Source organism: Prionailurus bengalensis, unplaced genomic scaffold (assembly GCF_016509475.1).
Source record: "Prionailurus bengalensis isolate Pbe53 unplaced genomic scaffold, Fcat_Pben_1.1_paternal_pri Un_scaffold_70, whole genome shotgun sequence".
Lineage (NCBI taxonomy): Eukaryota > Metazoa > Chordata > Mammalia > Carnivora > Felidae > Prionailurus > Prionailurus bengalensis.
The window spans coordinates 90,463-192,814 of NW_025091170.1; the positions used below are offsets into that span (position 1 = coordinate 90,463).

The window sequence follows — 102,352 nt, forward strand, 5'->3', positions numbered from 1 at the left end:
GAATGTTTTTTTAAACTGTATAATCACCTATGGCCTTAAGATTATAATGATCTTAACAAGTGTTCTCTAATGGAGTCACAAGACAGGAAATCAGGTCAGTAGGGTTAGAAGAGACCAGATCAATAACTGACAAAATCATTCACAAAGAAGTTTGCTAGCACAAATTACACTTATTAAAAATAGCATTCTTGATTGTTTGACTAGAACTAAACTCCTTTGTTCTCTAACGCCAAGAGTAAGTCTTGCTTACTTCTTTAATGAGTATTTTCCAAATTGGTGTGATTTCAACACCGATACTATTAGTCCCAAATATTAACCTTCTGCAAAGAGAGATCATAGATATGTCAGTTACAACAAAAAAATAAAGCTCATTTTTCACTTATTCGAAAAAAAGCATATTCACTTTCTCCCAGTCAAGGTAAGCCTCCCTTGTTACATATTTCAATCGTTCTCAAAATGAGTGGGGCTGTGGTTCCCAAAGGACAAAAAATATAAAGATGATCATACTGCATTTACTAAATTAGATTATTCCTTAGGTCTAAATATTTCCCTGATGGCATTTTGGGTAATTCATATTAGTGGTTGCCTCATTCAAGTACTTTCCAGATTGGTACTCTCTCAACTCTGTCCCCAACTGTGGCTCTGTTGATGTGGGATGGAGAGATCTTGGCAAAAAAAGTTTTATTAGTAAAAGTACTAGACTTACCTTCCTACTCCTGTTTAGATTGTGAAGCTGCATTCGTTTTAGTGTAAGCAAAAAGATGTTGGCATAGCAAAGACAGCTCTCTAAAAAATTTATACACCCTTTAACTGAAAACCTAGAGGTATAATTCTTAGATTATGCAGAGAAAGGACTCTTTATGAGCTATTTTGCTGTGGGGAACACTAACTATGATCTCTGTGCCTCCTATATACATATTCAGATCAAGAATCTTGGCCAAATGTATTAGAGCAGTGTCTCCTGAGATTTTGCGTTCATACACATGACTTCCTGATCTTGGTAATGTGAAGATTCTGATTCAGAGGGATGATGTGTGGTCTAAGAGTCCTCATTTCTAACAATTTTCCAGGTGATGCGGATGCTGATAGGCTCTGGGTCCCTTCAAAGTACTGGAAAATGGGGGTGCAGGGGAATACAAGTATCACAGAAACTTAGGACCAGCAAGGTCTTTCCAAAGTCCTCCTCCCCATTTTAACAACTAGGGAACCAAAGCCCAGAAATGAGAAGTTCCTTGCTAAAACCACACAGTGAATTACTGATAGACTTATTCAACACTGTGCTCTTCCTCAGTCTCGTTCCTCTGCCCTGGAACTGCTTTGGAATCATGGAGCTGTAATTCTTGCAAAACAGTTTCTGCTGCTCTCCAATTATTCCACTATGTGATCGTGGCATAAAATATATTTCCTGATTACAACCAAAACTGATTCAACCCCATTATTATAACTTTGAGAAGCTCTGTGTAAAGTAGAAAGAGAGACTAAACCTGTGAGATTCAGCTCTTCTATCACCTCCCATCCATGTGACCTTTGCTCAGGCCATCAAACCTCTGTGAGCCTCAGATTTATCATGTATTATGTTGGAATGATGAGGATGTTCATTCTACTTCCCCACAACGCTGATCCGATGAAGCAAGAGAAGGTATGTGCATATATTGAATTTAACAATACTGAATAGAGCATTACAAAGTTTTCTGATATTGACCAGCTAATGATTTGCCAGCCTCTCAATTTGGCTGAAGGCAACCGTCTTCTTGAGCTGATATAGAAAACAGTAGGCATGGTACCTATTCTCTTGATCTTCTCTTAGACATGATCCAAATTTCAGATGTATCTTGGCAGAACTGAGCCAGTCTTCCAAAGAACTGAAATAATGACAAAAAACTATTTAGAAATATTTTTGAGATAACTTTGTTTCAGATGAAATTCCTGAAACGACATACCCAATTTTCTGGAACTGTCCTTCTAAGTTGTTCCAAATATATCCTATTTTCTGCAATTTTATACATCTCACCTGCAAAAGAACTAAGAAAGTCTCTCCTGTAGGGATCAGAAAATACATAGGAGTTTTTTTGGATAAAGTGCCTGAAGAAGAAGAAAAATAGAGCTCTAATACACTTTTCTAAGATTATGATTTCCTAACTTACTGCAACTTTCCTGTTACTCAAGTGGCATCCTTTCTTAGTTTTCATTCAGTCGAAGTGTATCATGCATGGCCTTGCTATGCAGATGAGTATATATGATAACACACTGTCTCTGTGTTCCAATAGGTTATTGGTAACCTAACAAAGGAAGAAAATCTGTTATAAAAGTGAAAAATATATCACACACTCCAAATATATGTCAAAGAAATAAAAATATGATCAAGATGTATGGTATTGAAATGCCATAGAAATGTTGAGCGTGCAAATGGCCGAAGACATCATGGAAGTGACGGCATCCGAGCTGCAGCCATGAAGGGCTGAAAGACTTCTGCCCAGATAAGAAGGAAAGAGGGCATGTCGAAGAGAATCTGCACAAGTCTGTTGTGAGGAGGAGCAAATTAGTGGGTCTACTTGACTGCAGACTGGAGAATGAGGCTGGAAAGATAAAGATCAGAGTATACAGTCTTAAATGCTAGGGTGAAGTATCTAGGACTTTGTCTTCTGGGTAATGGACTTTCAGAGAAAACTATAGAAGAGACTGAACAAAATTAGGCTAGCAGCACGTTCTAGGAGAGAGTGAGGAGGTTTTTGCAAGAAAATGTTCTCCAGGTCATAAGCGTCAATGTCAGCAGTGAAAAGGAAAGTTAAGGTTAACATGGCAATTATGCCTTCTGGTTTCTGATTTCTTTAAGCAACTGTATATGTCAATCTGAATTCCCACTAACTGGTGACTTAACTGAGCACAAAGAGATATAGTGGCATGTTGTTATGGGGCAATAGGTATAACCTCTTTTTGCCCATTGGAATTAACTGGAAGCTTTAAAATACTAATGCCAAGGTCTCACCCTCAAACATTCTGATTTCACTTGTCTGGGGTGCAACCTGGGCTTAAATATGTTTACATTTCCTCAAATAGTTCTAATGTGCAATCTTGAGAAAAATTGTCTTCCTTTTATAGCTACTCTGAGATTTGTGTCCTTGAGAAATTCAAGTAAATTTCTCTGCACCATACTTTCCTCATGAATAAACTGAGGCAACTGAGCAGATTTTCTCTAATTTCCACTGAACTCTTCTGGGTAAGTTCTATACCTCTGAATAGTATAGTCAGTATTAGATAAATTCTAGAACTGAGAAGAGTATACAGCTGAAACCTAAATAGTGTTCAATACATTTTTTTGGTAAAGAAATGAATGAAGGCTTTTACAACCACATGAACATCTAAAAATAGAGGTGAAATACCATAGCTCCAAGACGTGGGAGACACCAAATCAATCGGAATCCTGTTCGATAAACACATGGGCATGCACACGAATGTGCACACACGCGCGTGAATGCACACACACAAACACATAGTGACCCAGTGAGAGCAATAAATGCTGTATATTTTATTTTACAGAATCAATTTATTTCAATGAGATCGGTTGCAGAGTAACTTAAAAAAAAACTTATTTTCCAATTGATTTTCTGTATAAAATTGGAGTGCACGGCCACTGGGAGTGATTATTCCTTCACCAGCTGCAAGTTGGAGAGAGGAAAGAATATCTGAAGCAGATTGGCTGCCATAGTCCACTTTGCAACCTCATGTTTCCTGCCTCACACCTGCTTGTCTTGTTCAGACCCTGCAATTCTGCAGAGCTGAACTGTAATCACAGCTTGTTGGGTACGTGGGCTTTTGACGTATCTTTTTCATCAATCTCTGGTAGACAGATATTCTCACCTTCACTTCATACCTGTAGTTCACTTTAGGACTTTTGTCCAAGATCGTATTAAGCAGTGATTGAATTTGGACTCAAGCCCACCTGGCTCCAGAGTCCAGTCTCTCAAAGGATATGATATTCAAGCTAGTTTCAGAAGAAGGTAAAAAAATCCCATAGCTGCCAGGATTCAAGTTGAATTGAGGGCTGCCTCCTTTGTTCCTTCTGTGGGTTTAGAAATCTGGGTTAGAACATTTAAAAAATTTTTTTTTTCAACATTTATTTATTTTTGGGACAGAGAGAGACAGAGCATGAACGGGGGAGGGGCAGAGAGAGAGGGAGACACAGAATCGGAAACAGGCTCCAGGCTCTGAGCCATCAGCCCAGAGCCTGACGCGGGGCTCGAACTCACAGACCGCGAGATCGTGACCTGGCTGAAGTCGGACACTTAACCGACTGCGCCACCCAGGCGCCCCTGGGTTAGAACATTTTTAAAGGACAAACTGTGGGAGGATATGAGGCCCCTGCTCAATTAGAGAACTTAATCCAGAGGATTTGAGAGCACAGAGATTGAGAGGCTTATAAAACATAACAAAAATGAAACATCAGCAGATGAAGGTAGAAATAATGAGGAATAAAGATGTTCCTGCTAAGTTTTAGCTCAGGACAGAAAATATAAGATTCCATTGTCTCCTTATAATTCTGTTTTTTTTAAAAAATTTTGTTTTCATTTATTTCAAGAGAGAGAATGAGTGAAGGAGGGAAGGAGAAAGGGGGAGAAAGAGAGATCGCAGGCAGACTTTGGTCTGCTGTGGAAGCTCTGACATCATAACCTGATCTGAAACCAAGAGACAGACACTCAAAATGAGCGACCCAGGTGCCTCTATTTGTATTTTTAACATTTCAACATGGCTTTTGGTATAGCTTTAGTGAAACTTTATTGTCTTGTGTAGACACTCATGGCACTAAAATTGTGTAGGAGCCTAATAACTGTCAATTGGTTTATTCAACAAATGTTTACTGAGAACTTACAATATACCAGGTCTAAGCTAAAAAATTACGTGATCTCACTGTAAAGGAAAATGTGTAACCCATGAACCCAGTTCAAGAGGTGCTAATATTCAGATGGAGGAATAAGACCTTTAATTCATTACTTGACTATGGGAAACACACTCAAATTTGCTTCCACCAGGATTGCATTGCCTTAAAAAAATCCTGCAAACCCTCTAAAGCCAGCAAAAAACCTACTTCCTTCAAGAATCCTTAATCCTTATTCTGTTCGGCCAAAATAAGTGTCTCTTCCATCTCTGTTCTCCTCCAGTTTATGTAGTAATTCTGTGTGCATCTCTTTCCTCCTTTTGTTTTCATCTTCTTGAAGGAGAGACACGGTATCTTATCCATCTCTCGATTCTCCAGTTTGGCTAGAACAGTCATTTTCATGAAGGAAGCACAGAATAGGTATTGAATTGAAGTAAACTTTACGACATTGAATAGTTCTCTCTGAGATTCCAAATACAAGTTTCTTCTCTTACAAAACAGGAAGATTAACAGATGCAGTAGACTTTTAGTTAATAATATTAATTTGGAACAGAGTTCAAGTAATACAATGTTAACAGAGTATTTTAATTACTTTTTAAGTTTATTTTGTGAGACAGAGGAGAAAGCACATGGGGGGAAGGGGCAAATGAGGGAGAAAATATCCCAAGCAGGCTCTGCATTGTCAAAGCAGAGCCCAACACGGGGCTCAATCTCCCCAACTGTGAGATTGTGACCTGAGCCAAGATCAAGAATTGGATGTTTAACCTGAGCCACCAAGATGCCCATCTACAAACTATTTATTACTGGCTGCGTCTGGGGAAGTGTGGGTGGGGTTACAGTATAGAAAAGCAGGAATGTCAGGGATAGGAGTTGAGATCATGGGAAGTAAAGATGGAGTAGGAGAGCCGTGAATGGGAGGAAGATTTGGCACTGGATGCAACATAGAACAGGAGCCAGTCATTGAAAGGTCTAGCTGTCTGTGGTTACAGCTCTTCATGCCCCTTCGTGGGTCATAGTTTCAAGTGGTTAGGCTTAGGACAGTGCCTAGAAGACTCTACATCGAAATTAATCACTTTCAAAAATTAAATGGTAAAAATATGTTCTGGGAAAACAAATAAGCTAACCAATGGATTAAAAGGAAGAGAGCTTGGGACAAGAAACACAGGAGCAGCTCTTTCTGTTCCAGTAAGGGAAGAGGGGTGGCAAGGGGGTGAGAGTAGATAGTAGGACAGAAGAAAGGAGAAGGGACAAGAAATTCAAGCCCCAGACAGCTGAAACTGCTCCATTGGCTGAGAGGTCAAGTGCCCTCTGCAAGCCTTTTCATTTACCAATGACTCTGGGGCTCCTTTGGATGGTAAACATGCTTTGATGGGGAGGGTGCTAGAGTACTGAGGTATGAAAGATTTCTTCAGTACTTTGCAAGAGTTTCCACACAATGACCGGAAAACATGTTCACATGTGCCCAAGCCAAAGGCTTTTAATCTTTGGCCAGAAAAGCAAACGAAGGATATCAAATAGTACCTGAAGAACTGGCTCTTCCCTTCTAATGAGGGAGAAGCAATAGAGACCTAAATGTTCTCACCACGTTTTGTAAATTTCACATTTTAGTACCAGATGTCATTAACTTACTAGAAATGTCTGAGCTAAAGTTCATTTGAGGTAACGTTTTTGGATTTATTTCATTTTAGTCCATTCCTTTGTTTTCAGAAAACAAAAAATATTGAAATACATGGAAAAAAAAGAGAGAGAGAATATTCAAGACAACAATTAAAAAAAGCAGCTGCATTCAATTTTGGAATTAGGATCTTAAAAAAAGACAAACTGTTAAATTCTAGTTGTTTTTCTAATATAACATGTTGAGAAATAGAGTCTGGTCATTAAATCCAGAACTAAAATTATTTTCAAATAATTATTCTTCCACTATACACAGTTCACTGAAAATATGCTTTAAGCCTGATATTTCCCTGGTAACAAAAGGTGAAATGGTAATATTCAATAAAATGTGATCCTGAGGAGTATCTAAACAGAATATATTGGCCTCACCATTGAGGGCTTTTTCTCTCACACCAATACAATTTTCCTCCAGCAAATATCCTTTGTCTGGGTTGATGGAACATCATTCTGCCATTTTTCATGAGTTGTTACGGAGTCCGTTGAAGCACACAGACTGTATTGTGACAGACTCTTGTTACTTATACAAGGTATAAATTAGGGAAATTGTAGACTTGGGCATTTTAAGGTTCCACAACCCATTACTCATTCATCCTTATTTCTTCTCCATTCCAAAGCCAGTACTTTTCCTTCCACCAAGGTTCAGGCTTAGTTTGTATTCAAATTGTCCCAAAATTCATGGGAATTTGCTTTTGTGGAATCGCCTCCTAAAAATCTTGAAGTTTATAAATTTTTCAATGATAAACGGTCCCAGGTCCTGTTCCCTTTGGCTTTCATACACGTTTTTCCTATTCTGAATCTACTATTTCCCTAAAAATGGCAAACATTTTATAAGCTTTCTTATAATTCTCTTGCCAACTCTTCTAATCCCCCATATTGAATACATTTTCCTTAAAAGGACTGTTTGACTTCATCTTGGTAACCTATTATGTTCTTTAGAAGCCAAAGAAACATAAATGTAAGCATCTTAAATTTCAGTTACTGCAATCCAGAGGACTCTGGTGAACTTTATTCCTGCAACTCAGTTTGATCTCACTTGGCGTTGCACAGCCCATCTAAAAGCAGGCTAACTGTCCAGTCCACTCTAATAGCGCCAGTTCAGTGTGGGTTAAAATATTATCAGTTCAAGATTCTCCTCTCCTCTCTTCCTCCTATGGGGATGGCATTTGGACTTCAGGAGAAGTTCATTGCAGGGAGCACTGAAGGTGAGCTTGTGGTCCATGACAACATCCCCATGGTATCTTTTACTAACATAACACAGAATGTGTCCTCTCCCGCTGGGTCTTTCACGGTGACCACTCTGTGGTGCGTTGATACTTAAAAGATTTCAGCGCCTCAGTCCCCAGCCAGTGGCTGAAACCACACCTTTCTTTAGTGTATGTTTTCTTCACTTCTTTGAAGGAACTTTTTGGCAGATAATGGCTCTCGCTTTCAATAAATTTCCATATTCTATTCATGAGTATGAAATTTTGGATCTCTTTCTTACCGTTTGTGAGATACCAGGAAAATTTAGGAAGGGGCTGTCCTCAGGAATCTGCTGTCTGTATTCATTTCTGTCACCTTACTGCTCCCTCCCATGGCCGGGTGATAAGGGGACTGTTGCCAGAAAGGAAATTGTTCTCAAAAATCTTCAGCTGGAAGCTGGTCCTGGGATTCCCCAATTTTTAATTTGTTTTTTTTTTCAATTCTGTTATTTTTAATTCTGTTATTTAAGCACCTAACCCTCTCCTCGACTCTCTCCTACCAGGGATATTTTTAATAAAGAAGGTGAGGAAAAAGTAACAGAAAATAATTAGTTCAACTGGATGCAAACTATTTTAAAATCTCCACCTCACATCAAAATCATGGACTGTTTACCAAAAACTTCTCCCTCCCAAATTTGATGTTTTTGTCATTATTCTTGGCAACTTCTTTTTCATCCATCATAGGGGCCCAAGTGCTTCTGGGTTCAAAGGAGAGGTCATAGAGGAGAACTGCATGCTAATTAGTGTAGTCAGAATGTATACTCTGCTCCCAGCTGGGGTTTCTGGTAGAACTAAGGTTGAGGTGCTGGTGGTAACAATGGAGTACCACAGGATTCAACTGAATGTCCGAGAAAGTAAAGGTTTCTCAAAGTGTATGATGAGTTTTGACTGCACTTGGGCCTAATTAGGAGAACATAATTGTTGTTTTGGGGAGCTAAACTGTGTCTCATACTTCAAAATGTCAACCCAGTGTAAGCTGTTAATCAGGGAAGTAGGACAGCATTTTGCATAGAACACCAGAGCAGACTCTAGCCACACAATGGCAGAAAGACTGCATGAGAGGACATCATAAATCCACTAGGTACTAATAGCATGTGAAAACTCCTTTCAGAAGAGCGATTTTGCACACAGAGCCCCGAGGGAAGAGATGGAAATGGAAGCATCCATCAAGTAAGGAAAGGGTGTTTAGAAAATTGCTCTTCTGACTTCATCTATCATACTATCAGAGACTGCTGTGTTAATCCATTTACCACCATTGAGTATGAGCCCAAAGACAAAATGCAGAAATGCTCCTTGGGGAGAGCGTTCACCAAAACTTCTGCAGAGGCTAATGTGGACAATGGGGATCATCCCCATATCATATCCAAGGAGTATTGACTGCAACTTACACACCAACATGCAGCTGTGGGTGGTTTTTCAAATGAGTCATTTCTTACTTCTTTGGCTTAGGGAGCATGTTTTTGAATATATGTGAATACATATATTCATGTGAATACATGCTGTAGTTCTATCCCTGACTCTTCAATGGTGTTTGAACTTGTTAATTCTCCAAGGGTTAAAAACCAAATAAGGTCTTATTTCTCTGAATGCTACTGTGATGTATTAGTTCTCCATGTATATATATAAAAAAAAAGAGTGTTAATTAGAAATGCTGCAATGATTATGGAGAAACTTTTACAATATTACACTCTTAGCTTTTATAATTGCCCAAAGGAAGAAAAACAAATGCCAAGTGCTCACTGTGCTGCTATATGTTACCAATTTCAATATTAACACCTTGATAATGAAAATAATGTCTTTTGTTTTTACAGTGCTTTTCTCTTTCTGTAGTGCTTTCAGAACTTTTATCCATCTGGTTCATTTTTATGAACATTCTGAAAGCTAAACACTTCCTTACCCTATTAACTATTAGTTCATTCAAATGATTGAAGAAATCCCAGTTTTTGTGAAGATCATGTGAAATTACAAGATGGAAAGTGTTTTTAGGCCCATTATGCTTTGGTGGTTTCATTGGAGCCTTAGTGACGTGTGATTCTGAGTGATAAAGAGGCCATCCTCTGTGGAAGGACCAGGAGTTGCAAAGGCAGCTTAAGAGAGCAAACTGTGCAGCCAGTGTTACACTAAGAGGGATCATTCCCTATAGACAATGGTCTAAGAGAGTCATTCATTTATGGTGAGTGTTGATGACCAAAAAGGAGACTTAGCTTTGAATCTCTTCAGGAAATGCATACACTACTACAATTCACTTGTGATAAGGATTACAACACACGTTTATGTTAGTGATTTCAATCTTTGCTGAGCAGAGCCTGTTTTGAACATAAAATATTACACAGATGGGGTGCCTGGGTGGCTCAGTCAGTTAGGTGTCCGACTTCGGCTCAGGTCATGATCACCTTCGTGAGTTCGAACTCCGTGTCGGGGTCTGTGTTGACAGCTCGGAGCCTGGAGTCTGCTTCAGATTCTGTGTCTCCCTCTCTTTGCCCTTCCCCGCTCGCACTCTGTCTCTGGATCTCTCAAAAATAAATGAACGTTAAAAATTTTTTTTAAATATTACACAGATATAATAATACTTGCATTTATATTATTTGGACCCAAGTCCAACGTTCCCAGGGAGAAGGACCACATCTTTTTAATTCAGTGACCCATACCTTCATAAATATTTGGGTTTTTTTAAATCATCACACCATCATCTACATACACTTTAGGTAAAAGTACCGTGTCTTTGGCTATGCTTGGTTAACATGCAGATTCTTATTATAGATCCAAAGACCTCAGAGATTTTCGACTCATCAGCTCAGAGCCTCTATCGTTCAACATCAAGTTTATATCCACAAATCGATTCATGTATTTATTAATGTGTTCTTTTCACAATTTTAAAGTATTTCTTTTTTTTTAATTTTTTAGTGTTTATTATTGACAGAGAGAGAGAAAGAAAGAGAGAGAGACAGAGCATGAGTGGGGGAGGGGCAGAGAGAGAGGGCGACACAGAATCCAAAGCAGGCTCCAGGCTCTGAGCTGTCAGCACAGAGCCTGAGGCGGGGCTCGAACTCACAGAAAGCGAGATCATGACCTGAGCCGAACTCAGACGCTCAACCGACTGAGCAACCCAGGCACCCCATAATCTTAATGTATTTCACATGATATACTTTGCATTGCATGATATTGGATGCCAGGGAGGATAGAAATTGCAGATTTAACATAAATGGGGGGAAAATCAGTAAACAGCAAGTAGAAAAAAATATTCAAATGCTTCTCAGAGAGAAAAATAGAAGTTCTGAGAGTGTGAATAAGTGATATGGAAGAGAGTGAACAATTTGGCATATGTCTACCTGAAGTTATAAAAGAAGAGCATAGACGCAGCAGGAGAGAGTCAATATGTGAGGACTTAGTGTCCAAAAGTATTTCAAATGTATTAAAAAACTAGACCTTATTTCAGAAAACTGAACAAATGTTGAAGAGTATAAATAAGGATAAAAAGAAATCCACAAGTAGATGTAGTACAACAGAAGACAAAGACAAAAAGAGAGAAGACAGATTATATCCCTATAGAGAGAAAAGGCAGATTTTCTAAGAGGAATTAGTAGTGAACTGGAAGCAGCTGGAAAATTTATATATATATAATATCTTCAAGGTATTGAGAGCAAAACCTATCAATCCAGAATTGTATACTTCATAAAAGTATCTTCCAATTAAATAATTTTAGGAAAAAGTCCTGAGAAAAGGTGCCAATAACTGACTCTTACTAAAGACATTCAAAAAGACAGAAAGTTTAAGGTGCAAGAAGGAATAATGAGCAAAGACAGATAAATATATGAGTAAATCTAGACAAAAATCAACAGTATAAAATAATAGTTATAATGTCTATTTTGTTGAGTTAAATAGGTAAAATAGAACCAAAATTCTGTACAATAGTAGCATGTAAATTGGGAGCAGCTGATCAGCGTTAAAGTCATCTGAGGTCCTCGCATTGTTTATGAAGAAGGAAAAAATCATGACTTACTTTAAACTTTGCACATTGAAGTTTTTCAAGTGAGCACTAACAGAATAAAAGTATAACTTTCAATTGCTAGAGGGAGAAGTGAAATGAAAGAAAAAATACAGCAAACCCCAAACCTTTTGTTATTAGCTATGTAACAAATGATCCCCAAACGTATCCCCTTAAAACAATCATTTATTGTCACTCATGAACCTGTGTATTGCTCATCAGGCAGTTCTGCTAATCGGTGCTAGTTTAATGGTTCTTGGGTGGGATCATATATGTGACATCACTGGGGGCTTGGTCTCTCGGGGCTGGCTAGTGCGAGCTGGACTTATCCAGGAGAGTTCATCTCTGCTCCACATGGACGCTCATCTCCAGTAGACTTACCTGTTCTCATACACATGGCAACTGGACAAGTTCCAATAGAATTAGTGACAGTCCTCTTGAGACCTAGACCACAGGTTGGCACACTTTTTCTGAACAGGTCCACACAGTAAATATCTTAGGCTTTCTGGGCCATACTACTGAAGAGTTGGAACTACTCAACTCTACTATTTTTCAAGAAGCATTCATAACCAATTCATAAATGGATGAGTGTGGCTATGTTACAATAAATCTTTACTTACAAAAATAGCATGGCAGATCTGTCCTATGGGCTGTAGTTTGCTGACTCCCAGCCTAGACTTAGAACTGGATTAGTTTCTCTTTCACCTCGATGGAAGGAAATACAGTCTTACTGCCAAAGGGATTTGCATACAGGAAGAGAAATAATTGCATCCCATTTTTAACAACAGCAACAACAAAATCCACCATAATGTCAATAAATCAGAAAGAAATCTAGGAAAGAGGGGGAAAGTCCACAGAAAAAGTAAAATAAGACAATATAAGGCAATATAAATAAATCCAAACATCATTATTCAGAAATTCACAATGAATGTGAGGGGAATCATCTCTCATTTTCAAGCTATAAAGCGAAAATTGCTAGAACTGCAAAGAGGAATTTTAAAATTCATCATCACTGCGGGAGATTTTAGCTCATTTCTCTCAGTAATTGATTACGCAAATGACATTATGGAGTGAGGCTGAAAACATACACCCTGCATAACTCTGCAGTTCTTGTCCCAGATATATATTCTGAAGTTATTCTTATCTGTGTTCACCAAGATTCATGTACGAGGTGCCCCACAGAATCAGTGCACGTAAAGCAAAATAACTGGAAAGAACCAAAATGTCAGTCGAAAGGAGAAAGAATGAAGAAAATAGGCTTCAGGCCTAAACTAGAATCCTACATGCTAGGAAAAATGAACTTCACCGCACAGATGAGTCTCAGGAACTAAGACTAGAGTGTCCAAAGCACGTTGCAGAAGAACACACACTATCTGACGTCATTCATCTAATGTTCGGAACATGCAAAACCAAACAATGTATCTTTAGAACTAAACACATGTATGACAAGACTATTAAGATGGCGCCTGCCTTTGTAGGTTAGGGATGGGAATGGGATGGCGGGGGAGGGGGGGCATGTAGAAGGCTTCAAATACCTCTTAAGGAGAGGATCCATGTTATATTATCTCTTTCCAATATAAACCAAGTAGGTTTCTCTGAGTTTCCTCTCCTCTCATCCATTACTTCATTTGCATAATACAGACCCTGTGAGGCTGCACTCCTCTTACTGAAGGAGGCAGAGAAAGAGGTTATGTGGCCTGTGACAGATGAGACCATGGGTTTTCATATAAAAAAAATTCTCTTTCACCTTATAATTACATTATCCAGAAAGTAGAAATTCTGCTAAGCAGAAAAACTTTAAATACCGTTTTTCAAACCTCATTACAAATTATATTTACGCTCAGTAAAATATAATTTGATTTTTATCCTTTGTTACTTCTGGTCTTTATATTTGACTTTAATAAATGTGCATTTATGAATTTTTGTATGACTTAATTTAGACTCTTCAAGCTAAAGTCTACCAACCACGTGTGATTGTTTAATCGACCAGGTAAAGTGTGTTACTGTAAAATTTACTCTGGTGTGGGTATTTTCCCTAACCTGATGCCATTAAATCAAGTGGTCCACCTATGAACCTTGAATCCTTCAGGAAATAAAATTGAGTCCTGGGCACGCAGCCCTCCCCCCTGTTGTTTGTCTGGAATCCTCTTATTCACTCTTATTTGAGTGGGGTGGAAGGAGAGAAGGAAATTTTTCTAATCTCAACCAAGCCCTCCCTGCAGAGGCGACACCTAGGGAACAGAGGGACAGGGACCACTGTCCTGAGAGATGATTGAGTTCACTCCTTCCCTTGTTTTGTCCCTAGTACCGACACAGCTTTATTTTTTTTTTTATTTTTTATTTTTTAAAATTTACATCCAAGTTAGTTAGCATATAATGCAACAATGATTTCAGGAGTAGATTCCTTAGTGCCCCTTCCCCATTTAGCCCATCCCCCCTCCCACAACCCCTCCAGTAACCCTCAGTTTGTTCTCCATATTTATGAGTCTTCTGTTTTGTCCCACTCCCTGTTTTCATATTATTTTTGTTTCTCTTCCCTTATGTTCATCTGTTTTGTCTCTTCAAGTCCTCATATGAATGAAGTCATATGATTTTTGTCTTTCTCTGACTAATTTCACTTAGCATAATACCCTCCAGTTCCATCCACGTAGTTGCAAATGGCAAGATTTCATTCATTTTGATTGCTGAGTGATACTCCATTGCACATATATATATACCACATCTTCTTTATCCATTCATCCCTCGATAGACATTTGGGCTCTTGCCATACTTTGGCTATTGTGGATAGTGCTGCTATAAACATGGGGGTGCATGTGTCCCTTCAAAACAGCACACCTGTATCCCATGGATAAATGCCTAGTAGTGCAATTGTTGGGTCGTAGGGTAGTTCTAGTTTTAGTTTTTTGAGGAACCTCCATACTGTTTTCCAGAGTGGCTGCACCAGCTTGTATTCCCACCAACAATGCAAAAGAGATCCTCTTTCTCCACATCCTCGCCAACATCTGTTGTTGCCTGAGTTGTTGATGTTAACCATTCTGACAGGTGTAAGGCAGTATCTCATTGTGGTTTTGATTTGTATTTCCCTGATGGTGAGTGATGTGGAGCATTTTTTCATGTGTTGGTTGGCCATCTGGATGTCCTCTTTGGAGAAGTGTCTATTCATGTCTTTTGCCCATTTCTTCACTGGATTATTTGGTTTTTGGGTGTTGAGTTTGATAAGTTCTTTATAGATTTTGGATACTAACCCTTTACCTGATGTGTTATTTGCAAATATCTTCTCCCATTCTATCAGTTGCCTTTTAGTTTTGCTGATTGTTTCCTTTGCTGTGCAGGTTTTTATTTTGCACAGCTTTAAACCTCGTGGCCTTGACCCTAGTCCTGATTCATGCTTGCCTGTGGGAGTTGACATCAGAGGTGAATTCCCTGGGCTTGCTGCTCAGCACTCCCTAGCCTCGGGGTCCTTCTGTATGTGATATTTTGAGCACCACCCTGCCTGACATGGATCTCCCAGTGAGTCAGAGCTACCGAGAACCCCTGCAAGTGAAGTTTACATAATATTACGGCTAAATCTTCATTTATTTGTTCACGCATTAAATTACCACGGATGGTTAAGAATGGTGCCTCTAGAGCAAGACTGCCCTTGGGTCCCAATCCTAGCTCTATTACTTATAGCTGTGTGATCTGGGACAGGTTTTCATGTCTTTGTGCTTTGGCTTCTTCTTTGTGAAATGGATAGAATAAAAGTACCCATTTCATAGGTTTATCTGAAGGGATTAAACTAGTTAAAATATTGTAAAGCATTTAGGGCATGCCTAGAATGTAGTAAACACTCAATTAGTGTTCACAATTCTTACCATTGTGTTTTAAAGAAAGTTCGAGGTACAAAGGGGATTTTATATCTAGAGGTCAAGTATGAATTTGAGAGTGTTAACATTAATACTGAGCAGTAGTTCTCAAACTTTTCATCCCAGGATGCTTCACATGCTTAAAAATTATGTAGGATCCAAATAACTTTTGTTTTTGTGAGCTTTATCTATTGACACTTATCATTAGAAATCAATATAGAGTGATTTTTAAAATATCTATTAGGGGCGCCTGGGTGGCGCAGTCGGTTAAGCGTCCGACTTCAGCCAGGTCACGATCTCGCGGTCCGTGAGTCCGAGCCCCGCGTCGGGCTCTGGGCTGATGGCTCAGAGCCCTGAGCCTGTTTCCGATTCTGTGTCTCCCTCTCTCTCTGCCCCTCCCCCGTTCATGCTCTGTCTCTCTCTGTCCCAAAAATAAATAAACGTTGAAAAAAAAATGTAAAATCTCTGAGCACAGGAATGTTATCTTTTTTTCATAACTACCTGTTTCCTGTGCCAAGAACAGTGCCTGATTCCAGTAGGCCATCGCATTCTTTCGTTGCATGCATGAGTGAAAAAGATGTCGCTTGAATGCTATGACACTTGATTTCTTGTTCTACGTGATGCGGGAAGGTCAAAGGGGTCTTGTAGTTTTTGTTTCAGAATCAGGACAGAGAAGTCATTTCGCTCACCTCCAGGTCTGGGTCAGAGGATCCCCGAAGATCTCCCCCCGCACTCTATTACGTTTGTGGTGACAGTTGTTACAAAGAGCTTGCTTGCTTTTTTCTGAGGAGTGTCATAGCTCCGGTGCCTAGCCCAGGGCCTTACCACATAGTGGATGCTTAAGCAGAGTTTGATAAATGAATTATTGCAAGAGCAAATAACATGGAAAACAAGGTTTCTAAAAGTAATACATGGTAGCATCTGACTCTTGATTTCAGCTCAGGTCATGATCTCACAGTTCATGAGTTTGAGCCGCCTATTGGGCTCTGTGCTGACAGTGCGGAGCCTGCTTGGGATTCTCTGCCTCCCTCTCTCTCCGCCTCTCTCTCTCGCTCAAAATAAATAAATAAAGCACTTCAAAAAAAGAAAAGTAATACATGGTTCTATGCATATTTAAGCTGTTGTATGAGGAAAGAGGGCTAACCTCTAAAATCAGACTCAAACTGGGGGAAGTAGAGGAGAAACAGAGACCATAAATAGCGGCAGTTGCATTTCAACTGATGAAGACTGGAGTAGAAAACAGAACAAAACACTACAAACTATTTCTGATCCCAGTTACATAGCTGATCTATAGCAAGTGCTATCATACCATGAGTCGCAATTGTTCTTTTAGGAGCAAATCATATTACGGTTCTTTTAGTTTTTACTTGTTATCGATAAATAACAAATTAAAACCCACAGCAACATCACTTGCTCTCAGCAATATATATTCTTTCCTAATGAACTGAACTGGCTAAGGAAGACTCTCCCCCCACCCCCCACCACCCCAACCTGTGCAAGATGGCTCTGTGAACACACTTCAGTGAGAAAAATCTGGCTGGATCCAATGTAATCCACACTTCTTTATTGAGAAGAAGAGATCATACAACATCCTCAGTCGGCAGTTCATAGCCTACCAAACTATCAGTCTATTTTGGGAAAACATGTCAGATTTGCTTTTATTCTCGTAAAAAGGAAAAAAAGGCATTTTTAAATTTTTTAATGGAAAACCTACTAATCCTGGAGAGAATGCTCCTGTCTAGGCGTTGCAATTTACTAGCCATGTGAACTTGGTTAAATTATAAACACTCTGACTGTAATTGCTTCATCCAAAAAAAAAAAAAAAAAAAGAGGAATTGTAAGAGATAACTCCTGTGGGTCTCTAGCCCACCAGTTCCTTTCCCCAGCACCTAGAAAAGTGCCTCAGACCGGGAGCAAGCTTGATGAATGTTTCGAGAATTAGGACATGTGATACAGAGAAACTGTGATCTTTCATCTTGTGAATTTTCAGAGTATCCACTCCTAGCACATCAGTGGAGCTTAGAACATGTTTATTAAAAAGGAAAGGATTTTTTAGTAGTAATAAAAAGATTAAGATGATGCCATTCAGGTTGTGGGTAATTGAGCCCAAATCATTTTTAAAATATATTATTTGAAAGAAATAAGTAGATGTAAGCAAGTCGGTAAATGTGACTTGTTCTTTCCCAATCTTCCCTTGAGAGGCTGGCCAGGCAGTTTTCAGTAACGTGCCTTAGTAAGGGATTTTCTTCACACAGAGGAGCACCCAAATGAGCTCAAATCTGAAGATCTCAGGACATAGTTCTCAACATGGAAATTGGTGGGAAAGTGAGGTTTTGGGTCACTTGCTTTCAGATTCAATAATACACGTGTCACATCCACAAAGAAGCTCTCGCACCAGCAATAGAAGGAAGGAACTCCCTTACGAGATACTATCCTCCAGGAGAAGAGCGACTCCTGTGGCATTGATAAAAGGCATCTACTGTCCGGCCCAACCAGAAAACTTGACAACCCTTCAGGTAGACACAGCACAGCTAGAAGGTTGTGAGCAGAAGCACTAATTAACAGTGGCTTCGTAGATACAAGAGTTTTTCCATATATCTTGATCTCTAGATAAGGCATATGAAAACTCTGTTTATGTCAATCTGCTACACAAACGTGTTTTCCCCAAGATGACCTTCTCACTCACAGATATAAACCAGGTGGGATCTATGAGGCCCTCAGCACTAAACCATTCATCTTGCTGAGAAAAGAATACTCCGAGAATGTTCTACAGATGAAGCGTGTCATTCTCATGTATGAGAAAGTCTATTTCTGTGTATCCAACTGCTACTCATCCTTCAAGGTCCAGCTCTCTGGTCAACCCTTTCTGTGAATCCTCCCCTAATCTCCCAGCTGAACATGAGTTTTCTCTTCCCTTAGAACTCTGTTTCTCAGGGCGCCTGGACAGCCCAGTAGGTTAAGCATCCAACTCTTGATTTTGGCTCAGGTCATGATCTCATGGTTCCTGGGATTGAGCCCCGATTGGGCTCTGCACTGACATCATGGAGTCTGCGTGGGATTCTCTCCCTCCCTCTCTACCCTTCCCCCACTCTCTCTTTCTCTCTCTCAAAATAAAAAATCAAACATTAAAAAAAAACTCTGTTTCTTTGGCTTTGAGAATTCCTTCTTTTTATTACAGACACTGTGTTTCCTTTTTCCTTCCAGTTTTACTGAGATATAATGGACACATACATTGTATTAATTTAAGGGGAACAGCATAACGATTCAATATTTGTATATATTGTGAAATAAACACCACAATAAGTCCAGTTAACATCCATCACTTCATAAAGTAACACATTTGTTTTTCTTCTGACAGGAACTTTCAAGATCTACTCTTATAGCCACATTCAAATATGCAATACAATAGTCTTATCTATAGCCACCATGCTGTACATGACAACCTCAAGATTTATCTTACAACTGGAACTTTGTACATTTTGACCACCCTCGTGCATTTTGCGCACTCTCCACCCCTTCCTTTGGCAATCAGAATTAATTCTTCAGATTTATGTGTTTTTTTGCTTGTTTTAGATTCCACATGTAGTGAGATTGGGCCTGTGTTTTTATTCCTCCGCTATACCAAGGAGCCTCCTCAGCAGAGCCAATTGCCTGCCAAAGGCCTGTTTAGCATGCAGTTAATAGTGAAAAGGGAATGAATGAAACGTTAATCTAATATTCAGAATTAACTATTGCCTTCTCATTTGGCTAGAGTCTATTTGATACAGCTTTAGGAACTAATTATACAGAAGCCCTACGACTTAGTAGCTGAAGTTAGACCTGGAAGTTGGGAGATAATTCTTACTGCTCGTTTACTAAGGACCCTTGAGGAAAATACATTACTTATCATTTCTCTCCTGGAATACTAGAACTGAAGGTGTCCATAAAGGTTATTTAGTCTATTTCCTAAGACACCCAGAGGAAGAGAGACTTACCCAGATCAGCATTGTATATTAATGATCCAGTCAGAGCAGAAGCCTGCTCCAGACCCTACTCTATGCAATACAAAGTGGAGGTTACTTTGGTGAGGGATTGGCTGGTGAGAGGGGCAAGGAAACTATCTTAGGGGACAGAAATACTCTCTATCTTGATCTGAATGGTGCTTGCTGGAATGTATACACATCCCCCCAGTTCTACACTGAAGATTTGTACATTTTACCAAGTGTAACATTATACTTCAGGCAAAAAAAAAAAAATTAAGCATTGTAATGAAACTGCATAGTTCCTCATCCATTATTTTACTATTGCTATTTATTTCTTTCTTTAAACCGTTTATTTTTGAGAGAGAGAGAGACAGAGCATGAGTCGGGGAGGGGAAGGGGCTTGAACTCGGAACGGCGAGATCATGATCTAGACCAAAGTCAGATGCTTAACCAACTGAGCCACCCAGGCGCCTCCCTCACTATTGCTATTTCTTACATGTCCACAATTTTTTCTGATTACAAAATAATACATATTTAGTAAAAATTCCAATGTATCAGAAATGTAAAAACCTAGAAAATGATTACCTTTCAAAGAACCACTCCCCACAGAAAAAACAGAAAACATTGTGTTTACTCTACAACCCAGGTTGTATTTTTATATTAAATAAAAGCAGCTCTTTTGAGAGCTTGAAAGTGCTACATGTTGTCACCTGCTCCATAATCTATAGGACATATTGAATAGTTGTGACATGCTATTATCTGTGACCACACTGTCCCCCTGCTCCTTAAGCTTCTTAAACCCAGAGCTCCTTTTAATCCCGGACAAGCTTCGGTTTGCTCGTTAGTTTTTCCCCATTTCCAAGATTTGGGGCTTGTTTACTTTTTGGGTGACCTCTCCAGGCTACCTTTTTGTGTGTGTGCCCACCTCCCCAACTCACATTAATATGTCACCAATTCTTTGGTTACAGAAGCTCCTAAAACATCCGTGTTACTGCTCTGTTTCACAAATTCATTGCCAAGCCCTACAGAGGAATGAACAAAAGGTATAACATAAGTAATCAACCCAGGAACCAAGGAAGTCTCAGGTAGGTGTAAAGACAAGTCTCCCTGATAATAAACATATGGCGAAGTTTTAATTCCCTCATGCTGCCACTCATATCACAGAGGGGAAGCAATGATTCTGTCTCCTTTTAAGTCCTACACATTGGATAAGGAGGTAAGGGATATCAAAATTAACTTGTCTGCTTTAGCTGGAAACTTAGCTCTTCCTCTTCCCTCTCTTGAACATTTCAGCCCTGAAACCATTGGGGCGGGGGGGGGGGGTTGCTGAGCCCAGTGGGTGGCAAAGCCTGAGGCATCTGGTTTTGCCAATAAAGCTAAGAGCTCAAGGCACAGTCATATCAAAAGGACACTGAACATCAAAATAAACAACGATAATAGGGACACAGAGCATCAAAACAAGCAATGATAGCAAAGGATTATACCCCACTGAAAAATAGGAATTTGAGTCAATAAATGAGTAAGCCAAAAGTGTGGGGGAAGAACAGGATATTTACATAGTTTCAAAGTAACTCCCCACACAATACCTGTTAATGAAAAAAGGGGGAAGCAGAACTTTACAGACTTTAACTGAGTAATCAGAGTAAACATCGTCAGTAAGCAAACTGAAAATCATATGCCACCTGATCAGAGGCAATGAGAAGAACACGGCATGACTTCTGTGATCTTCCTGCCAGAGATGAATAACCTGGATCTAATTGTGAGGAAACGTCAGGAAATCGGAATCAGGAATATTCTACCAAATAACTAAGTGCACTCTTCAGGAGCTTCAAGGCCATGGAATCATTCCAAATAGAAATAATTAAGGATGCAAGCCCTGTGTGATTCTGAACTGTATCTCTTTGCTATAAAGGACATAATTGTGACAGTTGGCAAAATCCGAATGGCGCTGGAGGATGAAATAGAGGCCCTGTATTGATGTAAATCTCCCTATTTTAATGTTTGTGCTGTGATCCTGGGGGAGGATTTTCTTTCTTTCTTGGAAATATGACATGTTAAAAGTATTTGAAGGTTAAAAGGTATCATGTCAGCATCTCCTTCTCAAATAGTTCAAAGAGGGAGTCCTTGTAGCATATGTGAAACTGTCCTGCAGATTTGAGATTATTTCAAAAGTAAAGGGAAAAAAATCCTTTTTCTCTTTAAGTTATTTTATTTTATTTTAATTATTTTGAGGGGGAGGGCAGCGAGGGGGAAAGAGAGAATCCCAAGCAGGCTCCTCACTGTCAGTTCCGAGCTCAATGCAGGGGTCAGTCCCATGAACTGTGAGATCATGACCTGAGCCGGAATCAACAGTTTGACTCAACCGAGTCACCCAGGCGTCCCAACAACAACAACAAATCCTAATGTGACACAATGATTTAGATAGTCCCTTCAGATGACATTCTGCTATAAGGCAAAATACCTTACCTGCATCTCCCTTCTGCTTCTCGAAGGTTGTATGGGAGTTTGAAGGGCTTTGTCTGGATGGACGGAACCAGATTATGGGACATCGTGATAGTGAGAAAGGCAGAGAAATCAGATCCACAAGGATTCCTTGGACCATCTGCTGGTCTCTGAGGCATTGTCTGGTCACTGGTTGCAGTTAATGTCTGTCTATAGTCATCTGGTCTCTGGGTGTGGTTAAACCTAGTGATGCTGATGAAGAAGCATAAAGCAAGCTGACAACCCCTTCCTTGTCACCTCCACAGTGGGATACGTGTGACATTCCTCAGGCATTGCTGGCTACCCAAGAACAAAGGAAAGGGGAAAACCAATGGTTGACTGATAGAGATCACAGTCATGCAGCACATGGGTCTCCATCAGTTTACATATGTCTTAGTGAATTACAAGAAAAAGGCAATTTTATCAATAGCTTAATCCCCAGAAACCTATAGACAGTTTCCTAGAGCCCTAATGTCACCCTCTCCTCCATAGTGATGTGGAGAACAAAGGCAAGGAGAAAATGTAAATAACATTGCATTTCCTTAACCTGCAGCCCACTGACAAATACTTGAGGCAAATACAGAGTATAATATGTCTCCAGTAACTCTGTACTGACTTAATGTTAATGCCTAACTAGAGGGAAAGTAGCCTTAGCTTGACAGTACAAGACCTCCTATCTTATGAATCCTCTTTAGCATATGGAAGTCCTTCTGGAGGCTTCCTTTTGCCTTTATCTCCCCCAACTCCGTAGTATATAACCATCACTCTTCACTGCCCAGTGCAGCTCTTCCTGCCCACGGATCCTGTCCCCATGCTTTAATAAAATCACCTTTTTGCACCAAAGATGTCTCAAGATTTCTTTCTTGGCCATCAGCTCCGGACCTCCACCACTCCAAAACCCCAATGGTCCCTGGATGTCTCCACCTTATTTGAGCTCTCACTAGTATTTCAGACTCTTCTGGATCTCTCCTCTGCCATATCTTCTCCCTGGCCTCTGAAACAAGCAGTCCAGCCTCTACTATGGAGTTTCGCCTCCTCTTGCTGTATGTCACGTGCCCTGACAATCAGCCATTTCTGAGATTTCCCTCTAAGAGGCAGTGCAGGTCTGCATGTGTATGGGCATCTGGCCTCTTGAGCTTCTTCAGATCATCTAAAAGTGCTTAACATTTAGGCAGAAATAATGTGGTGTGTTCTAGACCTGTTTGGGGGAATTTAGAGCTGTTTAGGTACAACAAATATCAAGGCCTCCTCTTATCTAATCATGTTGCCAAATTTATTTTGACATGGTTGGTACGGAGAGTTGAGCCCACTGGAGATCTCTTTCCAGAGTCTTATGTGGGAATGGGACATTTGCCCTGCTCATCTAATGCACCTCCTTTCTACAGCCTGAAGTCCAGAGTGAGAAGTCAGGACACTTGGCCTGTCCACTACCTCCACCCAACTGTGTCTCTGCCTTGATACCTTCCTTTCCCCCACCATCCCTTTGGCCAGGGAAGAGCAGACTTTTCTCCAGGTCGCATTCTTCAGTCGGCCCACTGTTGCCACAGACTAGCCATTCTTGGTGGTCCAGAATCTTTCATCCATGCAGGAGTCACCCCTGGGTTTAGCTGCTAAACCCTTTGGTATAGAGCTTAATTTCCTGCCCTGGGGCAATTCAACTGCAGCTTGATCTAAGATGTTTAAAGCAACAAAGGAAAGATACCATATATGAGTCTGTTATCCCTGGATGTCAAATTCTCTGTAATTAAGACTTATGGAAATCAATAATCCTGTTAGAGTCCAGAGTCCAGGTTGGCCATATGGTGCAGTAAACAAAGGATGGGCCCCATGTTCTAGTCCCTGTGCTATCATTGAACCTTCTATCCTGTCAAGCTGGTTAACATTCCTGAGCTTTGGTTTTCTTACTGGCTAAATGGGAATATTAAGGATAAAAATCTAGATTTACAAAATACCTTTCTCGATAGTCTCTTGTTAAAAAGAATAATTAACTTGAATAGACATTAAGTGATGTATCATGATTCAGTTAAAAAAAAAAACAGAGCTGGGCAGTAGGAGAATCATAGTCACCAACAAACTTTGGGACTTTAAATAATCACTTTCTGGACCTTAGTTTCATCATAGGTCAAGTGGCAAAATATCCATCTGTGCCTATAAGGATACAATAGGATTATGAGGTTTAAATGAAATGGATTTTTTTAACAATTATTTATTTTTGATACAGACAGAGAGAAAGCATGAATGGGGGAGGGTCACAGAGGGAGACACAGAATCTGAAACGGGCTCCAGGCTCTGAGGAGTCAGCACAGAGCTCGTTGCAGGGCTTGAACTCACGGGCCGTGAGATCATGACCTGAGCTGAAGTCGGACGCTTAACCGACTGAGCCACCCAGGCACCCCAAATGAAAAGGATTTTAAAATGATTTATTTGCCATAATAATATAACATTATTAAATTTACCAATTTTTTCTACAAAATCATCCTTCGCGTCTATGCATAACACTTTGTCTATTGAGAATGATTGAAAATAGGGCTCTATAATACAGATTAAAGCCCCTGGGTAGAGTCAGACCCTTACTGAAGTCTGCTCTAGAGCTAAGAGTATAAGAGGACTACGGCAAATTGACTCTCAGATGTCTGATTAAATTGAGGATGGCCTATGAAAGTAATAAGCAAAATATTCAGGGAATGGTATATGATGTATGTATGTGGTGTAGGTGCAGAGGTTGGGCAGTGGAAGAATTTTAAGACAATATTCAAACCAAACCAGAAGTCATTTTTTATTATTACCATGCACTAATGATGGTAAACCATGTTAATGGGAAGATAGTACCCCTTTCAGGATGGACCACGGCTCTCCCCAACCCCCCCCCCCCGCAACTTTTTGTGTCTGTCGCTGTTCAAGAATAAAGATAGAGGGGCGTCTGGGTGGCTCAGTTGGTTAAGTGTCCAACTCTTGACTTCTGCTCCAGTCACCATCTCATGGTTCATGAGTTTGAGCCCCACATCGGTCTCTGTCCTGGCAGTGCAGACTGTGCTTGGGATTGTCTCTGTCCCCATGCCTCTCGCTGCCCCTCCCCTCCTTTTCTCTCTCTCTCAAAATAAATAAATAAAAACTTCAAGAAATTAAAAAAAAGAATAAAGATAGGACTTCTTCCTGCGAGGAGAATCCACAGGCTAATGATACAATTGCTCTACAGACACCCACAGACACACACACACACACACCATTCAGCAATACCTGTTTGACTTTCCTGACCCAAGATTTAGAGGACCTTACAAGATTTCTGATAGAAGCTAGTCCATGAAAGTTGGAGGTTCACCATACTGACCTGCGGTGTAATACGGAAAGATTAAATCTAGAGAGACAAACGTCTCCTGGAAATGTGAAGAACTGGTTTTGATTGAAGACAAAATTATATAAAACTCCTTGTATGTGGGTGACCATCTTTATGACTTGCGCTTGCTTCATATTTTAGTTTTGAAATATTTTCTCTCATTGCTTCTCACTAAGGAAACTATTCTTTTTGACTTCCCATAGTTGAACCAGCTAATGAATCATTTATAACTTGTCGTTAACAGCCAAGTTCTAATTTTTGTATCTGTATATTTCTACGTCTTTTCCAGTCACACTTACTGGATTTTTTCACTGCTCTAGGGGTTCTTTCAAATCGTCAGAATCTGCAAAATGCAAGGACAAAACCTAAACATGAAGCTGTAAACTTTCTTATAGAGTGTAATTAATCACTAGATGTTTTTAAAAGGATTTTTTGAAAGGAATAATGTATATTTGCGTGCTTATTGGAGATTTCTTGGTTTTATGTCAAGTATTATTTTTCAGTTTTTTCCATTTGTTCACTTATCGTGTCCATCTTCCTTTAAATCTATAAACATATGTATGTTCTATAGCGGTTTTTTCTTTAAAAATTTTTTAACGTTTATTTATTATTGAGAGACAGAGACAGAGCATGAACAGGGGAGGGGCAGAGAGAGGAGGAGACACAGAATCCGAAGCAGGCTCCAGGCTCCCAGCTCTCAGCACAGAGCCCAACGCGGGGCTCAAACTCACAAACTACGAGATCATGACCTGAGCCAAAGTTGGACACTTAACTGACCGAGCCACCCAGGCGCCCCTGTTTTATAGCCGCTTGAAGCACTCATTTGCTAATTCCAGCACCTTGGTCATCTCTGGGTCTGTTCCCATTGTTCCCCTCCACACCCACCACCTCCTATTATGGGTCACATCTTTTGGTTTAAAATTATATATATATATATGGAGAGAGAGAGAAGAGAAAGATATATATTATATGCTGGACATTGGAAATGCTTCATTTTTAAGAGTCTGGATAGTTTTCTTTCTGGAAGGAGTGTTGAATTTTGTTATGGAAGTGACTGAGTGGCAGATCAGCTGGATCCTTTGGAGGCTGTTTTTTAAGCTTTGTTAGGTGGGATTTAGTGCAGCCCTTAGTGGAGAATGAGAGTCTGGCTGGCTCTCAAGGGAGAGCTCACAGCCTGCAGCAGGGTCTCCTCAGAACGGTGGGGCTCTAGTCTCCCAGCACTGTGGGAAATCCAAAACCTTCCAGGAGCTCATAGCCACCCCCTACCTCTTTTCTTCTGGGGTGGCACTGAACTCCCCGGTGCATAAGTGTTGGATTTGGCCAACAAGAGGACCGGCCACTAGGTAGATTTCTGGAGGTCCTTCTCTGTGCAACTCCTTCCTTCTGACACCCTCTCCCACAGTCCAACGTGCCTACCACCAAGTTCAGTCTCTACTCCTCAGCTGAGTGAAACTGCTCTGTTTGGGTTCCCCTCCCTGCACTCTGTCCAAACAGGGTCCCAGCCTAAAGGACAGCTGGCCATGGACTCACTTAAAGCATTTTTCTTCTCTTAGGTGTCATACTCCCAGCTGCCTGTTGTCCTATGTCTGAAAACAGTTATACTTCCTATATTATGCTCACTTTTGTATCTATCGAAAGTAGGAGTCTAGGACTGTCAGTATCAGTAACAAAGGCTAGTTTTCTTGCCTTTACCTCCGTTGTTTGAAATGTATGCATATTTTTTCAATATTTGTTCTTGATTTTTTTAGAAAGTATTACGTATGACATTGTTTTCCAAAATATGTTTCATGAAAAATTAAAAAGACTCAGTGTTAAAATAGCTTGGGAATGTATTTGTCTTGACAGCAGGACATCTCAGAACCATAAAAAGCTAATACGGATTGTAAATTTTCAAGGGACTATATTATTTGCATTTTTCAAATTCATTTGACCACAGAATCCATTTTTAACAGATTGTCTTATGGGATTACCAGACAATGGACCACTTTTGGTTAATGCTGCTCTGCAGTTGCTATTTATTAATTTTATCAAAAATATATATGCCTAACTAAAAAGCAATCATTGGTTACAACTATCTTTTAAATTAATTTTTAGATGGCAAATAAGCTTAGCTTCTCCTTCCTCTCCTAATACCCTTCCACCCAAAATTATTTTGGAAAGTCCTCAAAAAATACGTGGATATGTATGTATACATACACGTAGGTTCCCAGTGGTGAGTTTGCAGGTGGGCCCTCCCATATTTTATGTGTCATGAAAAGAATTTTAAAGGGAGAAGTGAAACTGTACATTATGAAAACATGTATTTCATTTTGACTTTTTCCCCCCCAAAAGATAGAGGTGGATAATTTTTTTTAGACATGGTAAAATAAAGTCAGCATTTTTCATTCTGCGAAGTTATCATCCTATCATGCTCTTTGATAAATGAGATGTCACTAAAGATGTAAGAATGATTGGCCGTCAGTAGCAGCAGCAGCTGCCAGATCTCGTCTTTACCATTAATAATTCAATTTTAAGTGTTTCTCGCGAGCAGTCCTCCTCCTTCAACACACTCACACAAAGCTCTGGGTGCAGCTGGTGGGGGCAACTGCCCGCCACCACATGTCTAAGAATTATACGGAAACAGCAGAGAGGCAACAGAAGGGAAGACAATTGACTCGGTGAGACTCCAGGCGTAGGGTGCCATTTGGCTCTTTCATTAATCTCTGTCCAGCAGCTCCCTTCTCTGGACCCTGGTTTCTCCAATGGGACAATGAGTTCTTTGGACTGAGTGATTTCAGTTTCCTTCTGGCTCAGTTCCTGCATTCTACAGATCTTGTGGAAGAGCACCCCATTAACCAAAAAGTGGTAAGAATGCCATTTCTGTAAAGCATTGCCTCTCTGGGCTGGGAGAAGAAGAGATGTGTTCTGAAAAACAATAGAAAATATGACTGTCAAGCAATTGATGGCTTTCTTTTAGCTTTAGACCTGGGAACCAAAAAATTCTTACCCTTCAAGTTTGGCCTTCAGGGCTTAAATAACTCCCCTAATCACAATCAATTTGTCATCTGTCAAAGACGTTATAGTTCTGGTTGAGTGACAAAGGTGATGGCTTTTCTCCTGGAACTTTATTCCATGTTAGCTTCTTATGGATGGTAGAAGATTATGACAGGAGAGAGACATTCTCACCAGAGATACAATGAAATTTTGCAGAGAACCAGAACAAAAAGATTTTGAATCTCTAAATGAAACCAGGAGAAACAAATTGAGTCATTCTGATTTGGGTTGCTAACAAAGGCAGAAAAAGAAAAAGCCAGTTGCTGTGTTACTTCTCCATAAGCCAGGCTCAACACAAAATCCAAAAAGATTCCCTGACACAGCTCTACATTACCTTCCATCGCATTATTGATTTCGATTATAGCAGGAGGGAAGAACCGAAGATCAAAGGTTTTGTTTTACCTGGAGCTTCAAATGCGTCGGAGAGCGTTATCTATCTATAGGACCATTGTATATGGACACCCATGGGATGCTTTGTGCTCTTGTCCTACCCAAGGGCCAGGTGAACCTGAAGAGTTTCGGGATGTGGTTCCTGGGGTTGTACTACCTTAGGCAATGTATTTACCTGGAGCTATGGAGAGCAGTAATAGAAGGAGGTCCTGATGGGAAACTGGGGCTCTTAGGTGGAAATACAGCACTTAGGTGTAGGCCTGAAGGCAAAGCAAATCCATAAAGAGGAAAGGAGTCTAAAGCAAGGAAGATGGGGGTACTTGGGTGGCTTAGTCAGTTGAGCGTCCAACTTTGGCCCAGGTCATGATCTCATGGTTCCTAAGTTCGAGCCTGGAATCGGCTGGCTGATGGCAGCACAGAGCCTGTTTCGTATCCCCTGCCCCCCTCTCTTTCTGCCCTTCCCTGCTCATGTTCTCTCTCTTAAAAATAAATTAACGTTAAAAAAATAACAAAGCAAGAAAGATGAGGGACAGAGTGGAAAACGGAATATGAGGTGGGTTAGGGAAGGAAACTGTGAGGCAGATGCCCATTTTTAAGTATTGTCCCGGTTAACTAGTCATGGGCCTTAAGTGGGACTTCCCACTCTTCCTTCTACTCCTGACTTGCCGACCTCTTACTTAGCCTTAGAAGGGGAAGAAGAGATGCCCTTTCCTTTTGCTGGGCGATGGGGTGCAGCTTTCTAGTTGTGCAACTTTTATAGAGAACAGTGGCTCAGCACACAGACGTGGCGAGATAGCCACTTCCTAACCACATCATCTGGGACAAGTTGCTTAATTCCTTTGAACTTCAGCTTCTTCCGCTGTAAGATAAGGATCATACATTTAATAAAAATCAAAGAGGGGAGGATAATAACCTTCCCTATGGGGTGGTGATGAGTATTAAATTAATGAATAGAAGGAAGGCACTTAGCACCTGGCACACCACAGTTAAATGTTAGAGCTGCTATAATTACCTCCTGCTCCTTGTAACTCCGCCTATGTCCAGCTATCCTGAGTAGCTCCCAGGATACAAGCTCCAGGAGGGCGCAGATCATGCCTTTCAAGTTCACACCTGCATTGCCAGCCCAACAGCGTGCCTGGCACTCAGGAGCCCTTTATGAATATTTGTTGAGTGGATAAATGATCAAACAAATAAAAAGAACTTCTGATAAGCACTCCCGGGCAGCCTGGCTCAGTGTCTGTGAGGGAGGTTTGGGCAGCCACCAAGCACTAGGACACTCCAAGGTGAAGGGTCTTGACCCTGCCTGGTTTGGCCAGGGGCACTGACACATGCCTGAACGTTCACTTTCTATGGCCCTCGTTAGGCAGGTGCACGTCTTTGCTTTTTGTTACTGTCTCTAGCACCTCAGTTCAAGTCTTTTTTATATGTGTGTGGGAGTGTAGCATGTATCCAGTTTTGGTATTCTCACAGAAACATTGTTAAACTCATGGTGCTGGGTCAATAGAGTAGTAATGTTACTTTGTCCCACCTCCCATGTCATTCCCTAAAGAGAGCAATTACAGCTGGTATTTCACTTCATCCGCTTTTCTATAATAGTATATGTACACAGACAACTCATTATCCCGACACACATTTTTCCATCCTGAGAGTCAGCCTCTCAAAATCTGTTTTAAAAGCCCTTCCCATGGAATGACTGACACATTTTAATAGATCTCTTGTGGGGTCTCACTTGGTATGCAAGGAAAAGAGGGAGTAGGTGGGTGGATAAAAGGAGGCCTGTCGGTGGTGATGCACACAGCAGGCTCAGGAGCTGTGTTGGGGGAGAATGATGTACAGGATCAGAGGAGTCACAGCAATGAAGGAGATGGGAAGCAAGGCGGCTAGTTGCCAGCCCGTTTTCACAACATGCTGTTTCTACTTCTTATTATAGCATACACCACATTTTATGCGATTTTCTTTTTTTAGAAGTTGTTCTCCACCACTATATTGTAGACTTGATGATGTAGACCCTGTCTTATTCCAAGAGTCTAGCAGTCTTTGGCACATAGTAATTCTTAAAAATTTTGAATGGGCGATTTGGCTAAGTGGGTGGATGGTTGGATGGGCCTTAAGAAGAGATTATGAGAGGAAGAAGTTATGAGAGAGGGAGAAGAGCGAAGGAAGTTATTAAGCAGGAGTCCTCAAAGTATCGAGTACATCTAGCACTTCCTAGGGCTGAGTCTCCCTGTGATAGGACGGAAAGACCCTCTCCCCCGAGACGCAGAATTTGGAGGGAGACCTTCCATCGGAAGGCTGAAATCAGTAAGATAGAAGAGGCCAAATATATCACTGCTTGGGAACAAGAATCAGCATTTAAACCTGGAATTGGAGGCTGTGGCCTAAAATGGAAACGGGAAGACATTCAGCGTCCATACTTGAAATGTTCCTCATGAGCAAATAAATGGGTGAACACTTAAATGTTCATCCTTGCCAGCATTTTCTGTTGTCACTATTTTTTATTATAGCGCTTCTGATAAGTTTGGAGTGTTATCCCATTGTGGTTTTAGTCTGCACTTCCCAAGTGGTTAATGGTGTTTAACATGGCTTACTTGACATCTGTGTCATTTCTTTGGTGAAACCTCTTTGTGTCTTTTGAACTTGCTCTAATTGTATTCTTTGCTCTTTTACTCTTGAGTTTTGAGAGTTCTTTAGGTGTTCTCAATACTAGTCCTTTCTCAGATATGTGTTTTGCAAATTTTTTCTCCCATTTCATAGCTTGTCTTTTTGAGCTTTTAATATCATATTTTGCTGTGTAAAATATTAAACTTTGAGGATGTCAATTTGTCAGTTTTTTTTTTATGGGTAGTACGTTTTGTATCAAGACTAAGAACTCTGTCTCCTCTAGACCCTGGGGAGTTTTTCCTATAGGCTCCCCCACTTCTGTGTTTTATAGATTTATATTTAATTCCATGATCTGTTTAGAAATAATTTTTGTATAAGATGTGAGACATGTGGAGTTTTTGTTTAGTTTTTTTTTTGCAATGAATATTTAATTGCTCAGGAAATTGTTTTTTAATTATTTTAAATGTTTTATTTATTTTTGAGAGAGAGAGACAGAGCATGAGCAGGGGAGGGGCAGAGAGAGAGCAAGACACAGAATCCGAATCAGGCTCCAGGTTCTGAGCTTTCAGCACAGAGCCCGACGTGGGCACACAAACCGTGAGATCATGACCTGAGCCGAAGTCGGACACTCAACTGATTGAGCCACCCAGGAACCCCTGCTCTGGCAACTATTGAAAATCTTTTATAAAATAGTATATGACTTTTGACAAGTCAAATTACCTGCCTGTTTCTATTTCTTCTGTCTTGAAAATGAGGGGCTTCTGCTAGAACTAGATGGTTCTTATTCAAGCTCCATTCCTAGAATTTCTCGGGCCCCAGACAACCTCAGAAACAGCCGCAGTGAGGAGTAGTTGGGGCTCTCACGCTTTTTCCTGACTTCGTCAAGGGCAGAGCTACTTTTATGTTTTATATTTTTGTGGGCCCATCTGATATTTGGTTTAATTCAGGGCTCTGATGCTAAAAACAAGTTTGGAGAGCAGTGGATTAGGTAATGTCTACAGTACTTTTCTGGAATAAATTGCTGTGATTCTAAGCACTTGGTGAGCTGCATTCACTTTCCCTGTACATCTTAGCCTCCAGTGTTTTCCCTTAGTTTCTTGAGTGGTAACTCACAAGAAATATTTCCTTTTCTTGTCATCCTTCATTATAAATAGGATAGGCTTCAGGAAATCAATTAGCTAACATTTCATTAATCGGTTTGCAAACCATATGCCAGAATGGAAAGTGTTAAATATATTAAAAGTGGGCAGAGGAATTACCCATTCCACAACATTATTGTGGCTGAAAGTCTAAGGAACCAAAATCACACAAAATCCATGAACCACTGTGGCAACATGTACAAAGAGCCACTGCTAAACAGCCACCTGTCTAATTCTTGCCAGTTCACAAAGCACTTCTGACAACTTTTAGCAAGTTCATTTGAGGTACTTGCCACAACCTTTTGAGATAAACTGATATTCTTATACGTGCCTGCAAGGTGGAGAAACTGATGCAAAATATGTCAGTCAGAGAAAGACAAATAGCGTATGATTTCACTCGTATGTGGAATTGAAGAAAGAAAACAAATGGTCATGGGGAGAAAGAGGGAGAGAAACCAAGAAACAGACTCAACTATAGAGAAAAAGCTGACTGTTACCACAGGGGGATGAGTGAACTAGGTGATGGGGATTAAGGACACACTTGTCATGATGAGCAACGGGTGAGGTATGGAAGTGCTGAATCACTAAACTGTGCACCTGAAACTAATACTACGTTGGATGTTAACTAACTGGAATTTAAATTTTTTTAATGTTTACTTCCGAGACAGAGAGACAGAGCATGAGTACGGGAGGGGCAGAGAGAGAGAGAGAGACAGAATCCGAAGCAGTCTCCAGGCTCTGAGCTGTCAGAAGCTCCAGGCTCTGAGCTGTCACCCCGACGCGGGGCTCAAACTCACAGACTGTGAGATCATGACCTGAGCGGAAGTCGGATGCCCAACCGACTGAGCCACGTAGGCGCCCCTAACTGGAATTAAAGAAAAAAAACCAGGAAACTGTGACACAGACATTTTGCCCAACTATTGCTATTTTTTTATAGCAAACAGACGACCTGAGACAAGAGCTCACATCTTTAACACCCGTTGCCATTATTCCCGCTCTGTATTTATAATATAAATGGTCCCTGACTCAGCGATGGTTTGGTTTATGATTTTTTTTTTTTTTTTACTTAAAATGGTGCAAAACTAATATGCATTCAGTAGAAACCATACTTTGAATTTTGACTTTGGATCTTTTCCCGGGCTAGTGATACATCCAATCCTGTCTCCGGCTGCTGGGGCAGTGGTGCTGAGCTGTAGCAACTACAACTGATATGCTTAGAACCATTTTGTACCCTTATAGCCATACAACCACATTTTTCATTTTCAGTACAGTTCTCCATACATTACATGAGATGTTCAATACTTTATTATAAAACAAGTTTGGGATGATTTTGCCAACTGTAGGCTAACATAAATGCTCTGAGCATGTATAAGGTAGGTTAAGCTAAGCTAAGCTGTTTGGTAGGTTAGGTGAATTAAATGCATTTTGACCTATGATATTTTCAACTAACGATGGGTTTATTGTGATGTAACTGCAACATAAGTGATTTGTATGAAGCTTTCAATGGGTATTTTCCAAAAGTTGGCATTAGCTACTATATACTTTTTCTATACAATGGAAAGATAATCAAAGTAGAGGTAGGTTTTAAAGAAGTTAAATAAGGTTATTTGCAATAGTGCATTTGAAAAAAAAAAGTCATACTACAAAGTGCTTTCTGTTCAAAGGTGATTATTATTGTAAGCTTGCCTACCTAGGTCGTTGAATTCTAGTAAGCAGCTGTGTGTGCTTGCTGCATCCCATTCATGGGAAATGTGTTTGTTTATTTCATAGTATATTATCTATTTTTCCTTTTGGTGCCCATATGGCCAAATTCTGAATCCCATATTAATAAGACTCAAACATATTTGAGAGAGTGGTTAGACTTAATGGTTCCTATAAAGTTGTTTTAATAGTTATTTTTCAACAGATGGACAGCGAACATTTGTCCAGATTCCTGTGACAGTGTGGTGATTGAAGTTTTCCACAGATGATGAGAAACTCTACTGTCAATTAGAGATTCAACATGGATATAGCACTAAATCTCCTTTTGAGTATTGATGAATATCTGTAACATCTGCCTGCTGAGTCATTCTACTCCCGTGCCATACATATGTAGAAGATGTAACTTTTCATAAAAATCGACCATGAGACTTATGTGTTCTTTTTGAAAAATAGTGACTTAATAGGAAAAAAAAAACTCACCAAGCTTAGAATTTTCAGACATGTTCATCAACATGACGAACTCCCCAACCTTCCAAGTTGTTTCACTTCTACGGTGGCCACCTTAACCCTGTTTCTGGAATCAGTAAGTCAGGAATCAGGCAGTAAATGGGGCAGTAGGGGAGAGGTGGAAATCTGTGTGGATATTTGTGGTTGTCACATGACAAAGAGCATTTACTGATATTTAGTGGGTAGAGACTGAAGTACCTAGATTGCACAGCAGTTTGGCACAAGGAATAAATGTCCCGTGTATTACAGTATGACTGAATATGTGACTGGCCACTCCTCTGAGTCTGGAACTTCTTTCTGCTTAAGTTAAATGAGAGAGTAAGTTTTGCAATACAAGGTATTTTTTCCACGTAATATCAGTGACAGTCTTCCCATACCTTGTTTTTTGATTTTACTTATTTGAGAGGCTGAAAGGCTTCTCATCTTCTGCCACTGACTGTTGACTCTTTCATGCTACGTAAGTGCACACTTATGGATACTTTATTGTATCTTTTTGTATAGTCATGGACCGACTATTTACATAAGTAAAATACGTACTATTGTAAATTTACTTCCCCTTTCTGTTCCAATAGGGCACCATATTACTATTTTTGAAATGTTGTGTATGGGTAAATCATATTATCTATGAATATCTGGATTTAAAGAACTATAAGATGCTGATTATCGTAAAGGAGCCCTGGGGTTGATCAGGATGAGAAGCATTGCTACAGAAAATTAAACAATTAGCAGAAAAATTCTTTCCCACTTGTTTTTTCACTTTTGCACACATAATTCAGTGTTGGAATCATACAAAGAATGATCATACAAAGGACAGTGGTGTGAGTTTAAGTCTTTAATAAGGAATGCAATCCCAATAAATTCTGTATCCTTATACTTCTGTGGAGGTCTTAAACTGATTTTCTTTTGGCAAGTCATGTCAGCTAGATTGCCTTTGTGTCTGTCATTGCAGATGGCGTTTAATGATTGCTTTAGTTTGAGCTATCCTGGTAACCCCCAGCCGGGCGACTTGATTGAAGTGTTTCGTTCTGGCTATCAGCACTGGGCACTGTACCTGGGTGATGGTTATGTTATCAACATAGCACCTCTAGGTAAGTTTTGTTTCCCGCAACTCCTGGAGGTTTTGAACTCTCTTGTTATAAGAAGGAATCATGAATGAAATCATAAAAAAAAAGAAATAAAATGTAGAAAGTAGATAAATCTATCTGAAATAGGTTTAATGAACGACATAGTAAGACCAAAGTGGCTTTGGCTAAATCAAAAAGACATTAAAATGTTAACCAATTAACATTAGAATCCAGTAAAATCTCTGGATTTAAAAAACATAATTAAAAAGGAAATAATCCACTGGGGAGAATATTGCTCACAAACATAAGCATCAGTGTCTTTACCTGTCACACAAATCATTTCAATTTGTTCAACATCTATTTACAGATTACCCAGTATGTGCCAAAGGCTCTGGTAGATGCTGGGGATACATAAACAGCAAAATCCCAACAAACATATGGGTAAAGAACTATGAACAGTATGTAGAAGAAGAAAAGCACAAGTCAATACCCATCTTTAAAGGGACTGGTCTAGGAATTGTACAACAGAATAACACATTTTATGCCTATCACATTAGCAAACATTTAAAAGTGGTAACAGTCAGTGTTGATAAGGGTATAATGAAACCAAAGCAAGGATATTGTTGAAAGAAATGAAAGTTGATAACATCATTCATGAAAACAATTTAATATGGCACAAAAACAGACACATAGACCAATGGAACAGAACAGAAACCCCAGAACTAGACCCGCAAACGTATGGCCAATTAATCTTTGACAAAGCAGGAAAGAATATTCAATGGAAGAAAGACAGTCTCTTTAACAAATGGTGCTGGGAGAAGTGGACAGCAACATGCAGAAGATTGAAACTGGACCACTTTCTCACATCATTCACAAAAATAAACTCAAAATGGATAAAGGACCTGAATGTGAGACAGGAAACCATCAAACTCTAGAGGAGAAAGCAGAAAAAGACCTCTCTGACCTCAGTCATAGACCTCAGTAATTTCTTACTTGACACATTCCCCAAAGGCAAGGGAATTAAAAAAAAAATGAACTACTGGGACCTTATGAAGATAAAAAGCTTCTCTGCACAGCAAAGGAAACAACCAACAAAACTAAAAGGCAACCAACGGAATGGGAAAAGATATTTGCAAATGACATATCGGACAAAAGGCTAGTATCCAAAATCTATAAAGTGCTCACCAAATTCCACACCCGAAAAGCAAAAAACCCAGTGAAGAAATGGGCAGAAAACACGAATAGATACTTCTCTAAAGAAAACATCCGGGTGGCCAACAGGCACATGAAAAGATGCTCAACGTCTCTCCTCATCAGGGAAATACAAATCAAAACCACACTCAGATATCACCTCACGCCAGTTAGAGTGGCCAAAATGAACAAATCAGGAGACTATAGATGCTGGAGAGGATGTGGAGAAACGGGAACCCTCTTGCACTGTTGGTGGGAATGCAAATTGGTGCAGCCGCTCTGGAAACTGTGGAGGTTCCTCAAAAAATTAAAAATAGACCTACCCTATGACCCAGCAGTAGCACTGCTAGGAATTTACCCAAGGGATACAGGAGTACTGATGCATAGGGGCACTTGTACCCCAATGTTTCTAGCAGCACTCTCAACAATAGCCAAATTATGGAAAGAGCCTAAATGTCCATCAACTAATGAATGGATAAAGAAATTGTGGTTTATATACACAATGGAGTACTACGTGGCAATGAGAAAGAATGAAATATGGCCCTTTGTAGCAACATGGATGGAACTGGAGAGTGTGATGCTAAGTGAAATAAGCCATACAGAGAAAGACAGATACCATATGGTTTCACTCTTCTGTGGATCCTGAGAAACTTAACAGAAACCCATGGGGGAGGGGAAGGAAAAAAAAAAAAAAGAGGTTAGAGTGGAAGAGACCCAAAGCATAAGAGACTCTTAAAAACTGTGAACAAACTGAGGGTTGGTGGGGGGTGGGAGGGAGGGGAGGGTGGGTGATGGGTATCGAGGAGGGCACCTTCGATGAGTACTGGGTGTTGTATGGAAGTACTTCGATGAGCACTTTGGATGAGACTGGGTGTTGTATGGAAGTACTTCGATGAGCACTTTGGATGAGACTGGGTGTTGTATGGAAAACAATTTGGCAATAAACTTCATATATTGAAAAAAAAAGAAAACAATTTAATAGTGTGTATGAAGAGTCTTAAAAGAGTTCCTATGCTCTGACCCTGTAATTTTACTTCTCTGAGTCTATTCTTCAGAAATATTTATAAAGATGTAGAATAACATTCAGCATAAAGGTATTCACTTCTATCTCATAACAGTTTAAAAAACAAGCAATGGCAGAATAACAAATGATGGTGAGGATGTGGAAAAAAGAGAATCTTCCTGCACTGTCAGTGGGAATATAAATTGGTGTAGCCATTGTGGAAAACAGTATATTTCCACAGAAAATTAAAATTTCCTCAAAAAAAACCAATGATCCAATAATTCCACTATTGGATATTTACCCAAAGAAAGTGAAAACACTAATTCGAAAAGATGTATGTACCCCTATGTTTATTGCAGCTTTATTTACAAGGGCCAAGATAAGGAAGCAACCTCGGTGTCCACTGAGAGATGAATGGATAAAGAAGATGTAATATATATACTCGCACACACACACACACATGCACACACACACAAATATATATATACATAATAAATTATGTATATGTATATACACATACATATATACATAATATGTAATATATATATAATGGAATGTTAGCCATAAAAAAGAATGAGATCTTTGCATTTGCCTTAACATAGATGGATCTAGATGGTATTATGCTGTGTGAAATAAGATAAGGACAAATACCATGTGATTTCACTTCTATGTGGAATCTAAAAAAAAAAAAAAACACCAAAACCCACAAAATCACAAATGAACAAACAAACCAGAAACAGACTCACAAATACAGAGAGCAAATGGGTGGTTGCCAGAGGGGAGGGGAGGGATAGGTGAAATATGTGAAGGGGATGAAGAGGTTAAAAAAAAAAAAGCCAACAATGGCTTAGATTCAATAGTAGACTAGTTAAGTGAATTAAGACTTTGTCACAGAATATTGACAGAATTCTTTGGTTGCAAGTAACAGAAACAAACAAAAGTTAGCATAAGCAAAAAGGCAAATTCATTGCTTCACTGAGGAAAACTACAAAAAGGATAAAGACGGTTGGTGCTGGCTTCAAGGATGCCTGGATGTAGGGGTATAAGCATGAGTATCAAGACTCACATCTGCATTTCCTTTCCAAGTATTGTCTTAATTCTCCCAGACTATGCCTCTCTAGGAGACTGAACTGATAGTCATCAACATCCTTAGGCTCTCATTCTTATAGTCTTGTGATCTAATAAGAGAGGGTCAATCCCTGCCTGTTGCAGTTAGAAATAACATGGAGAACAATCTAATTTGGGCGAGTGTGGATCCCATGCCCATCACTGCACCATCGTTGTGCCCTGGAGAAGGAGATACTGTGATTAGCCCACACAAAATCATTTCCAGAAAGAAAGAGGCAGAGGTGGGATGGGGTGCTAGATAAGCCAAAACAATAGCTATTTAACGGCCCTTAAAAATCATATTTCTGGACATGCTTAATTGCTTGAGAAATAATCTTGCATGATATTTACTTGAAAAAATCTAGATTAAAAATGCAGTGTGTCATATTATACCTACTTTGCAAAGAAATAATATATACCCATGTGAATGCACACATAGGTATGCTTCAATATACATGTGTTAATAAAAGACATAATAAAAGGATATAATATTATCAAAATAATAACATGATTATGGTTGGGCAGATAATGGGTGATTAAATTTACACATTTATGTTGTTTTTTTATATATTTCCTAAATATTTAGAAATAAGCACAAATTAATTCATTTTTTAAGAAAAAAAAATGTATGCAAATAACAAGTAGCCTGGAGATTTTTTTTTCTTCAAGTTACGTTTAGAAAGAAGTTTTAATAACCTTGGTCTTACTATCTTGGAGATGTCTGAGAATTTTTAATGTAGTGACTTTTGCAACATCTTGAGATATTTGCCTCTTGTTCTAGAATATTGGAAATGGAAATGGCAAATAAAGTGACATTTACGATACACACCCATTAGTTTCTGCAGAGTCTAGTGATTAACAGTAAGCAATGCTGCAATATCTCTGCAGTTTTCACGTCCGGAAAACAATAAGAGATTTTTCTGCTCTTCCCTTATTTTCATGTGTTAAGCTCCATTTTAACATGGTTCTAGTACTGAGCTCTGATCCTGTAGACTGAAACGCAGTTTTCTGGTTCTATTGTTAACTACTCAGGTGGTATTTTGCAAGCCAGTTTACCTCTCTAAGCTTCAGTGTCCTCCTCTCTAAATTGATAGCATCAGACTAGTGTAAATAAAACTTTAGTAATTCTAACTAGGAGACCTCTGCTCTAAGGACTTGTACAAGAACTTCCAATGTGTAAGATATTAACTGGAAGTGCTGCTTGAAGGAAAAGGAACTTGGAAGGTAGGAAAAAAAGGGAGTGGAAAAGAAAGTTAGCTTTTAGTTATTACAAAAAGGAAGACTCTCTACACACTGGTTACATGGAGACTCTCTCTCTCATGATTGACTTGAACACATAGCCAAGCATAGCAGTCTTGGGCAGATGGAGAGGGACCAGGGCCAGGTGTTAGAGCTGAACACTGAGCAATCATCTGTCCAACCTCAGATGCTGGCAGTAGCAGACCAGGAGACAAAGGTATCTAGCAGTCTAGGCAACTGTTTGCCAACTGAGGCCGTTAAAAGGGAGTTGCAGGGGTGGGACATGTAACAGGTGGGTGTGGCATTGCATGGGGCTGCATCTGGTGGACAGGGCCTACTAGGTTAGATTCAGTTTCAGGACTTAGTTTCTTGGCCTAAAGGAACTGGCAAGACAAAAGCAGGGCCCCAGCTTGACCCCAGCTGACCCCTTGGAGGGGTTTCAAATTGGAACCAAATTGAAGCCAAGTGGAAAGAACAAGTGTAAAAAGGAGAGAAAGGGGTAAGGAGCACACTTAGACAACAAGGACGAGCTTATCAATCACAATGCACACAGCTGAGGCCCAAAGAGAGTAGTTGGGAAGGGTTCAGATTCTGAAAAAAAGCACATTTTATGGGAAAAAAGGAAACAATGGTTTTATCTGTACTATGTTAGGAACACATACCAAGATCTCTAATAATAATGCCAATTGATAGAGAACTTGTTCTCCAAGAATGGGTAGTTTTCTCACTCAATTTTCTCTACGGGCAGATACAGGTTTCTCTTCTATTTTCCCTCATACAGTATGAAGTGTCATTGATAAACTACCAAGTGAGTTATTAAGCCTGGTATGATTAAGTAGCTTCTGGTTTGGTGCTAAGTTGGGAACCGAGCTGGGTTCACTTCCAACATGTGGCATTGCAATACTCTGGCATTGGGGTTCTCTGAGCTGGGTCACCACATCTTGCTAACCAGAATTCTCCTTATAGAGGATGGCATTCCTGCAGCATTTACAAGCGCCAAGTCTATATTTAGCAGGAAGGCCCTGGTGAAGATGCAGCCCCTGAAGGATGTCGTGGGAAATGACACATACAGAATAAACAATAAATATGATGAAACTTATCCTCCTCTCCCCATGGAGGAAGTCATGCAGCGGTCAGAGATTGTTATTGGACAGGAGGTGGATTATGACATACTTGTCAACAACTGTGAGCATTTTGTGACTTTGCTTCGCTATGGAGAAGGAGTTTCAGAGCAGGTGAGTTTTCTTTAGAAGACATAGAAGTTTCTTACCTTGGGAAAATAAGCACTACTGACTATAAGATTCTCAGGCCTAAAACAAAATGAAAAGAATGGAGAAAAGGTGAGAATCCTGAAGGATAAGGACAGGAATTGAGGTGTCCAAGATCAGGTAGCAGTTATGACCACATTAATGCGTGAACGTGGACATTTTGAATTTGGGGCTGGAAGGAGCTTGAAGCCGAATCAAGACCATAGCTTTTCTGTCAGTCCTGTTGCGTTCTGTCCTTCAGGGTTCCTTCCTTCCGTTTTTCTGCCATACAGCAGCCTCACATGCTGAAAGGGACATTCTGAAAAGAATGTTGAAATATTTAAATGGAAGTTCATTTGCCAGAAATAGAGATGGTAACTCTGAGATTCTTCTCCATTACCTGACTGAGAGAGGCCAGCTAATGACAGACATGTTTCGGTGGCTTTGAAAATTGTTCCTGTCTCCTTGCAATGCTAGTTTCAGAGGAATCTTGTGCTTTTAAGCAGATCCTTTGATTGGTTGAGATTTTGGATGATTTCTTAAAATGGATCAATTATTTTTAAAGTAGCATGCATTGTTGTCGTCTCTCACACTATTTTGTAGCGTGGCAGATTCCTAACTAAAAGCATGCTTGGTTCATTTGCCTTCTTTCTACCTATTGTGGCACCATTCCAGTTCCAACATTGATGTTCTAACCTAAAGATTTATTAAAGGGATATTGAAGAATGAATAAAGGCTCCCAGTATCCTGAAATGGTTGAATCAGTTACAGAAACATCTGTTCTAAGGAATTAGTTTCCAATTCCCCTCACGGAAGCTTGGGAAGATGGGACAGGGAACATAATGAAAGGATACATTTGTTTTCATTAGGAAATAATTTAATTGGAAATGCATTTTTATTAGGAAATATATTAACATAATGAATGTGCTATTCCCATGTAACAATAAATCGCTTCTGAGCCAGAGCACAGAAGATATCCACACAAATTCCTGTTCACCTTCGCATTAAAAACTAAGGGTGTAACTAGGAAGTGGAGTCCATTCCTCTCCTTTGTAAATGATAAAGTTGTCCACTGTGTTCAAGAAGCAATTTTTTTTAATGTGGCTAAAAAAAAAGGGGGGGATCAGAACCATCTTCTTGCTTTGGCTCTAATTTACCATCCCTCATCTTTTCCCTTTTCATACCCAGAATCAAGACCCATGAAAAATTAATCATTCCTCAACAACTAGAACTGTTCTCTAGCTGGTTCTGTTGCAGGAAGTACAGTGACAGCCCTAAGAACTCACCTAAGCTTTGAAATTGTGCTTACCTGAGCTACAACTGCATCTTCCCCAGTTATTAGGTTGGTGGCTTGGAGAACATTGTTTATCAGTTTCCCAACCTATAAACTGAGGCTCTGTGGGGGATTATACTAGATATTTGAAGTCTCTTAGTGCACTGTATTACATATCATCCATCTCAATAAACAATGTGTCTTAGATGAATGTTATTTTTAATAATAGTAATTAAGAATTTTAGGGGCGCCTGGGTGGCGCAGTCGGTTAAGCGTCCGACTTCAGCCAGGTCACGATCTCACGGTCCGGGAGTTTGAGCCCCGAGTCAGGCTCTGGGCTGATGGCTCAGAGCCTGGAGCCTGTTTCCGATTCTGTGTCTCCCTCTCTCTCTGCCCCTCCCCCGTTCATGCTCTGTCTCTCTCTGTCCCAAAAATAAATAAACGTTGAAAAAAAAAATTAAAAAAAAAAAAAGAATTTTATAGCTGTATTGGTACTCCTCGATAAAATTTATGTTGATCTGATAGAAACTGTAGCACATTATTATTATTTTCATGACTATCAATAATTGATAATATTACTACCAACAATAGCTAGTGTTGGATTAGTTTTGGGGTCTCCTCAGGGATTAAGGGCCTTTTTTTGAAAGTGTCAACAAATTTATTTATTTATGTATTTACTTATTTATTTATTTAAATCTAATTTATTGTCAAGTTAGCTAACATCAGCATATATAGTGTCCTCTTGACTTCGGGAGTAGATTCCCTTGATTCATTGCTTACATACAATGCCCAGTGCTCATCCCAACAAGTGCCCTTCTCAATGCCCATCACCCATTTTCCCCTCTCCCCCACACCCCCCACAAATCAACCCTCAGTTTGTTCTCTGTATTTAAGAGTCTTTTATGGTTTGCCTCCCTCTTTGTTAAAAGCTATTTTTCCCCATTTGCCTCCCCCATGGTCTTCTCTTAAGTTACTCACATTCCACATATGAGTGAAAGCATATGGTATCAGTCTTTCTCTGAGTGACTTATTTCACTTAGCATAATACCCTCCAGTTCCATCCACATTGTGGCAAATGGCAAGAGGTTGTTGCCTGTTTTCTCCTCTAGGGTTTTGATGGTTTCCTGTCTCACATTTAGGTCTTTAATCCATTTCGACTTTATTTTTGTGTATGGTGTAAGAAAGTGGTCCAGTTTCATTCTTCTACATGTTACTGTCCAGTTCTCCCAGCACCATTTGCTGAAGGGACTGTTTTCCATTGGATACCCTTTTCTTGCTTTCTCAAAGATTAGTTGGCTGTACATTTGTGGATCCCATTCTGGGTTCTGTATTCTATTCCATTGGTTTATGTGTCTGTTTTTGTGCCAATACCATACTGTCTTGATGATTACAGCTTTGTAGTAGAAGCTAAAGTCTGGGATTATTATGCCTCTGGCTTTGGTTTTCTTTTTCAACATTAGCTTGGCTATTCAGGGTCTTTTGTGGTTCCATACAAATTTTAGGATTGTTTCTTCTAGCTCTGAGAAGAATGCTGGTGCAATTTTGGTATGGAATGTGTAGATTGCTTTGGGTATTATTGACATCTTAACAATATTTTCTCTTCCAATCCATGAGCATGGGAATGTTTTTCCATTTCTTTGTGTCTTCTTTAATTTCTTTCTTAAGTGTTCTATAGTTTTAAGCATACAGATCTTTTACATCCTTGCTTAGGTTTATTCCTAGGTATTTTATGGTTCTTGGTGCTATTGTAAATGGGATCAATTTATTGATTTCTCTTTCTAGTGTTTCATTATTGGCGTATAGAAATGCAACTGATCTCTGTACATTGATTTTATAGCCTGCGACTTTGCTGAGTTCATATATCAGTTCTAGCAGCTTTTTGGTGGAGTCTTTTGGGTTTTCCATGTACAGTATTATGGCATCTGCAAAAAGTGAAAGTTTGACTTGTTCTTTGCCAATTCAGATGCCTTTTATTTCATTTTGTTGTCTGATTCCTGAGGCCAGGACTTTCAACACTATGTTAAACAACAGCGGTGAGAGTGGACATCCCTGTAGTGTTCCTGATCTCAGAGGGAAAGTTCTCAATTTTCCCCCGTTGAGGATATTAGCTGTGGGCTTTTCATATATGGCTTTATGATGTTAAGCTATGTTCCTTCTATCCCAACTTTCTTGAGGGTTTTTAAGAAAGGATGCTGTGTTTTGTCAAATGCTTTTTCTGCAACTATTGACAGGATCCCATATGGCCCTTATATCCTTTCTTCTTTTAATGTGATGGATCACACTGATTGATTTGTGAATATTGAACCAGCCCTGCAGCCCAGGAATGAATCCCACTTGGTCATGGGGAATAATTCTTTTAATATACGGTTGAATTCGATTTGCCAGTATCTTGTTGAGAAATTTTGCATCCATGTTCATCAGGGATATTGCTTTGTAATTCTCCCTTTTAGTGAAGTCTCTGTCTGCTTTGGGAATCAAGGTAATGCTGGCTTCATGGAATGAGTCCGGAAGTTTTCTTTCCATTTCTATTTTTTGGAACAGCTTGAGAAGAATAGGTATTAACTCTGCTTTAAATGTCTGGTCGAATTTCTCTGGGAAGCCATCTGGCCTAAGACTCTTATTTGTTGGGAGATTTTTGATAACTGATTCAGTTTCCTCGCTGGTTATGGGTCTGTTCAAATATTTTATTTCTTCCCACTTGAGTTTTGGTAGTGTGTGGGTGTCCAGGAATTTGTCCATTTCTTCCAGGTTGTCCAGTTTGTTGGCATATATTTTTCATAGTATTCTCTAATAATTGTTTGTATTTCTGTGGTATTGGTTGTGATCTCTTCTCTTTCATTCATGATTTTATCTATTTAGGTCCTCTCTCTTTTCTTTTTGAAAAGTCTGGCTAGGGGTTTATCAATTGTGTTTATTCTTTCAGAAAACCAGTTCTTTGACGCGTTGATCTGTTCTACTGTTTTTTTCAGTTTCTATAATGTTTATTTCTGCTCCCATCTGTATTATTTCTCTTCTTCTGCTAGATTTTGGGTTTCTTTGCTGCTCTGCTTCTAGTTCCTTTAGGTGTGAGGTTAGGTTGGGGATATTTCTTGTTTCTTGAGATAGGCCTGGATTGCAATGTATTTTCTTCTCAGGACTGCCTTAGCTGCAAGGGATTAGGGGTCTTGAACATAGAACAGTTTTCTTGGGGAATGGCTATGTATTTCTCTGAAATTAAAAAACCTCAACTGCATTTAAAAAGATTAGAAAGGTGGAAGGATCATGGTCCATCTTTTTCTTCTTCGTGCTTTTTTGTGTTAAAAAAGTTAATAGGCTTCATTTTTTTTAGAGTAATCTACAGTTCACAGCAAATGTGATCTGGAATTTTAGAGAGTTCCCACATACCCCCTCCCCATCACCCATATACACGGCCTCCCCCACCATCACCGTTCCATATCAGTGTGGTATATTTGTTACAAACAATGAACCAACACTGACACATTATCCACCAAAGTCCATAGTGAAGGAAACTAGAATATCACCTCAAAATATGTGGCATAAGGATTATTATTTATTATCAAGAGCTGAAGGCACTTGAGAAGAAGCAGGCCCTGCTCTCCACATATTTGCCTAAAAGTGGGAGATACATTTTTGAAAGGTGTCCCTCTTCCCTTTGCTAGCAGGAAGGACAACAATTAATCATCACAGACAACCAGTAGAGGAATCTAAATAACAACACTTACTGGGGCACCTGGGTGGCTCAGTCGGTTGAGCGTCCGACTTTGGCTCAGGTCATGATCTCGCGGTTTGTGAGTTCAAGCCCCGTGTCGGGCTCTGTGCCGACAGCTCAGAGCCGGGAGCCTGCTTCGGATTCTGTGTCTCTGCATCTCTTGGCCCCTCCCCTGCTCATGCTCTGTGTCTCTCTGTCTCTCAATAATAAATAAATGTAAAAAAAAATGTTATATAACAACCCTTACTAACTAGCCTTTGCCTTTAATTTCCCATGTTTACCTTACCGTGGTCTGCCATCCTTGGCAGCCTGAAACTGCTCTCTTTTGTCCTGCCATTACTCTACAAATGTATTGATCTTTGCTGAAGATGTGCTATGTAAGCCTGAATTCTAAGCCACCTCTTTGAATTACTCTTCCCTGAGTTTCTCCTGTGTATGTTTGAGATGTACATGTTAATAAACCTCTGTTTTTCTCTTGTCAATTTGCCTTTTATTAGTGAGCCTCAGCTGAAAACCTAAGATGCACAAAGGAAAAATTTTGCCTCTCCTAAAATAGTTTACATTAGAGTTTAGTCTTAGTGTTTTGCATTCTATAAATTGTAACTGTATAGTGACATATATCCATTAGTACAGTATCATACAGAATAGTTTCCCTACCCTAAAACTTCTCCGTGCTCTGCTTGCCTATTCGTCTTTCCTCCTCTCAAGTGTCTGGCAACTGCTGAGAAGAATGCATACTAAGCAACATGCATTTAAAATTCCTCCATGTCTTTTCATGATTTGGTAACTCATTTTTCTCTATCACCAAGTAACGCTCCATTGTCTGGATGTACATTCAGCAACTAAAAAACATCTTGGTTGATTCCGAGTTTTGGTAATTAGGAATAAAACTGCTAGAAACATTTGTGTGCAGGGTTTTGTGTAAATACCAAAGGGCATGATTACTCGATTGTATGGTAAGAATATGTTTATTTTTGTTAGAAACCATGGAAGGTCTTACAAAGTGGCTGTGCCCTTTTGGATTCCCACCAACAATGAATGGAGAGTTCCTGTTTTTCCATGTCTTCTTCCACATTTAGTATTGTGAGCATTTTGGGTTTTAGCCATTCTAATAGGTACACAGTGGTGTCTCACTGTCTTAATTTGCAATTCCCTAAACATGTATGAAGTTAAGCGTCTTTTCATATGCTCCTTTGTCATTTGCATATTTGACGATGTGTCTCTTGAGATCTTTTGCCCATTTTTAAACTGGGTGGCTTGCTTGTTTTCTTTTTGTTGCGTTTTAAGAGCTTTTTACATATTTCGGGTAACAGTTCCTTGTAAGATTTGCCTGTTGGAAATGTTTTGTTTTGTTTTTTTCTAGTATGTGGCTTGTCTTTTCTTTTAGAAAAGATTTTAAGTAGACATGCTCCACTGGTATAGTCTTACCAAGGTATTGAAATGTGCCTAGCTTTGTGGAAGATGGCAGCATTCTTGCATAGGCCTGAACAAGCTGATCTACAATATACTCTGACTGTGCTCCAGTGCTCCAGTGCTCCAGTCTCAGAGGAAAAGGAATTTTGGTAGACCTTGTGGTCATCTGTGACCCAGCTATGCTATGTTAGGATACAGCACTCCAGATTCAACTAATATTTCCCTGGTCATGTTTAGATCCTCAGAATGAGGCTTTTATTATGGCCCACAGTCAGAAAGCCCTGTAAAGGATAAAAGTATGAAGAGTCAGCTTAGGTGACTTTATAATCCTAAATAAGTTGTGAAATAAAAGCTCGTGTTCATATAGGTTCTGAGAACATTCTGAGCTGTTACAATCTTGCAAGTCAGATCCTGTTACTCAAAACGCCAAGGGATTGTCCCAATCACACAAGGTTTTGCCATCTAGAATGTAACTTGAAGTAAGTGTTTGGGATTTGGGAAACCGCGTGCACTATAGGAAATAGTTTCCTTGTAATTGTATCTGGCCTGTGTGCTCTCAGGGGATTTTGGCTTAGGATCACATTGCTTTCCCCAGGCCTCTTAGATTTGTGGGATTTCTTTCATCTCTTGTATTTCTACTGGCTGAAAGATACCCAGTGAGTTAGGTCTGCGTTTAGCAGATCCCATTACACAAAACGCCAAGGGATTGTCACAGGATTTTGCCATCTAGAATATAATTTTAAATAAGTGTTTGGGAATTGGGAAGCCCACAGGATCTTCCCCAGGGCTGTACCCTACTGCCATTTGACTCCTCTCTCTAAAGATACCAATTGCATCTTCTTATTTGTTCATTGCCCCGCCACCACCATATTTCCCTGTATCAGATCTTGGGATCTCAGCATCTGCCTGGAATTATATGAGAGTTAGGCTTGATTATTCGATTGACTATCCGATTATTGATTTTGCCTCTCTTTGGAACTTTGTCCTCTGTCTTGTATCTGCCTGTCCCCCTGGCTCCCCATGGGTAGTTCTGGACTGCAGCAAATTGTGACTCTTTCCCCGGGAAATAACTTAGGTGGTGACTAATTAAAAATTATGAGTAAAATAATCAAGCAACCAAATAAAGTTAGGATTGTAAAGTAAAATAGCATTTGTCATTTCTTCGCCAGCTGCCACTCTCCCTGGCAGCTGGGGATGGTGGCACAGCAGGGAGTTTTGGTGACTGGCCTTGTCCCTGCAGACCCCAGGGTGATATAAATGGAGTAAATGCTCCTGTCATTGGCCAGGCCCTTGCAGTCTGGTTCCCACAGGGAAGCTGCAGGTAGGGAGGCAGCACTATGTGGCAGTCACGTGGGGGTGGCAGGCTCTGTGGTGGAGACCTGTGGGTTAGAGAGAAGGCATGCTCAAACGTGATCTGGGTCAGGCTTTCCAGCATTTGGGTTTGTCCCTGGAATCATTTGGGGGAAATGTTTTGCTTTATTTGAAAGCCTGATTCTTCAATCCCAGAGAACAACTGTTGTTTTCAGAATGTCTGATGACTCTGAAGCATCTGAATATGACCTTTGGGTCATAAAACTGCACGCAAACTCATGCAGATGGAAGGCAGTATTAGCTGAGTGCCATGAAAATCATGAATATTTATTAGATGCCTCATCATGATGATTAATACCCTTAAAGCTACAAACGTCTGAACTCCTTTATGGACAACTGAGCTCGAGAGTAGTTTATTTTAGTTTGTCTACATGACAAATTAATTTGTGACACAATAGTTAACATCAGTAGTGACCTCTTTTGAAGTTTGTTTATCAAAAGAGAAATTGTTGCTACCAAATAAGAGCATATAGGTATTTAGTTTAGATTACATCTGTGAATTCTTTCTCTAGTAGACATTCTTGAGTCAGGAACACACACACACATGATATTCACTCTGGTATAGACCAAACTAGGGTGTATTAAGGAGGTAGGGATTGTTTGGAAGGGAAACACATGGTTCATGGCTCAACCCATATCTAAACATGTTGGTGGTATGACCTCAGGCAAATCACTTAACTTACCAAGTTTTCCCAAATAGGAGTAGCACTACCTCCCAGATGTACTATGATGATTATTAGGAATTGTGCCATAATGAGTTATAAACTATTGGGGGCCATAAAAATATGAGAAACATACACCTACGTGTATTTAATTATCTCTTTGTCATAATTACAAAAATTATAAATTTATTCATCTTCACACAGAATTTAATTTGGCATGAAGCTTTAAATTTTTCCGGTGTCATCGAAAGGGTCTTCAGTTTGCTTGGATTTAGGACACTGAGGTGCCTTTAGAATAAGCTGTGGTGTTTTTTTGTTTCTCATTTCTCTATAGGCCAACCAAGCAATAAGTACCATTGGGTTTGTGACAGCTGCTGCTGGTGTCTTCTCACTCCTGGGCTTGTTTCCAAAAAGACAAAGAGCAAAATACTATTAACAATTTACTGAAGAGATATTGGAACTGAAGGAATTTGTGAGGAGGGAAAAAAAAACTGGGAATACTTATTTTCGATGCATGATTATTGTTCAAAATTCCAGTGATGGATGGCAGTCTCTTTAATAAATTGCTTACTGATGTTATCTCATTAATGAGCCGTGGAAATTTTTCTCCCTACCAGCAGAGATTTGCCATGGCAGCTTACACAAGAAGCAGTAGCCTTTTTTTTTTTTAATTTTTTTTTCATTTTTTATTTATTTTTGGGACAGAGAGAGACAGAGCATGAACGGGGGAGGGGCAGAGAGAGAAGGAGACACAGAATCGGAAACAGGCTCCAGGCTCTGAGCCATCAGCCCAGAGCCTGACACGGGGCTCGAACTCAGGGACCGCGAGATCGTGACCTGGCTGAAGTCGGACGCTTAACCGACAGCGCCACCCAGGCGCCCCAAGAAGCAGTAGCCTTTTGAGCAAGACAGCGGAAGATCTTAACACAATCACATCATATTTTATCTTTTACCATAAATATTGGTTTCCTTTCTCCTGAGGGTGGGCTATTTTGTACTTGCCAGAGGAATGAAGAGCCATTTGTATGTGGTTTTAAAAGAAATGTTAAGATTCCCAAATTGTTGAGATTGACATCTAACTGAACAGAAAAGAAACTGGGAAATTGATGGGCATTGAGGTGGCCACCTGTTGGGATGAGCACTGGGTGTTGTATGGAAACCAATTTGACAACAAATTTCATATTAAAAAAAAAAGAAACTGGGAAATTGAGCATTTGGTTAGGCAGTTTGAGGAGCTTTGATTCACAATCCATTTGAGGGTGGACTCCTAGCTCCTAGTTCCTGTGCAGATGGGGGTGGGGCATATGGGAGTTGGGATCCTTTGCTCTGGTGTTTGGGATCCAGATTTCCCTGGAAGTCACTCATTTGTCAGGAGTGTGTGTCAGGAGTGAACAGCAAGAGTGGGTTGTTCTGTTCTATGGAGCTACATTGTTTCCTTTGAAGTATTTCGGGGGTTTGACCCTTTTAACCCTAACAAGAGATCATTAAATGTAGGTTTCAAATGCCATTTTTAGAAAACAATATCTCGTGTTACTGTTTAAAGCTTTTACTGTAAATCAAGGAGTGTCATGATTTTATTCTTTCATTTTGTTGATTATATGTTGAATGAAACAAATTACTTTTTAATATGTTCCCAATGCAATTCCTGTTGGCAGCAGGTGGAAAAAAGTGAATGCAGGTCTCGATACCCTAGGATTGTATCAGACATTGTACCATTACCCTACCAACCACACTGCTAAGCAATGATATCCTTCTTATGTCATAATTAAAAGCATGACATTAAATAAAGAAAAAGTTCAATTAAATGGGGGTGAGAGGGTATGATCAGGGAATAAGGAACGTGGTAGATAAAGTAACTAAACTGAAGACTCAATGAATAGATAGGGTCTAGGACCCTATCAATGATAGGGACCCCATCTCTCTTCCTTGTTCCCTGTCTAATCCGTTCCCTTTCTTATGACACCAGTTCTGTCTCCAGATAACCCCCAAAATCCCTCTTCCTCCACTTGTCCTCTGGGAGGGGTGGGTGTCTTCTACCGGATACCGTGATCCAAAGTCACCCCTTCATTTTTATTGTACATTAAGTTTCTTCTTCCTTTTATGCTCTCCTTTGAAGTAATAGTAAAAAAAAAAAAAAGAGGAATTTTTCTAATATTGTCAAATTAGGGTGAGATTGGCATCAGCATAATGTGTTACCTTTCCCAGGGTGTGCTTACCTTTTAATAAAGTATGACTGCAGAGGGCAAATTTTACCCAAAGCAGGAGACTCGGGTGTGGTGGGATTACCATGCCAGCCGATGGGAGAGGGAAGGGAAGTGGAGACAGAAAGGACCTCCTGAGGATCTTCAGGTCAAACCTTACTAGTGAATTCTAGACCCCTCCACTCCACAAGGCAGTCCCAGCTATGCTGGGTCACAAGTGCACTTTAATTGAATTCGATGATACCTTTCCACATAGGTCGTGTTCAGGCTCCAGTGGTGTTCACCCTGAGAGGAAAGCTCACAAAGTTAGTCATCAGTTTTCCCATAAAAATGCCCATTCTTCATGATGGGCAGCTTAAGACTGTCCAGGGTCATGCTCATTGTGCTTTTATCAAACATTTCTTCCAAGACTACTAAGCCCTTCTCTGAGAGTACTTTCAGCAAAGTCAAGCATAGAGTTCAACTTTATTATGTGCCCTCCCTACACACACAAAAAAAAGACCTATGAAATAAATATCATCATCTATCAGATAACTAATAGGGTGTTGGAAAAACTGGGCAAGGGAGGCAGTACATTTATTGAATAAAGATTTTTTAAATCTTTTTATGTTATCTAAATGTCATAGTGTGTCAATTGAATCTTCTGATTCTGAAGGTCAAATTACTAAATACTAATATGCCAGTTCAAGAAATCTGAGCTGCCATATATTTTAGGTTGGCATATATTTCTTAATCTAGAACTCTTCTTTGTCTTTTCATCTTTCATTGGTAGTCACTAAATTAGACACGTTTTAAAATAATCCCTCGCTAAAGCCATCCACCCAAGAAAAGGTTAAAAAGCAAATAAAATGCAAATAAAAAGGGTTTGTTTTTATAGGAATTTGCATTTATGCTGCTGGTGTGTATAACAAAGTATATAGTACTATATACAGCAATGCATTGCTGAAATGTTAAAAACATTTTTTCAGCTCTAAGGATTACAGAATTATAAAGGCATTATTGAATGCATCCATCACAGTATTAGGCACATAACTGGAGCTCGTGGGATAGAACTGGTTAGCTAATTGCCTATGAGCCATTAAAGATCTGTTAAATTAGCAAAACTTAATTTATGGTCACAAGGAAAGCCTACTAGCTAATTTAAAAGGTTCACTAGAAATGTATGTCCTCTCAAGGTCACCGAGAAGTAGATATATATTAAAGGTAATAACATACAGAATATATTTACAGAGGATATACCTTTTCTTGTGGCCATTAGTGCGCACATAATGATTGAGTAAAATAATGAAAAGATGAAATGGGACTTGAGGTCGTTCAGCAGCCTGATGCTTGTCATGCTGAAGACACAAACATAAGGAATCCTTTCCCCAGGGTTGTGTTTTAAGATGAGCAATGCTGAGTTTGAACCAACTTTTTGACTTAGAACCTGAGGGTTTCATCTGTCCATAGCAACAAATAAATAAAAGTGTCATGCTTCTTTAAGTGAAAAGTATATTTTAACATTTATCCCATTATCTTTGTGCTCTACCATGGACGTTCAGGACACACTGTCCCCAAAACAATATACTTTGGGTGATGCCAACATCAGTGGAGTTGGCTTAGATAGAAGCTGTGTCCAAGCCAAGATTATAGGCAGTTAACAGGCACCTCCATCATTCTCTACTTATTACAGAGTTAATTTTTCTGAAGGAATTCTCAGTTCTTCTTTCTTTATTAAAGCCATAAAAAAGAAGCAAAAAGAGGAATTTTGTGACCTTTGGAAAATATAGGTACATAAATGGTCTTCTCAAGTGAATATAAGTTTCAGTAAACTTGTGACAATTTATTGATAGAAAGACTTTTTCCCCCCATATTCTTTTATTTGTCTGTGACTTAAAGATATATTGGTGAAACTTTCAAAGACCAAACTCTTCTTGAATTTTCCTTCTACTGATGTTCATACCACTAATTTCACTACCATAAAAGCTTGGGCATTTCCGCCAGGATAATGGTATGCAATATTAAGGAAAAAAAAAAAAAGACAATCGAGGAAGTTCATGTTTTTCCTCAGTAGTGGAGGATACAGTCAAAATAAGCATATTTAAGGTTCTTTTTTGCAAGGTTCAATACATCGAGAAATGCACCTTGAATTCTCTGATGGATAAAGAAAGGTAGAGGTAGACTGTCATCACCTCTCCACAATATGTTAGTTTCTGGGAGCAAGGAGATGATGTTAACCCCATATGACAATAATTCTGATTACTGCCTGGTCCAAAAATGCTGTTCTGCGGTTTGGCCTTCCAATCCGAGTTTTGCTTTTGGAATCTGTTCAGGGCTTTCATAGCCACGGTTGATGTAGAATCCATTTTCACCATCGCCTGAATAATCCGTTCTGTTTGTGGGAGGCCAGGTGGAATCTTCTGCCAGCGTTTTTTGCCAGTGCCTATATTGACTTTTAGAATAGAATCCAAATTCTTTTTTGATCCATAGCCAGAGCTTTCGATTTTGAAGAATGAAATCCTGAGAAATCAAGTGGAGAAAACAATCAAACCATCTTTCCACATTCCCCTGCAGCCAGGGGTACTCACCGCCCACCTGGGGCCTGTCTCTCAGATGTACTTATTTAAAGCTGCTTCTGAGGCAACTTTACTCCCTGCTGTCCCCACCAAGTCTAGCAGCTCCCTGGTTCTCTCCCTTGAGAAGGCAGTGTGCTTGTGTTCACACCAAAAGCTTACAGCCTTTCATTTCTACAGATTTCCTAGTTAAATCCTGGCTGGTGATTCACTTGAAATTACTTTACTGCCAGACTGAAATGATAACAAAATAACATACTCAAAATCGAGAAAAGGAAAAAAAAATCACTGCTACCTGCCACAGGCCACTTACAAGGTGCCACCTGATGGTTTGTTGAATGAATGGCGGAACTCTAGAAATCAAATGGGTTTTGCTTTCCGTTTGGGGAGGGTTCTCTTTTTTCTATGTTCACACGTGCACTCACAATGTTTACACATTTATAATAGGAATGGTCAAATTTTGCATTCCACTTTTGGTTGTGCTAGAATTTCTGTCACATGTAGCCATAGTCTTCTCAATAATCACTTTTAATGATCCTATACCATTTTTTCAAATTGGTGTATAACGATTGATTTAAACAAACAGCACCTCTACTTTTGAACATATAGGTTGAATCTAAAATTTTACCACCATAAGGGTGCCTGGGTGGCTCAGTTGGTTAAGCGTCCAACTTTGGCTCAGGTCACGATCTCATGGTTTATGAGTTCGAGCCCGCATCAGCCTCTGTACAGACAGCTCAGAGACTGGACCCTGTTTCCGATTCTGTGTCTCTTTCCCTCTCTGCCCCTCCCCTGCTCACACTCTGTCTCACACTCTCTCAAAAATAAATAAACATTAAAATGTTTTATAATTAAGATAAAATAAAATTTTACCACCATAGATAATACTACGATGAATACTTTCATACATGTAGACTTTTTTTCCTCCCCTTTTGGGTTATTTGAAAATCTATATAGTCTCAGGCACCTGGGCTACTCGGTTAAGCATCTGACTCTTGATTTTTGGCTCAGGTAGTGATCTCACAGTTTGTGAGATCGAGCCCTACATTGGGCTCTGTGCTGTCAGCAGAGAGCCTTCTTTGGATTTTCTCTCTCCCCATCTCTCTCTGCCTTTCCTCCACTCATGTTTTATCAAAATAAATGAATAAAAACTTTAAAAAAATAAAATACATAAAAATATATATAGTCTCAAATTGATTCCTTAGAGTATGAGAAATTTTACACTCATTGTATACAATGATGTGTGTGTCACACACACACACATATATTTACATAGATTTGTTTGAACCCTTTTCCCAAGGGATTTACAATACATGAATCTTTTTTTTTAAACTGTCCCTTAAAAAAAATAATACCCAGGACTTTCACTGAGTAGGTAAAGTCATTTAATGACAGTGAATAGAAGAAAAATACACTAGGGGAAGATTTTCAAGACAAAGAATTGACTAGATGAGCAATTTTTTCCTTCCACTCTTAATTAAAGAAGCCCTTCTGAAGACAGCTCTTCACGCTGAAAGGTCTCATTGAATTTTAGAGCTTGTAGGTCACCTGGTCTAGTCTCTACTAGCTTATTGATAATACTAGAAAAATACACTACGATGCCTTCATGGGAGACAAAAATTAGAGTTAATTTGATGTTTTGCCTTCCATGCTAAACATGGATCCTGAGAACATTTCTATGCAGCCTTTAGAGAAGTTTAAATCACTCTGCAAGAGTTTCCCCCAAAGAGAACATGCACAGTTCTTACAAACCATTAATATCTATCACTTTGGGAGACAAAAACGGTCCATCTAAAAAACAGGTACCTGTTGAGAATGAGACCCTTTATTTGTTTATTTTCCCGGAAAAAGTGTAAGAGATGTACAAAAATTTACCTCTACGAGGAAGGCCACACAGAATTGGGTGAGGGCTGCCACCAAAATCGAAACCCTCCATGATGTCAGTGTTGGGATGAACTGTTAAAAAAAGAATCTTAGCTTTATACCATGCAGACCTTAAATTTTGAAAACACACACATAAACATTAATTATCTTATTTAATTTATGTATTTGTAACAGCTCTCTGAGCTTGGAGGGTAGGCATTGCTTTCTCCACTTCACAGATGAGGTCAGTGCGTTGCCTAAGGATGCAAAGCCAATCAATAAACAGAGCCAGAATTCAAATGAGAACTGACTGCCTCTTGGCCTGTGTTTCCTCCACTGCCTGAGAGTAAACATTCGGTAAAATGTGCCATGGGTCACAGACATGGGACAAAACACTTTGGAACCTGTGTGTCTCTCTTCATTTTTATCTTTTCAAATGGAGGTAAGAGGATCAGGATTAAATCATTCATCTAATAATGCTATCACTTCTAATCCTCCCAAAGTTAAAATCTACTTGGAGTTCATTCATTCAGTGAAATTGACGTATGAGTAAAACATAAAGGGCACAGAGGTTACCAGTTACTTTTGATACTAGGTGGAAACTTTCTGAACCAAGGTTCCCAGTCCTAAGTCTAATGGCTTGATCAACGTTGAACACACACAACCCAGCTCCTTTTAAGGATTCAAGGGTACCTATTGGCCACCAATTATGATGAACTGATAGGTATTAACACTACAACTTCCCATGCTGGCATCAGTGGCAAAAGACTACTCCCACAACCCCCTTTCTGATCCCAAAGTCAAACATGGGGGCTGAGCTGTTGTTAGGACTAAAACCACAGATCCTCCACAGCATCTGATTGCCCCCTTGCAATTCTCATCCCCAGTCAATTTGCATCCCCAGCAGATTATTGCGCTTTATTTTCTCCTTTCATGTAGAGACTGCCTTTCTCAGGTTGTGAGACAGAGCACCTGGGTGCAGAGCTGTCTGGAGACCGTTGTGAGATCTGGCAATGGGTCAGAGTGTAGTGGAGAACCTGATCCTTCCCCTCCCTGCTGCTCCTGCCCTGATCTGAGAGGACTACTCTCCATCCCTTGGCCTGGAAAACACTTGTCACACTGCTTTGGAATTATCTGCCCACGGGATGGTCTTCCCTCCTAGCCTCTGAACTACTTGAGAGCTGTGCCCACGCCTTACACATCTTGGGCTCGCTAGTGCCAAGCATGCTCTGGAGCTTCATAATGTCTTGTGACTAAATGGTCTAGGTTCTCATTTCCTAACTGCATCTCCCTCCGTAGACTTTCTGCTCAAGCATATAGCATCACGTAATTAGGCTGCCATCACGTAATTAGGCTGTCCTAAAAGCCCTGCTGGAAAGCCTGCTCAGATATCTTCAATGACTCTCTGTTGCTCTCAGGAGAAAGCCCAAACTCCCCTGGCCACCTTTGTCCAGCCACACCACGCCTTCCTCACATTCCGCAGCATGTTGCCTCAGGCTTTGCCAATCTTCCAAGCATTCTGTGAAACAAGTCTTGCTTTCGATTTTTATTTCAGCCACCTTACATTCTTTTGCATTTCCAAGACAAAAGAGATTCTTGCAGCCCTCTCTGCTTGTGCTCAGGCTGTTCTCCTGGTTTGAAATACCCTTACCTTCTACCTAGCAAAATCCAGCCTATCCTGTGGACCCAGATCAAGTTGAGCCTCCTCCATGAGGCCCTCCATGATGGTACAGCGTACAGGCCCCGTGAGAGCTCCTCCTTCCTGTGTTCTTCCCACTTCTCTCCACACCCTCTACAAGCACAGGTGGTCCCAGGTGGCCATGTCATCATTTCACTCGCATAGGACACAATGTCCTCAACAAAACTATAGACTGCAAGTCAAGAGTCAATCCCTCTCTTTCATTTCTCCCACAATGCTGGCTCTAAGAATGGGTTCAATGACCTCTTCTTAAATTTTATTTTAACCCACCACCCTTTGGATTAAGTGATGCCCACTGAAATAAATCTCCCCATAGTCAATGTCTGACAGACAGAACCTGATTGGCCTACAAGTCTACTTTTTCTTACTCCTTACAACTACATTATAAAGGATTTCTACTATATGTTTAAAAAACGACACTTGAAGAATTACTGAATTAGCACAATTTATCATATTAGCATAACATGGATGAATAAAGTATCCAAACAGCATTTTAGGTGTGAATAGATAAATGTTCCAGATTGATAATACAGATGATATGGGAACAAGCAGAGGTTAACATACGTGTGATGAGTTATTTGTTCCTCTAGGAAGTCAGAATAGCCTCAACAACATGAAATGGAGAGAATACGGTAATACCTGACTTGCCAATTACAGTGCAAATATGGTCCCATTGCACATATGAGTCACTCCAGAGGTGGAAATGAATACCACTTACCTCCATTCCACGATATATATCTTGAAAGTCAGAAAACAGAATGAAAACTGTGAGGCCCAAGGCAGATATCAGCAGAAATGAGAATATATCTGAAGAAACACCAAACGTTATTTTTAGATGCTAAACGAATGTTTCATACAATTTGGCACACACTGCAGAATCAATTATCTCTGTTGGGCAAATATCGGCTATATCTTCAGATGTTTTGATAGATCCTTCATATGTTTTAAAATATGTTCTAATGCTTACCGGACAAAGGTGACAGCTTCACATCTTTCCTTTCAAAGGCGTGCTATGGAAAACTGCTGATCTAATACAGGACACTCCATAAAGGAGTCATGTCAGCTGAGAAGTCCAGGAGGGACTTCTGCACTGCACGGGACCCCCTGCAGTGACCAACCTACATGAAGGGTCGAGAAGCCGCAATGCTTTATCACTGCGTGTCTAGTGAATTCTACATGAATGGATGAACGGTCAGTCCTCTTAGTATCATTGCATTCTTTGTTGCCTGGAGAATAAAGTCCAAGGGTCTTCAACTGACATTCAAGGCCTTCCTTGAATGGAATCTAATTTCCATCTGCTTTTCTGTTCTAGTCTCATTGCTCTTTCTTATGTGGTGGAACGGGGTTAAATCGCAAACCTGCTACCTCCAAGGAGGACTTTGTTCACGAAGTACCCTGTGTAGCGGATATTCTTTATGTCTTGGCAGTTTTTCTTAAATTTTTCTTAAAAAGCCCAATTCAGATACCACATTCTTTTTAAGGCCTACCCAGGCCTCTCTCACAAAGTTTTCTTTCATAGGGTTATGTAACACCTTGCTTTGCAAGATCTTCCTTTATGCATCTACTAGACTGTAACCACTTAAAAGTGACTTTGTATGCCCTTCTGTAGGACTCTGAATTGAAAGAATGAGGAGCTATCATGTACATCTCCTGGGTTCTTTCTCTCCAACCTGCCCGAATGGCTTTGCTTTAGGAAGCTTAAACTTCCCAGGATGCACTGTGCCAACACCACTGTTTTTATCCCTCCAGCCCTACCCACGTCTGCATCCACAGAGCTTTTACACACTTTGTAGATGGGCCTTACAAAGGTTTTCTGATGAGGTTAGCACCTTCAGGCCCAAACAATTGGATTTCATCAGTGTTGCCATGATATAAAGGATCCTAACACGCTCTAAAATTTATGAACAAACTGGATGTTCTCTTGTATTCTCTCTACCTCGTTTATTCCAAGGTTTATGGCCTGCCAGCCCCCAACTCTATACCAACCAAAAATCGGAGATGACAGTGCCTCTGCAGCTGGCCCTATTTTTGTGAAGACATCAAAGCTGTTTCACCCCTGTGCACCTACGCACCCCCTCATATTCATCCAAGCTTCACTTGATATATACAGCTAGATGCCACACCTCCCAGAAGAGCCAGGCTTGCTTGGGAGGGGTGTGAAGCATAGAGAAGAAAAAGCAGGGGCACCAGGATCGCTTATTTCCCCAAATAATGTGTGCAGTTGGGTAAGAAGAGCTCAGGAGATGGCTGTGTGGATTTTTCATTTATGTCATTGTTTCCATGTCCCAGGGACCCAGAGGTTGGGAGAAGATGATGCCCCAAGTGTCCATCCTGACGAAGGCCTGGTAGTCACAGCAACTGAGTGCTGGACACATCACACTGTCCTTAGACTAATGATCTGAAAAGCAGGCCAGGTGGGCACACGAATGACCAGTGTGGAAGGAAAATTATAAGGCCTTCATGTAATTCAGCTTTGATTGGAGAACATAATGAATGGAAGTGAGTGTTGCCTCCCTAGATCAGTTGCTGTTGATGAGGAAGCTTGAAAGAATGGTACTTTTTTGCTCATGGCATTTGGGAAGATATATCCTGGGCAAGACACTACAGATTGCAAGGAAGGGAAGGGTTTGCAAATAGTCACATCTTTTTTCCATAAAGATTAAGTTTGTATTCTTTCTAGATCGTCTCATTATAAAGTTGATCTGCCAAAGGCTATCAAGAAAGATACAGAGTTGAAAATAAAATTGCTTGATATTGTAATAGAAAGTTCCAAGGACTTTTGAGACTAAATGGCTTATTAGGAGACTGTTAGAATATTTGTTTATAAAACTTGTTTTTAACTTAAGATTTTCAGTTATTTTCCATGTAGGACTTGAGTTTACCCACAAGCTTTAAGTCACTATGATGTAACTAATTCGGTTCTCACTTAATTCAATGTATATAAAAAGCTTTGTAGTTACTGTTCAAACTAAAGTACTTGCCAAAGTAATATATCATATCCTCCTTGTAAAATACATTCACAATCAAAAAAAGGACTATAAGTGATTTACCTTAAAACATAAAGCAGATTCTTGATTTGTGACAAGAGCCAAGGGAATTATCAAACACTGAATCAAAACTAAAAAATATCAGAAAATCAGGAAGTTTATAGAAAATATAAAATGAAAGAAAGGTCTTAGCATGCTCTCAAAACCTTTGAAAAAACAGCTGTACCAAAAAAAAAAGGGGGGTGTGGTAGTGAAAATAGATAGAATGGTAAATAAATACTAAAACTAGTTTAACATAGTAAAGGTATGTTTCTAATTTAGGAATAGGAATGGGGCTTACTTTTCTAATATCTATGACTTATTTAGAAAATTACAGATTACAGTTTATGCCATAGGATGCCAAAACTATAGTAAATTCCCCAGAGCAGAAATTTTACAGGCCAGGTTCTCTGGTCAGGACAATAAAACTAGAAATTATTAACTAAATTTAATGAAAACTCCCTTCTAACATACAGATTTAACACAAAATTCAAAACATCAGCTGGGACAAAAAAAAGCAAATCAAGTCGATTTGCAGACTGTTGAATAAAGAGGACTAGAGGAATGAAAACGAAATGCCTTTCCACTTGAAAAGGAAACCTCTCTGTTCTGAAAACTAGGTGGGTCAGAGAAGAAATCAAGTCATAATTACAGACATGTGAAAATGTAAAGAACATGGCCGAAACATTGTTGATCTAAATGATTTTCCTGTTTCACAAGAATCAAAAAAAAATACATTATAAAGTCAATTCAAACATTACAATGTTTTCAGAGAAAGAAGGAAGAAAAAGAATGAAAAAAGCAAAAATTAATAAGTTAGAAAAGAGAAAGCATACAGAATTTATTAAATCTGAGAACTGGTCTTTTAAAGAAAACCAGCAAAAATATAGTTCTTGTAAGAATATATGAAAGGTAGCACATACAGGATGAGAATATTAAAAGCGTTATAAAAGGCAATAACATAAGAACATACGACTCAAAATCTTATGCTGAGACGCAATAATTTCAATGAACTAGAAATATCTGGGGGAAAACTTGTTATGTGAAAACAGTTTAAAAACAAGATAATTTGGGGCACCTGGGTGGGTCAATCAGCTAACTGTCCGACTTTAACTCAGGTCATGATCTTGCAGCCCCTGAGTTTGAGCTCCCTGTGAGGCTCTGTGCAGACAGCTCAGAGCCTGGAGCCTGCTTTGCATTCTGTGTCTCCCTCTCTGTTCCTCCCCCACTCACACTTTGTCTCTCTCTCAAAAGTAAACATTAAAACAATAAAATAAAATAAAATAAAATAAAATAAAATAATAGAAAGAGTGTATCAAATTAGTCCTTTAAAAAAAAAACAGTTCTTTCAAAGGAAAGATATAAAGCCAGATTATTTTACTGGGTTCTTGCAAATTGTCAAGAATAGACCATTTACATCTATAAAGTTTTTTTTTCCCCAGGAAAGAAAAAGTCAGAGTTTTCAAGCCTAACAATAAACCTAACAAAACACTACCCACACACACAAAATCCATCCAACAGGAAATGCAGATATCAAAAAGCTGTAAAATTTGGGGGGCCTGGGTGGCTTAGTTGGTTCAGTTTCCGACTTCAGCTCAGGTCATGATCTCACAGTTCCTGAGTTCAAGCCCCATCCAGGGGTTTGGGATGACAGCACAGAGCCTGGAGCCTGCTTTGGCTTTCTCTTTGCCCTGCCCCCTTCTCTCTCAAAAACAAACATTAAAGAATTTTTTTTTTTTTATTTTTAAAAAAAATTTTTTTTAACTTTTATTTATTTTTGAGACAGACAGAGCATGAACAGGGGAGGGGCAGAGAGAGAGGGAGACACAGAATCGGATGCAGGCATCAGGCCCTGAGCCATCAACCCAGAGCCCGATGTGGGGCCCAAACTCACAGACCGCGAGATCGTGACCTGAGCTGAAGTCGGCCGCTTAACCGACTGAGCCACACAGGCGCCCCCCAAAAAAAATGTTTTAAATAATGAACAAATGGAGAAGCATAATATAGTATGTCTTTAAAACTGAGGACTTAATTGTGTAAACATTACAATTTCCCCAAAGTATCAAAATTCAAAAAGGATTTTTTAAAAAGCCTTAAAATTTATTCTAGAGTTTATATGGAAAGATGAACAAGAAAGAGAAGTAAAAAATGTTTGAAAACCGAGGAGTAATGAAGATACATCAATCTAACTGATTATTAAAACTTATAAAACTGTTGCTAAATAAATGAAACTATAATTTTTAAAGTGTAGTGATAGACCAAGAATAAGCTGGCATGTTAATGAGACAGAAAAGATAGTCTAGGAACTAATTAATTGTATATAAATTAATAAGTAAATATATAACAAATATATAAACTCACGTAATATAAATTATGTATATAATGAAGCCATAAATATACATGAATATGTAGGTATGATAAAGGTGGCATATAATCAGTTGAGAAATAAATGATGAAAAGAAATATTAAGTAATAAATTCTGCTGGGAAAACGAGCGACTAGTTAGGTAAAGTAGTTGGATCTCTACTTCAAACTGTATGACGAAATTAACATTAGATTTAAAAAGCATTAAAAGAAATTTAAAAAACAAGGAAATGCTAATCTACCTGATTTTGCCATGGGAAAAACCTCTCTGTGCCTAAGGGCGATGGGAAGAAAATCACAAAGGAATAAACTCATACAAATAAATAAGACATAGAAGAGTGACCATGTTGGAAAAGAATGGATAAAAATGTATGTAGGCAATTCAGAGAAGAAGAGATGGCTAAAATCATGAAAATGTGTTCATCCTCACTGGTGATTCAAGAAATGCACAGATTAAAGTAACTTGCCCAATGTTGTGAAGCTACAAAGAGGTCAGGTTGTATCTGAATGGTTAGAAAAGTCTTTTACAAAGTATCAGGATATATACTCACAATCATTCTTGATGACTCACAACAGGACAGGACTCGTAACTATTTAATAATGCATGTGTGTATCTGCACATAAGGAGTTTCCTGCCCAGGTTTCTACCACTCATGAAAATTATCCTTCAATACTCCATTAAAAAAAAAATTTTTTTAATGGAAATACATTTAAAAAAATTTTTTTAAAGTGTATTTATTTTTGGGAGAGAGAGACAAAGTGCAAGTGGGGGAGGGGCAGAAAGAAAGGGAGACACAGAATCTGAAACAGACGCCAGGCTCTGAGCTGTCAGCACAGAGCCTGATGTGGGGCTCAAACTCAGGACCTGCAAGATGACCTGAGCCGAAGTCAGACGCTTAACCTACTGAGCCACCCAGGCGCCCCTCTTTTTTAATTGCAAGATAAAGCTGAGAAAATACAGAAAGTGAAAGAAAATAACAAAAAAAAATGGTGAATAACTAGAGGGAGAGCTTGTAAGAATGAGAGCAAGTCACAAAAGCATTATACAACCATTTGTAGATATTGCAGTCCAGAGTTCCAGCCATCACTTTACCACTGAACTGCAACTCTGGGGAGGGTGGGGAAATGGAAGGAAAATTAAACTTCATATACTCACAGTTTGTGTAGATGGGTTTTCGAAATGGCTTTCCCTTAGAGAAGATAAACGCTGCTGTGATACAGTTGATGGTGGTGAGGGGCCACAGTGTGGTACTCTCAAAACTTAAAACTGAACCAGGAATCAGCGTTGCATTTTCAGTCCCATTTCTCTCCAAACTCATATTCATTGAGAAATTACTTTGGTTGTCCAGAAAGCACTTACTACAAGAGAATGCCAACATTTATGGGATTTTCTATTCTATTTTTATCCAGGTGGCAGGAAAACAAAAAAATTTATCACTGCCATGGGGTCTCAGCTTTCAGATTGTCCCAGCCAGTAACTATCAAGACATATTTTGTTCACCTCTTGCAATGACAAAGCAGAAATAACAAATAGAACAAGTCAAAATTATTCTTTGTCTATCATACCATTTAGAACAAGTGATTTGTGTTGAAAGGGCTTGGATGATAATTTTCTATGAAATCCCTTTCAGTTCAGAACAAATGAACCATGGCTGCCCATGTGTGTGCATTCGTGCGTGTTGGGGGAGTGTTGTGGTGGGCACGTGTGTGTGTGTGTGTGTGTGAGAGAGAGAGAGAGAGTATGTATGTGTGGTTTTCTCTTCTGAGGACTAATATAACCTTAGGTCCTGAGTATGAATCTGCCTGCTCCATATCACTCTCTTCCTGAGGATCCAAGAATGACCCTCTCCTGTTTCTGAGCGTCAGTGGCTCTAGTTTGCTAATAAATTAAATGCCAACTTAGGCAAGCCCAGAAATCTTCGAATCTGGCTTCCTGCCCTTATCTTTTGCCAGCCCTTCTCTGCTCCTTATACTCCAAACACATAGGAAATTTTTCTGTTCCCCAAGTACTACGGTTTGCACACGCCTGGGTCGAATACTCTATTCCGTCTCCATCCCTCTGTTGTCTTTAGTTCACTGGAAAGTTTGCCTACTGCTCTCTGTTCTTGCTTCTAGTGCTGTATTTAGCTCATTGTTCTGCAATTATTCATTCACATGTTTTTATTTTCCACCCCTGGGATGAGAGTTCCTTGAATATGGAATTTCTCTTTTGGGTTTACTTTGTTGTGATTTTACCCCAATTTACAGTGCTTTAACACCTAGCACAGAAATGCCACAGAATAATTGCTCAGAAAAACATTTGTTTAAAAGATGAGCCTTCCCAGTCCAGATTGATCTATTCGCAATATTTCTTTTTTTTAATCTCCAAACTCGCAAATTAGTTTGTATCAGCTTTCTTGTTCAGCTTGAAACTTTTTACTCTTGTAACTGTTTATAGATGAAATTAGTTCCCAATAAATAGACTTAAGTCTTTTTTTTTATTTTAAATTTTTTTTTCAACGTTTATTTATTTTTGGGACAGAGAGAGACAGAGCATGAACGGGCGAGAGGCAGAGAGAGAGGGAGACACAGAATCGGAAACAGGCTCCAGGCTCCGAGCCATCAGCCCAGAGCCGGATGCAGGGCTCGAACTCACGGACCGCGAGATCGTGACCTGGTTGAAGTCGGACGCTTAACCGACCGCGACACCCAGGGGCCCCTAGCCTTAAGTCTTAATATCTTTGGTTCCCTAGGGTCCCGCAATATGTTTGGCATATGGTAGATGTTCAATTAATGTTTGCTGAGTACATTAATGAAACAAATAATCAGTAGTCACAAAATGTTTTTGCACAAAGGGGACAGATAAACCAGAAGGCCTGAATTATAGAGTTTAACACAAAAATATATTTAATCTGTTATACTTACATTGCAGATAAGAAAGTTAAGGTCTAGTGTTGCATGGTTAGTGATAAAGGCAGGACTACCTAGCCATCATCCATTTAGCTATCCCTACTTGTCTCCCAGATTCAGAATTTTACGTATCTGAATATATGCCTTCCAATGAGGAGAAAAATCTGCTTTTGAGACAAAAATGAATTCTCTACTCCAAACAATAATACTTGAATTGCTGAATTTAGGGTATAAATGGCAATCTTAGACATCATTCAGTAGTTTTCAATCTTTCACTGGTTGCTGGGGCTCTGGTGCCTCAGGAGCATCATGGAGTCTGTGAAGGGGAGTTTATCCAAGCCTTACCTCAAAAAGAGCAGCCCCTTTTCTGCCTTTCCTTTTGGAGGTCAGGCAGGCCTTTTCAGAAGAAAATAGTTTGAATACCTATGGTATAGTTCCCCACATTTTACCCTTAATTTATCCTTACAGAAATTAAAACCCGGGGTGGTAAAAGATTTGCCCCGAGTCTAGTGTTCAAAGCAATGAGAACAATGATACCATCAACAAACATTTTAATTTTAACATTCTTTTGAAAAACTCAAGCTAATTTAAGCCAATCTCTCTTGTAAATCAGGGGCCAGCTGACTAATTCCATAAGGCCAAATCCAACTCAACACCTCTTTTTGTAAATAAAGTTTTATTGGAACATAGTCACACCTACTTTTTATTGTCTCTGTCTGCGTTTCACTACAATAGTAGTACTGAGTAATTGCAGCAGACACTGTCTAGTCCACAGAGCCTAAAGTATTTATTGTCTAGCCCTTTGTAAGAAACGTTTGCTGACCTCTGGTCTATAGGATATCCAAACCACCAGGGAATGAATGCATTCATTTAGTAAACACATTTAGTCTACACATTAACAACCAATGTGAAGATCTCCCCCCTCCCCATGACATGGCTCACCCCAGGACTCCACCTATTAACTGTGTTTGGTGTTCTATCCTGACACTGGTAGCATAGAACCCCGGAGACACAACTGTTGTTAATTAAAAATTTAGGGTTATGTTCAACCAAGTTGTACAGTGACATTGAGCACTCATTGTATAACCTTCAGAAAGGAAAACTAAAAAAACTGAACTTTACCTGTATCTGTAGACCTCACAATACCAGGGCTGCTGCTTCACATAGAGAAATGCACAGATTTGCACAATGCAGGTGAAACAGGTGTTCAAAAAGACTGAGAGCAACAAAGGGGGAGAGAGGAGCTGTCCTGCCGGTCGGTAAGGAGCCAGTTTGGAGTAGGCATGAGTTGAACTCACTGAAAGACAAATGTATTTTCCTCTATTACGGTTTCATTATTGACAATAGAAGATTGAAATGCCTGTTATCTTGAGACTTCCGTTAGGATTCAGATTCAGCAAACATGAACTCAAGGTTTACATCTAGGGAAGTACATGTATATAAGCATTGGTGTATATCCAATGCTACCAGCCTTTCCCTCTTCCATGCTTTTGTTTCACCTTCAGAAACAAAAAGTAATAGGTTTAAAAGCTCTATAAATAATACATTTACCATATTTCATGGTGCATGTATTTTCTTCACAAGACGACCAGGAAAGGTGTGTAAAATAGGTGGCCTTCCACATGGATAAGCAGTACTATGATCTCTCAGTGCTGGTAGGAAGGCAGAGAGTTTAAGATAAGGAGAGTAAGAATCATCAGGCTAGATTACTTCATTGTACCAGGATAGATGCTAGAGGTGTGTTCTGTCTCCTGCTGGATAAGTGTGTAAAGGGAGAACTGCTAGATTTTATTAAGCTTGGTTAGGAAAAATAACTCAAAACAGTCTTGCTTCCAGATGAGAGTATTAAAATATATTATAGGTTTGATCCTAGAGTTTATGTAATTTTCTTAATTTAAATGATAGGCGATAGGCAGAGATTAAACAGAACAAAAAACAACAGACTGCATCCTTCTTAGGAGCCTTATGCTCTAACAAGCTATTGAAAATGGAATGTACTTTACTTCTTAGGGTAGTGCAGGGAAGAAGCATGGAAAAGTCAGGAATTAGATACACTACATCAAAGGTTTACACATGAGTCGTGTTTCACTTCTTGTCTTCATAGCTGATACCTTTTCGTTTTTCATAGCAAATCATTGGTTTCTTTGATGTAAGGAAGAAAGAGTGTGTATGCTGAGGTTTTGTTCATGAATGAAGGGGTAGGGTGGTAGGAGCAAGTGTCCAGTCTGGGATGATAAAACTCTAAAGTAGGTCTTCAGTTTGCTCAGTGGGTTCTTGGGTAATAACCTGAACCCTCTGGTACTTCATTTTTCTCATGTATAAAATGAATGTGTTAGAATATCTAAATGATCTCCAAAGTCTCTTCCAACTCTTACTCTAAAGTTCTATGACTATCTGACTAACCTTTTTTTTTTGCTTAAGTTTATTTATTTATTTATTCATTTGGAGACAGAGTGAGCACGGAAGGGGCAGTGAGGGGGAGAGAGAATCCGAAGCAAGTTCCGCACTGTCAGCATGAAGACTGATGCAGGTCTTGAACTCACAAACCGCGAGACCACGACCTGAGCCAGAGGTTTAACTGAATGAGCCACCCAGGTGCACCTAAGGCTTTACCTTCACCAATTTAATCAATATTTCCCTGGGACAGTGCTAAGCTGCAAGGTGTGAAGTATGCACAGATGAGGAGGTCATCTCATCTGCCCCAAAGAACTTGAAGTCTAATGGAAGACAAAGACAGGTTGTAATAAAGAATTTGGTTGGCTTTTATTCCCAGTTCCTGGGATGTATCCTCTAAGTTGTTGGGATTTCCTAAGTTGATAGGAGTGTCTTTATTCATGATAGCAATGATGGTTTATGCAAATAAGATGACAGATGGCAGGCATAAAGAAAGTTGGTGATAAAATGATAATCCAGCATATAGATGCCATGACACCAAAGGTTGAGATCAACTTGGGGCACCTGGATGGCTCGGCTGGTTTAAGCATCCGACTCTTGACTTTAGCTCCGGTCTTGATCTCGTGGTTCATGAGTTCAAGCCCCACATCAGGCTCTGTGCTGGCAGTGCAGAGCCTTCTTGGGATTCTCTCTCCCCTCTTTCTCCGTCCTTCCTCTGCTTGCCCTCTCTCTCTCTCTCAAAAATAAAACTCAAAAAAAAAAAGAAATTTGAAAAATAAAAAGATTGAGATCAACTTCATGGCAAATGATTCCACCAATCATGTCTAAATAACGAAACCCCAATAAAAACTCTAGACACCAAGGTTCAGGTGGATTTCCTTGTATGGCAATCCTCTGCATATTGTCACACATTGATATGCCAGGAGAATAAGGCAAACTGACACCCCAGAAAGAGGACAATGGATGTGTGGGGATCCTCCCACCAGACCTCACTCTCCCTTTGGCTCGTTCTGATTTGTATCCCTTTGCGATAATAAAACTGGAATCATATGTATAGCACTTCCCTGAATTCTTTGAGTGGTTTATATGATCCACTGAACCTATGGGGAGAAGAAGAACCCCCCAATTTTGCAGCCAGCTAATCAGACTTGTGGGTGTCATGGGGACCCCCAAACTTATGGCTGAGGTCTAAAAAAGGGCAGTCTTTTGGAGGCTGTGTCCTTCAGTTGTAAAGTCTGGGCTCACTCTGGATGGTTTGTGTGAGAAGTCATTGCATGGCACGCAAGGAAGGGGCGCCATGTGGTCTGTGGTCAATGCAAGGAGACTGTGCCCTGGGGCCACAGAAGGCAGAGAGGCTACAGTGTTTCTAGTTCTTCCCACGTTCCTGCACTCAAGGAAGAAGATGAACACCAAATGACTAAGTAGGCTGTGGATAATGGAGAGAAGTCTAATTGCATCTCTGTGTATTCTGCTCTCCGGTACTCTCTTTCTCAGATGCTCTCTGAGCTTCTGACTTTTCTTTACAGAGACTGTGCTAGATTGAATTATTGGCCTCACTGTGGTAGAGTGCACTTTACCACCCTTTAATTTTGGTTTTGCATTGTGATTTTCTCTGACTGAAGAAATGTTAGCAGAGGTTTGAGGCCTGCTTGCTTGGCAGTGCTCACTCTGATCATGCTCAGGTTTGTTAGGCCAGCCTGGCTCCAGAATTAAAACTGTGGAGCTGACTTGAATGAAACCCCTAACCTGGGGCAAGACCAACTGACCTACCTCCTAAAACGGATCAGATTCAGCTGACATAGACCAGATGACTGACAGTCTATCTACAGAGCAATGATATTGTAAGCCACCAGGCTTTGGGGAGAAGTTTGTTATACAGTAGTAATGTGGTAATAGCTGATTGATAGAGTCCTAACATAAAGTATATTTTAACTTTTCCCATATTAAAAATCCTTATAATTTCTGATAGAGAATGTGTATATCTGAGTGTAAAATTAACGACTAGCGTTTAAGGGCCCCTACTATGTTCCAGACCCTATGCTAAGTGTCTTATACACATCATTTTTTTTTTTAATTTTTCTTAATGTTTATTTAATTTGAGAGAGGGGGACAGAGAGCCAATGCGGGCGCAGGCAAAGAGAGAGGGAGACTGAGAATCCCAAGCAGGCTCTGCACTGTCAGCGAGGAGCCCGATGCTGGGCTCGAACCCACAAACTGTGACATCATGACCTGAACTGAAATTGAGAGTCGGACGCTCAACTGACTGAGCCACCCAGGCGCCTCTAAACGTTATTTCTTTAAATATCAATGCAAAATAGGTATCTCATCTCTATTTTACAGGTGAAGAAACAGCTTCAGAGAAGTAGGGCCCCCTTATATAAAGACCCATAGTTTGTGAGCAACAGGGTGGTAAAATAAACTTAAGCCTGTGAAGCCCCCATTCTCTGCTCTAAAGCATATTACAGTAGTGTGGATTTCATGAATCAAAAAGGATAAAAAACTTTTCTGAATTGCCCAGGTTTCTTCAAAATGATGATGATATATGCAATCATGTTGCATGGAGAGAAATGTAAGCTTGTGAAGTGTTATATTTTATTCAGAATTAATCAGTATCTCTTCTCATTTTGCTGCCCTGTAGTGAGGATGTCCCACATTAAATCTAGTCATTAACACATGCACTCAGCAGACTGTGAGCTCGTTGAGGGAGGAAATCTAGTCTCATACCATTTCCTGTCCCTTACTGAAATTAGTATAGGGCCTGCTATGTGGGAGAACCTAGCAGTTTCAAATTTTTATTTTCAAGGGATACTCATAATTTTTCAGCATTATTTGGATATAATGTGGGCGTGATTCTCCTAAACAGGTGGCTTGCTTTATATTATGGACATTTCAAGCGTGTAACTCAAATTTCCAGAGCCTTCTGAACGCACCTGAACCACATGCAAGATTTTGAATGTGCCTCATGAGGCTTTTAAGGTGAAAAGATCTGTGTTCCATGATATTCTCTAATGGGACCAAGAACCAAAAAAAAAAAAAAATTTAGGAATCTTTGAAGAAATGTTGGAATTTATGTAAGAGATGCATTTACATAATGGATGGAGTCCCTCCTACAGCCTTTTTCTCTGGACAGTACCTCCTTCCACATGCTGAAATGGTTGGCCTAAATGGAGCCAAATTACATGACCTCATTTTCATTCACAGAAATGACTGGCTTAAGGTAGACATCTTACTCAAGTTAGGTCAATGAATTTTCTCTCCAAAATATTTGCAAATGAGACACAGCTAATTAGCTGTGCAAAGACAAACAGAAAGGTTATGGAGATTCAATAGCCAATCAGTAGAAACAGTCTTCGTGGTATTTACCACCAGCAGGCAATTGTTGAAAGGAATCCTGGGGAGTCAGAGGGAGAGAATACCACCCATGTCAGGAAGGAGTCTAGTCCAGAGCAATTCACAGGAATCTGAAAAACCCCCAAACTCACCAGTGATCCCATACCAATTGCCTGAAGTTTAGATGCCTGCCACATTAGAGGGTACTTGACAGGACAAAACTACAATACCCCCAAGTGTATAAAGGGCCACTTGCTTTTGTTGTTCCAAGGTTCCCTGAGCAAGGGGCCCAAGGAAAGTAGAGAGTATGGCCTTCTCTCCCACTGCTTGCTTCAAGGTCAGGTTTGATCTAGAGGAAGAAAAAGTTTGACCTGGATGCAAACACGAAATGTTCATTTACGATACCTAGACTTTGATGTCTGAAGATGAATCATTTTAATACCTGATATTGACCAGGAAGTGATGTGCCCGTGGGATGATTGGGCTTGCAGTGATGGAAAAACAATAGCGTTTGAAGGCAGAGGAGAAAAACACAAACACTACTACCCACGTTTTTGGATTTTGAATCAATCAGCCTAGCTGTATGCATTCTAACTCTGTTCAAGGGCTCACTGAGTTAGCCAGTTATTTCAAAAGAAGAAAAAGAGATTATGTGCAGGGAGGTATTCATCTTGCTGTGAGTGCTTACAGTGTGTGACACACTGTGTTGTACCCTTCACATGCATTGTTTTGTCTGATCCTCACAACCATATGAGAACATTTCATGTCAGAAAATTATTTCATAAATAATTTGCCAAAGTTCTCAGAGATAGGGAGTGGTGGCAAATAGCCATAGCCTTCACCTTTGTGCTACTGCTGCTAGCTTAGCTCCTGGAAGTTCCTGGTGGTTTTTTTTTCCTTCTTTTCTTCTTCTTTTAGCATCATCGACCATGTTCACAAGTAAATCATACAAAGTGCTTAAAAATAGCCAACATTGTAAAGGCAATATCATTGACTCAAAATGTTCCAGTCATGTGACTATTAATAATGCACAGAAAAATAGGCTAATGGACTAAAAATACACATTTCCACCCTAAGAATCGAAATTGATGTCACTTATGCTTCTGACACTGGTAAATTTTGCCACAGGGTTGATGTATCTGTTTCATGTTTTAAGATGCTACATGAAATTCTCAAGGTTATTGATATCCTGCATTGTCTGATTTTTTTTTATCTGTTTTCATAACAGTCCCATTGTTGAACAAGGAAAAAGAGATGACTATGTCATTCTTTTTCTTTGCTCTCTGTTGAGGCACTCTCCTTACTCCCTTATTAAGAGTTAGTATGAAGCCCTGAGTTCTTGGATAAGAAATACTTTATCGCAGTGTCATCGCAAAGGAAGGAAATGAGCAGTAGCTGCTGTGAGTCACACCTTGCTTTTGAGAGAATTTCTAGAGTTAAATGCTCGCATTTGTTCTCAACATGTCAAAGACCTAGCAAAAATCTGGTTTCATGTCAATGTGAAACATAGCTGAATAATGGAAAGTGACCTTTGGGTTTTAAACATTTCCCTTTCTAGGTTTCTTGTACAATTTTCTATGTACAAGACACAAACCTACAAGGAACTCAGAATACATTGACCATTTTATGAAGCTAAGACTTATTTCCTATCAGGATGTTTTAGTGCCAAATCTCAGGACTTCAAGCCTCCACTTACTGCCAACACCTCTTTCAAAAAATTCACAAGTACAGTGGTTTCAGTAGTAAAGGTGTATCTTTCTCAAAAGCGTTTATTTGTATGAGCATTTCTAGAATGTCATGGGTAAATAAATACAAATAATGCTGTTTATTTTGCTGAAGTACTTACTTGTTAAACAGACCATCAAGGTAATGGCTACGTCTTGCATGAGATACTGGTAATTCCCAAAGAGCTGTAGCTGCTGGAAAGGAAATAAAAGTAAATATAAATGTTGCTTCTGCCATTGTAGCATTTTTATTATTGCCAACTCTCTTTCTGAACGTAACCAGGAAGCAACTGTTATTTTTCTCTCCTCCTTGAAAGTAACTTACCTATGATCTTTAGCATCTCATGGTAGATAATGAAGCCAGATCACTATTTTCCCAGTGTTTAACTTAATTCCATGTTAGCAACAACAGTCAGTCCATTGGGAAACACCCGGGCTTTGGCCACAGTATTCTGACAGCTGTAGTCTCAGCCTGGACATTTGAATTCTCGACATAAGATACCTGCTGGGAACTTTAAGCTTAAACATTTGAAATCCAACAAGTGTTCCTATCCATCCTATCCATGGATTGAGTTCACAAATAGTTCTCTTGGGGTCCATTCACTTTTACAAACTGAACAACTGCCACTATTCCCAAGGAAGCCCATTACAGACTTCAGTCTGGTATGCTTGACTTTCTAAGGTCTGTGTAGACACAGTAGTTGTTTGAAGTTTACATTTATGGAGTCATATATAAAAGTCAGCATATAACCTCCAGAAATTTGCCTTGTAATACCTTTTGCAGCCAGGTCTGTTTATGTGCTTCATAGCTGCTGACTGAGCACTAACTTATAACGTGGTCTGAGCCATTATAAACCAGATTTATGCAAATGAGAAATATTTCTGGATTTTTAGAGTGTGAACCCAAGGCCCTGAAGTTTCTAATTTAAGGTCTCTGGGGGACACTCTTTTCTGGGTCTAAACCATCAGAATGAATGGCTTCAGGCTAGACTATCATTCCAATTCTGTGTGTGAAGACTTTGAACTGAGAAATATTTCAGATTTTTAAGAAGATACAAATGATTCTTCATCCTCCTTAAATGGGTTCCCAATGGTTCTCATCCTCTAATTCTCTGTCCTCTTTACATTTCTTTCTCACATCCTTCCTCTTCTTTCCCCCTCAGAATGGTGCAGTTACATATAGGCAGGGTGACATGAAACAGGGAGGAATTTTCACAGGCAGCTTCAGTATTTGTTCCGGAAGCCGTTTTCATAGAACTATGGGGATCTGCCAGCCTGACCTCCCAGAGGCATATAAAGGCTTGGCCAAGGGCAAGATCTAGTATGTTCTTAGTGATAAAGGCAGAATTTGAATCTAGGTTTTCTGACTCCCAGTCCAGTTTCTGTTTCTACCCACCTGGCTGCCCCTTAGCCCTCTGTGTGTGCTTCTTGTGCATGATAGCCCACCAGATGCTAGAGACCTGTGGTCCTCATTCATGTCTCAAATATCCCAGGAAAGCAGTATAGTAATAAATGCTCTCTGAAGCACTCCCTGAGTCTGTTGGATCATTTTACTGTAGAGCAAGTTATGACTGAAATAATGATTTTCAACTTATACATATCTCTTCCATATAGCTATTTAATTTGTAAGTGATTATTTGTAAGTGATTATTTTTATCATTTAATTGCAAGTCTTTTTTTTAAATTTTTAAATGCTAATCCTTTACTAATGACATGTCTATGTGTCTAACTTCTGCGTGACTTCAGAAGTAAAGCTCCAATATGTGAGTTTTTCTAGTTTTTGAGCCCTTTAAGGTCAAATTCCAGAACTTCTCTTTCTTTTTATCTCTTCTTAGTCTTTTGCCCATAGTTGGAGACTGGCTTCTTGTTGAGTTGTATTTAAGCTGTTCTGAAGTTCTCTTCATACTCCAAGTGGAGAACTAAATGCTTGAAGAGGTCAAGTATCTTAGGTTATCTAGAAGAAAACAGCACTGCTAGAAAACTGATCTCTAGCTACTTATTTCTAGCTCCATGCTGTGTGTGCAGTTATGCCAAGTTCCCAAGTTTGCAGACATCTGTTTTGAGAAATGTCATTTATTTATAAAACATTAAATCCTGTGTAGGACCCACACCCCCAAGTACAAACCAAGTATGTAAATGCAATTAAAACTGGGAAGAAATTATTTTGGTTCATACCCAATAGAGCAGTGATGCACCAATAAATTGGATTATGCCATACATGGTCAAGTATTTAAATACCCCAAAGGATGAAACCAGAGCAGCTCGGCCTTCTCTGTTTAAGAAAAGATAAAAATAACTGGTTATGCATAATATACATCTCCCAGTCTTTTATATTTCAAAGGGAGTTCAAATTTAATAGCTTGTTGATATACATTCACTTAATCAATGAGTCATCGTCTCAATTATTTGTTGAAACACTCATCTGTTCATTCATTTTCAGCTTCTATCATGACCTCACTCATTGACTCACTTTTATTTAGGGCTTATAAGGTACCAGCATTGTGCTAAGAGTCATGGAGGATATAAATGAATCAGGCACAGTCTTTATTTTCAGTGAATTCAAAAGATTAACACATATATTACAAACACATGACATTATGATGAGATACAAAATGTCAAGCATTCACTCAGCTGTGACTCTTTACATCCTAACAACAGGCTTCTGAGAACTGAAGTCTGTATGTTTTGGAGTCCCATGGAGACATTAAGCTAAAGGACAGGTGCTTTTGCATGTTAGGAAGTACGGGTGTGACTCCAATATGTGAGATGAATTGGCTTTTGTTGGTTTCCATACTCCAGAGAGAACCCATGGTAATAATCTGAGCTGGTGTGCCCTTCAAAAGACATAAAGACAACAGTAAAAACCGCAGGTTAAAAAGTAAATATCCACCCCACCTTGAAAAATCCTGTTTGGCTGCTATTCCCTTAACTGAGGCTTGGTGTGGTGGTGGGTTATGACAGGCCAAAGAAGACAACAACACAAGGCAGGAACACGTGATGGAGGGATGGTGAACTTGGCAAAAAAACCCCTCCTGCAGCCTGCTCTCATCAAAGCAGAAGCGAATTCACATGGGGGGGCAACCCATGTCACCACCACAACCACCACCACCACCCCACATTGACATGGGCATTAGTGCTACTTGAAGCCTTTGTCAATGAAATGGGGACTCGAGAAGGAAAACCTTAAAAGACAAACTAATAACCACCTGGGCTCAGGCAGGATGAGAATGTTTGGGAGGGATGGGCCAGGATGCGTTGGGCAGATGTCCTCCACCAGGCTGTGAGGCACTAACATTTGTTTTCAGCACAGAGGGTGCAGCAGCAGACAAGCTGAGAGTGGGTCAGGCATGTGAAGCCTAGACCGTTTTCTGACATAAACTTTGTGGTTTCATCCTTTTTCTCCTTTTGTGAAGGGCTCAAGAAGCCATTCTAAATAAAGTATGGGTCTCCAAAATTACTCCTATAATTATGAATTTTAAGAAGCCAATTCATTTATTTATGCAGCCTACAAACATTCCTCCAGTGCTCTGTTGTGTCCAGCTTAGTGCTGGGCACAATAATACAGAAATGAATAAGGTGCAGTCCTTATCCTAAAAGGCTTCCACTCTAGCAGCAAGTCAGTCATGTTTCAAAAGATACAAATGAAAACTTGTGGCTCTATGCATTTAAAACTGTACCTCGCTACGCCTCTGGAAGATGTTTTCTCAGAAATAAGCATACATCAAGGATAGCAAGGGTAAAATGGGCCTAACAGAGCTGAACCATATCTAATTTTTATGAATCTAGGAAATAAAAAAGCAAAGAGCTTCTACCTTGAGTCTTACTAAACCATCTGCCACTAGAGAAATTTTACACCATGATGTGTATCTTAAAACACTGCATTCCATTCACAAATGAATTGGGCCATGTGTGTGAGACAGCATCTGAAGTTCAAATTGCACTGCCTCTCAGATGGATCAAATAGGCACTTGTGCAACCATCCAAGAGTTTAAACTCCCTCCACACCTGTTGCTCCAGCTTACCCTCCATAACTCCCACCTGAGAAGCCTCCCAACAGGAGGCTTAAGGGGGCTGAGAAGCCTGGGCTACTGGGCTCTACACTCTCCAGTTAAAATCCCATTTCTAAATGTGGCTCTCCACTTCTCCCACTTGGAATGTTCTCCCACCTCCTTCCCGTTTACGTACTTCCTATCCATCCTTCAAGTCCCAGTTCCCCTCCTGAAACCTTCCCTCCTGGCTTGAGTTACCAATCGGAACTACTGGAACAATTACCATATTGTTTGAGCATTAATTTTTTTAAAACTAATTTGTTGAGCACTTCTCACTGATCAGGCAGATGATTCTCTGTTTTGTGATTATATTTCTATCTCTCTGTACCTTTACTGGAATATGAGTCTTCCAGGACAAAATCTGTCTCATCCTTTATCCACCATATTGCCAAGCACAATATTTTAAAAAGCTCCATGAGTTGTATTGACGTAGGGACAGGGTCCTGGGCACTCTCATTTCGTAGTCACTGGCTAGGAACCAAATTTAAGGCAGTAGAGAGTAAAGAGAGGACTTGGAGACAGTCTCCCAAGACAATCCAGTAAAACATAGTGCCTGCTTGGCTATGGATGAAGAAAGGAGAGAGTTCAGATTGCTCTGAAGTTCTGGGGGCTCTAAGGACCAGATAGTTCTCAGAAGCAGAGAACATGGGAGTTAGGAAGAGGAGTCTCCTGCTCTGGAGGCAGGAGAGCTGCTGATGTTTGAGGGTGTGGAAGGACACAGGGGCAGGCACCCCGAGATCAGAGAGATGTGTCAAGCTGTCTATTTGCTATGCAACCAGACATAGGCATAGAATTTCAAGCCTAGCACCTTTAGGTAACTCCTGCTAGTAGGTGCCCATTCAGATGCACAGATGCACCAGGGGACATGCTGGAGAACTTCATGTTCATCCCTTTGGAATAAACTTCAAGTTTCAGGGATGTCTTTCAAACCACTGGCTGTGAAGATGGCCTAAAGTTACCCCACAGTGTTACAGGGAGCAACAGAAGAGTACAATTTGTGAACAAAATATAAAACCTAACATTTTATTCTTAACTACATTTAAAGTATGAGTAGAGACGAAAATCAGTAATGAGAGCAGAATGGAGGCGAGGGAACTATCTTGACAAAATAAATGGTCTTTAATTCCTTCCCCTTCCCTAGATTGCTTGTGATCATTTTGGATATTTGCTGATTGGTAACTTGGAGAGATAACATTATCTGGGGAGGCTATGTGATGGAGTGTTTTCTTTATGCTGCCTCACCCTTCCCAATCCCCAGGAGGAAGGTTCCAGTAAGCACCCAACATACAAGATAAGGGAGAGAAGTAAGAAATGCAATCAGTTTTTAAATATCAACTCTACCTTTCAACTGTCCATACAATATAGCCTTTCATCCTTTCAGCCTCGGCAAAGGTCACTTTTTGTGGTTTTTACCAGCATTCCCAAGCAGCACAAATGGCCCCTTAACTGGTGCTTGGATAGCACTGTACCCATACCTCTGTGTGACACTTATCACTTTAAATTGTGGTTGAATTCTGTACAGAGCCAGACAATGAGCCCGTCGGTCATGAGGGTGGAAGGGAACTAGTGGCTTACCTGATGAGATGAGGCACACACGCGATGTTGGCTATTTTCGAGGTGAAAGGGGAGGCCACAGATGCCTCCTGCTCTGACAGCGAAATGCCCGCATGAGCCATTTTCAAAGCCTAGAAGGATAAATCCACATTACACCCATGACTCCTCGGGCCACGTTCTATTTGAACACCATGAGCTATTCTTCACATTATTGAGTTTATAACCCTGTAAACTTCCAGCCCTGGGTGTCTGTTTATGCTGTCCCTCCACATGGAGTACTATCCCCCTCCAGATCCAGAAAGTCATCAACCAAAGAGGCGCCAGCTAAACGATGCTCCTGGGGCAAAAGAGTGGTGCGTGCGTTCATATGCATGTGTGTGCATTGCTTGTGCGGATGTAGATGTGATAAGCAAAAGGAAGGAATCATTCAAGAAGTCTACTGAAAAGGTGATAGCATTTGGATGGGTATGTGTGGAGGTCTTCCTCATCACAGTTCTTACACTCAGCAGACCATCTTCACGAACGATAGGAAAAAATATCAAATCCCCACCTTTCCTTAGGCTGCCTGATATAGCCAACCAGTTAACTGTTGGGACGAAGTACGGGGCTCACAGCATCTTCACTGGAGACAGGGACCGAATCGTACTTATCACACATCCTTCCAGGACCTGTGTTGCCTCACTAAAATAAAGGCTAATTCATTGTTGCAAGACTCGAAATGGCCCAGAGAGAGCATAGAGCAGACAGTGGCCAATAAGGAGGCCAGAGTCAATTTTTTAATCCCATAAGAATTGTATGAGCATAAAATGAGATTTCGTAGTTCTGTAGTTCTGTAGAATTGCAAAGCTTCTGTTTACCATGGCTGGCACATACTAAATTCATGTTCAATACACATTAGAATAATTCCTTCTCCCTCTAATCTCTCTTAGTATTTTGTATCTCTATTACATATTTTAGGATCATCTGTTTTATGCTTGGGTTAATATATGTTTAATGTTTATTTTTGAAGGAGACAGAGCATGAGCAGGAGAAAGGCAGAGAGAGAGGGAGACACAGAATCCAAAGCAGTCTCCAGGCTCTGAGCTGTTAGTACAGAGCCTGACACAGGGCTCGAACTCACGAGCTGCAAGAGCATGACCTGAGCCGAAGTCGGATGCTTAACTAACAGAGCCACCCATGAACCCCTGTTTGGGTTAATATTATGCATGATTCTTTCCACCACTAGATAATGAATATTAGGGGCAGAGACTATGTCCTTTTTTAGCACTTATTATTTGTTTTGTTCTAATTTCTACATAATTATGGGAATGGGAAACTCATTTTAGGTTTTGAATCATAGACTAACAACGAGCGTCTTCTCATGAAACATAAGGTAGAAAAATTCATAATAGATCTCTAAGTGTGAACACAATTTTCCTCAGAACTTAAACGAAAATAGTTTAAAAAGAGAGGAACACAACTACCCAGATCCTAAGGATCTAGTAGGCTTTGGAAATAAAAAGCAATTCCGTTCAGTTTTGTGCTGAAGATTTTGTACTGAAAATATTTGCTTATGCACATAAATCTTCAAGGTGAGCTATTATTTCAACCATATCTTCAACACTCAGAGTCTAAAACACGTACTGCTTTCTCTTGTGTATGGGAAAGCATCTGCTGAGAATTATTTAATTTAGGTCTGTCTATAGTTTGTCATAGCCACATAGTTTGGTCTGCGATTTCACTGATATGTTATGCATACATGATTTTATTCATAATTCAGCACTTTAAACCATCAGTTTCAAACGTTTCCTTCACTCGGCCTTTACCACTCATGTGTTCTACTCACCCCACAGTCATTAGCTCCATCTCCGCACATGCCCACGTAGTAACTGCAGGGGATGGATAAAAAAACAATGCCTTAACACCTCTCTTGGGTAATTTTCATCAAAACCAACTCACACGTGATGTATGTGTGTGTTGAACACACGTGGCATCAGGCTCATGGCAAATGACTTGGAGAGAAATATCCCCAGAGGAATAAGGCTGTTGTATTTGTTTCCACCATTTGGAAATGACAGTGATTTTGCCAAGGACGGCCACCAAGAAGATTACACATTTCAAAACAAGTCCTGGATGATTGTATCCATCAGGGCTAAGCTTAAGCGTGTGCAGCCATAATCACAGCACTTCCCACACCTGATGCACCGAATAACCTGATCCATCTGTGTTTTTTGGTGGCTGATGCCAGTGGAAATTTAGACACTAGGATGAGAAACCTTTGGGAAATGGTTGAACAGATAGAACCAAAAGCATATACACATAATCTTGAGGCATTCTGGAGTGATATGAGAGCATATGCTCCTAATCGCTACCAGTTTGGTGTGCAAACACCACAGCATGAATAGAAGAGTAATAACAAAACCAATACAGGCAAAAAATAAAGTTCTTGGACAGTTTCCTTATGATTAGCTGACACATAAGAGATAGTCATTTTTATAAGTCAAAAATGGTCAAAACAAACTCATAAGATTCAACCCAATATTTGTCAGGTATATACGAAAATATTCTTATAAACATTTCATGGGCTCACACGCATGTCATGACTGTGTACATTTGCTGAAGTGGGTCCTTTTCTTCAGGCTCAAATCACATATTTAGTCTTTATATCACACAAAGAATCTTACATCTTCAAGTGCTCCCTGAATTCAGAAGACAACTCAGACAACCTTATGTGCATTGTCAGTGATAAAGTCAGGAGGAATAAGATGGGGAAATCGAGAAGACAGTTCATTCCGAGACAGCATATTTTCCTGAATTGAGTTTTCTTTAAGAGAATATAGCTTTTCAAAAGTAAGCATATAAATTGGCAAAATTTCTTAGGCATTGAGATGGGTAAAATTACTTTCTTCGGCTGCTGTCATGTAATGACCATGTAAGTAAAATAGTCACTTAAACACTGGCTACTAACCCAGCCTCAAGGCATTATGGGAGTTGATAGGCATTCTTTTTAAAACTTCCCTAAGAATGTTTTGGCAACACAAAATAGTGAAAGGCAGTCTCCTGATTTTAGCTACTACTTGTCAGTAATTATCTGAAGTTTCACTACTCTCTTTCCTTTTCACTTTCTGGAAATATGTAGCTCAGAAATTATAACATTCCCAGAAAATTATAGGTAGGACTGGTCTCAAGAAGAACCATTTCACTCTGATGTACATGGTTATCTATATTTTTGAAGGAGATAAAAAAAAAAAGGACTTTTTTTTTTTTTTTGGCCTCCATACCCAAACCATGGCTAGGGCCAGATACAGTGAGACTATCATTCCACCTAATGGACCAACCTCAAATAATTCCAGGGGATGACCCACACACTTCATTTTTCTCATTTTGAGATATATAAGCCCCTGTTTTTTCTATTCCCCACATCCAAGCAGATCTTTTTAATTTATGCTGTATGGGCCACAGAAGGAATGCTGTATGGGGTAAGCAGCTTCGAAAATGGCTCTATGATTGCCATCTCCTGGTGTTCAAGACGTTATATAAAGCCCTTCCCTGGGTTTGGGCAGACTCAGTGACGTGCCTCTAATAAACAGAATACAGAAAAAGTGATGGGATGTCTCTTCTGAGATGAGGATATAAAAAATGGTGATCTCTCTCCGTCTCTCTTTTGCTCACTCTTGTGGATGCTAGCTACCACACTATGAGCTGCTTATGAAATGATCCATGTAGCAAGGAGCAGAGGTGGCTTCTGTCCAACAGCTACAGGGAACTAAAAAATCCTGCCAACAGCACGTGAGGGAGGCCAGTGGCGGGTCCTTCCTCCTCCAGCACTGAGGTAGCTGCAGTCCTGCTTAACACCCGAACTGCAGCCTTGTGAGAGGCCTGAGCCGGAAGACTCAGCTAGGCACACATGGCTTTCTGACCCATTGGAATGTAAAATAAGTGGTGTTACTCTGAGCCACTAAATGTGGGGCTAATTTGTTAAGCAGCAATAGATAATGAATACACTCTCCTTTCGTGCAATAATACCTACTTTAATTTCTGAAATTCTTCAATAAGACTAGATTTCTTCCCAGGAAACATTCTTGCAAAAATGGTTCCATTCACCAGGATCTAAAGAGAAAAACAACTACTGCAATAAGATTAGGATGAACACTATTTTTAATTTTTAAAGTTTAGTTTATTTATTTAGAGAGAAAGGGACAGAGAGAGAGCAGGGGAGGGTCAGAGAGGGAAGAGAGAGAGAGAGAGAGAGAGAGAGAGAATCCCAAGCAGGCTCTCTGCTGTGAGCACGGACCCACCATGGGACTCGATCTTATGAACCACGAGATCATGACCTGAACCAAAATCAAGAGTTGGACACTTAACCACCTGAGCCACCCAGCAGCCCCCAAGGACACTTTTTTAAAAAAAGAACAGCCCTGAAAGTCATTCCCAGACACTGTTTGAATATAGCAATAGGTGGTGTGTCATTAGCCCAAATGTCAGGACAGGGAGAAAGGGGACTCAATGCTTTAATATTTAACTTTCACTTTCATCTCCCATCACAACTTTATGACTTTTTTCCTGGCCATTTTTCTGAGATGGGATAAGCTCTAGTTAATAATAGCTGAAAAGCAGCAGAGTATATGGGACAAAAATGCTTAAGGAAATACAGTTCTTTCTACTAAACACTATCACCACAATTGCAGCATAGATAGAGGAAAAGCGATAGGTGAGGAGTGGAGACCAACGTCCATTCTCAGCTCTGGTCCCACTAGCTGGGCAAAGCTTAGACAAGGGACCTAAACTCTCTGAGTCTCAGCTTCCCCATCTCCTCAATTAGGTACTGCACTAGAGCTTTCTAGAAGCCTCTGGGGTCTAGATTCAATGGTCTTGTCTGTTAAGGTGACAGAATTTTCAAGAAACTGCTAACAGATGGTTGCTTGCCCTCAGCTTATCTCCTTCACACTGACAGCACAACCCTGCACAGCACTATTTTTAAATAGACACACAGAGGACAAGATAACAAATGATTTTGAAAATAAACCACGGGGTCTTTGTTTCCTGCTGCTGTAATTTAAGAATCCAGACAGGAAGGGGAATAGAGCTCAACCTGACATGAGTTGGTGGCTTTCAGAGAGAGGCTGACCCACAAAACAGGCAGCACATTTGGAACTATTTGGAGGTCCTCCCTGCTGGGAAGGGAAAGGAGGAGGCAGACTGGGATTGGGCTGGCCATGGGGGGGTGAAGAGCTGTACCAGAGCTCAGACTCTGAAGAGGGGGTCATGCGCATGTGCAGGATCAGGTAGGGCTGGGGAACTTCTGAAGGAGCACCTTTGGGGGTGTTTATTCCCCAAATCTGAGACAACCTCACTGATCATCACCTTCACTATTCTCTTCTTCATTTTTTTTTTTTTTGCCTCACTAATTTGAGAGCAAAACAAAACATTTCACCAGTACTTACTTTTGGAAGCAAGCTGTTGAAATGCTGAAATATCACTTGGTAGGATTTCCCACTCATTGCAAAATGGTAACAGCTCCCTCTTGCTCCATCAGGCACCGAACTGTTCCCAATGTTAACGCAGGTTTCCTAAATTCAAAAGGGCATTGTTTCCACATGGGCTCTTAAAGAATGTCTCTGCTTTCCTATGTTTTATGGAAGGAAGTGTATTCAAGTTATGCAATAGTGTGAGGGCCAGCAAATACATAATGTGCAATTTGTCCATGGAACCTAGACTCCGATGAAGAAGACACTCAAAATGTCCTTCCCAAATTATATGAACATATGAGACATTGACAACACAATGCTCAGGATCATGTCCTAGGAGTTCATACATGTATGTCAGTCTGCTGAGGAAATCCTTCCGAGGTAGTGATTCCAAGGAAGAGTAGAAAACATTCTTCCCTCCTCTTTCCTCTCCTCTTCATGCTTTTATTTCCTAAGATCTTTTACCAGTCATTCACTCACCAATCATTCCCCAATTTCTTCCTTGTAAAATAGGCAGACTCTTTCTTCAGAGCCTAGCTCCTTATAGCACCTGCCTTCTCCCCACCTCAACAGGCAACATGTTCCTTCATGGTGTTCCACTCCTCTTCCATGCCCTATGTTCCATTGCACCGGCTCTTTCTCTCCTGCCCTCCACTTGTCAATGTGCTCCCATCACTGCAATCTAGCTCTACCTGGCTCAGCCCCAAGAGAGAGCACCCGATGAATGCACATGCACTCACAGTGTTGACAGCTGATCATGCTTTTTCATGCAACATTTCTCAGGGGTCCTTACATTAGTGTAGAACTCTGAGTTCAAATAGCATAGAAGGTGAGAACATTCTTTTCACTAGAGGAATTCATCTTCATATTCTGAATTGGGAGGCAAGGAGATACACCCCTCTCTTTCCACGCCCCTTCTCCCAACTGCAAAATAGCCAACAAAAATATGCTTAAAGCATTCCACATGAGGCAAGGAAAGAATTCCTTCTGCTTTCAATAGAAAGTTGGATAGGGAAAGTGGTGGGAGGGAGCCAGACTACCCAGCGATGGCCAAAACTTCAGTAAAGGTATTAAATTAGTGAGTGGGTAGTGTGAGTGGACTGTTTGTTAAAAATTAGTGAAGACCTGATTTTTATCACACAGTGAAATGGAGGCAACATGCATTGACACAGAAGCAAGTGAGTTTGCAAGGATATAAGCACCAGAAATCTGCTGAAAGTGCAGATAGAGCTGTCATCTTTTACAGCCAATATGATGGGGTTTGAGCCAAGTAGGGGTAGGGTCACTGTACAGTTGTGCAGTTTGTATACTGTACAAGGCCTACTCTACATTTAACAATCCAAAGGGCTGGTCAGCCTGAAGGAAGGGAGCATTTTTGTAATTTATCACCTGGAGGACCATCTGGAATTCAGACAAAGGCAGAGGTGCCACATTTAATGATAGGATGTCAGGCTGCAGCCCATTTTTTTCACAAAAGCACAGGAAAGTTGCTATCTCGAAAAGCTTGACACTTGCTAACTTAATGTCACGAACACAGCACAATCTAAATGGCCATGGATCTGGGGGCTTCTGGGTGGCTCAGTGGGTTAAGCGTCCAACTTCAGCTCAGGTCATGATCTCACAGTTAGTGAGTTTGAGCCCCACGTCGGACTCTGTGCTGACAGCTCAGAGCCTGGAGCCTGCTTCAGATTCTGTCTTCCTCTCTCTCCGCCCTTCCTCAGCTTGCAATCTGTTTCTCTCTCTCTCACACAAAATAAACATTAAATTTTTTTTTAACTTAAAAAGTATTTCTGAAAAGTCTTTAAAAAAATAAACAAGTAAATGCCCATGGATCTGGGTGCTATCAGACAGACCTAAATTTGATTTCCTGCTCTGCAACTTGCCAGTGGTGTGTCTTGGGCAAGTTTACCTTGTTGGACCTCAGTTTTCACATTTGTGAATTGAACAGTTTGTCAACTGTATAGGCCAACTATGAGATTCAAATGGGAAATATGGACATAAGTTCCCAGCCACATTGGAATCATGGGCTGATGCCAGCTCCCAACCCAGAGATTTGGATTTAACCAGTAAAACCTTGGCACTGGAAGCTTTAAAACTCTTCCAGGTGATTTCTTCATGCAGCCAAGGCGAGAAGTGCTAGTGGAAATGCTAAATGCTTTGCAAACTTCAGAACCTCCAGCTGTGAAGGGTTTTGACTTTGGTGACTTCTAACGCCCAGAGAAGGCTGCCCAGGCCAGGGCTATATGCCATCGGCCCAGGCCACCAAGGGGCCTTCTAACATTTGCTCACATTCTTCTCTGGTCCATTCTCCTGGTTCTCAACCAGCTGCCAAGTCACAGAGGCAGGAACAAAATCTTCTGGTTCATTGGCTTCAACAAGGATCACTTGGCTTCCTCCAGGAATCATTTCAGAATTCTTTGCCACAGTAATCGCTGTTTGAAGGTTGTCACCTAGATGACAAAGAGAGTCAGCTTGCTTTCTGTGTAAATCTCTCAGCAGCTCAAATTGAGCTCTGCCTCCTCTGAGTGGGCATACCCCAATATTGGTGCTCTTTGGGGGGCATTTCCCACTTTTGGCCTTATTTGATAACCATTTGTCTGTCCGTCTTGCCCAAGCCTGTCTGTCTCTAGTGGTCAAAAACAATGTCTGCATCTCCCTGCCACAATGGCAGCATGTCTTCAACACTGAATATTTCCAAAACATGCAAGGATGAATAAGGAAATGGTTACGTGCTTTTTGATGAACCCTCAGAAGACTGAGAGCCCCAAGTGGTGAAGATAACACGGGCCCACTCCGATCGCATGGAACCATTTTGGGGATCCGGATTGCAGTCAAACAGAGACTAGAACACTGAGGGCTGGGCCATGCGTGGACTGGATCAGCATATGCTATGCCTGCCCCACAGCCCTAAAGGACAGCTCAGTAGAGTCTTACACCCTTTACACAGAAGCCTCACTGGGGTTCTTGATGAGCACGTATCCGTTCTTGTGTTTAAACATTTACTGTGAGCCTATTAACTCTGGACCAAGCCCAAGTAGGGAGAAGGGGCATTAGACAAAGAGAATGAAGTATGGTCTCTGCTACCAAATCTCACAGTCATCTTGGAGCTGCTGCACTTGTGCCGCAAGAACAGGAGTCAAAGAACAGTAACACATGACAGCTAAGTATTTTTCCTTCTGCCTCAGCCACATGAACCCACTTAGCTCACATGGTCTTTTTCTGACGCCTGGGATACATTGAACGTGTCAGGCCTCCAGAAGTACACACCTGTAATCATCACGGTCCTGATGCAGGCTTCATGCAGTTCCTTCAAGACTGACTTGCTTTCTTTTTTCAAGCGATTCTCCATTATGAGAAGTCCCAGAAATGTCAAGTCTGACTCCACCTTCTCTCTTGGGATTCAGGAGAAAATATTAAACTTATTTATGGAGTCTTGACGGTTGAATTTATTTCTTCCTTAAAAAACTTTTTCTAAATTTTATCAATGTAATGCATGCATATGTTTTAAAAATAAAAAAGAACCCAAAAGCTTATGATGAAAACCAATAATCCCTGTCTCCACCCCTATTCACCCCCTCTCCTTCCCTGGGGCAACTATTTTTATATCTTTTAGCAACTTCTTCCATTTTTCAACTCCATTTTTTAACAGAATGTGTTTATCAACCAACTCTTCTCTTGGTTTCTAAAATTTTTGTTAATCACACATATTTTGTTTTTAATTTCAAAGACCTTTTTTGTGACCTGGTAATCAGTTTAGTTAGGCATTTAGTAAGTCTACGGGATACTACGGTAACAGTTGAATATGGAATCATTCCTTTCAACCTCCATCTGTAACCTCCAGAAAATATATGATATCAGCTAAGCCTTCAAAAAGTTATCAGAATTTGAAATTGGAAGCTTGGAGTCTAACTGGGTTACACTCATTTTATAGGAACTCACCTCAGGAATGGAATAAATCTCAGGTGACTTTTTAAAAAGTCAACGTGGGGGGCCAAGATCTCTTTCTTAATCTCGCATTGTTCCTTTTTCTGCCCAGGGAGGAGTTAAGATTGCAGAAGGAGCTGGAGACCTAAGGACCTAACCTTGTTGGGTACAATCTCCCATGTTCAGTCCTGTCCCACGTCTACCTTCCACAGTACGTGATAGAGCTGAGTCTCTGCCTGTCAGGCTCTACAGGGTGGAGCAACTTCCCTCTCGCCATCTCTCTCTCTGGCATGGTGTAGACCACACTTCTTCCATCCCTACTGATTCAGACTCCATTCACCGCCCCCCACCTACTTTTCATCTTACAGAAATGATAGAAATCTGTCTGCACTTAATCACCTCTCTAGTTTTCTTTGATGTTATTTATTTTCTATCATGCTGGTAGGACTTGGGAGATAGAAGAAATAAACACGCAAGTCAGTAAACCTTCTTCAAGAGAAAGAGCAGAGTTGGATTTCTTGATGAAAAATATTACTCAAACTTAGATGGGAACACAGTGAGGAAACTTATCTCTGGAGTACAGAACAAGTTACTCCATCTTTCATTCAAAAGTCCACTCACCAATCACTCTGTTTTAGACCTTGTATTGGGCACTTGCTGAGTACTCAGATTATGAGATATGAATCCTGCCTCAGTGATCTCGGAGAATATTAGGAAAGACCTACCTTAATACAGAATGTGTTAAATTTCTATCATTTAACTTCATAGCTGTCTATTATACATTGGATTCATATTTTCCCATTAGCTAGAACTAAAACAAAGAATCGTCCCACCAGTTTCTTCCAGTTTTGGTCTCTGAGGACTCTTCGGTTTTTCACCAATTCAGGCACTTGGGCCTCTTGCTACCTTGCAACATTCCCGGCAAATCCTTGGGTCAGGGCCCTTGCACTCACTCTTCTGGCTGCCTGCAATACTCTTCTTCTGGATATCCTCATGCCATATCTCTGTTCAAATGGCACCTCTTCAGAGGACTTTCCCTGATCACTCCAGGTAAAATGGTATCATTATCTATCTTTCCCAATTAGGATATAAGCTTCTGAGGGCAAAGATTGTCTCACTTCAGAATCTTCAGTGCCTTAAAGAGTATCTCGTGCACCCTCAAACTCAATAGAAATTTGCTAAACCAATGAAAGGGAGAATTTTGACAAAGTATTTCTTCTGTTTGCTAGTGTGGGGTGTTTTATTTTTCCAAAAAAAAAAAAAAAAGAGAGAGAGAGAGACAGAAACTCCTCTACTTCCCTTTTATGACACACCAGTTTTTAAAGAAGTTTTTGATCTTTCTGATTCGAAAACTTTGCGAAATATAATTTGATTCTAAAAAAAACACTTTTCCCTTACTCTGTTTGAAAATAGTAGCGAAATTTTAAGAAGCATAATAGGATCCTGATATTCTCTGGGAAAATCTGAGATGATTGGAAATCTAGCACATTTGATCATCACTTTCTTATTCTGTTATATTTATAATAATGTCTACTCCTCAGTGACTTTTAAATGAGAACATCACAGCTACATTAGTGTGTGGCAGCTGGGTGGTGGCAATATTCCTGGTCAAACTACATGAATTTTTTCTTCACACATAACCTTAGCTTTTGTTATTAAAATTTTTGCCTTGAGAAATTACAAAATCCTGTGTGTTATGGGTCTTGGTGCTTGCTCAAGAATAGCTAACACCTTTAATGTTAAATCTGAGAGTGCCGTAATTTATTTCATTGATTTCAAAATGAGCTTTGTGATTCTATTTAGAAGATTAAAATGTCATGGCTGAAAGGCTCCTTAAAGATCATCCAATCCTACACTTGAGAGACGAGGGAAATAGACACAGTGCAAGGAAGGGACAAAGATTCTATTAGAACACATGGACATAGCTTGTAAACAGTAACATTGAACCAAGGATATCCACATCTTATGTGAAGGTGCTAATTGTACATAAGTGAGGGTTTCTCTATCAGCGACACTACATCGAAGATAATGCATAGTTTGTTATTCAATGTTCCGCAGTATTTCACTACTCTTTTGTCTTAGACAATTCAAAAATAACCTTTAAAAACTGAGAAACATTAAAAGAGAAAAGAATCTGCAGATTATACTCTAATGAGGACATCTTATCCATTAATGTAAGAATACTGAATCCTATTTCATATAACTCAACTTAGACTCACTACATCTCCAGGTCTGAAACCAGGTTTAAAGCATACTGGAGGTCAGTGTGTCACAGCGCCCACTCTCTCCTTCTCAACCCGTTTGTACGTGGGACCCCCAAACCAGTCAGCCACATAATGTTCCAAGATTGAAGGAGTGTTGGTTATTTTTGATTGGATGATGGACTGCCGGGCAGAGATAGCTCACTGACAGCTGGGAGTCAAGAGATCTGGACTACCATCTTTGTTCTACCTCCAACCAGTCTTCCCCAGTGTGGCTTACGGTTGCCTGGCTCCAAGTTAGGAGATTGGATGAGACGACTTTCCATCTCCAGGAGGCTTCCTCGTGATTGGAGCTGTCCTTCTGTCCATCTCCAGCATTCATTTACTTCACACACACAGAGCCTGCTCTAGTGTCGATATCTGACTTCCTTACCTGGCTAAATTCTCTACTTCTGAAAGCTTCTTCATCTTCAAGCCTTTATGGGCAAAAGCAATGACACGGAAGCCTTGTATTGTGTATTTCCTGAGTTCCTGTGGGAAATTCTTGGGTACTGTCAGGTGAGAGGAAAGAGGTAAAGGTAAGGTCACACTGAAGGCTGCCCACCTCCTAAGCAAGACTCTGGGATCCAGTCACTGTACCTTGTTCTAAAATTCAAAAAAAAAACAAAAAAAAAAACAAAAAAAAAACAAAAACTTTAATAGAAAAACTACAGCTCTGGCTAAAAGCCACAACTTCATTAGGGTGCTCTTATTATTCTGACAGAAATGAATGCCAAGGATGCGCCGGTCATCCCCTGGGTGTCAACTCCACTGGCTGGCTTTAATAAGGATAGACCTCACGACTATGTCTACAAGGATAAAATGAAAACAGCTGATCCTCTGGATCAGGGGTCAGCAAACTAGAGGCCAAATTTGGTCCATTGCTTGTTTTTGTAAACAAAGTTTTATTGAAATGCAACCATGCCCCTTTGTTTATCATCTATGTCGGGTTTGGGGTCACAATGGCAGGGTTGAGCAGTTGAGACAGACACCATGTGGCCTGCAAAACCAAAGTTATTTTCCACCTAGCTCTTTGCAAAAAAGTTCGCAATCCCTGCTATAGAGGACAGACGACACAATGCCAACGTTTGTGTATTTTGGCATGGTAGTCATTACCAATATTACAATATTTGTGAAATCTTTATGGCTCATAGGATGCCTAGAAGAGCATTAAAAAGAACAGTGTAATGGAAGTGTAGTGGCTTAGGTAGCAAAACACTTGATTTCTAGTATCCACTCTACTGCCAACTAGCTCTCTGACCTTGGGCTTGGTAGGTCTCCTGGCTCCTCAATTTTCCCATCCATAGAATGAGAGGGTGTGGACCTCAATGTCCCCATTCAGCTCAAGCTTCCTGTAATTCTAAAATGATCCAGAAGGTGGGGATCAAGGCATCTCCTAGCTCTCTATTTCCTAAATACAGGGGGAGAAATCACTGAAGTTATTAGCATATGTCAAAGATCTGAGGTCAGGACAAATAAGAATTGGAAGGGCTACCAGAAGGATGAGAGGTGAGAAGTGACTGACCCAAACCCTTACCAGGGAGCAAGGGCAATAATCACCAGTTAAAATTTCAGGAAGATACTCACTTGCATCTGTGAGACTGAAAAAAAAATGTATAGCAAAATATAGGCCATCAGTCTGTGAGGGATAGAGGGATAGAGTGTTAGAGGTCATGGGAGTTCTGAGGAAGATCAAGGTCAGAAAAAGGGGCCGCTTCTAAGGTAAAAAAGGCTCTAAGTAGAGGGAGAAGTTAAAGCAATCATTTGCCAAATCTAAAATTGTGTGCACAAGTTGATGGCTATCAGCAATCATAGGGAGAATGCAGATGAAAATCAGGAGAAAAAGGCCAATTTTATCCAAATGAACTCATTTGAATGCAACAATATCCTTACAAATCTGGGCTGCCGCTTAGTGCATATGTTTGTAAGACAAAGAGACAATACAAATCAGCTCAAAATCTAGCCCAGAAAGATGAAATTGCTGTGAAAATGATCAATTGCATTGCTCTAATACCGTCTAATTTGCTCTAATCACTTTGTGTGTGTGTGAAAGATTTATCTTGTCTGTATTCTCCTTCCATTGACCGGCACGAGGCCCTTACATGGTGCCAGCCCCCAGAGGTATCAGGCGGAGCGCCCCAGCTGCAGGCTGAGTGCAGGGCCCAGACCTGTCCCATTATTCCCTTCACACGTTCCTGGTTTGCTCACCCTTACGTAGCTTCCTGTTCTGGCTCCTGATATTTGCTTCATATCTCCTTCCCTGATACCCCATTGTGGTTGGACTTTTCTGGATGGATCAAAGCCAGATATTTACTCTCTGCCTCACGGCCTTGAAATGGTCACCTCTGTCTTATCAGATCTCCTGGGCCCACTTCTCACTCACTGAGAAAACAATCACTTCTACATTCATTTAGTCTTGTGTGCTTTGTGTGTTTGGGCTTCTAAAACATTTTTACTTCCTGAAAGAGAGAACAGGGTCAATTAGTACCTGTTTCAGACTTGCAGAACTTGGCCAGCATCTCCGGGGCACCCTTCATGTACACATGGAAGTGATCCTCCCCTGCCACCTGAGCGACCACAGACATCCTCTGCAGGCTTGAGGAAAATGGAAATTGGCGCAAGATGGCTATGGCTTCCACGGGACTCTGAGACAGCACCAACAAAGGGGAGCTTAAGATGCTTGTGAAATTTCACAGATGCACACCAACAAATAAGACTTGCTCTGCAATGAACCCAGGGACGTCATGAAGTGGTATGTTTGTCACAACATTGATACTTTTCTGTCTGCCTCGACGGCGATTCCCTCATCAAGTTGTCTGGTTCTGCGGCCTTTCCCTTTGACTGCCTGGAGAAATCCTAATCATCTTCCAGGCCAAGTTCACAGGTCCCTTCCTCTGTGGCACTTCTCTCTCATAAATAGTATTCACTCTCACCTCTGAACGCCTGCAGCTCTTTCTTCAGCCTTTATTATAGCAGTCGGCCCAGGGTATTGCACTGATTTGCACCTATATGGATTTTTCTACCAGCCTCTGTACTCCTCCAACACAGAGCCCCACACATCTAGCTCTGAAATCACTCTATCCCTTAGCACCTAGTGCAGTGCTCTAGCATAAGACAGGTTCATGAATAAATTTAAAAATAGATTCAGGAATGAAGGGACGAGCAAACCAACTATGGACACTGTTAGTTTCAAGGAGAAAGAGCTGTCTGATTTGAAAAAGCAAGTCATACCCAACTGGCTTTTGGTCCTGGCTTTATTATTATGTTTGAACCTGGCATCCCAAATGTGCAGTAGTCTGCATCACAATCTTCCATTATCTGTTTCAAAATGAAAACATTCATAAGATTCCTTAGAGCAAAATAGTAAGAAAGAAATACCTCTCATTTGCACAGCACTTGAAACTTTTCAAAGCCCCTTCCACATATTTTCTCTTGTAGGCCAATTATCTGAATACCATCATTGTCAAATTTCTGTTGCGTTATTAAGGACCTTGTTGGAGAATGTCAAAAAGCCAGAAATATTGTGACTACAGTTTAAGTGGTAATTGATGGAAGAAATGCCGGCTACAGGCCAATGGCTCTTCCTAAATGGTATGACTAGTAACTGGATGAGAATTTAATATAGCTGAGCATATTAGCCCTCAGTTGAGTTAGGATTGGGTCTTGAGATAAACCTAGGATTAATTCTTATTCTGTATCTACGTTACTAGCCTAATTGGTTAGCTAGAGAGTTAGCAAGTTAGCTGCTGGCAAATTAGAAAGCATATTTGAAAACAGTTTGCATTCTTTGGAGGTTGCAACAGTATAAGTTACACCATTTGAGAAACCAATATTAACCTAAAATATAGGAAAGGCAGTCAGATATACAAATCAGAAAACAGGAGACAACATTTGGCCTCTGCTCCATCACTTACCTGTTTAACATTGGGGACAATGCCTCCATTTCTCCAGATCTCAAATTTCTTCTGAAAAATATTCTGACATCCCTTGTAGCACTAAAATTATTAGCGTCTACAAGGATATTTCCCCTCCTTATGTTTCATGACAGGTTCCTATCCACCAAAGGATATTTAATTCGAGACTGTTTCTCACCTAGCTTTAAATTCTGCAAATCACTTTGCACTTCCATACTTCGCTTGGGGTGGATACCACTGCTCTTAAAGACAGTTCTTACAGAGATAATCCTAGCAATTTATGTTCCTGCACAAGACCCCAACTTGTATGTCATTTGTACAAATAGACCAACACCCCTCGATGGAGAAGAGCCACCGTCAGAACCAGGATCAAAGTCACATATAGTAAGAACGACCCTAAGCAGCTCATCATTGTGTCTACGCGAAGGACGCCGGTGAGGGCAATGTGTAATAATTACACTGATTCCTCTCCGTTAAGATCCAGGAAAGTGATTATCCCTTTGTGTTTAAGTAGAAGATTTCTCCACAGCAAATGCTTAAATTTTAACTCGCTGGTATCAAAAATTTCCATGTTTACCAGGTTTCCTCTTTTATTATTTTGGCCTCTAGAAAGCTACAATTTTGCCAGTACACACTTTTTTAAAAATTTTTTTATAAGTTTATTTATTTTAGATAGAAACAGTGTGGGGGGGGCAGAGAGAGAGAGGGAGAGGGAATCCCAAGCAGACTCCACACTGCCAGTGGAGAGCCCAAGTCGGGGCTTGAATTCATGAACCCGTGAGTTCATGACCTGAGTCAAAACCAAGAATCGGACACGTAACCCACTGAGCCACCCAGGTGCCCCTCCCCCTACTATAAATCTATACATCTATAAATTTGCCTTTCTGTGAGGTGTATTTCATGTCCCTGCAGTCATGTGCTTTCATTCCTTTAACATTCTGTTTAAATGCTGCCCTGTAGTTAAGATATCATTGTCAGTAGCTTGAAAACGTGTTTTGTTTTGGTTTGGTTTTTTGACGAGCAGAGTAACATAATTAACTAAATAGTGACTGACTGAATGAATGAATGAATGCTTTTCACTTGGTGGGCACTTTTCAATGCAAGCAGCCCCTGTAGGCTCATAGGATCAGTGCTTACCACAAGTCGGTGAGTGAGGCATTATTATCACCAATGCACACCTGAGGTAACAGACTCAGAATCTTGGTTCTGGATTTGGGGTCACACAGCTAGAAAGTGATGGGGTCAAGAGGTCTGCTCACCATGTCATGACAGCCATGAGAATGGGCTTATACCCTTCAACTGTTCATACTCAGCTCAAAAAATTGATCCAGTTGGACTGGGAAACCTTCAGGCTAGTATCTAGACCTATACTGTCTAATACAGTAGCTACCAGCCACCTGTGGCCATTTATATTTAAATTGATTAAAGTGAATAAAATTGAAAAATTCAGTCCTTGGTTGCATAGCCAAATTTTAAGTACTCGATAACCACATGTCGCCGGCTAGTGGCTACTCTACTGAATAGCACTGCTTTAGACCACTGTTTCTCTGTGAGTGTTACCGAGAATGTACCACGTTTTGGCCTGTCAAGGTTTTGTGGTCAAGAAGGTTTGGTAAATGCTGCTTATCCTATTCCTTCTTGAATATTCACAATGCACCACAGTATACTAAAGAAATCTGGTAGTCAAGAAATCAATTTTACTTTCTTAAAACAGCAGGTTCCCAAACGATTTGATCACAGAACCTTATTTCAAGCTGCACTCATTAACAGAGTTCTTGGGAGCAGATACTGGGATATTCAGGTAGAGTCAAACCTTCCTTCAATGTTGTTACAAATCTTCTCTGAGCTTCAAAGTTAGAAAACTTTTCCACTTTCAGTAAGGATTTCTTCAAGTTGTTCTCATTTAGCCAAAACAAGAAACTATCATCTTACCCAGGCAGTGCCCTCAAACATTTTGAGGTCCAGTGGGTCTCCTTGGATGGTCCCATTGAGAAGGATCAGAGAGTGGCAGCTGGTCATGGCAGCACACAGCGGGCCCCATGGCAAAGCCTTGCCTGAGGCAAAGCTATTCACTTCCTGAAAACTGGGAGAGAAGATGATTAAGAAATGAAAGTCTTCAACAAAATCATTTTACACACTCTGCCCCTTAAATCCTGCCAACACAGAGTTTCAATAATGCTTAACCTTTATGTTCAAATCCTTCCAGAGCTCCTCATGCCCCGTATGATAAAGTCTAAGTGCCTGGATATAATCACAGACTTCTGTCAGGTTACTTGAGGTCAGTGCCTAGGGTGGCAGTAAGCTCAGAGCCTGCAGCCTGCTTCAGAATCTGTCTCCCTCTCTCTCCACTCCTCCCCCCTCATGCTCTCTCTCTCTCTCAAAAATAAACATTAAAAAAATTTAAAATAAAAGAAAAGCACACCTGGACTCTGAAATATTTCTCATGACTCAGTCCTTTGCCCTATTTCTAGAAACTCCTGGCATAGATATCCAGCGTCTCATTTTCCTTTATGATGGTAGACTGGTACAGTTTACCATTCTCATTTCCCATCTAATAGCCAAATGATAATTGTAGACAGTGGTTTCTACACCCCGAAAACCTGAGCATTTGGGGAAAGGAAAAGAGAGGAGGGGTGAAAACTCTAAGCATCCTATTCCCCTTTCACTGGTCTGGCCAATAGAAGACAAAGCAGTGCCTGTCTGGACAAAAGCTTGGCCCGGCCATCTGAGCAGCCAGGAGCTGAACCACATGAGTAGGGTTGAACCCAAGTATTTTCTGCAACACCGCACTGCCTGTTTGCTGTTATCTCGTGCCAGAGCTGTGCTTGGCCCCATCACTGTGCTGGAGAGCCCCTGCATGACTCAATGACAGAGTCTCAACCACTGTTTAGAGCCAAAGGGGGATATCTAGAGCTGAAGAGTCAAGGCATCTTGTACTTAGACCGAGGGGGCAGATCTCACCCCTGTGGGGAAGGGGAGCTAGGGCCCTCTCCTCACTATCCATTCTGGGGTAGCATCTCTGTGATTGCTCTCCCCTCTCCTGTAGCCAGCTTTTCACCTGTGTCTGTAAAAATGGCAGCCATATACCCTTTAACATTCTATCTCAAGTGCTATCTTTGTCAGGTGTTTTTCCTCATTCTGTTCATTTCCAAAATTAATTTCGACCTTTTATCCACTATGTTATTCCAAAATCCAAGACTGTGTATTATATCAATCACTATTATTTTTTCTTCTCTCTTCTGATATGTGTGCCTTAATCATAGCTCTTTCCATGGACTGTATTATGCGTAGAAGATGAATGCATTTGTGCCTTTCAATCCCATGCGATGTGAGCTACATGAGGGAAGGGAGGGAACTCTTCCTTTCTGGACTCCCCCCCCCCACCCCGCCCAGTCCAATAACCACCAGCAAATCTTTGTGGTTTTTAATTAAGTACAGTTATGATTTCACCCTTTGCTCCTCTTTTTTATTCATTCAGCTTCTTATTCAGTTCGTTCTATTTTTTCATGTGGAGTTTGAAGGCCTATTTTCCCCATCTGATTCTGAACTTAGAACCCATTTAATTTAACAAGTTAGAATAATTGGGACACCAGAAGGATGGACTTGAATAGCACCAAGGTAGCTACACCAATCCCACATCCCATCTTCACTGAAGTGCTTACCAGTTGTCAGCAGTAGGGACAGCCCCCCAGAGGTCCAGCCCATCTTCCGTAAGAGTGCCAGTCTGGAAGAAGTTAGAATTGGTATTAGCATAAGATTTAGAACTTTTGATTATATCATGATTTAAACAAAACCCAACTTCCTAAAACATTAAAGTAGATCTAGTTGTCCAAAGTCCTTGTTTGTAAGCATTAAATTTTGGTTTTTTTATTATTTTTTAAAATATGTTTTTAATGTTTATTTTTGACAGAGAGAGCAAGCATGTGTGCATGCCTTGAGTGGGGGGGGGGGGCAGGGCAGAGAGAGAGGGAAACAGAGGATCCAAAGCAGACTCTATGCTGACAGCAGTGAGCTTGATGCTGGGCTCAAACTGTGAGATCATGACATGAGCCAGTCAGACGCTTAACCAACTGAGCCACTCAGGCACTCTTGCAAGCATTAAATTTTAAATCAGAGAAGGGTACCTGAAGGAAGAATTCAGCAGGTGACAAATGATTCCTGAAAAGACTGTGTCAATAATGAAATGATTCTAGATACCAATCTAGATACCTAGATAACAAACGATTCTAGATAACAATCAAATGTTAGTGTTTTGCTTTTGTGTGTTTATTTTTGCACTTGCTGTTGTTAAATGAGAAGCATTTAGTGAATGGAAATCCAATAAAGGACCAGTACGAGTTTGACTTTATAGTTGGCACCTGCTATCTTTCTAAAGCAGAGTTCAGAATTTTTCTTTCTTTTTAAGACTGATTAGTTCATAGTCTGCCATCTGGCTCACAGCAATTTTCTAAAATATGGGTGACATGATGACTGTCCGGATTGATAATGAAATGTTGATAAAAAGGGCTTTGAGAATTTAGAGAGAAATGAAGTGCTAATAATAAATACTCATTAATGCCCATGAATGGGTTTTATTGTTAGATCAAGAGGAAAATGGTTGGGAGATTTGATTTGCTATATTATGGGAGAGTATTTATCACATAATGTAACAAAGAAAGCAACATGGAACTAAGTACTATGACAGCACTTTGAATTTGCTTATTGCTCATAGCCCACCATTAATTACAGACCCCGGTGTCTTTATGCAAGAGGCCAACACCCAGTCAGAGTAACCATGTGGCTCCCACTACTTCAGCGCTGTCAAGGCTGAACAGAACGTTCCCAAGTGCTGGGGTGTATCCCTTTTCAATACTGACACCCAGGTCTCTGTCATCATTCTTTTTACAGTCATTTCTGTATAAGACACTGAATTTTCTAGCTTCCTATCAAATGACATTTCTTTCATTACAGCACATTAAATTGGCATAACGCTTTATGATGAAGTGCTTACAATGCTTCTAATTCTTACAATCGACTAAATAGGGAAGGGACATTCTCAGGTTAGAAGTTAAAGGAGCAGCCTCAAGGTCCAGTGGCTTGCAGGTTGGAGAGAAAGAACCAGAATCTGGCCCATCTAGAATCTCCCTCTAGATGACAAATGTTAAATAAATTTTGCAAAGCATGCAGAAAGACAAAACCCATACTGGACTTCCAATTAAGGAATGAAGGATTCTTTGTTTCATTCATTTATTTGGGCTTCACAGAAAGCTAACATGCTTTGTGTGAGTTACTCCTTGAAGAACAATAGAAAAAAACCTATTTGCTTCATTTCCCTCCTGCATTTTATGAGGGTTCCAACCTGTGTGTTTAGATTCCAAATCCTCTTGAGTTATTCCATTTCAAAAAGAGTTAGCAGCTTAATTCAAACTGAAATGTTTCCCTGATGATCAGATTATATTTTTACACATCAATATTTTGAACATGAAAACAGAGATTATATGGCAGCAAACAGAAATGGGACCGTGTCATTTCTCTATGTGAAAATGATTCTTATACTATAAAACTAGCCATGAACAGAAAGAAAACTATAGTTACAGTTGTAAAGGGAATAAGACAGAAAGAGCCAACTTCTTAGCATAAATACTAGCCCAGGCTTGGGCTGAGCTGAATAGAAAAGAGAGAACTGTTTTAGAGAACTTAGACCAACATAAACTAGAAATATATGGGAATAAGAAGCACATGGTGAATGTCTTCTAAGTGGAAATAAAAGTAGATGGGGACCTCGATTAATTGTGGGGTGCTTCATTCCAACACCATATTGGTAGAGTTTTACAATGCACAAGCTGGAAAGGCACCGAGAGATCATTGGAGTTCAAATTTCTCTTGATTTCTCATTTTGCCGATTCCCAACCCAGTGTTTTTTGCACTATGATATGTTGTCATGCCACTGGGGTTTGGCCAAGCGTGCTGAGGAACAGTTCCTCAGTTGGTCTAGCAAAGGAGCACATGAGGACGTGGAGGGGAAAAGCTTTGTATGAGACGTAAAATGAACAACTGGAAAAATTAGTTTTAGAATAAGACAAATATGTAATGAACCTAACTTTATAAATCTCCCTCTTATATTACAGGCACGAGGGAGGCTGCTGGGTAAATAATGGGAATCCCTACCAGAAAACTTCCAAGGCCGTGGAACTAAAAGAAGCTACTGTTAACCCTAGTGGTTAACTTGTGGAGTGGTGATTGAGGGTTTTCTTTGCCAGAGGAAACTCAGCCAGAATAGAATGGAACTAATTTTAGGGCCGAGCTGCTTCCAGTGTGGAGCCAAGACTTGTCAAGCCTACTCATGGTGTCTCTCCAGTTTGTCCTATACTCTCCATTCTTGCCCTCCTTGCTTAGGACAATGACCCATCTCTTCAGTCTTCCCTAGATAGCTTCCTGTCTCAGTCCTACCTCCCTTCTGTTCCTTTTCACCAATTACCCTCGATGGAATAAACAAAACACACCTATAAAAACGTCTTTGATCGTCTTTTTAAAAAATGGTACGGCTCCCATTCTCCTTCACAAGGCCCCACTTCTTAGCTTGACACATCAGGCCCTGAGCAATTGGGCTCTTCCTCTCCAGCTACATTCCCTACCACACAGCCCCTGTTGTAGCCACACCCACATGCCACAGGCCATGACATCCTTGTGCTTCTGAACTGCTCATCTCTGAGCCCATTCTATCTAACAAGCAAAGCCACAGCTCAGCGGTGACCTCCCATCCATGGCAGGTAACTTAACTTCGATGCTTTTCCATGCCTCTTTGAGCATGCATTTCACTGCATTATCATGGTTTACACTTCCATTGTACCTGCTTCCTCAGCTAAGTCACGAGCTTCTCCAGAGCAAGGACCCTCTTATTAATGGGACTCTTGGCCAAGGTAGGTTAATTAAAAAGTGTCAAAGCCTTAATTAATTATTCTAATACAAACAAAGTGAAGACATGGAGGGACCGGCCAGGCCCACTGTGTTACAACAATTAAATTGGCCTGCCCAAGCAGAGGGCAGGATCTGAACTGCAGGTGGATGAGGCTGAGGCCCCTCCAGAGGGACACAGGACCCCCACAGGAGAGTCACAGAAAGAGGTTTTAGACCTGTCCCAGAGCAGCAATCCTTCCC

The 102,352-nt window shown here is 40.2% G+C and overlaps 2 protein-coding genes across 2 annotated transcripts; one reads left to right on the forward strand and one right to left on the reverse strand.

Annotated features, from left to right (window-relative positions):
- The first annotated feature begins 35,689 nt into the window (after positions 1-35,689).
- Positions 35,690-50,629, forward strand: LOC122478468 (phospholipase A and acyltransferase 1). Its single transcript, XM_043572061.1, has 3 exons — positions 35,690-35,854; positions 41,337-41,605; positions 50,380-50,629. The coding sequence occupies exons 1-3, from the start codon at positions 35,716-35,718 to the stop codon at positions 50,479-50,481; spliced, it is 510 nt and encodes a 169-aa protein (XP_043427996.1). The 5' UTR covers positions 35,690-35,715; the 3' UTR covers positions 50,482-50,629.
- Positions 50,630-54,043: 3,414 nt separating this feature from the next.
- On the reverse strand, positions 54,044-98,939 carry LOC122478471 (probable cation-transporting ATPase 13A5; the record flags this gene model as incomplete). Its single annotated transcript, XM_043572063.1, has 18 exons — positions 54,044-54,745; positions 56,674-56,754; positions 59,079-59,167; positions 64,907-65,109; positions 67,762-67,936; positions 74,210-74,282; positions 76,263-76,359; positions 79,712-79,821; positions 81,516-81,558; positions 83,700-83,779; positions 85,114-85,239; positions 87,427-87,587; positions 88,405-88,529; positions 91,696-91,813; positions 93,790-93,946; positions 94,533-94,619; positions 97,148-97,298; positions 98,878-98,939. Coding segments are annotated over 18 exons (2,199 nt in total), but the record flags the coding sequence as incomplete, so codon positions are not given.
- Positions 98,940-102,352: the final 3,413 nt, after the last annotated feature.

Excerpts from the sequence above, each read along its gene's own strand:
- LOC122478468 (XM_043572061.1), top strand. The coding sequence starts at position 35,716 with ATGGCGTTTAATGATTGCTTTAGTTTGAGCTATCCTGGTAACCCCCAG. Across the intron at positions 35,855-41,336 it reads TATCAACATAGCACCTCTAG|AGGATGGCATTCCTGCAGCA; the intron begins GTAAGTTTTGTT and ends TTCTCCTTATAG. Across the intron at positions 41,606-50,379 it reads GAGAAGGAGTTTCAGAGCAG|GCCAACCAAGCAATAAGTAC; the intron begins GTGAGTTTTCTT and ends ATTTCTCTATAG.